Source organism: Sturnus vulgaris, chromosome 2 (genome assembly GCF_052056855.1).
Source record: "Sturnus vulgaris isolate bStuVul1 chromosome 2, bStuVul1.hap1, whole genome shotgun sequence".
NCBI lineage: Eukaryota > Metazoa > Chordata > Aves > Passeriformes > Sturnidae > Sturnus > Sturnus vulgaris.
In genome coordinates, this window is record NC_142244.1 from 11,072,396 (window position 1) to 11,216,574 (window position 144,179).

Genomic DNA, 144,179 nt, shown 5'->3' on the forward strand with positions numbered 1-144,179 from the left:
TTGAGTGTGTTCATTAAGTCTGAATAATGAAAGCATCCCTTTTTCCTCTCGGCTTAGTACAGACAATACAAAAAAGCCATAACCTAGATAACCATGGAGGCTTAAACCCTCCCAGTTCATTTACTAAAAGTAGATTGCTCAAAGTTTCAAGAGTTAGGATGGGGTTTTTTTGGTTTAGGTTCTTGTGTGCGTGTGTGGCTTCTGAGACAGAGTTGTCTTTTAATTAAAAATAGGTGATTTTTTTTTTTCCTTGAAACAAAGGAAAATGCACTTATTTAGCCACCTTTGGTTTATATTTTGTATTCTTGCTTCAAATAATGGGAGTCTTATAGAATTTCTGAATAAAATCATAAAGAGCAAAAGAGTATTTTCTAATTGCATTCTGTAACCTGAAGTTAAACACTCAGAAAGATGATAGATATTAGTGGACAGTCTATATTAAAATATGTGTCCAGAGTATCTAAATATTTCTTCAATGCTTAATGTTATCTACCTATATTATCTCAATAGGCAGAAAATTGTCATGTTTTCTGTTTTCCACAGATGAAGTGACACACAGAGACAATTAGATCTAGCTCTTCCCACTTGTTTTTAAAAGCATCAGGGTCCAAGTTAATGCAAAAATAGGAGCTAAACTTCACTTTTAGTTTTAGAGCACATTCCTCTTCCCTTAGCTGAAGTGTCTCCAAAGGGGATTTTGAAAGCTTCATACCACGAGCAAAAACTTCCTGGGAGTGCTTTCCTTCTGTTGCTTCCAATGTAATTTTGGTAGGTGTTGTTTATGGCCTCCTTTAGCAGCAGCTTCTGTGAAGCATGGAATTCCTCAGGGAGAGAGCAGTTAGTGAGAGACTCACAAAGACAGTGTGTGTGGAAATGGAAGAAGGTCTCTATCTCCATTTTAAGTTCTGTGGGTTGTTGTGGGCTCCATTCCAGCTGACAGAGGCACTAGATAAGACTCCATGCATGGATAAGTCTCCATTCCCAACTTAGTTTGTGATCTTTCTTCCCAGCATCTGACCAGCAAAGCAGTTTGTCTCCATTGCTGCTATCTATTCATGGACATTCAGAGGGTACAGTTGGATTTTTTTATCCATACAGAGCTAGTTAGGACTTGGGGTTATTGTAGAGGAAGAAAATTATCAATTCTCCTGTGCTTATATTATACAGTTTTCACATCTGCAGTGTAAAATATATTGGTAGGTGTGACACTGCAAAACCTGGGCTGTTTTCTTCTTCTGCCTTTTTAATTTTTTTTTTTATTTTTAATGCATAGTTTTGCCCTCAGTATGGGATTTCTTTGCCAAAAACACTGGGGTGAAGAGCCATGCAGCCCTCACCTTGTGAAAGAGCTTTAGAGCAAGCTGCTGCTGTGTTCTCCTGGACTGGGGGACACAAAGCTGTCTGGCTGACACCTTTGAGAAACGAGAGTGTGTCTCCACATCTCTACCTCCTTTGCATAATCTTGATATCTGAATTAAGTTTCATGACATATTAACACTTTGAAGCTGAGTTAATATACTGTGTTGTATATAATACATTATGTATGACTTAGGCATCAATTGTGCTGGAGCTGGAGACTTGAAAATGTCTCTTTCTGTGGCAGAAATCCTAAATAATACTGAAACCAAGTTCTGATGGCATGGTTTTATTTTGTATTCCTTGTCCCATTACAGTATCTCTTACTTGCAAAACCGCTCATGTTCAAGCCATCTAGATTCCTCTTCTCTCCTCCATGTACTTGTCATGAAGTCCCCGTTCCACATCTTTCATATTACAAATATTCCCATGGTGCTGAATGGTTAATTTTAATTTGTAACATCAGAAGTGCTAGGATTATGTTAGCTTTGCTGAGCCTGGGCACTATGATGTGAAGAAGAACAATGATGAGCATTAACACTTATAATAACAATGTGATGCAAAGAGTAAGAAACAGAAGAAAGGACAAACCCCACTGTGTTTTTTCTCTTCTTGCATATTCACATACGGTGCTCCGAAACTGAGCTAAGATAGAGGTTCTTTTTGTAGAAGTCGTCTTGTGAACTATACATTGGTCTGACATTGGATACAGCATATATATATATAGGCAAATATGCAGTCACAGGTTTATTGCTCTTAATATAACTCCTCTTAAGCCTGATTACTTTTGTTTCAAAATTAGACTCTTAGAACATATTAATTATGGACATATCCCCAGACAACATGGCTGTCCATGGGGAATTTCTGCCCTTAACTCTGATTAGTGTTAATAGGAGCTGCCCATGTAAACTCCTAGAGGACCAAAAGAGAAATAATGTTCTGCTGTGGTTTTTTGTTTAGGGTATAGAACAATGCTAAAATGTTCCAGGAGGGAATTGGTAGAGTGCCTGATAGTGCCAGCCTGAAACCCTTCCTGTCTTTATGTAAATACTGTAAATATTCCGATATACAAGAGCATGTAGGGACAGAACAAGGGGGAATGGATTCAAATTGAGAGAGAGCAGGTTTAGAATAGATCAGATATTAGGAAAAAAAATCTTTTCTGTGAAGGTGCTGAGGCACTGGAACAGGTTTCCCAGAGAAGTCTGGGATTCCTCTTCCCTGGAAGTGTTCAAGGCCAGGATGGATGGGGCTCTGAGCAACCTGGGATAGTGGAAGGTGTCCCTATCCATGGAAGGTGTCCCTGTCCATGGCAGGGGGTTGGAACCAGATGATCTTTAAGGTCCCTTCCAGCTTAGGTCATTGCATTATTCTCTATGGTGAATTCTGGATCTGATAAAAGCATATCACAGTACTGTCACAATATTGTATAATTTCAATTTTATACATAACGTAATAGTTCTTTTTGTTTGTTTGGGGTTTTGTTGTTGTCGTTTTGCTTTTCTGACCTGAATTAGACTTTAGGGAATACCTTTTACTTTTTTTTTCCCCCTGGAAGCACTGGACTGAGGAATGTTACTATTATATAACTAATGTCTACGTGACCTGATGTTGTATGCCCTAATTATCCACTTGTTATAATTCTCCCACCTTTAATTTCTTGGGGAAAAAATAATCTCATTGGAATTAGCAACAGGAACAATTTTCAGACAGAGGGGGTGGCTTGTGCTAGATGTTAGATAAACTTAGAGATTATTGGGCCTGTGTTGTCTGAGACTTCTGGGCTCTAGTGGAAACTAAGCATATAATAATTAAAACAGCTTCTTAGTGATGGAGAATTTACTGCATCTTTTGACAATTCATCTCAGTAGCTAATTATACTTAAAACGTGCTTTTTATCTTCAGATTGAACTTGCAAATATTGGATTCTGTTGTGTGTCTGCCCACTAATTTAGAGTCTTATGAATTATCTTCTTCTTGTCTAGTCCCTTAAAGATTATAATCTTGTCTTTGAAGCAAAATACATTTAGTTCAGTGTCTCACTGGAAGGAGTCTTTTTTTTTTTTTTTTTTTTTTTTTTCCGGAACAAAATCATTCTTGTTGCTCTTCTCAGCTCTCCTTCCAAGCTTATTCATTTTTATTTGTTTATTTATTTAAATTAAAGGTATTGCAGTTTCCCAGGGGCTTTCCTGCTTTGTTCCCAGAGACATTATGGTTTTCTGTGTGTGTCTGCAGCTGTCCCTAGCTAAGCAAGTGGCACAGACCTTCGTGCCTGCCCTCGTGGAGAGAGGTCTGACACCCCTGAGCTGATGGAAAGGGCAGGCAGGTGCCATCCAGAACCCAGCCCAAAGGGTTTTATTGTCTAACACCACCCAGAAGCTGCACCCAGGAATAAAGCAGGAGCTCTTCCAAAGGGTCGTGACTATTCTTAGCAGCAGCTAAATCTTATGATCGTGATGGTCGGCCCGTGTGACTGGAGGGCTGTGCTCCAGTGATGAGGAATGCATAATGCCTGACTTATCATGGGGGGGCTCCTCAAGGAGGAGAAAGCCACAGCTTGCTGGACATACAGAGGGAAATAATAAGGTGTAGCACAGCTGTAGCTGTGCCAGCTGCTCTGCAGGTCATAGCAGGGAAAAAGTACTCTTACCCAAAATGCAGTAACAGAAGAAAATAATTGTGTCATTTTCTCTCAGTCCGCTCCCTGCAAAGTATGCAAGTCAAATTGGAGGATTAGATGAATGATGATGCTGACAAAGCAGTGCCCTGAAGGGGTGTGTGGGGCTAAACAAACAATCCAAATGAGAAAAGCCATGGGCTTCTCTCAGGGAACAGCGGGAGCTGACCATCCTCATCCTATCACTCTGAGTCCAGCTAGCCCAGCCTCATGCAAGGGAGTGCTTTGATATTGCTTCACTTTGTTTATTATTTACCCACCTGACTTGCTAGACTAGTTGGAAATTTCCTTTTTTGTATCATACTGTTAATGAAGACAAAGGAAAACTAGGTCAGGTGTGTGAGAGGGTGTCTCCCCTAGCACATGGAAGAGAAAAAAGCTCACCAGAGAGGCATGGAAGAAAATTCGTGTTGAAAAGATGGTAATGATAAAAAATAGGAAGAGTGTGACTGTGATGCCTTTGTCTGTGGATAATTTATTTCTAAGAGGCTGTAACAAATATTATACTTCCAAGTATTTGTTTTGTTCTAGTTGCAGATGAAGGCTTTTTCAGTACACAGTACAGTTTCTTAATCTTCTCTTGATGCTCCATATTTTTATGACAACACAGATATAATGGAGCATTACCAGAATCTTCCAGTACTTTTCTGTTGCTTTGTTTTGTTACAGTAAATGCATACAGGCATCTTGAGCTTTTACTGTTGGTACAGAAATGATTAAAGCATCTTAGGTGGCCTCTTTCTTGAGGTTTTCATTTGATATTTAGGTAGGTTTCTGTTCCTGATCAAAGATTTCTTTTAGTGAAGGACAGGGCACAAATGTCTTCTCTTCAAATTTGCTGGGCTGTGCATGTTAGCATATTTTATGATGAAATACACAGAAGCCAAGCACTGACACTGCTCCAAAGTAAAACTGGTAGCAAAAAGCTGTGCAACTATAAAACTCATGACACTGCCATAAAGTATGGCTTTTTAGTGTGGATGGGCTGACACTTTTCTACTATTTCATCTTTTTAGCTGATTTATTAAATAAGGTTGGATGTCGCTGTGGGCTGAATTGCTGTAGGTTTCATCTCAAAAAGTGATCTCTGCAAAGACGGGCCTCAGAACATTGCCTGATTTCTGCATTTAGCTCTGGTTATTAGAACTGATCACTCAGAAGAGAGCACAAAGCAAATATCCACAGTATTCAGAAGGTGCATAAAGTCTTAAATTGAATTTTATTTTTTTTTTGGTACTCTTTAACATTTAATGTAATCCTATCAAGCTGGGTGATGGGTTTTATTTTCTGGGTACAGGAAGGTGGGAAAAAACCCCTCACACCATACTTTAAAGCCTCATTAACAAAGAACTTTACTCAAGGAGGAGACGTTAATAAGTAATGAAACAAAGGCTCTTTTATGGAGATTAAATGTCCATGTGTCGAAGTACAAAGTTCGTGTTGCAAAGTGCAGCTGTTGCCCTGCTCACAGCCCCAAAGCCTGGGTTCAAAGTCTGCCAGCTTTCCTGCCATGGAGCTGACCGGGGCAAGGTCCAGCTGGGGTTCAGGGGTCAGTGGCTGGAGCCTTGCTGGCCCCGTGGCCCTGCTGCCTGACACACTCAGGATAAGCGACTTCAGATTGTAAATACAACCCACAAAAACTTCCCATTCCCTCTTCTGGAGTGTCGGGTTTCAGGAGAGAGGGAAGGTTTTGGAAGGAGCCGCTGAAGTGTTTGAAAATAATGTGCTGCATGATGGAGTGACCTCACCAGACCCCTCTGAAGGAGCAGGATAGCAAAATGATGCATGTGGGAAGTAGTGCCCATGTGCCTTCTCCTTCATCTTGAGATGTATTTAAATGAGGAAAAATGAACAGCTAATTCTGTATATCCAAAGGGATGAAACAACTCTTTTCAAAAAAGAAACAAGAAGGAAAAAAGCTAGAAAAAAAAGCTGTGTTCCCTTTGTGTCACGGTAACGGTGTTCCACACCATGGGGGTGAAGAGAACTTAATATGTCTGGATATCCTGCTTTCAAATCCTCCTTTTTCACTTCCTTCAGAGGCTTTTTCGAAGCTAACCCCAACTTTCTTATTTGTAAGGGCTGAAAACCCCACCTGTGCAGCTTTTTTGATTAGCTGTGGTCATATCAAAGGCTGCTGTACCCAAAGCACAGACCCTGAGTGAGAACGGAGACTGACAGCTGAGAGCAAAGGCTGGTACAAACACCCTTGGAGGAATTTATATTTCAGGCAATGCTGTATCTGTATTACAGATAGAGAAAAGTTTCCTGTCTGGTGCCACATCCTTTATCATGGAAAGGATGATAAACCATGGGTGGCAAACCAAGTCATCAGTGCTCAGTGCCCACAGCATGCTGCAGACTGCTGCCATCTTCACCTCATTGAAAGGAACACACATGTTCAGAAAACTTTCTGCCCCTGTTGTATCACAGCTGCTACACGTCTGGGTGCAATAAACTTAATTATTGAGAGCCACGATTCACAGAAGGGCTGCAGTAGCCAAAAACCTCAGTTGTGGACCAAAAGACTTGTGTGCTTAAAAATGATGATTTTTTTCTTTCCTGCAAACATTCGTGAGTCCACCAAACACCAGAGGAGCCTTCCTTCGATGAGTTAGTCCTGTTCTTTTGTTATTACTCCCCCTTCTAAGCAATATATTTGAGAAACTAACAAGGACCCTACACCGAACACTCCAGACTATGGCTTGTAAGGACTTGGAAGAGAGCATGAGCTACTCAGCGCTTAAAAGAAGTTGGAGGGGAAAAAAAAGTCAGCCAAGGTCCACAGATCCAAGATAATGTGTTATAATGGCTAAGCTCTTCCTGGGAGAATGCTGAGAAACAGAAATAACAGGAATTGTACTTGGGATGTTCCATTCCTGTCCTGGACAGTGGAAATTCAGGAATATACGGGAGGTTTCTTCCTGCTACTCTTTGCTGTCTGCGTGCAGCCACTGCAGTGAACAGACCAAGCCATTGAGACAGTGTTGGAAGCAGTGACTGTGGCAGAGCACATCCCTAATCAGTTCCTTTGGTCTGCACTGGTGCAAATCCCTGACATAGCAGCAGTGGTGAGTAACATTTTATGCTGCTCCCACTGCTGGAGTTCCACCCGAGCCTCTGGCCTCTGCTAGGCTGATTATACCTGGCCTTGGAATCTTTGTTTTCTGAGAAACTCTGCCTGTCACTACCCTCCCCAGCACTTCTGGCAACTGAAAACACACAAAAGGTGGGGAGAAGATGATAAAGTTAACAGCTATAAAATGTGTACATTGCTTGCTGCACTGATAAAAGTCCTTCAGGTGACAGAGCTCTCCTGGGTGGTAACAGCAGCTTTGAGCCTTGGCTTGTCTCATCTGAAAAGATGAACCCTGTCAGGCCATTACTCCTATATGGAGTGGGATTCCTTCATCCTTTTCTGTTGTCATTGACCACATATTAATAATAATATATTTACAGTGGGAGGTATAACGGAAGGAAGGAGGAGAGTGCCTATAGCCTCGTGGTTAGTGAGGTTTCATGGGCCAGGGCAGTAGGCTGAAGTTCAGGTACATAGTCCAAATCAAGCAAAACAGCAGCTGGGACTGGGTTTGCAAGGTAGCAACTATGCTGATTGTTGGCCCCACTGAAGCAGATAGGTGAATGTTTGCATCTCCCTCTTGCCTTCCCCTCGCCCCATTTTCATCACAGTCTTGTGTGCCTGTGTCACCTGGCTTCAGTTAGAAATACAAGAATAAATAGGAAAACTACTACAGGTCAATTTTTGTTTTCAGTCTTCTGATTCTTTACTTTTTCTCTCCTTTTTTTTTTTTTTTTTTTTCCCTTTTTGTCTTAATTTAAATATTTGCCTGGGTGTACCTGCTTTTGTTTAAAGCTGCCTGGTTTTTTTCTCAGCAGGTACTTTGAGAATCATCCCACCTGTTGCCTGTCTGAACCAAGAACCAGATCCTGGAGAAGGACTGTGCCATACTAGTTGCTTGCTAGCTCCTAATATTGAGAGAGATCTAACAGGTAAGTAAAAGCCGGAATTTATTCAAGGTGCTGAGGCTCTTAAAAGACAAGACTGTTATTGCCCCTTCTGAAAAAAAGAGGCCAGAAAATGGTGTATGCATGCAAATATGACTTGCAGGATATTTTTTAATCTGGGAACTAGTATCTTTCCACTAAGAATCTGTGCCTGTGAAATGTTTTCTTTTCAGTTTATGCACTCCTCAGTCCCTGTTTCAAGCCCCTCCAGGTACGGCTATCAGAAAAGCCCTCCCACCTAGCTTCCTCCTTCCCATGCAAATGCAGGTGTCTAAAGAAAATGCAGGGGGATTTCCTTTGGCAGGAATACTGAAAAAAGCCGAACCAGAATAGTCTAAAAGGAACTTTTTATTTGTTTCTCATTATTGTTTTGGTTTTGCTCTCTTCTTCAGAACTCTCTTTTCTATGTGTCTTCTTCATTCAGTCTTGACCACACCAGCTGGGTAAAGTAAGAGACTTGTCTGCAGCTATAGTTTTACTGCTTTATTCTCCTGGAGTAGTTAAGGCAAATTTTCCACCACCCATTGCTTCTTCCTAATGTGGGTTGTGTTATATCAGCAAGAAGGTGCTTGTAGAGATACTTAGAGTGCTCTCTAGAGCAAATTGACAGTGATCATTTGGTGTCATATCCAGTAAAACTGCATGCTAGGACTTTGCCAATTTTTGAAAAAAATCATGTTTCAAATAAAATACAAATTACTCTGGCTAAATGTTAAAATTAGAAGAGGATTCTGAGTAGCTCACTATATGTTGGTAATAATGAAACAAGTGCACGTTAGATGAATTGCACACGTTGTTACAAAATTAGAAGGAAAGAGTGGACTGAAATGAAATTATTCTTATAGGTCTACATATATTTACCATGTAAGGACTTTGACAAACTTCTTCAAAAACAGTTGTTCCAACAGGAATGTTTGTTTCATCATATTCAGGTTTTTCTTGCCTTTCCCTGGCAAGAAGCTCAGATTTTTGCATTTCAGTCGTGGAGCATGGCCTGCACTGCATAAAATATAGATTGAAATAAGCTTTTCTAAAAAAAGGAAAAAAAGTAAAATAGCCAAATTTGCTTACAACATGTGAATTATGATAGATGTCATAAGAGATGCATGATATGAGAAAGGTTTGAGTCTTTATTATGAAAGGACCTTGTTATTCTTGGTCTTCCTGTCTGACATGAGATTTTATATGGAAATCCAAATTTGTATTGGCTCTGTGTTAAGTGGTAGGTTCTGCATGATCTCTCTGTTGTGTGTCTGGCTGCTGATTTGCCACAGTTAAGGGTGGAGACCAGTGGTTTATTGTGAAGATGCTGGTTTTACATTCAGTGTTGAGATTGTGATAGCAGCTTTTGGTTTACTGAACTCTCAGCTCTCAAAGACAAATCTCAATAAACTGCCACCTATGGTGGAAGTGATTTAAATATTTAATGATGTTTTGAATGGAAAATGAATGAATGTAGAAGGGTCCTCTAGAGTTAACATTGAATTAACTTCTCTCCAGTGTTACTTTTAGCTTGTTCTTCCTTTCTCTAAGTCGTTCTTGCACTCTGGGAGTGATCCTTTGTTCCTGCTCTTGTTCCCCAAAGTGCTCCCTGCCTGCCTATCAGCAGGGATACGCAGTTCTCATCCGTGGAGAATTTTCCAACTTTTTAGTCATAACTGAAAATTTATGTGCTCGGTTCAACTCGATGGATTGCATGACAAATCTGCAGCACGGCAGACGCCGTCGGGGAGACAGCGAGGCTGCCCGTCTGTCTTGCCAAGTATCTCAGCAATCCTGGGACAGCAGCAGCTCCCTAATGCGACAACGAGCCGTGTTGACTTTTTGATATATACGGGTACAAAGTTCCTGCTGAAGATTCTGCTTCCCCAGCGAGCGTTTGACGCAGCCGGGTATCTCCACCACGCTTCCATATCTGCTGGAGAGGGAGAGGGAGGGGAAAACATCAGCGTGCTTCAGGGCCTTATCAGTGCTGCTGGCTGGGGTGAAGACCAAAAAGGAGCAAATGTGCTCCTCACAGGCTTCAAGGTGCGTGCCTGCATGTGTAGCCCACTTTCCATAATGCAGCTGAAATGTTCACTAACTAGCTTTTCCTTGTTTGTGTTAATTGGACTTATACACAGAGGCTGTTTTGATATATTTATTTTTATTTCAAAACTCTGTGCTATTTTTTATGCTGGGTATATAGCATCACAATATTCTGGATATATAGCATCATAATAAATTATGCATTTATTTTCTGTGCTGACAAGCAGACTTGTTTCCTTGTGAGCAGATGAATTGTTTACTTTTCAGACAAAATACGAACAGACTCTTTGGAATTATATTATAGCATGAATTGTTCTGTCTGACAGACTGGTAGGTACACACTACACAAACAACAGGTGTTTAAATTTATTGCTACAGCTACAATAGCATTTGCTGAAATATATATAAAAAACTCTGAGAATGCAAGAAGGACTTGAAAATGTGTCCACTTTTAAAATTCACATCCCATTTCCATAACTCATTTTTAAGTAACAGTGAAATTGTTTGGGCTTATTTGGTTTTGGAAGAAGTGAAGACAAGATAAAATAATTGGTTATCTTCAGCTAGGTGTTAAGATGTACTTTTTTCTTTTTCCAGGAAAGATCCTTGAATTAAAAATAAGCCAGTTGATTTTCTATGGATTTCATCTGAGCCACGAGCTTTAGGTCAATGAGACTCTGATTTCTTTTTCAAAATACCAAATCAATTTATGTGAGGGACAGAGCTTAAGTTTTCATTTCAGTCTCAAGTTTTCTATTTTTAACGTGTTTTCTGAACAGACTCCTGTAGTCTGGAATACTGGTGATACAGGGCTCGCTTACTTTGACTAGAACCCATAGTCAGTCACTGCTGGTACACGTAATGAAATGAAACCATGGAAGAAAGGAAAAAAAGTTGGAACAACACCTTGTGAAATTGGCCACCCAGCTTCATCGTAAAATAATGGTGATGGCAAAAAGACTCTTGAATCTTACAATGCTTCACATCTCTGTGGAATTCAGCAGGTGCCTCTGGATGCAGTCATTAGACCCAGCTCTTCTTTAAAGTGGTGTTGATGTTTTCACAAAACTAAGCAGATATCAACCCCTGACAAACTAACTGTATGGAAAAGGGATAGATAGGTTTAGTTGGATTCCTTTCCTTTGAATGTTGTAAATGTAGCTTTCACACAAGGAGGATAAAACAGTGTTGCAGTTTAAGCAACTTGTCTCTAATTGTTGGATTTTACTTTTCTGCCTTTATGCCCCCCTTTTTTCGCCTTCTTTGCCATTGACTTTTATGGCAAGGAGCTAATATAAAGATGGTTTTGATAAACATGTCCTGTATATCTTAAGCATCAGCTCAGTGAATCTTCCTTTCAGCAGCAAATCCATTCCAATGCTGAGGATTTTAGCCAGGGCCACAGGGCAAAACTCTTACGTTGCATAAAAGAAAAAAAAAATAGCCAAGGGACTTTTAATGATCCAGCAGAGATGATAGGACCTTGGCATATGAAAAACCCTGATGTACTAAATCAAAGCAGGCTGTCTTGAGTGTAGTAATATTTCTATGTTAATAAATTAGTGTCATAAGTGATTTGTCAATAAGATGTAGAATATGCTATGAAGGAAGTCAGACAATATTTTTCTTTCCCATAGAAAAATAGGGTGAGGTCATAGCAAAATCCTCAACGTGATTTTTTTCTAAGAAATATGTGGGCACTCTGATCCATTGCACAATATTTGCATATTTAAGTTCTTATGTGCCTAAGATATCCTTACATACCTAAGCAAGGTAGATGAAGATGGACTGAGAAAAGTGGAGTCTCTGGAGAAGAGAGGACTCGGGAGACCTTACAGTGGCCTTTTAGCACTAAAAGGTAACTTATAAGGAAGATGGGGACAGATTTTTAGCAGGGCTTGTTGTGATAGGACAAGATGTAATGGTTTTAAACTGAAAGAGGGAGATTGAAACTAGAGATAAGAGAGAAATTCTGTCTGATGTGGGTGGTGAAACACTGTTACAGGTTGCCCAGAGAGGTGGTAGATGTCCCATCCCTGGAAGCTGATCAAGGTCAGGTTGGATGGAGCTCTGAGCAACCTGGTCTAGATGAAGATGTCCCTGCTTGCTGCAGGGGGTTGGACTAGATGACCTCCAACCCAAACCATTTACTTATCTTTTGATCTGATTTGTCACACCAGGCCCTGCTGCACAAAACCTTCCTCCACTGCTGCTTCATGCATGCACAATTACAGGTAGAAGTCCAGTCTGACCATTTGGCACCCTTCTCTCCAGTGATACTACAAAATCCCTTAGGAAGGTTTATCAAAACCCTATGGAGCCAAACCCTGATATCTTTGTTTTAATCCATTCCTGTTTTTAACAGATTTGGAAGTTGCATCTTCGTACAAAATTTAGTGTTAAGTGGAGGTAATTCCTCTGGAACTTGCTGGGTTCTGGCTGCAGCAGAGCTGTAAGCCTTCTATGGATCTACCAAAATAAGTGTGGCACTGAGAAAAGAATTTCCATCTTTCTCAACATCCAGAGAGTTTTGGAGGGTAGAAGGTTGGTTTGTTTGCCATGCTTTTCAGGAAAAAATTGCTAATCTGTGATAAGACCTTCTTCTGTAGTAATAAATCAGGGTCTCTGCAGTTTGGATCTGTTAGCCAGAGCACATCAGCCATGGCTCAGGAACAGGTCTCCAAGGTGGAACCCCAGCACATCCTCACACCTCACAGGGTATATCTGCAGAACCACCTCTGCACTGTGCCCTGTGGCTGCAGTTTCTTCTTGTGGGTTTCTGATTTCAGGTCGTGATTCCTGGGCAGATGATTATTCCTATCTCTAGCTGCTGACCCTTGGTTTGACTTTCTGGTTCCTGGTTTTTGGCCATGAACGTTCGGCTCATTTCCCAGTTCTGGACACAGGCCCTAACCTTTGGGCTGGATAGCCCATGCTCCAGTCTGTAATCTTAGACAGCCACCAGGTCATCTGTAGTAGAGAGTACCCTAACTTACTCAACAACAAATGAAATCTAGCAGATAAATTTGAGTTAGGTTTTTTGTTTGTTTTGTTGTTGTTGTTGTTTTGTTTGGTTTGGTTTTTTTTATGACAACTGCAGCTATTTACTTGTAAACTGGTCTTCTATTAGTGTTTTGCTGGATTGCAAAACATGAGCTTCTACAATAACAATTAGCTATTGTATTGTGCCTAATGGCCATCTTTTCTTAGGGAGAATATTGCCACACGTGAGCCAGTGGAGTGGGTGAACAGAAATGTTAGCATGTGTAAACATTTCAAACTGGTGGCCACCAAGTTCAATAAATTACACTAGAAAAGGCAATAGTGTCAGAACTTCTATTTCATTTCTATGTGACATTTTATAAGCATTATTGATATACACTAAGCGTGGTCTGCTTTTTTTTTAATGGGAGTTCATAATGTCATTCTAGCACACATGACATAAGGGTGTAAACACACTCAAAATGCGGTCACTCAGACCCATAAGAGTGTCGTGACTGAAACTTGATGAAAATATGAGTTACAAAGTTCACAAAGTATGAAGATAAATTTCCAGAAAGAGGAAAAATTGAAACTTATAATGTGCGTTAATGTTCGGGTGGAAGAAGGGTCAGGTTGCTTTGGCAGGAGAATAAATGGATAAGGAATACAAAGCTGAGTTGTAAAATGAACTGAAGTTGATGCTTAACCAGTTACAAGTCATATGGTGTAGACAATAATGTGAATCTGACTGAAGAGAAAACTGCTTTTATATATGCTATGTATGTTACATTGCTTATACACAAAATGGTGTAGCGTAGGAATTTATATATACATGTATATATATGTATATGTGTGTGTGTATTCAATGGAAAATAAAAGTCACAAGATCTGGGCGAATTTTATTCAATTTTGCCCATTAAAAATTCAAGGGTAAAAAGTTCTATACTGATGCAATGTTTTTGCTTTGTAATATTTTGATGGAATTAGGTATCTAAAATCAAAGTAATAAGTAATCCATCTGTCCTGTTTCTATGTAAATATGTGTGGCAGTTGCCAATCTAGGAAAAATGGGGTATTTGGTGTAGCTTAAAGGTAGTTATGTTATATTCTGCTGTTCATGGCTGTTTCACAGAAACGTGAACCTTCCTTAATTTTAGAGCTTAAATCAAGACCCATCAATATGGGTCTTAGATTAACTTTTTTATTAAATTATACAAACTTCCTTGCTACACCCATCTCCTTCTGCCCTTTGACAAAAGGAACCGTCCTTTACTAGAGAAGTTTTCCTGTAGGTGAGTTTTTTTATCCTGAAGCAGGCAGGCTAGCTCAAATAAGGGATAGCAAAATGTTCATGGGATTTAGCTAACAGTGAATTGAGATTCTTTTGCTTAGTGGAAGTGAAGAGGATGGTGGAAGCAGCGAGTTTAGTGCATTGCTCTGGTGTGTTTCTTCCAAACTGGCCCCGTGCATTAATATGATTTTACATACTTTTATTAAGCTACAAGCTCAGAGAATGAAATAAAACAAGTACCTCCTTCAATTTGTTTTTTAGTTAAAATTTGTTAGTATAAAAAGCTAGAGCAGAATAGCAGGGCATAATTCTTATCTAAAGTAACTGAACTTTTTCCTTGGTTTAAAGCTCTTAAACAGAACTGCCTGTGAACTCATATGATATTCATCATGTATAATGATTTTTGTTTTTTTCCTTTCAAATGAATTAAAAATGGAAAGTACTTCCAGTGCTTCTTGGTAAGTACCAAGAAGTCAGATCCCTTGGTACCACAGAGGTCCTTTCTTCATTAGAGGCAGGTAGTTTTCATTACTCATATTTGGTACCATTTCATTTAAAGTCCCACCATTACTTAAAAAGCAAAATATTAATGAGAGATGTTACTGGAGTGATGTCTTTTAATTTGATATTGTTCAATCCAGCTGTTTTAAAATTTCTAAGAATAAAGTTTCCATTACCTTATATTGCATAAGATTTTTATAGGCAAGAACATCTAATTCTTGTCTGGCTTCCCTTGATAGTCAATTGTCTTTCTTAAATCTTCACCATTTACTTTTAGGGTAATCCTTTTGCTTTGCTTTACATAATTTCTCTGATTCCTTGATATCTATGCATTGAGTTATATATAGATATTTTTCATACCACCCCCATCCACTTAGCTGGTGAGTAGACAAGTAATACATACTTAGCACTTTTAATTTTACCTCGTAAATCAATCAGTGTAGCTCCAAAATCAGTTACATTTTTTCTTAAACCATCATTCAGTACAAAGAGTCCATTATGCATGTCTGCAAATAATACATTAATTGTGCGGTTTAAATTCATAAACAAAGTTACACAATTAACTTCATAAAATTGCTCACTTTGAACATTGTGTAGCTGCAATTTCTATTATAGTAGCTAAAAGACAACAGCATTAAGCCAGGCATTTTCACTTTGAATTGCCAGTGGTAAAGCAGAAGCCTCTTAAATGTGCAATTATGACAGAGAGAAAGTGTATTTCTTGTTACAGATTCATTCCTTTAAGTTCTTTCTCAATGGTTTTCACCTTGTTTTGTATTGCTGTGCGCTAATGGTGTAAGACATGATTACTTCAGGCAATGGCTTTATTAATATAAAGAAATATTACTGAAGATGTTTTTAAACCGGATTTTTTAAAAAGTTTCTTTTTCATTGTGTTTTATTCTCTATCAGATAGTTTAAAAAAAAAGACTTTGCTCTTTTGCTTTTGGCAAACACTTTTTTCTTGGGATGGCTTGAATAGCAGGATTTGCAAGAAAAAAGTACACAATCCAAAACCAAAAAGAAGTATATTTATATGTTTGCTTAATATGATGTTCCAAGTTTGAAGACTAAACTGAGATCCAGATACCATAGGCTAGACAGCAGTGAAGGTATTTCTGTTGTATTACAACATTTAGATAAGGGAGAGAAAGAGTTGAAATACGCATTTCACGCCTGGGAAACTGAGGTGGGAAAAGCGGTAAAGGAATCTGCCCAGTATTACAGAATTCAGCAGGAGAGCCAGGAGTGTGAATTCCTGCCTTCCCATTGGACTGATCTACAAGGCTGTATTTATTCCATAATCTGTTTTTATGCTCTTATCTATTTAATCTTGCTCTCACAGCAATTTTCATAAGTATGTCTCCAGTAAGGGATGTTTCTGCAGATGAGCCCTGAGGTTTTATAGTAACACTGTACAACCATTAGGCGGGAGGTACCCGGCGTTAAAGCGGCGCAAATCCCCATTGGAAGTGACTCGTTCCAGCGGGGGAAGGAAGGAGGGTTTGCGTCTCTTATCGCCCTGCCACGGCTCCGGGCCGGCAGCAGCCGCTCCTTACATAATGTCACATATGTCACATATGTGCCGCCAGATTGCCCGCTCCTGCCGGGGCCAAGGCGGGCTCTGCTGCTCTCATGGAGAGGAGGAAAACCCCGCGGAGTCCCGCTTGGGATTTTCCCATCGGGAACGGGAGCATCGGGCCAGGCTCTGTGCGGGTGCCAAGGGCAGGGAGGGGGGATGCTGCACCATCGCCCGCATCCCACTGCTGGGGAGATGCTGGGATGGGAGATGCTGGGATGGGACATGCTGGCACCATCGCCCACATCCCACTGCTGGGGAGATGCTGGGATGGGAGATGCTGGGATGGGAGATGCTGCACCATCGCCCGCATCCCACTGCTGGGGAGATGCTGGGATGGGAGATGCTGGCACCATCACCCACATCCCACTGCTGGGGAGATGCTGGCTCTCCCCTTTTCCACAGCACTGCTCACTGCCTCCTCTCCCAGCCTCCCTCTCCTGCCCATTTCTCCCCATCATTCCTCTGCAACTAATCGAGTTATCGCTGCCCTTCTGTCACCTGGGTAGTCATACACAAGGGTTACTCGTTCAAAAATCAGTGTCTCACAGCCACTGTTATCTCTGCTGCATGGAAATAAATCGGGGGGAAGTTATCCCATGTCCTATAGCTGTGGTATAGAAATACACTCAGATGAAAGCCCAGGCACGAATGGAATTTCATGGAATGAAAGGATTTGGTACCCTACTACTCAAAGTAAACACACCCAGTAGCTCTTGAGCTACTTTAGCTCTGAACGTGTTATTTGTTCAAACTGAAGATCCCACCACTGCTGAATTGCACCACGTGTGAAACTCCAAATCTGCTACAGTTCCAGATTTATAAAACAGCAATATATGGAATATAGGCCTATTAATTTTACAGTCTAATTTCTGATTAGATTTTACTGCACCTCTGACGAACTGGATAGATTTTACCCATTAAAAATGATGACAATCCAGTTCTGTCATTTTAAGTAGAATTAAAGCCAGTATTGGCAAGTGTGATAATATCTTATGAAAAAATGAACCAACTCTCTCTAACACACACGAACACACACACAGATAGATATAAAATTAAAATAACCCAGCACCATGTTATTTCTCTATAGGAAAAGGGCCCTTGCCTGTTACCTGTTATGCAGACAAGAGCCTGTGGGTCTGACAGCTGACATCAACAGAAATTCTCCATTTGGGCTTAGCAGGTTAAGTAATGTTCCTTAGCACAGCTGTGTAATGTGTCTGTTGGTAATTAAAAGAGCCTGCTAGAGCTGGTTAAGGGAAAGTGAAGCTTTTTCTATCAGAAAATAGTTTTGTAAAGAATTAAAATCTGTACAATGCATATGCCTTGTATTAGAAGAAATTAATTGGTTTTTTTTAAAGAGGAAAAAGAAATCCAACAGTGAAACAGTCTGTTCTTGGCTTATTTTAGATGCAAACTTAAATAAACACCCCCGAAACCAAAAATGGAAGTGTTGCAACATGAAAATAAAACTTCCCTTTTCTATAATGTCAATTTTAAATTTGGGGAAGGGAACTTATTCTGATTTGACACATGGCCAGATTCTGAAACCAGACATAAAATGACATTCTCACTTGGGACATGACTTTCCATTTGCATTTGTAGATGCAAGGTACGTTTTTTAGTCTTGATTTGCTACACTAATCCTGTTGACTTCACTTGAAAAGAATGGCACGTTTCCCACTAACTTTATTAGTGGCAGGATTGGGCCTTGATGCAATACCTCATGTCACAGCAGCAAAACTTGTTGCCAATAGTCTGTCTCAAGGGAGGAGATTTCCAGTAACTGCTCCCTGAGAACTATTCTAAAAATGCAGCTTTTTTCTGTCCAGCCATCGGGATAATGATATACTCCATCCCTAAAGAGAGGGGGGCATTGACAGAGCTGCATTGATGGCACCAGAGGTCCCTGCTGGCTTGTTCACTAAACAGAACTGGCAACTGACTCTGAAGATAAAAGTTCTTGACGTTTTTCCAAGCTGGTGGAATGGAGCTGAGTGACACTTAGAAATAAATAGAGGAGGGAATAGTGTGATCTTGAATGACAGAGGATCTTTCATGAAAGACTTTCATGGGGCAAGCATGGGATGCACTGTTCCAGGCATGAATCTAGGGGATTTGTTGTTGCTGGATAATGTGCATGTTTGCTGCCACTTGTATAAAATGTAGAGGGAAAATAAGGGGAAAAGTTCCAAATGAATCTTTTATTCCCACTTAAACAGTCAAACCCAAATACAGTATATATCTCTTCCTTCCCAATAATTGACTCTACAAATTGCCAATCTCTTTGGAAATCTCTTAGAAGAACATTCTCTCTCCTGACAAGGAAAAGTACTCCATGCAAAACATTTGTCACTTGTCTGTTATCATAATTCATGATCTTATCCTTCATTCTCTTGCTTGTTTAAGCACACAGAAATAGTACTTTTAACCTGAAACTTCAAAGGTAAAAATATTGTGAAGAGGTCTCCATTCTTTTTCTTCTCATCTCTGATCTCAGCCTTTGAACATCAAAGTGGCTCAAAGTTTGGGGTAAGTTCTTAAGGATCCAGTTACTAGAAAGAAATCAATTGATTTTCCATGTTCATATTCATGGTAGACCAGAACAAATATTAATATTCGAGAATAGTTTAATTTAATAATTTATAACAATTACAACAAGTTGCTGCTTAATCTTTTGCTCAGTACAATGAAGCTCACTCATTCTATTGTATTGATATGAAAAATCCTCGAGTTCTGTCACTCAGAAGTTGCCAGAAAAAAAAATCACAACCTAGGAATTACAAAGCAATTAAGAATGTAAAATAAATTCCCCAAACAAAGAGTGCTGCCATTTAAACTACAGTATTGCACTGTCAAGTAAAAGGTTAATAAAAATGAGTCTTGTACCCTCAATCTATTACCCCTAAGCAATAGTCATTTTCATATTGATTTTTGAAGGCTGCCATCTAAATTAAATACTTTTCAGCTCTGTCACTTTATACGTATTCTCATTACAGCAGACACTAGAGCCAAAATATTTTAATCTTTAGTGTAATCCCTGTAGGGCCATATTCTTAGCTACAACTTTAGGGGTTCTACAACTGCTCTTTTCCTTTTAAATGCAGAAATTCTTGGTCCTGTAAGGACTTCCTATAAACAAATAAGTTCTGCAGTCTGTTGTGAAATTACCTTTGTTGTCAGTGCTAGAGAGTTATCAGTCCTCTCACCCCCCACCACTCACTTGTGAACTTCTGTGTTCTCAGGAAAGGTTCTAATGACACTCTTCTGGTAGGTTTAATTTCTGGTCATTTAAAAGCCAAGTCCTGGAAACAAAACCCTTACCATACTCTTTTTCACAGGAAAAACCAAAATAAAATTAAACAGCTTAGACATTAAACACTTATTAAGCATTTCATGGCAGCTGACAGACATAGCTGAAGCCAAAAACCCCTCAGAAAACAAAACTATCACCAGGCAGAGCAGCCCAGACTGCCTCTGTCAGTCCTAGTGCTCTGATCAGCCTGGCAGAAGGGTGATGACACATGAGAAGTCTTTCTTTAGAAGAAAATCAGACTTTGCAAAGAAACAGTGCCTACACGTAGTTTTATTTCAATGCATGGGGTATAGCCATAGTGCACAAACATTGGGATTCAGGAGCTGAAAAGTGCTTCTCAATCTGCCAGTTGGGATACACCAACACTTTCTGAAATATATATAGGATACAAGCAGAAATCCACCACCCAGGGCCCATGCAATAGCTTTAGGATCACGAGTAGGCAATATATGGGTGTTTACATCTCTTTTTTTATTTTTTGTCTGAGGTTAGTGGTGTAGCTTCCATTACCTTAACCTGGTAGCACAGCCCCCTGACAAATATCTCTTATAATAACTTAAAGTTCATGAAGAAACTTGGTAGTACAAGATCAGTAATAGCTTAAATAGATTTGTGGTGTACTGGTAGCCACCATGAGAGAGCAGCAAATATGAAACATGCATTAGCCTGTACAGTACTTGCTCTGGAAACAGCACTTGCTACACAAGATGAAATTTGATAATCGGCCTCCTCGGCGGATCAACAAGCTGGGCATTAAAATAATCTAGCCCAGGGAACATAAAAGCATTGGTGAGCAATAAGCAAAGCACATTTAGCTCAATTAATAATAAGAAGCCTTAATCTTTTGACTGCAACACTGAAAAAAGAGCTTGCAATCATAAAACATATAGGGTTTTGAGCCAATGAATCTTCATTGAATTTTAAAGCTGAGTTAGAAGTTCAAGTGGGTGTGGGTTGATGGCAAGAGCCAGCCATGAACAGCTCAGGGCTTTTCTTTGATTTTAACTGAAGAAAATTGATGCTTGTAGAGGCTTTTCTGCTTACCAGCTTGTCAATATGGTAATAGCATCGTCTGAAATTGCTGGTTTGGTTGACAATATCTGTGTCTTGTCGGCACAGAAATGAAATCCAGGACGATGCCAATGACCAGCACTGCTCACAGGCAGCTTCAGATTGCTGAGTAAGAACAGGGCCAGAGTGGAACCCTACAGAGCACAAAAAATAAAGGCTCTGGGAGAAGGACACAAATTACCCTTGAAAATATAATGCAGGTAAATGTTGGATAAATATGATTTAAGCCAATTTAGAACTGTGCCAAACAGGAAGATAAAGCTCCTCAGGCATTCAAGGAGAACATTAAGATCTAGCAAAATGAGAGTAGCTGGTATATGAGAGCCTGTCTTTAGGAGAAGGTTACATCTCTTTGCTGTCCTGCTGTAAAATTTTAAGTAGTGGAAACTCCATTCAAAATATAGAATCTGTTTCCATACTCACTGAAGTCAAAAGCAAATCCTTTATGTCTTTTCGTGATGCTGTTTTCTGGGGATGTAAGACAACACAGAAATTCTTGGAGGGATTTTATGCCTCATGTTGTGTATCAACTTACAACAAACAGAATTATTGCATGGTATGGCACTTCTTGCTTTCTTCTGGATTCGAGAGACTGAATAATGCTTATTGCTGCTCTTTTTTCATTTAAGCCCAGAAGAGACAATAACAAGACAATTAAACCTAATAATGGGATAACAAGTTCTGCAAATAATGATTTTTTAATCAATTTTCAAGAATTTAGGAAAAATTCAGTAGGTTACTTTTTATTTTCTGGTTTATGGATTTTCTTTCTACTAGAAGCATTCTAGCAGGATCAGAAAATGTCAGTGAAAATGTTCAGTGATATTTCAACTCTCAGAGAAGAGATAGGGGAAAGAAAGAATGAAAACTCAGATGAGAACAGCTGTGCAATCAGAGGAAAAGTATTCTCGTTTGAGTGTCTGGGCCATACAATTTATCCCAATAATAATAATAATAATAAATTAAAAAAAAAAAAAAGGCGGAGTTTTTGGATATCAAGGCGGGAACTGGAAAAAAGCTGATGAGTCATAGAAAACAAAATTACATGTCCTCATGTCATGATTTACACTGTGTTTTGCTCATAAATCCAAGTACAGCTCATTACTGGAATTGCAGTACACCTCTGATACTGGGAAAGAGAATTTCAGTAGAGAATAGAGAGACCCACCATAGTAAATTGTTTATACCTTCTCTTTTTCTTGATAGAAAGGACATGAGCAATATCTATTTACAATTGAAGTAATAACTCTGGAAAGCACATGAAACTATTTGTTTCAAAAATCCAAGAATTTATCTGATTTGTTGTGTCATTTATTAGCTTTCTTTAAGCATCATATGAGTAACATTAATCAGACAGTGCGAGTGGAAAATTACAAATAACTGGTACATAAAGTGGCTTGGGAGAGGTGAAAAAATGTTTATGGATTTAATTATTTTTTGTTGTCTCAACCTGGCCAATTTAACTGCTTAATAATCATTTGTTAAATAATAATTATTTAACAATTAGTTAAGTAATTGTGACCGGTGATCACCTTTTCAAGACAAGTCATACAGACAATTCTTTTTTTTTAAAAACACATTTTTTCAAGCAACAGTTTTTCTATGATTCTGCTGGTAGACAATGGGCCAGGCCATTGAAATATTTAAGAGTTATTAGGGATGTAAAACATAACATATTGTTAGGAGCCTCCTGTACAGAGCAATGTGAGTCTTTACCCTTATATTAAGAAAGTTAACATAGTATGGTTTTCATTAAAGAAGGGATTTTAGTGGATGGTATAATTTTGAAAGGAGTTTTTCAGAAAATAACATGGATCCATTTGCATTTTGTATAAGATGATAGTATTCTGCTTAAATAAAATAACAAAACAAAATAGCAAAAAGTGGGCATAGCAGGTTAGACAAAATTCAGCAGGTTAAACTTAAAATGTTGTTTCCAAACCAAATAAACGTGAAACAAAACTTTCAAATTATTAACAAAATACAATTATTTTCTCTACTTAGGCTTTTATTTTAAAGTAGTTGTTTTGCCCACTTTAATGCAGCAAAATGGATGTTGTTCAAATTAAGAATGTAACCCAGATATTCTCTGTGCTAAGTCATCAAAACCCAGAATGAATTTTCTTCTCCACAGAAAATATTTCTTTTTTTTTTTTAATCATATATCAAACAAGAAAAAAGAGATGCAATTATTCCAAAATTAGAATTACATATATAGAAACAGGGCATAGTATCTGCTGTTTATATATGGCAATATCCTCACGTTCCCAATCCTTTTAAAGCAAGGGCAGTCTTGGCTAGGCAGCTCTCTAAAATATATGCAAAAAGTGGCAAAGGAAATTTCCCAGCTCTGCAGGGGGGTGTAACTTATGTGAACAGAGCTGTTGCTTTGTGGTTTATGGTGACTTGAGTCACTCCTATGCCTCTGACAGTTTTATGTCAGATGTAAACTGCTGGTGTGATGATCAACAACATCAAAGCTGATTTGTTATATACCTAACACGTAGTGGAACTAATGTCTCCTAATAAAACCTAGATATTTGAATGCTAATAAAAATATGCGAAGATATATATTCGGATCAGTTATAAAAGCACAGCTAATATGATCCTGATAAACTCTTCATGTAAAATACAATCAAGCAGAAACTTATCTAACTTTACATGGTCCAGTGATTTGAGTTCTTTAAGTTTTTTGATGCATAATTTGAATGGATTTTCTCATTAGGCATCTGTATGTAAACAGAAACACTAATTAATCACTTGTGACTAAATTTGTGATGTCAGGTAGGTAGGCAACAATTTTTTTGAGACTATTTCATCCTCAAAACTGGACTGTTTTTCAAAACAGTTTCCTTTTAGGTACATAGACAAGCCAGATTTTTTCAGAATTTCTTAGTTGTACATAAGCTAATATGTGGGGAGGGAAATAGATTTAATAAAAATACATGAGATGCACAGTTTAGCTTAACACAGCAGTTTCCTGTACTTGAGTCAGAGCACTTAGTATCATTTGTACTAAAGAATATTATTACAATTTTAATATGCAATTAAAGCGTTCGTATATTTTAAAATGTTTGTCCAGCACCTGTGTTATTTTGAAGGGCAAACACAGGACACTTAAGATTTGCTTTTTTAGGTGCTTCCTAATGGTCCTCTCCAGAACTTTATTCATTTACAGTGTGGCACTGGCTGCCAGATCGTGTGTGTATAATTTGTACGTCCCGTTCATTTCATTTGAGAACACGCTGTTTCAACAACATGCCTTGTGTCATCATGAGAACCACGACAAAGGGTTACCCAGAGCTCATGCTAGCCAGCCAGAAAAATGGGGCTGTGAAACAAAATTGTTACTGAGAGTAACTTCTGAAAGCAGAGCGTGAAAGAGGGCATGATTCTGCAGTCTTCTTTCAATCTGTTACTGCTGACATGGGGAACTCCTTTGTCAGAGAGTAGAGGCAAATACAAATTCTGAAAGGAAAATGAATGTTCCGAACAGTTTTGAGCCTGTAACCTTCTCAAACGTTATCTTTGCATGGCCATCGACCCACAAGTAGGAGCAGTGCTCGTGTAGTGCAATACCTGCTCTACTGGTCCTTCTCATGCCAGTTTATGAACAGGAACTCCAGTCATTTTCTGGATGTGCTTTCGCACTACCAGGAACGTGACTCATCAGAACAATGTTCTCAGAAATATATTCTTCACGTTTGTGCAAGTGGGATGAAATTGCAGAAAATTCAAAAGTACAGGATGCTCTCTTCTGGATAAAAACCCTGGTATTTTATTCTGGTAAAATAAATAATGTAAGGTAGTCATATTAATTTAGCACCAGCCCCTTTGACTCTTTTATGAAAGGTATTACAAGGGCTGAAAACAGTGTTTATTTCCTGCCACTAAACGGAAGAACTGAAGTGTTAGTACTCATTTAGGGTCAAAAAAACTGCACATGCCTACCCCAAAAACACACATGACAAAGTAAGCCTCACCTAGCTCCTGCCTCGGAACAGAGACAGCGTGCTGGAGGCATGGCCAAAACTCACCAGATGCTGCAAGCATATGATTCCTCCATGAGAGTTTATATGGTACAGCTGTCTTTAAATGTTTCTGTAATTGAAAAGACTCTAGCATCTGGTCCTTTGCTTATTACTCTTAGAACAAATAGTCACGATCTGAAGTCTACTTTTAAATAATGTAGGAAAAAAAAATTAATTTGAGCTGCTAAGGGTACATTACTCTCAGATGACCTGCTTGGAAGTACTTGTAAAAATGGAAGTAGACTCTAATGCAAAAAAAAGAAAAAAAAAAAAAAGGAAGTGGAAAACAACTCCAGTAGGGAATGATATATGTATGCATACAAATACCTTTATAATTTTAAATTTAGGTAGATGAAAAAGCAGAGCTTTGTAGTTTTTATAACTTTCAGCTATAGAGTATATTACTCTTCCTTTTATATTGTGCAATTCAACTCCATGACCAACAGTTGCAGACTTGCTGCTGTCATGAGGAAAACAGGAGATGCCCTAAGGTACCCTCTGCAGGAACCTTTCCCTGCACCAGTTCTTCCTCTGATAACACCTGTAGGGCTCCCACTGATTTCAGGTAATCCCAGACAGTACTCCTGAAGAACAGCAGACTATTGCACCTTACAACTGCAGATTTATGAACATTGCTATATGATGATCACTAATTGTATCAAACTTCCTTTGAAGTCCTTTATTGAATTAACAGGATTAATAATTAATTAATTCTTTTAAAATTTTTTTATTTTCTATTTTTTGGTGTGTGTGTGTGTGTGTGTGTGTGTGTGTGTGTGTGTGTGTGTGTGTTCCTAAATTCTGGAACAACTAGGTGATTTAATCCTCTGTGAAGGCACTTTTGAAATGGTGGCTAATCTGACATATTATGTGAATTGAACTAGGCTGAGTCAAGGGCAGAATTTCATTATTTGTCTATGTAAGGCTGACAAACTATTTTAGAGGAAGATTTAGTCTGGAAATGCATTTCTGTAAAGTTAGCTAGCCTCTCGACCACATCCTAATCCTCTCATATCAACATTGGACGCCATAAAGCAAGGCTTTAATTATTGTGATTGCAAAAGGTAGTTTTAGGGTGGTTAGCTTTTTGAGAGGCTGAGATAACCTTAAAGAAAAATCAAAATAAAAGCAACTGTAGTTCTCCCAAGCTCTTCAAAGCACCTTATGTGATTAAAAAATAAGCTAGCATTAGCTTAAAAATGTTTGGGAATAACAAAATAGCACTTGCATTTACTTTTTCATAATAACATGTATCTTTTTACCATATGGCACAGACCAATGTGTTTTGCTTCAGCAAGTTAAAGACAAAGTTGTTGATGAAGATGCAGCTTTGCTCATAATTTTTAAATGCAGTATTGTAATTATCAAAATTATCAAAGAAAAGTTGTGGGTACATCAACTATTTATTTAACCCTTTTTAATAGGGTCACACAGAATAATTTTGATCTTCAAGAATGTCAGAATCATCGTTATATTTTGGTTTTGACAGAAGTTTTCCTAAGTCAAAAATATACCTCTCTGTCTTAAAAAGGAGGAGTTACATTATTATATACTTTTATAAATATATATATAAATATATATATATAAATATATATATATTTTATAAATATAAAAAAGAAGTGTTTTGCTGATATTACCAAAGTGTGACACCAATAGCTGTCCACTAAGTGCTTGCAGTTCTGGGAATGGGTTCAAATGTAAGCTCTATAAATACACTTTTTCCTTCCAAGATTGATGTTAAGGTAGTTTATGCTTCCCTGTCACAATTGGCCTTCCATTTAACAGCATCTTACAGTGATGAATTCCCTGTGGAAAAAAATCGAGCAAGTGTCCTGTTTTGTGATGTCTATAAGAAAGTGAAGGTATAGACACCCCCCACAGATGGTAGATAGGTACAGCCATGGATGCTCAACTTTTATGTCTGGGGAGTGAGTGTGTGTTTAGGTTTGGTTGAAGACTGCTCAGGAAGGACCAACAAATCCTCATTAGTACTTTCATACTTCTTGAGAGATGGATTTCACTGTGTGATGGAATTTTTCCTTTACTAGCACTCTAAACTGACAAGGATTTCCTTTGTTGCACAGGGTATATATTGGGTGTGTTGTTTGAAATCTCATGGTTAAATATACATGGGCTAGTGCCACAACTCATTGTGATACAACTCTTAAGTGGTGGAGATAACCTACTACATCTATATGTTTTATTATTTAATACAGTCTCAGTTGATTGTATCTTCCTGAAACTTGTGTCCTCAAGCAACTATATGTTACCTGACAGCAATCATTTTAAGAACTACTCCACTCACACGTTTTTTTCTGTTGCATGTCCAAGATTCCTCATTTTGTAGGTCTCTCATCTACGCAATGCGTTCCCTAAGGTTAAGAATGAAAGACGTCCCTACTACAGACTCTCTTGATTGAAATAGCAGATAAATTGCTGCAGTAATGAGAAAATTTCCTTTTCCCTAGATAACTCAGCTGCTTAGCATTGAAAAATATTTGAGATGAAGATTCTTTGTGAAATAAAAAAATTAAGGATAATTTCTTTACAATCAAAATTTGCTAATGAGCCTATAATGGAAATGAAGAGCAAACCCATTCTTTTAATGGAAGTACAATCGGGCTATTTAATGAGACATGCTCTCAAAAAAAGAGGCTTGTATAAACACTGTGACATGCAACGGCTTTAGAAAATGCTGCTGCATGTCTGGAAGAAAGTGGTTAAAAACACATGATGAAGTTAACCTAAATCTTTCATTGGCTTGAAAAAATAGGTCAAGTAATACATTACTAGCTCCACTCTAAGCCTGTACACAATCCGTACATTCCAAAGTGAAAGAGGTTTTGCTTAACATTCCTACATCTACTTTCATTCATGGTATCTCTCAGTTAAAATATTTAGCTTTTCATAAATGTGACTCCTTTTTGCTTTCTTTAAGATGGAAATTCGTGTCGTCTTTAACCATATTAGTCTCTTACTAAAAAGACGCTTGAATAGATAATTTATTTTACCTGAGTTGTAAAACTAAAACGTTGGCATGTGTTAATGCAGTAATTACCACGCAGTTTATATGTGACTTGCAAACAAATTTGCTTCTCTTTCGTCAGTCTTTGACTTGTGGAAGTAAAGTATTATGAAGTATTCTGTAAAGCATTGGCAGACAGCGTGCGACACGTCGAGACATTTGTTAAACACGGGCACACAGGAGGTGCGATGAAGGTCGCATGCACTTGGTAGCTTCGTTTATACAGCCAAGTTCAGCCTGTATCTCTGTGTACTCTCTTCTTTGGTGGCAGCAAAGTCTAAAGAACAACTTGACATTTAGTGCAATTTCTGACGGCAGAGGTTCGAGGGACGTCGCCTACCAAAATGGAGGGCTGACTCTTCTTGGGAAGCACTGTCCAACCCCGGGTTGGTGTTTTTTTTTTTATTATTATTTTTTTCCTCCCAAACTGTATTTATTTGCCACGTGGGCAGACAGCTTGGCTTCGATGAGCCGGTCTGCCCCCGATCCTGGGAGCGCTTCCCCCCTTCCTCCACGGCACAGGGACCGCCGGGCGCCCTGGCAGAGCCGGCAGGGATGCTCCCCGCTCCCGGTGGCCTGGGAAGCTGGGGCTGGGGATAAGGAGACGTGCCGGGAGCAGTCAGGGATGCTCCCCGCTCCCGGTGGCCTGGGAAGCTGGGGCTGGGGATAAGGAGACGTGCCGGGAGCCGGCAGGGATGCTGCCGGGGCGGGCGGGGGCAGCGCCAGCCAGGAGCGGCCGCAGGTGCCGGGGCCGCTGCCGAGAGCATCCCGGCTTTTCCTTCAGAATAGTAACAATAACAATAATAATAATAATAATAATAATAATAATGATAGTATTAAAGTTTCTAGCGCGTGTTTTTTCGGAGGAAAGGTTGAAAGCATAAGCTCTAAACGGACAAGTATTGGTAACACTAAAGCGCCCTCCCACCCCCATTATTCCAAAGCAGCCGAAAGGGGAAAGGAAGAAGGAAAAAAAACCCCCCCCCCCCCAAAAAAAAAGTGTTATTTTAAAGCCACTGCCGTTTTCATTAGATACGGTCCTCTCGTAAGTTTGTTTCCCGGGGGCTCCGAGACTTGAGTCAGATTGATGGGAGAGGGCAGGAGGGGATGGATTCGCGTACGTGCGGCGCGGCCGCCCTGCCCTGCCCTGCCCTGCGGGGCTGGGCGGGGCGGGGGGCGCATCCCCGAATGCCCGCATCCCGCCCTGCCTCCTGCCGGGAGGTTACCAAAGGGTTAAGAAACTTGGCTGGAGAGATGAATGGCGCGGCGCGGGGAGGGGCCGGGCTGCGCCGCGGCGGGCGAGGTGGAAGGCGGAGAGGGAGGATCGCGGCTGCGGGTTAGGCTTTGAAAGTCAGCCTCGCAGGCATTGCAGCAGAGCCCCGAGCCGCGGAGAGCAGCGCAGCGGAGCTCGGCTCGCCCTGTATGTGCGCGGGGATGCGCGGGGCGGGGGGACGCGCGGGTTCGGGGGTGGCGGGAGGCGGCGCGTCCTGCCCTGTCCAGCCCTGTCCTGTCCTCCGGCCGCGGGCACCCTTCCGTCCGCCTCGGCTCCGGCAGCGCCGCTCCCCCGGAGCTCAGCGCCGGGACCGGCCGCGGCACCGGAGCGGCTGCGGGGGGCTGGGGCAGCCCGCCCGGGAGGAGCCGCGGCGGCTGCGGGGTGAGTGCGGCGCTGTTCCGCCGGGGAAATGGCCGAGCGGGGCGGGCCGGGGCCGCGCCGTGCCGGGCGGCGGCACCGGGGAACAATGCCGGGGTGAGCCCGGCGCGGCGGCGGCGGCGGCGGCGCCCGCTCCGCGGTACACCCGGTGCGGGCGGAAAGTTTGCCGGGCCGCGGTGGGTTTGGGGGAGCCGCCGGAACGGAAAAGTTACTAGTCCGTCCCCCAGAGACCCGCGAGTGTTTGGCCGAGCGCCGGCCGCACGGCCGGGCCCCCCTTTTCTCAGCGCTGCCCCTCCCGGAGCGGGCGATCGCTCGGTGCGCTGCGGCTGCGGCGGCGCGGGGCTCGGCCTCGCTGCCGGGGCTGCGGGCAAGGCCACGCCGCCCCCGCCGCCTCCCCGGCCCTGGCAGTGCCCGCCCGCCGCCACCTGCGGGCCCGCGGCCAGCCCGGGGCTGCCGCCGCTCGGCCGCCGCTGCTCGGCCGCCGCTCCGCCTCGGCTCCCTGCGCCCCCCAAAGATGCCTTCTCATCGCTTCGGGCTCCTTAGGGACGTCGCTGTTTCCCTTCTAGACTAAAGGTTACTTTTCCAGACGTGGTGTTGCTTTTTTAATTTTTTTTTTTTTCCCTTCTCCTGTGTGTGTCCCCGAAGCCCTCTAAAGGTGAATTTTAAAATTTTTTCTTCCACCCTCCGTTTCTCCCTACGGAACACGTTGTTGTAGGCTCTTCTTTCTAAGTGTCAGTGGGTGATTAAGTTGGAAGGCAGTGAATCCTAAGGAAACGTAGTATGGGCAAAACGGGGGCAGCATTGTAGCGAGCCTTGTGTCTGTGTTGCACCTTTCTTCTTCTGCCTTGTGTATCCTGGTGATTTACTGGGCTTTTAATTTAAAGAAGGATTCGGCTAAAATGCTTGACACGTGTTGAAGATGTTGGAAAAAAAACAGTGTGATTTCTGTCTTTGGGATTGTGTCGTTGTTAAGAAGGCTGAAGTGGAAGTTGTCCTCTTTTGCCTCATCTCTCTGGAATCTGGAGACTATATTATTCCTTGTTTTATTTTGAGGGGACCTGCTGCAGTGTCAGACAGCTCACAGGCTGATTAGAATTTAACTGAGTCATGGCACTATAAATGTTCAGAGATACCGTAAAGCTTTATTTAACAAAGAGTGCGAATCCCATCTGCGAAGAGCTATGGGGAGGAAGCAGTCACTTGTGGAAAGGGGGTGGTGTGTTCCTGAGCGAGTAGGAAACATTTTCTTTAATACACAAATGCGATTTACTGCTTCTAGGGCTGACTGAACACATGAGAGAGTGACACATTAAGATGCCAGATGACAAAAGCTCTCTGAGCTGAGGATATCTTGTGGTTGGGATCAGATTTAATGGCATCTGAGTAATTCTACTCTATGGGCATCAGTAGCTAATATCTTGGAAGGCAAAAGTTCTCATCGAGAGCAAGTGTTCAGGCAGCTTTTGGGTTTTTTTGCTGTCTTCCCAAACTTGTGGTCGAGAAGTTTGACTTGTTGTTCTGTCAGTGGTCTCCTGAGACAGAGTTGACATGGACTGCAAAGCAGGACAGCAAGTTAGCCGTGAGTGAAATGCATGTGTAAGGGTGTTTGTGTTCTGTGAGTGCCATGGGAGAGGTGAGGAGTAGTGACTGCATGTTTTGGGCAGAGGTGAAATCTGACCTGCTGCTAGACCAGCCTGTGCTTCTGGCTTATCTAATGAGCGAGAGCTAGCTATCAATGGCTTCCAGGTTTTTGTAGGCCATGTATGCACACAATACAGCATGCAGTCAAATGCCAAACCGTGCTGGATTGAGGTTTTTGACTTTTTTTTACCTTCTAGTCTTTTGGCAGAAAATTGCAGATGAAAACATGCTTTTCTTCTCTGCTCCCCGTACTTCTTTCTTTTTCTAAAGTGAAAGACGTGCTAACCAAAATTTATTATGATCATAAAAACTATGTTGATAAAGAAGTAGATGTAAATAATGTTTTTATATTGTAAACTTAAAAGGGTGATCTAATCACTGGCTGTATCACCTGCACTGTTTAATAGTTGTGTTTGGGGTAAATTTGTTCTGTAAAAGACATCAAGAAAAAAAATTTTAAGTGATTCAATAAAGACTGTAGAACTCAATCATGAATTAACTTTATGGTGCTCATATTTGCCTGTAGTTGTGCTTATTGCAGGATTTGCTTAAAAGAATTGACGAAGTCTTGCTTGCTTAAAGCTTGTTTTGTCTCTTTAGAGCCAGCTCTATTTTTCAGGCTTTGAACATTGGCAAAAAGTTTATATAATGCCAGCTTTATTATTATTAGCATTGAGAGCATTGTTAATTTTACCAGTGACAGTGTGGGACATGACTATAACAAAAGATAAACCCTGTTTTGCCGAGCACATGCATAAACTTGTCCAAGGCAAAGCCAGGGAGTTGCATTTCCCCCAGTCAGCTGTCCTGCTCTAGGGCTGTGCTTGACACCTCCTTGCAGAGTTATCAGAGAGCACATGAAGACCAGAAGATTTTTGTGAATTATCATTTTAGAACAGCTCTTCAGAGCTTGCCTGTACCTCGGACCCCCAAAGGCTTGTGGCTGTGGTTTTTTTTCCTATATGTGAATGTACAGGGAGTGGAAGTGATCCAGAAGAGAGCCTGGGGAGAGTGTGGGGTTTCCAGCTGGGTGCCTGGTTTGGGGGCACAATGCCCTTTTCCAGGGAGGGGCTTTTGGGGGTAAAATCCCCTTTTCCAGGGAGGGACTTTGGTGGCCACCCTCCCATGCATGGGGCTAGCAGGGCAGGGCTCATCTCCCACCTGCTGAGCGATGGGTTGGGTGATGAGCAGCAGGCAGGGTTAATAGGATAGCTATCCTATGCATTAGAAAGGATAAATACCCTTTTGGGACAAGAAGTGCAAATTTTGAAGTATAAATCATTGCTGCTCAGGAGGGCAGGCAATGTCAAGCAAGCAGAAAGGTACATAGGTAGGGAATGAAGCCTGAACAAGAGGAGAAGGTGTGAAAGAATATGCATAGATGTACAAAAAAGATAGAAAGCATAAATTTGACAGTCTGTCTAAACAGTCTTGAGCTAAAGACAAAAAGGTTAATGGTAACAGCATTTGTGGCTTGCTCTTTCTTCCTGCTAACAGGCCAAAATGATAAGAACAGTCACTGAGCTGTGCTGGCCTGCCTGTAGCAAAGAGGGGGAGAGCTGGGGAAAAGCGTTCCAACAGGGTTGTGGCTTTGCTTTTGGACATTTTGGTGTTAGGGATTTACCAGTTGCATTGGAAAACACTGGATTAGAAAACAGCATACAAAGATTGGCAGCCAGTACTTCTGGGTAAACATCTGGGATCACGTGAAAACTCATGTGTTTCCCAGTGGGAGGATATTCCTTGGGAAAAGTGGGCAGAGAGACTCTTTTGGTAAAGATGAATGCCTGCTCTTTAGGGTTTCTGGATTATTTATTTCAAATACTTGGAAATGCTAGCAGACCTATTTAGCACTTGAAAGAATTAATTTGGTAATTTATTTGGCTGTCTGTTGCAGGTCACTTGGCTTGATGGCTGAAGAAGGAGAATAGAAACTAAAACTCATGTAAATAAATATTCATGTGTAGAAAGGGGAAGAAGCAGTTGCTAGACATCTTAGCTTGGGTCAAACCCCTCCTGGCATAGTCTTCTCATACTTAAATTGTTATTGGAACTCATTGCTCTTGTTTAATTGCCTGTCTTGAGTGAAATTTTGTTTTCATACCACTTATTTCTAAATACCATTGCCTTCAGCAGAGGAAAACCAATTTTGCTTGTAGACAAAATCACATTAAAAGCAGAAGCTACAGATCTTCTGTTTTAGTCACTGGTTTCTAAGACAATGAGTTTAATGTAGGAAAGAAACTCAGTGTTGGGAAAGACTTCTGAGGGGATGATCTTCTTCCTCTCAAGAAAGGAAGTTGTGAAGAAATTAGGTGCTAGATATAAAATGTGTTCCAGTCTAGGATGAAACTATTCTTTGAAAACAAATAAGGGGGTATTTAATTTGCCCCCAAAAATAGTCCATGAAGTTCTGTGTTGAAATGTATCCAAGCAATAAGTCTTGCTCACAGGTGAACAGTAATTTTGTTCTCATTGGTCCCAGAGTTGGTATTGTTGTTCGCATTTTTTTTTTTCACAGCAAACTTTAAGATTCATTGTTACCTGCTTTCTGCTTCTTTTCTGTGCCCCATCCCACTGTGAAAAAAAGACAGGGAAAGTGAACTGAAAAGGCCTTTTCAGTGATGTCAAAAGCAGGGCTTGCCTCAGAAAGAAATTATGGTTCTTGGTCCAGGAGATGGCCTGTTTAGTGATGTTTGTATTTTCACCTATCCTGTATTTAGTAGTCCATAAAAAACCAAAACCAACATTCCAAAAACTATAAGGTGTGTAAAGCAAGTGGTTCAGATGCAAGGTGTTTGGGAATTAAGTACTATTCTAGAAAAGTTCGGGTTTTTTTCTCCTCAATTTTTAAAACATATCGAAGGCGTATGGAATTTTCACAGAAATAAAAACTTCTGTTGTTGTCTTTTCACTGAAATCTCATAAACCTTTTGTAGTCACTTGGAACAATACAAAAAAGACTGTTGAATGCTGACCTAAAGAAAATCCCATCTATACATTCAACCTTGATGACAGTACTGGATGGAGTAGGTTTTTGTGCCTTGTTTTGTGTTTTTCCCTACTGTATAGCAATCTCTCTTCTTTTGGAAGTAGGAATGATTAAATTCACCCACTTGTCAGTGGTGAAAACATTCTGTCTACATCCATAGTATAGAGCAGTAATACTAGAATTAAATATTTTTCTCAAATTCAAGTGGCTTGAGAATATGATTTTTTTTTTTTTTAATAGCGCTGCTGCCTTCTGCTCTTTGGGACCTCTTATCCTGTTTTGCATTGTCCATAAAAGATTCCTCATCCAGCTTATTTACCCTTCCAGTAAAATAGAATTGAGAAGGCTTTGAACTATGTTTATTAGCACCTTTGTCACTGTACTGTCAATGTAATTTCTCTGTTAATTTTTACTGTGATGGTAGATCTTTCTTTCCCCCCCAATTGAATATGAATTTTGAGGGTTGTGCCCCTTCTGTGGTGCAACTTACCTTTTAATTTTGTGATGTATATGGAAGAAGGAATTAATATGACATCTGCATGGAGTGTTCCAGGCTATTTACTTATTTTTCAGCTTATTTGGCCCTATTGTTGGGTCTTGGTGCTGGCAGTAGTCCAGCATGCTGCTGTTACTTCATGTACCTGAAATCTTTGGAAGGGTGTTTTTTTGGATGATGACCCATTGATCAACACCTATATCTTTTTTCCCAGTTAGCAAGCATGTTGCCGTGGTCAGAGTTAGATGTTTTCTCTAGACTGGCTTGGACCCAAGAGGTTTTGTGGAGGGAGAAATGTGCCCCCACCACACACAGTTCCCACTCTTCCCCCTCTATCCTTTACCCCCCTGTGGTGTCCTCGGTGTTAGAGGAATTATGTGTTTAAAAAGCTTTTGTATGCATTTTTTTTGTGGGACCAGAGGCTAAAGGTGTTGAAATAAGGAGAGGAATTCACCCATTGCCAAGCAGAAGGAGGGAGAGGAAAGTTCAGCTAAGTGGTGGAGAAAGTCTATCTTTTTCATTTTTTTTTTAAAAGTGTATTTTATTGTATTTAAAGTTGACTCTATGCATAATGAGCTTACTGCTTGGGTGGTAAATCTAAGGTCTTTAATAGTAAGGCTTGTCACAACAGCAAGGCTGAAATAGTAGAAATAAGAATGATCTGGTCTAGCTGTAAGTTTGTAGCCTTTAGCAGTATTTCACTTAAGTGCTGGGAAGAACTTTTAAGGGTAACATTCTCTAAGTAAAATATGTTATTCTTAAATCTCTCAAAAGCAAATATTAAAATTTCTACTAATTTGTCTTTTTCTAACTAATTTTGTTGCATTTACTGTTACACTCACCTGTTATACTCCTGTCATCTCCTTACGTATATGTAAATTCATAGAGGCTCTTTAAAAACTGATTTTGATGTTCATGGGTACAAGTTTGAAGTGTTAAGCAGTAACCACTACATAGGAAGGAGGGCTTTCATGTCACAGCTGTTTTTTGAATGAAAGGAAGGAAAAGAGGATTCTGGCTCAGAGTTGAATGTGGATTTTGTTCTTGCAGAATAATGTCCCTTAGTACAAGTCTAGACAACATGAGTTGTTTCTACTAGTTTTACTCATGGTTCTGTCTGGAAGATTTTGGTTTCTGAAGTTTGGAGCTACATTTTTCTTCTGATACAAAAGTGTTACTTGCAGTTTGTACTAACCAAAATAAAGCATTGCTATCTATTATCGACAGTAAGAAAGTAGCTCAAGGCATATTAGGTAGAAAAGAATGATTTGCAGAATTTCATAGGGGGTTTTCTGCTGTTCTTTTCAGATCAAGCATGAGATTTTTGAGGAAGAAAATTAATGCATCCTTGGACTCCTGAAGGAAGAGCTTTCCTAATGGAACCACTTTCAAGGTAAATAATTTGTTTGGGTTGTTTACCTTGTCTCTTTGGTTTGGTGTTTGTTCTTTGTCTTGCCAAAGGTGTCAGACAACTGTGTGCCATGTATAAACCTTTTAGAGTTATGTTTTGAAGTTATAAATGTTCAATTAATTCCTCTCCTTTACTGTAAGAGTTGTGGGTTTTTTAATATGTTTGCTGATAATAGAAAAAGAAGTATTTTTGTGACATCTGAACCTTTTGTGTGTAATTCGCTGTTAAGTTCTGAAGATTTAGCCCACTTATTTAGGAGGTAGCTATGTAGTGAAAAACTTGATTTACATGTAATTTCAGAGTGAAAGAGAAGATTAAATAACACTTACTGTGTTACCATCTCTCTTTATTTTTTAAATAAAACAGATCCAAATTGAGCTTGTGTGGCAAGGGACCGTCACAGTAAAATCATTATTAGATATTACGTTACAATGGCTTGTAGACATTTAGCATCACTGTCATTTTGTTCAGATCTGCTCCCTTGGTTCCCATTTCCTAAATCCTATTTTTCTTTGATACCAGGGAATAATTCCCCGAGTGTTGTCCAGTGATTGCTTATGTACATGCACTTTGGTTTGTGAGTCATTTTATTCACTTGAGTAGCCCCACTGTCCTCAGTGGGCCTACATGCGTGCCTAAGAACTTGAGAATGCTGATGAGCATAAAGAATACAATTTGGGCATGTAATGGTTGACAAGCAGTTGTTGTTTTGTTTCTGGTCTCTCTTAGGACTCATTTGCATTGCCTCCAGTGGCAACTTTTGTGAGCATTAGTAGGGAAGGTCTAGAAGCTGGAGGCAGTCGTACCAAATCCCAGCCTGCAGAGCTTCTCATATCCATTGTAATGACACAGATTGCAGATGCAAAGGATATATTTTTCTTTTTATTTAATTTTAAATAAATCTATGCATTGCTTGTCTTTACTCAAGTACAACATTGGTCTGTGTAGTGCTGTTTGAGCATCTCCAGCACAACAGAATATAGCCAAGTGAAATCATTAGAAGATATATGCACTTTTTAAATTGTAGGGATTTGGATTGAACCAGAATCAGTGCTTTGGAAATAACCAGAAATTGAGATTCAAGATCCATTTTTTTTCTCAAAATGTTTTTTCTGTAACACTTTTCAAAAAGCTTTGACTGTTGCTGTAGAGCATCTCATAGTTGTCAGAGCAATTGTATTTACAGAAAAGTTAATGGTATTACTTGCTGGTCTCAGAATCAGTAAGACAAGCACTTTGGAATTAAAACATAATTAATTAATTAGCAATTTAAAACTGGAGAATTATTGTGATCAGCAGCAGATGGTCTCTTACTCAGCTTTAATAGAACTTAGTAGACAGTGGCATTTGTGGCAACAAGCCTTTTGAAATCTCTCACATCTTCAAAAACAGTTAAAGTAATTCAGAGCTTTGGTTCAAGATTGTTTCCTCTTTTTAAAAGGAGTTTTATTTAGTCAGAGTTACAGAAGTTGTAAAGAAGGATGTTGCACCGAGTGTTCAACTTGTCAGTAGAGTGGTTAAGCACTCAAGATTTGAGAACACGTTTGTCAATGTATACATGGCTGGTAATCCCCACACAGTTTGAATTCTGTTTTCTGTTCCTAACCTATGTTATAAAGCAGTTATGGGCAGTCATCATTGGTTTTTTTTGAGTGTGGAATAGGTTTGTTTACTAGTTATGGGCACTAATTGTGGAATACCTCTGTTGGTATACCAAGCTTGCTTGCATACATAAATAGCTTTATTGTGGAGTGCAGTAGTGTCTTGATCAGAAGTTTTTTATTGTCACTGGAATTGGAGTTCTTGTTTAAGTCAGAGTTCTGGACCATTCGGGTAGACTTTTTCCAAAAGAGTACTGATTTAGAAACATATCTGCTGGTCTTGTTGATGCTGTGTAACCTTCATGAATTAATAGATAGTGGAGCAGAAGGTAGCCATGCTTTAGTTGAGCTTGCATAAAAGGAAAAGTGTGTAGCTAGAATGAATAAATTATGTCTTTAAGTCTTTGCAAGTCTGAGAAACTTCAAAGGATGAAACTCACCTGGAGATGCAGATGAGCATTACAGACTAATAGTAAGTGTAACCGTCTTGTCAAAAGAACAAGATGGTGACTCAATGTGAGGAGGGTTGGCAGAGTCAGCCTTTAATTGAGGAGAAATTGGTCACTGTAAACCAATTATGTCTTATTTTTAATGATGGGTTTCAGAGAAAAGCAAATGAGTGCAGTGTGATCTTGGCTGATAGCATGTGCTTTTCTTGTTGGATAAAAACCCAAAAGCCTGAGGATATGAAGTTGCTAGCAGAAGTTTCACATCTTTTTTTTTTTTTTTCTTCACTCTCCTCTCTCCTCTGAAGAGGAAAAAGTAGGCTATGCCAGTGGAAGAAACTCCACTTTTTTTGTTGTTGTTGTTGTTAAACTGATTAGTATTTGGATCTATTTTGTCTTTGAGAACTGACACAGGGGTTGGTAACTTGCAGGGTAGAGAAGCATCCCTCACTCCTTCTGCAGCTTGGCGTTTAATACTAAAAGCAAACTTTTAGGTTTAACATATTTGAACTTGTACTAGATAGGGTTAATAGGCTAGAACAAAAGGTCAAAGCATAAGGCATTAGGCTTAATTAAGGGAGAGCAAGAGTGGCGGGAGTGTGTGACAGTTAAATGGGTTTCCCACAGACTAATGTCTGTTACAGTGCAACCATGCCTCAACTTAAGTGGGTTATTTTGTGCAAAGGGCAGCCGTGATTAGCAGTTTGACATGCCAGACGTTTCTGGCCAATCCCATCTGTTTTGGAGGTTAAAAAGCATACCTTTACGAGCTGATAGATTGATTTGTGTGCCCGTCTGGTAAAGATTAGGAGTCCAAGGCCGATGCTGTAAATGCCAGTTATGGAATATTGTGCTTTCTTAGCCGCTCTTTGTTTAAACTCGGGTGCAGCGGGGCCGGCAGCTCCACAAGTGACCGTGCCGTGGGGTGCCACGGTGAGTGTTGGGAGCCAGCAGCACTCTGGGAGGAACATTTCACCTTCCTCAGGTTTGTTTTGAACGTGAGCCCGTGGGCTTTGGGCGTTCTGCAGCGCTTTGCTTGGCAGGGGAACGTGGCTCAGCACATTGCCGTGTGAGGCTCACACCTGCTCTTTGCTGCACTCCTGTGCTGTCCAGAGGTTGCTTACCTGTCTCAGCATGAGCACTTCCCCAGTTCCAGGCACAGCTGGCTGCAGGACAGTTTTGGTACTTGAAAGGTTTCAGCATTTGTCTGAACTCATTATGCTGTCTGTATCCTTGCTGCTCTGCTGTTGAACAGGGATGATACACGCGTATTCTGTTGTTTTTCCTTTGTAGCTCTTACTTTCAGGATAGTTTTTCTGATTGTGTCATGAGGTTGCCTTAGAAGCCTAAAATAAAATGGGTAGCACAATAAGTCTTGACTGTGTTTCTCGTCATCTTTATGACTTTGTAAAGTCAAAGTTACATTACTATTAATATAAGACTATTAATAAATCGTTGATGCAATAAAACTGTTTTTGATAATGTTCAAGGTTCATACACAGTTGAAGGTGATTATCCTATTTTAAAACAAGTAGAGGTCAGACTGTATTGTAAGATAACTGACTTTGGCCCAAATGGTATGTGATAGCTTCAAGTCAAATGACAGTCTTCCTCACTTCAAATATAGACATGACTTAGAAATAAATTGTTAACTTTAAATAGCATTTTGTGTAACATGCTGATTAACTTCCGGTGCATTTTGTGAAAGCAGGGGCATATATGCATTCACCTAAAAGTCATCTTTAAAGCTCTCAGTTTTAAGGCATTGTTCAAGTTTTCCCTGTTTTGTCTCTTTTCCATTCAAGCAGTGACACTTGTAGCTAAATATAACTGAGACGTATTAGAGACAAATTAGCATTTGGCACCTTGCATTTAGCATTTCTACATTAACTTTTAGAATTAGTCACCTGTCTAAAGTTTCTTGGTTTTCTCCTTGCAAATGTGATTATCTTTCCCTTCTCCATTTAAAACAAAATGAAATTGGATGATAGCGATGGTTTGCTATTCGTACTGTAAAGATTCCATGTATCTGAGCTATATTTTTTCTGTGGCAGCTGTGACCTGTTCCTAAAGAGATTTCCTAATTTGCCAGTAACTTGTCTTCACTTTAGGAAGGTCTGTAAGTGCCACCCTAGTTTTTCTTTTTTCTTGTGAAAGTTTCTTCCTTTTACTTCTGTTTGAAATGCCCAGAAATATTTTCAATGTCCTTTAGGATGAGCAAGGCAGCATCATTATCTTGCAGTTTATTTAGTAACATGGAGCTGAAATGGGCATATGCAGCATCATGTTCTCTATGGAATAATATCTATTTAAATGATTTGGATCTAATACATATTTACATGAAAAAACGTCTTGCCCTTCTCTGTGGGGAGAGAAGGTGAACAAGCATAAATTTTATAATACTCATTGCTTCTCTTGCACTAAATCATACTTAAATTGCAGAAGGTTGTTGGCTTGAGAATTGTATAAAAAGTGCTTGGCTAGTAAAATAGGGTGCAGGGAGATTTATCTAATTTAATACTAAGAAAATGTTGTCAGCTGCAGTGTATTGATATGGGACTGCCTAAATCCAAAAGCTGTAGTTTAGATTTTTGTGTATGTATATTTGTAATAATTTCATGGTTATAATACACAAAATGTAATCCTGAAATGATCCATCAGTGCAGTGTGCATGTATGCTCCATTTTGGCTAATTTGATTGCTATTGATAATATCATATCAATAGCCATTATCTAATATCTTGGGAATGGATGAACTGTGTCTTACTTTTCTGTTGTTTCAGGGCATGTCATACTTGATGAAGTCTCTTGCAGCAGTCATTGTTAAATTTTTTGTAATTGCTGTTTGAGCATTATTAGCATTAGTTTTCATGTAGCATTCTAAAAGTTGTAAACTTGTCAGTTTAGCACTCCCAATTATAAAGTCACTATATCAAATATTTGCTAGTTCTCAGTGTTTTTTGAAAGTATATTTCATGTTCTGGCTTTAATTTAGAATATTATAAAACATTTGCATAAGGTATTCATACAGCTTGATTGTCCATTAGGCATTAAAAAAAATTCTGAAGTGTCCCTTGCTTTCAGCTTTGATTATTAAAAAAAAAAAAAACAAAAAAAACCCACAGGATGGACTTGGTCTTTGGTGTTTTAAAGGATTTGCTTTTTTAATCTCATTGATGAAAAGTACTTGGTTGGTATCCCTGACCCTTTGCAAACTGGGTTAGAAAGGATGTGCACAAACCTTGTGAACTGGCCGACTATGGATTTCTCCTTATTTTAGATTTCCATACTCTTTGACCTTGTAGTTGTTGACTTTGGTCTGGAACAATTTCAAAGTCATGTAAATGAATGTAATTAAGGTATTGCTTATCATCTCGGAGAGTTCACAATGATGCTTATTGGCTAGAAAGGTTTGTTTACTTAATATGGAAGGTTAATAGAAGGTTAAATTTTACTGTGTAAAATGGCTTCATAATGTTTTTATTTAGCAGCTGAAGAAAATAGTGTTTGAAAAGGCAAATAATAGTTTTATTTGACCTCCATGTGTTTCCTGTAGCTTGCATTATTGGGAAAATTTATCTTCATTGCATAGTCTTATTACAGTTTTCCTTTCTCCTTGTTTTACAAAGGGAACCTCTCAGAACTATTTGGAGGCCTTTGTGTACAAAAGGAGCTACATTAAGGAAGGAAGTGCAGAAATGTTTGACAATAATTGCTATAAGTAGTCCATCCACTTCCACTCTGCCTTTTGTTCCCACTCCCTGTTTTTGCCAGAATGAGATTCAGGCTTTGTTCTTTGGTGCTTCTTTTGTCTTTATTCCCACTGCTGCAGAAATACAGTGAGAAAGCAGTGTGAAACAGCAGGCAAGAACATCAAGATTCTGGTTCCTGCCTTCATTTCTCTGGCAACAGAAAGAACTGGGCCTAGACCTCTATTTCTTGTCAGTAGCCTTCAACTTTGTTTGACTATAGTTGTTTTGCTTATCATTTATAGAAAATATTGCTTGCCTGAGTGTTTTGTTGTTTTTTTTCCCTCCACTCAGGAGTTTTTATAGTTGGCAAAGAGATAAGTACATGATGAGTGTCATACTAAACACAACAAAAAGACCCCAAAAAACTTCTTGCCACACCTTTTTTGTCTCATGGTGTTTTTCTAGGATTGCAGCTTCCAGATGGAGAAGCAGACATCCCTGCTGGGTTGGGGGATCCAAGCAAGGGTGTTCTGCCAGTCCTGTACTGGACTGAGTTTGGTGGGGAAGGACAAAGCTATGTGAAACATGGACACAACTTTCTGCACAGATTTCTGGATCCATCTGGGCAACAAGGACTGCTGGCTGTGTTTACCTTATTTTGCAGCTTTTGCAGAGTACTTGGTTTTTGTAATTTCTCTTTAACAAGAGAAGCATGTGGGCTCCTCACTGTTGAGGTAGCTAACTTTATTTTAGTTGCATGAATTTTATGTACTAAAGTAATTATGCAACAATGAGAATATCTTTCAAATGCTCATTAATTCAATGCATAGTCTTATTTGACTGATTGTGGAGATAGGTGCTCTTGGGTTTGAGTTACAGGCTCTTGCCCTTCCCTTTTTGCAAGAGCTGAAGTTTTCAGGTTCTATTCTTTTCTTCCTAAGGGTGAAGATAGGACAATAGCAATTGTTTTTTCTTGAATTTATAATAACAACCCTAAATTGAAATTATCTAAAGGTGCTTTCAGAAGGGGGATAGCAAAATCTCTTTGGGTGAGATGTGAGAAGGATAAGAAGCTGAAGTTCAAAACCAGAATATAATGGTCCCAGAGAACTGGAGGGGTTGGGGAGGTGGAACACCACAGATAAGTGTGAAATCCTTCTGTTTTGAAATCAGGAGTGGTGGTGTTGAGTTCTCCAAGTCCAAAATTTCACCTGAATTCCAAGATCACATGTTAAAATCCTAGAACTCTCAGAATAATTGATCTCTAGAGGTGTACGGTTATGGGAAAGAAAGGCAAAACCGGCAGAAAAACCCCCATAATCTGTTACTTTGGGTCCTATTTATGGAAAATAAAGGAAGAATCAATGCACCTTTGCCAGTTACTTTTGCTTAGCTAACATATAAAGCAAAACTGCTCCAATCTGGTGAACAGTGGCCACATAAGAGTGCAGAATTTCTTGAAGAAAAATTTCCTCTCACCTCTGGGGGCCCAAAGGATTTTTCAAGAATCTGTCCTGGTCCTCACTTACCGGTATTTAAGTCTCTGCTACCTTAAATTTTATCCTGCTACAAAATAAATGCAAAAAGACCATTTAATAAACTGTGCTGATAGGATTTTGTAACCTCTTTGTGCTCCCTCACATAGGTTTAACTGTTGAGATGAAAAGATAACAAGGTTATGCAGAATCACATTTACTGTTTACTGAACTCTGGCTCATCTTTAGATTGCAATATCAAACATGAAAGTTTGAGTGTGTCTCGTGGATATAGCTCCTGAGCACAGCTGTCTGGAGTGCTTGCTCACAAACTTTTTTTTTTAAGCTTGTTTGTCATATGCCCAAGGCTATCTGAGCATGCATATGACCCAACTGGTTTTTTGATCTGAAATGCATAAAAGGTCACTTTGCTGAACTTTATCTTCTGAACCTCAAGTTTTACCATTAGCGATATTCTACTGTGAATTTCCTAAGTGGAAAAAAGGATCTGTTCAGTGTGCCCTTCAGGCTTTCCAGGCAATTTCACTTTTGCCTTGCCCTGCTCTGGTTTTGTTTTCAGAGTATTCTAACACTTGACAGAGGAAGCGTATGGTATTTGGACACTTATTTTTGGGTTAATGCTGAGTATTTTGGGTTGCAATGCTGTATGGTTTCTTTAGCTCTGGTGTCTTGTCCAGGCAAATGTCAGCTGTATTCTGTCTCTGCAAAACTGAACTTGAGCATTAGGGCAGGTCTTAAAATATCCTCTCTGTGCTGATGATCACACTACTTCTGTGTCTTCTACTTTATGACTTTGTTGTTACTTTTTGAGAAAAACTGTGCGTGCTTCGCAAGATACCAGGAGCACAAAAACAATCAAATTTCCTCTGTTCTAGCCTTCTGGGGATATAATAGGCCACTGCTGTTCTGCTTCTTAAGTAGATTTGGAACCTCTGATACCAGTTCCTCTTTTGGATAATGGATTGTATGAATTTAACATATAAGCATGCTCACCTCCTTTTCCTGTCCTCTGTAAAGGTCACTGTACAGGAGGGAAAGTTGAGTCATGGGCTATAAACACTTGGAGGTCTGCTATCTGATCTAATTTTTGTTAGCTTAGTGCTTGGTGCTGTGGCAGGTGGACTTTGTCAGGTTTATCCGTGGCAGTGCTGCTGACCTTGGTGACCTGCTCCATTCCTGTGCAGAAGGTCCCTTCCCTGCAGGGAGATGGCACAAGTCAGGGTGTGTTGTCTCCTCACTCACTTCTGTACCTTGCAGAGCAAGGAGTTGTTTGGAGATGCAGCTGTACTATGCTGGTTTTTCTTAATTTTTTTTTTTTTTTTTTTTTTTTTTTAAATCTAAAAACTTGCCCATGTCCCGTGGATGTCGTCTTCAGGATTTGGAAAACTCTGGAAGGATGTCCTGCGTTGTAGAAATAGCAGTGGTGGTTTAAATAATACAGGAAAGTAACTTAAGATGCTGCAATATTTCTGAGTATTGCAGGTATCACGTAGATAGGAGAAAGATTATGTGAAAGGGCATGTAGCAACAGGTATGGTTGGGCTGGTGATATTTGGAACAGCAAATACTTCTAAGAGTGAGAAGGAAGTAATGGATGGGAACCATTTTTACAGTTCCTGACCCCCTTCCATCTGTCTGGGATGAAGCACCTACTGTGATCAGCTTTTTAGGTGTTGTCAGTTTTGGGGTTGTGTTTTTTTTGGTTGGTTTTCAATCCCAATATAGATTCTGTAGTTGAGATATCAGTAAACTACCTCATACATTCTTGTTTGGAAGAATTAGGTCAAAAAGCCATTTTGACATAATTGAACTTGTAGTGATGAGATTTATTTGTAGAAAATTTAGGGGGGATAATGTATTGCTAGAAGTTTGCAAAGGGAATTGTATTTATTTCGTATGCTTTTCAATCTTTCTGATAAGTGAGAGCCTTATTCTTTCTGGTTAAAATAGATCTTGCTTGGATGGATCAAATGTGAAATTTTTAAGTCTCATTTCTTGAAAAATTGTTTGGATGCTTCTTACAATTTCAAGAGTTCAAATAATGCAATGCTCTTCAGTTGTAATACATAAAAATGAGATGGAGAAACAAACACATGCTTACCTTTCAGCCTGCATAAACAGCCTTGCTAATTAAGATAAGGGCAAATATCCTTACTAGTTTCCTTTTTGATTTAATCATTAGGCTGTATTAAAAATGTGTAAACATAATTCATAAACTCACTTTCCTGAGTTCTGACTGCCTGTATGTGTGGTGGTGTGTTCCAGTACTGTGTTCCTGTATTTGTTATTTACAAGCGAGTCTCTTAAGATATGTAGAAATAACTGGTAATTACCAAAATGAGATCACAGAAGAGAAGAAAAACGTGTAATATCTGTGCTTTTATTAGCTCTGCTTGGTTACCTCGTGTGTGCTCTTTAGTCTTAGCAGATTGCACATGTGGTGAACATGTTTTTGTCTGGAAATGCAAAAGTGGCCATGGTATGGCTGGGAGACTTGTCTCCTGCTGGATTTAACCAGCACTGGATATTTTGATACACTGTGGTCTGTGGGCACAGCTTCCTCTCAGTTTACAAGTGCTGTTTACCACTCCTTGAGACTACACGTGTAAATAACATAAGTCTGAACTAATGTCGGGTTAAATTTTCGTCCACAGAAATTGCTCATTGAGCATCTTACGTAAAGTATCTGGTTAAATAAATCCCTCCCCCCTACCCACTCCTTTTAATCACCATTACATTGTTTTTCCCAGCTGTTTCTAAGTAGAATGGGAAGAACTGGCTTAGTCTAAAGCAACTTGCTACTCCTTAAATAGTACACACTGACATCAGTGGTTGTTTGAAATCTGTTTCCTTTCAAAAGATTTGTGATGTACACAGACTTTCAGGTACAAGACCCTTCTAAATAAAAGAATATAAACAGGCTTGGGTTAAAATTGTCACACTTGTGAGCCAACATAGCTAAAGCTGTAGAATTATATCTGGTAAAGAGAACTGCCAGAAAGTTTAGTTACATATTTATCCTGTAAAGTCTGTGGTGGGTTTATCTTCTTAGAGAGACAGTCAAGCCTGTCTGGGCTGGTTACTTTATGGATGAAGGCAGGTATGCTTATTTATACTCTTTTCTTTGAAAGTTGGGGAACAGCTGTTTTTTTCCTTTTTTTAAAGCCTTGCTGCCTTTAATGAGACGGCTTTAAGTCATCATCTACTGTGACAGAAAGTACATGTAATAGCATGCCTGCTGTAAGAAGTTATGGCTCTTTCCCTCTAAGTGCTGTGCCCTGTTCTTCTCTACAGGCTCTCTATCCCTGTGTTGTTTGGCTTTTTTGGTTTTGTTTTTTTTTTTTTCCTGTTTTTAGAGGGAAAGGGTGAGATGCAAACCTGTGGCAGGCTGACTTCCGTGTCCTTGCAGCCTTCAGTAGTGGAACAGACTCAACAGGGATATCTGGGCGCAGAGAGGGTGAAAAGTGTCCAGACTCAAGTTTAAAAATTAATCTAGGAAGGACATTCTAAAAATAGATTGCACCATGTCAACATATACCTGTGAGAAAGGGAACATAAAATATTTTGGTCCTAAAAGAGGTTTTTTAAAGGGATAGCTGTTTGTTTCTCTTTCAACATGCCAAATTGCATGATTCTGATGCTTTAAAATATTTCTTCCATTTTTAAGGGAAACCTGTCCTGGTTTGCTTTCAGTGCTTCCTGCTCTCATAAGCTTTGACACTGAGTGTGAGAGAACATCAGGCTTAAATGGAACACACCTAAATTTAGGGGAAATAGCCCACTGCCTGCAGAAAGTGAGCTCTTTTTTAGAGGTTAAGGTTGAGTTTGTGACCAATTAACATTGTTTCTAATATGCTAACATTAGTTTTAATTGTCCCTTTTAATTGCAGTAAATGTGCCTTTTCCAAGGAGCAGTCAATCCCTTAACCCCCATACCATGTACTGATTTCAGGGGGAGCTTAGCTTGAAAATTGGTGAAACAGTAGGGTCTTCTGTGAGTTGGTGGTTTGGGTCCTGTTGTTTCCTTTTGCTGGAAGGACCTAAAGAACAAGTGATTCCACCCCCCAAGTCTGACTGTGGTTTTCATTTCCTATGCTAATGATGGTTTTGTAACACAGGAGCACAGAATTGGTGGCTGGAAATAGCCCTCCACTGTGTTTTGGAGCAGAAAACCACATGCATACACTAAAATAGGGTAAGAATGGGACTGTTAAAATTCAACAGGCTAAAATGTGTGGGGTATCAAATTGGCCAGAGCATCCAGAAGGGAAGTCTGTAGCAAGAGAGCCATCCCAGGGTCCCACAGGCTTTACTTCAATTTAGCAGTGACAAACACCTGGTTGTAGTTGCATGTAGGCATTATTTAACAATAGAATGCAGGAAAAATATGCTTGCATAGAACTAGCAGGAAGGGCAACATCTTCCTGGCAGTGCATTGCATGAGATTAGCCTTTGGAGGAGACAGGGACAAAACTAAGGCCAGGTATGACAGACAAAAGGTAACCCTCTCACCAGGCAGTCTATATTCAAAAACAAATGGAGAAAATATCCCTTATTTTGGTTTTTATGTTTGTCTCTTCTTTCTAGACTTGGAGATTAGAAGGCAACTGTGCTTTAGTTGAGAAATTGAAGTGCCTCTCTTATTTGAGCTCATCAGTTGGAGGCAGAAGCTCTGCTACCTGTGTGGATGAGTGATGTAGTCAGGACTGAGTGTTACCAGTGGCAGTTGTCTACCCCCACTAAAGAATTTTCATTTCAAACCACTGTCAAATAATGAGATTTTTGCTTGCACAAAGGCTGGCATTGCATGTGTGAAGGAAAGCTTGAGCATATTCACTTAATTAGATACAGAAATACAAGAGAATAGCAAGAGTGACTTCTTTACACATAAAGACAAAGTACACAGATTGATATTACTGTTCAGTTTCAGTCCTGCCACTTTGGTACAGGCATGGACCAAAGTGGTATTGCCCTCATGGGAGCAGTTTTAAAGAGGTGCAGTTATTTGTCATATTAAGAGCATAAATATTTGTGCCATCTTCATTTTCTGAGCCTGCTGCAGGATGAGAAAATAGAGTGGTGTTACTGATCAGAGTTGGGAGAGCTGGAGGATGTCTAAGGAAAGGTTTGCATGAGAGCACAAGTGGAAGTAAGGGAAAGCAGGAGACTGGAAGTGATGATTTTAATATATTGCTGCCTTCCTCCTCAGTAGGCTCACCTGAGCCTCCTTGCAGGTAATCAAGAACAGCAGCAAGAGTTGGGTTAAATAAAAGTTAATAAATAAAATGATTAACATATGTTAGGTGATTCTCTGAACAAAAAGGTGACTGTTTCCTTCTGAGAGAATGTGTCGGTGTTGGATGCTTTCTGGGTTTTTTTTTTTTTTTTTACTCCCCTCTTGTTTTGTCTTCCTTTTCTAGTTTTATTTATTTTTAGCACTTCTCCAAAGTAAACACATAATCAGGTATTTAAGTAGAGGATGTTTCTGAATCAGATTTATGTGATGCTCTGCCCGGGTTTTGCTAAAGGAAATTTTGTTGAAACACAAGCCCTGACTCATCTGTGTTACATTCTTTCACTATAAAATGCAACTCTTCCACGGTTAATAAGTGACTATTCTAGCCTAGTATTGATGAAAAGGCAAATATTGCTACAGTAACTTTTGAATGCATTTGGTAATCGAAACTAATTTAAACAAACAAAGCCAGCTCACAAAACCAAAAAAGAATTTATGAAGACTGCTCATTTCAGTCTTTAGTCTGTGCATCTGATCAGCTGTCTGCATTAGGAGTTTCTGTAGGTAACTCCTGTTCAATAAATGGTGTTCAAGAGTTTTGCTCTGAAGACTGTAGGAGACCTATCACAAGAGTATTGATGACCTTCTGTGAATGAAGGAGTAGAAAAACCACAATCCAAATCAAAAAAAGCCGTTTGAAAAGTCTTAGGTTATCAACATTCTGATGATGAAAAATATGTGTACAAAGCCATAGAATGTCTTGATTTGGAAGAGGCCCATAAAGCTCACTGAGTCAGTCCCTGCTCATTGCAGGACTACCTAACACTAAACCACAGGACTGAGGGTGTCATCCAGAGGCTCCTTGAACTCCTGCAGGCTTGGTGCCATGGCCACTTCCCTGGGGAGCCTGTTCCACTGACTGACTGTCCTCTCAGTCCAAAACCTTTTCCTGATGTCCAAACGGGCATGGGAAAGATCTGCTCTAGTCCATAATTGCTGGGAGTCACCAGACTTTCTCCCAGTAATACAAGCAGACTGTGGTGCTTCCTGTCAGCATACATGGGGAAATGCTGTGCACTGCTTCCTGCAAGTACTTTCAGGATTAATTTTGGTTGTCATAATATTTGAGCATTTTATGCCCTACCTGGTTCTGATCTGTAAAGCAGAAAAACACCCCAACTTCTTAGGTAAATACGTTTGAGATTTGTTTTATGCTGGGGTTGTGTTTTTGTTTGTTGTTGTTTATTTGTTTTTGATTATTTATTTTTAAATGGCACTGGCTAGGTTTTTAGAAAATTGTCCTTGACTCAGCTTTGTAGTTGGCTCCAGACTGTTATTTGTAAAATTTGGACAAAGTGCTAGTTATCTTTACTGGCTAAAGAGCTTGTATGTGGGGGAAAGAGTCTTTTTATGTTGTCATTGGACTAAATGAGCTGTCAGTGGTCCATAGTACTGCACGTGCTGTAATTGTTGAATAATTCAATTGACTGATAAGTTACTATTTCCAAATATTATTCCTGCTTTGAGGAGTTATTTTGACACCTGTGTTGTTAAACTTTTGAATAAAATAATACAAATATGGTTGAACTTGCTGTAGGCTTTAGGTTTTCCAACTGTGCATGGGTCTATATGAGGTTATCACTTTGTATGATAAATATTAGCTCAGAGTCTGCTGCTTGAATATTGTATTACAGTACTGTAAAGAAGTTTTATAACAATACAAATGGGCACTTAACCCATATTGGCTTTCCAGAGAACTTCAAAAACTACAGTCATACTCTAATCACATACAGTTATCTATAATAAAATTATTATTTCTGGCACTTGGACATCTAAAAAGCATTAAGATTCAGCAGTTCTTAAATGCAAAAGAAAATATTGATTACAATTTGGAAGCCTGCTATGAGTTATGGAGTACAGCTATATATTTTCATCTTTTGCTCTTTAAAAATTAATTTGTTCCTTTAATGCCTGTTGGATAAAAGGCTGCCTTGTTCAAGGTGTGTGGATAAGTAAGATGAGCCCATAGTTGTTTTCTGTTTCAGCTGTAGCTATATTAACTGAAAGGGCTCATGGAGTTGTTTCTTCTTGTCATGAACTCCTTATGTACCTGAAAATTGTCTTCATCTGCTGTAAGACATTTTTGGTGATGGTTGGAAGAATATGTGGAAGGACATACCCTTCAAGTGGTAGCAGTTGTTCCAGAATCTGACTTCCCTGACCCTGTGGAGTCACCTGGTCTTGTTTTCTGGTCAACCAAAAGATGACTTGCTTTTCCAGGTAATCTTTCCTTTCCAGCTGGACATGGCACATGCTTTACCTTCAGAGGACAGAGATAAAAGAAGCAGCAAACAGAGATAAAGCAGTAAAGGCAGGTGCTACTATAGTTTACCAGCCTCTGGAGCATTTCACCTGTCCTTTTATCTAAGTGTTTTGTAATTTGCTGGTTTTCTGAGGCAGGTACAGCCAGCAGGCCTTCTGCATGAGGACACAGAGAGATGCCCTCAGGAGGTGGCGTGTCCCAGGGGCTGTGTGTGACTTGTGACCTCTGTGTGAGGCCACGGAGTCTCTGTCCCTTGGTCCTGGCTCGCCTTGGTCCCGGCTTTGGTCGGCAGCCGTGCGCAGGGAGGGCAGGAGCTGTAAGAACATGCTCGGGCAGTTCTTCAACAGCTGCTTGGCTTCCTTTTGGCTTCTGGGTACAATTCAAGCCTCTGGCCTCGGTTACTTTTAAGCCTAATGTGACTTGAGCTACAGCTGAGAGGCTGCCTGCCTTTTTTTTTTTTTTTTTTTTTTTTTGATCCAACATAGCAATTAATGTCAACTGGGATACTTGACCTAGATCATCCTAGTTTTTAATGTCAAGTAGCCATTGGCAGGAAGTTCTTCGAGAAGTACTTGTGCCTGTGGAATGTGCTCCCAACCTGGGCTGGTGGAGTTGGCTCTCTGGGCGGGCTCTGTGCCAGGACTATCTTATTTCTTGGCCTATGGAGATGAGGAATGGCTCAGTGCTTCTCCTCTTCTCCTTTGCCCCTGAAGAAAGGCAGGTTAATGTGAGTCTATAATCACTGCACCAAGATTTTTCCACTCAAGCCACGTGGGAAGATAAGTGAAATATATGTGAAAGAAAAAATAGCATACGTGCCTTAGTATGGAAGGGCTTTTTTCCTGAGAGAATTTAATTGAATGTTTTGCATGAAATGAAAGCAAAAGACGTTTCCTCACACAGACCAGTTTAAAAGTATGGCAAGTTAAATTTAGATAAGTGCTGTTTTCTTTCAGCTTTGTGAAAGACTCTACAGCCAGGCATGGAAAGTTTCCTTCCTGCTGGGAGAGATTTGTCAAAGCATTAAAACCATCACCAAGTGCTTTAAGCTTAAAGCACCATCTCCAAGTTTCACAGCTGAACAGTCTGTAATAGGGCCCACTTTCCCCCAGGGGAGGGCGTTTGGTGCATTTTCTTTAGCTGTGCCATTCGTTGATCAGTTGCTGAAGCGAAATGTTCAGGATCAAAAGTAGTTTTGAGGAGGAGGGATTTTTTTTTTCTGGAGTGCTACATGGCAACTGCATGCCAAAGCTGGAGCGACGACTGTTGGAATATAAATACAGACATAACTTTGGCCTGGAAAAGCTCTGTTCTACAACTGCTGCGAGATGTCTGCAGGTTTTTTGGCAAATGCCCAACAGACAGCCAAGATGACTCTGGTTATAGAAGGATACGAGGAAGGAAGAGGGGAAATAAATTTAATCTTAAGCAGCCAAGACTTGTTAGTTCAGTGTGGAACCAATTTCTAACAGTACATCAATATCATGTCTCTTTTTTGCTCAGGTGAGACACTGCCTGGCCCTACAGGATGAGGGAGTTCAGCTTGCCATGTCTGCTATGGACAGCATAGAAAAAAAAATTACCTACCTCCCTTTCCTGAACAGATTTTAACCCTTTTCCTGTCAGTCTGGATTCTGGAGACATTTGGGAATATGGCTTAGGAGAAGAAAGAAGAGGCATTAGAGGTTAGAAGTCAGGGAAAAAGTTACTTGTTTCTGGGAAAGATGAGGAAATAAATAAGAAGTAGAATTAGGGAACTTGAGACTATTCATTGCTTTATTTCTTGTCTGTCTAATAAAAATGAGGACTCTACAAGCAAAAATAAGATATAATGGAGCTGATAAACCTGAGCAGGTGGCTTGTTTCAAAGTCAAATGAAGATTCACAGGTTTCAGGATACTGGATAATATTTTTTAAGTGTAGAACAAAAGAAAAAAGGTTTAGGAAATCGAGAACTTAAGGAAATAAGGTAGAAGAAAATATATAGGTCGCACCTAAAGAGAGATTTGGTATTGTTTTTTTTGAAAACTGGCAACAAAAGAGGAAGTTTCTCTGCTAATGAGAAGAGTTACTGCTGAGAATCAGGCAGTTCTTGTGACATCTGAGAGGAAAAGTACTGAAGGAATAAGTGCAAGCTGACAAATAATGTTGAAACAAACACACTAATTGGAGTCATGTAACTAAAAGCAGTTATGTGAAGGACTGGTGTTACCCGGGAGCAGGCACTCAGTGTATTGAGTGGAAAATGCTGGGAACTTACACGCTCATTTTTAAACTGGGAGGATTAAGCTGATGTTAGGACAGTGTGGGTTTTGTCTCACCGGTGTTATTAAGGTCTAATGCCTGAGTGGAAGTGGAGGGAAAACCCTAAATGTATCCAGCAAAGAGAAACAGGAATGCTGGAGAATTGTCAGATGGGGAGTAGAAGCAGGCACTTGTAGGATGTGATTCATTTGACCTCCTTTTGACATGTTCTGTAGGAGGAGTCCAGTCAAAGAGCCGAGTTCTTCCCATGGGCTGTACAGGGATACCAACATGACCTGCTCAGATACAGACACCTACACTGTAAACATCTTCATTTGGGCAAGTGAATCCTGGCTTGGCATCCACATCTAAGAATGGGAAGAGAAGGCTGCTCTGTTATTATGGCTTGTGGTTAAGTGTCAGATGCCCTCCATCCTACTTGAGTAAAGACTCAACACCTTTCCAAAATGGAAGTTGGCATTCCAGGGCCTCCAGAGGTCTGCCTAGGTATGGCCAGCAATTCATGCTGAGGCACTGAGGGCATCGCCCTTGTGCCATCTCTGCATGGGCAGAGGAGCCAGCCCAGGGTGACTCCTTGCTCCTCTGGCATTGGTGCCCATGGACACCCGGGGTAGATCCCAGCTAGGAGGCACAGTCCTGGTGAGAAGGGAGTGCACATGGGCAGCTCCTCCAGCTCTGGAGCAGGGGCAGCCTTCCAAGAGCTGGGAGCGGTGGCTTATTGAGTGTCCCCCTGCAGCAGTGACTGATTTACAGGTGAGATATGTGGATGTGATGGGCAGTCACACGGTGGGTGAGCTCCGTGTGACTGAGAGCAGGGGTCTGTGCTGGTGACAGCCCTGGTAAGGGGACACTGTGACTGAGAGAGAGAAGGGGTCTGTGCTGGTGACAGCCCTGGAAGGGGGACACTGTGACTGAGAGAGAGCAGGGGTCTGTGCTGGTGACAGCCCTGGTGCTAACCTGTAAATCACCCGGTGTGTGCTTGGTGGGCCATGAGCAGCAAATGATTTATTGAACTTGGTTCCTGGGTGAAATTGGAGTGTTGCCCTGTGTTTTCAAATAGGGTCACATAAAGCACAAGAACTCAGGTTTTGTTGTTACTATGTCAGTAGTTTTGGACCATAAGTAATATGCAGATGTTGCCATAGTGTTGTTTCTTTTGCATCCCTGCAGATGTGTTTTTGTGGCTTCATGGCTTTGACATTTTTGTTTATGCTGCAAAACTCACAAATAATTATACATGTGTATCTGTATTTCATTTGAAAACTCTATTTTTTTTTTCTTGAATTTTTTTGGCGGTTTATTTGGAGTACCAACATTATATGCTGACTTCAGCATTCTTTCCCTGGGTATGCAGTATACTTGATGTCTCTGGAACAGATTTTTTTTTTTTAAGAGTGAAACAGAAAAGCTTTAATATTCCATCATTGTGAAATGTGTTCAAGTTGAATTTTTGTAAAAGTTTTTGATAGAGCATTTAATAAAAGCCCTATTTTAATTTGATTTTAAGTTTTATTAAAATTTAAGGCACCAGACTTATCGTCTTTTAAGCAAAGGAAGAGTGTCACATTTAGTGTTATGACTATTATGAATTATTTTATTAAAGTATATTTTAAAAAGTCGCCTTGTTGAGGAATGTCTTCATTTTTATTGCAGAAAAATGTAAACATATCATTCTCATTATTGCACCTATTTTCTTAAAGTGCTCATTGTCTCTGTGCAGGCTCATTTTATAATGTATGCAACTGGTAATGAAAATAATAATTAAATTCTTTCACAATGAAACAGTGATTGGGGGAGGGCGGGGGTGGAGAAAGCTCAAGCAATAGCAGCAGCTGAATTCATACCCAGCAAAGCTATAGCTAATTGACTACTAAGGCTGATTCTTCACCTTTAATATATTTTAAAGCCTAAAGTTATAAATACAAAGAGATGGTTCTGGCTTCCCCCCCCTCCATTGACCCTTTATATTTGGAAATACCACTTTCTTTTTTCCCCCTCCCTTTATTCTTCCAGTATTTTTTCCCTCGTTTCCTGCTCCTCATCCCTCCACCAGTCTTCTCCCCATCCTCGTGTGCGTTTTCTGACCTTCAGCCATTGATGAATTGCTCTTGTACTGGGGCTGTGAGCAACCCAGGCTTTGAAGGGCTTGAAGAAGATGCTGCTGGGGAGGTTGGAGAGATGTGAGAGAAGGTTTCTCTGTTGACCTAAAAAGTACACAGGGTGATGAGCCAGGCTGTATAACCAAACTCTAACAAAAGTCTCTCAGTTCTGGGAAGAACATCTGGAGCTGGGTAGCAAAACCAACTGATGTGGATTAAGATGCAGCTGTTTGGGTGAGTGTGTATGTGCTGATTGAAATGTAGGAAATAATGTAACATGGCTGACCAAAAGTATCTGGCTTAAATCTGATACACTTTTTAAGTTCTTAATCTCTTTGTTTTTCATTTTATTATTGCTTATTTTGTTTGGGATGATGTGCTCTCTTAATTTTTTTTTTTTTTGTCTGGGTTGCTTTTCTTGGATTTTTTTGATTGTTTTCTGAATCCTTGCCTTTTTTCCTTTTAAATCTGGGTTGGATGCTTTTTGTTGGGTTTTTTGTTTCTTTTTAAATTTTCTTTTCTTTATTTACGCCTTATCCCTAAGCAGTGTTTACTTTGCTATATATCCTCTGTGTCTCTTTCATGGCATATTCAAAGAGATTTACTCTTCCGTCAGGTCTTGAAAATGATAGAAGCAACATCAAATGTTTTAAGGGTTTAGGACAAACTTCTGACAGTGCCTAGGCTCAGTGTAGCCCTGGATGCCTGTGCTCATGTTGTCTTGCAGGCACAGATTAATGCTGAAATAGTCTCACAGCCTTGGACTGTGTAATGATTCCTCTTGTGTAACAGAGGGAGGGAAAATGAGGTGGGATAGACGTCAGACCTGGCTGCTATGTGGGATTCAGCTTGGGGGAGCTGTAGTATCAGGGCTCATCCTTTTCAGAATGCCTTTCACTCATATCTGAGGCCTGGGGTGGCCTGAATCCATATAAAATACAATTTTTGGGACGACCAGTCTGATCCATGTATGAGTGCTGCCCGTTTGGTATGGTGTCAGTGTTTCCTACTTGAGATTAATCACTGTTACATCTTAATGAAATGGATGTACAACCTACTTTATTAAAAAAGGCAAGTGGTGTACAATATTAAAGACCTAGAAGGTGCACTAAAATGGTGGCATGTAATAATAAGATGTACTTTGTGTGAACAAAAAGCAAAGTGACTGTATTTGAAGCTGCTGCTCCATCATTAAGTTGGAAACTAATTTTGGTTTTTCTTGAACTTATATAAACGTTCTGTTTGTCACCACCTGCAGTAATTCTCTCTGCTACCCTTAGCATTTGGTATTTCTGCAGAACTGATCTATTTCATGTTTTCAGTCAGTGCTTTGAATATTTGTTACTTGAGAATGTATTCTTTCTTGATGAGAAATCAATCTGTTTCCTTTCACCTCTTCATTACAAATGTCTGAGGTCACTATCACCTTTTTTGTGTTTTGTTGATGTTTCATCCTCCTTCAGACCATGAAGGAGAACCAGTGATTTTTCCTATTTGCCCTCAACAGCTGTATCCATCTGCCTTTTTTTTTTTTTTTTTTTTTTAATTTAGTGTGGATTATTTAAAATATACTCCCCCTATTACCTTCTTGGTACCTAACTTGGGGGGGCGGGGGGGAAGAAAAATTTGGTGATGAAAAGCCAAGTTTGGCATGGCAGAAGTCTCAAGTTTCTTCAGGGGTTTTGAAACTACCTATACCTATTGCAAAAGTTTTGTTATGTGAGACAAAACTTGGTGGAGAACTGTAACTTTGCAGTCTGGTTCCCTCTGTTCTGGGGGAAGGGAGTAGCCCAGGTGCTCAGCTGTGCTAGAGGCTGCTGTGGAAGGGGGACCAGCAGATCCCAGCTCACCTCTTACCTGCCAGCCTCCATGGGAAGAAGCTTCATCATCTGGCATAGCTTCTCTCTCAAGGGAACAACTGCCAAGAACACTTTATTTCTTAAATGAATCCTGTTTTCAGAGTAGAAGACTGCCTACTCAGTGTTTTTGTTTACATCCACAGAACTAGAGTTAAGATGTAAGACATCTTACTAAAGGGGTAAAATCTTTTACAGGGATATTATTGAGTTCAGCAAGTTGTAATCATTGCTTGTTAAACCTCTAAATTTTTTTTAAAGAGATTGTGGGGATGTTTTGTGCTATACATGAAACTGGGTGTGGGGAGAGCAGGAACAGAGAAGATTCTTTATTATTATGAAAAACTAGCATAATGAAAATCCTGTTTTCAAATCCCGTTTTCATGTGGGTTGGTAAATTTCTATGAATAATTGGTCAAGTTAATTGAAGTATGCATTTCAGCTCTAGTGGTTTTGTTTGTTTTCTTCTTTTTCCACACCTGTTTTTAGGACAGGTCATGTTTTTGCAGGACACTTCATACAATTAATCTTCAAAATAAAACCATACTGGCAAAGAGTTTCACTACTTTAAAATAATATTTTCTAATTCAGGACCTTTGTTCCAAAAAGCCCATATCAATGAGCCTATGTTGCTGTTGAAATTATGCTGTTCCTCAGTTGCATTCCTTGATCTCTGCGTTCCTAAGGAATGGGAAGAGCTTCATATTTCTGAGGATGGTTGGTTGATGTCTGAGATCTACTTATTCTTCTGTCAGTCATGGTCATTGATCTGCCTTTGAATTTGTGGACTTAATTTTGCAAATTTTGCGTTTGTGCCATCACCCATCTGTCCCTGCTGCCCATGACTGACTAGTGTTGAGGCTGGTAGGTTGATTCATATGATGAATCTGCTCTGTGTTTTTAGTGTTTAAACTTCCTGCTGATAAATGGAAGAAATGTGGCTAGAGACTTACCTGATCATTATTTAAGAATTCTAGCTCTTAGAGTCGAGAGAAGTTTGTTAGTAAGGCAAAAATAACTTGGTGTTCATACTTGTATGTGGTGACAAAGAAACATCTGCTTGAAGAGCTTGCAGTGACCCAGTTTAAATGGTCTGAACAGTACTAAAACCAATTCTACAGTATCAGGATTTTTTTTTCTTTCTCATTTTGAAAGAATCAAAGATAAATGCCTTGCACATTAAGGAGATGAGCTGCAATAAAGCATATATGGATGATATGGCAGCAGTCCAAGAGCATTAGTATGCATGGCCTGATGGAGTTGTGGCAGCTAGCAGTCACTCTCAACTTAGAGCTAAGTGTTACTCAGGGAGCGTGGAGTGCCTTCCTCAGTGAGCTGGGCATGTTTTGGAAGAGACTCACCCCAGTTCGAGACGTTTCTTGCCTGGATTGGTGTAAAACCTGTTGGTTTGGAGAAGTAGTGTCCAGCTTTTCCAGGGAGCTGCATTGATGGCAGAGGGTCTGGAATGCAGATAACAATGTGTGTCGAGGTGTGGGTAACTGGGGTAGGGTGTGTACGACGTGTGTTGTAACACAAACGTGTGGGCAATACACAGTGCTGACACGGGGCTGGCAGTGCTAGCAGACGTGGAGTAAAATTCATATTTATTAGCAGGCACATGGAGTTGCATGAGCACCATCGCTGCACGTGGTAATTTCCGCCCTGTTTTTTGATAGAGCAGAGGCTGCAGTCCCTTATGAAACATAGCAGTGGGAAATCAGATGTGAGGGTAATTCCCCAAACCCTTGCCTGCTTCCTTCCTATATCTAATTAGCCATTGGGGAGGACAGCAAGGAGTGGGCAGCTGGCCAGATGGATTGTTGCAGTGGATTGGATCTGGCCAGCAGGCTGCAGCTCGGGCATTCCAGTTTGATCACAAAAAAAAGAGGTTTATATCAATTTGTATGACTTAAGCTTGCCTTGAAAGATGTAGGTTAGATGTTGATGGTCATTATGTTGAAAGACCAGACTCTTCCTGTATTTTTAAGTAGCAGGCTTTTGGAAGATCATAGTATATTCTTTTCCACAATTATCTATTTATTCCCTTTGCTTAGGGCAGGAGTAATCTTTACTGCTTCTCCACATTATTACATGCTTCTTGCAAGTGTTCAGGCTTTTACTTTATTATCCTTTGGAGACTCTTTCACAGAGAAATGAACCTTGATGTCAGGTGGTAGTGAGCATGAATATTCCACAGCCAAATTGTTCCTGCTGTGGACTTCATACATAAGAGAATTAAGGGAAGGAAATTCTCTGTGAGGTTTTTCCTATATACATTTCTTTTCTGTGCTTTAGATGCCAGTTGTCGGTGTGACAGATGAGAGGAGAAGGCTGCCCCATGGGCATGGGAGATCCTTTGGGTGGTATGGGGATACACAACACAGAGCCATCTGTGTAGGTGAACAGTGTGAACTACGTACAGTAGTTTTTGTTGGTCATCTTATGCTTTTGGAGAGTACTATAATGTTTATTTTGCTCTTGTGAGCAAATAAACTGGGTCCTTTTATTTTTTCTGTGGACAGTACTTCGTTGTTGATGCTTTGTTTGATGTTTGATAGTACCAACACATAAATGTAGCAAGGAGGAAAGGTTTACAGTTTTGTCAATTCTCTCCCTATTATGGCTGATCCATTAACCACAGAAAGTTAAGACAACCTGTAGGAGGACGTCTGATATTTATCCATACAACTATTTTATAAACTATATAAGTTATATTTAGAGTAGTAACATTCCATCTTCATCTTTTTCAAATTAGTACTGTTTGCTTTCTCCCAGTGCTGCATTTCTGCCTATCTGTGGTTTCTCGACAGTGGCTCACTTGTACAGCAGGAAAGATGAAACAATGGAATAATGCTGGTTTTTATGCTTATGTACATTATACGTGCATTATGTATTATACTTGCATTATGTACGTTCCTAATAACTCAAACTGTTTTTGTGATGTTCATGAAAATTTGGAAAGCTGACAAATTTAATTTGAAGTTGCTTTTTGTTTTTGTTCGAGGTAACTAGTTGTTCTTCCAGTATTTTAATTTGGCAAATCTGTGTTTTTATGTAGATTCATGCCTCTTGAAGAATGTGTTTTGTGTGTGTTTGGCACAGACATACTGTTAGTCATCCGTAAATGAAAATAATTGTAAAGTGACAGCGGTTTTGTAAATGTTTTGAAATCTTCGGGTGCATTTAAAAAAGTTGTGAAAGCTTCATATTTCTGATTCTTTAAATCAGCCAGCCCTGGGGGTCGTGGTGGTAGTAACAATTATAGTATTGGCAAAATACTAAGAATTAGACAATCTTGAATGGACCATTGCACACCTTGAGAAACTGGACTTGCATTTTGTGGTATGCACTAAATAGAAATATAATGTATCTTCTGAAAAAGCAGAACAATTTTAGTGTGCTCTCTATTTTCCTAAGCCAGTAGTTTGGCAAGGCTTGCTGTAGTTAGAAAAAATGCTTAAAGCATGGAGCTGTTGTGTATTCATTTTAGAGAGGCATTGTGCTTGGGCTGAAGGGTTATGTTTGCTGCAAGACAGATCAGAGGCTTTGTTTCTAAAAGGATCCCTCTTGTGTTTCTGAGAAAGGGAGGAGTGCCGTTCAGGATAATTGCCTAGGAACTTTCTTTCCATTACTTTTTGTTATTTCTGTTGTTACTTATTTTATAACTATTGGTTCTTAAGTACATGAAGAAGTGGTCCTTACTTAAGCTTATGGCTTGACTAGGAACAGGATAAATCACACTTCTCTACTAAAGTTTCTGTTAACTTCAGTGTGAGATTTGATACCACTTTTGAGTTCTATGCTAAGAAGCAGTCAAGAAGTCTGAAACTTACAAAGAGATTCATAACCATTTGTATTTCTAAGACTAAAAAAAAAGAGAACCTAAACGTTGCAAATTCAAATGTGTGCAGTAAAGTGGGAATCTCTGCCTTGAGTATAATACAAAACACCTGCAATTCTAAATTGAGACTGTTGTAAACTGAAATAACAAATAGCAGGAGAACACTTGTGGCAGGCGGTTTCTGACACCATTGCTAGCCGGAGAGCCAGGGAGTCTGAACCACTGCACGACCTAGGAATTAATGAAGCCTGTTTTGGAGAAGGAAGTGCTGTTGGCAGCTGAGGACGCAAATACACTTACCCAGGAATCGCTGCTGACTGCTCTTGGCTGCAGCTATTTCGCTGGACACACAGAAACAGCAGTACAGTTTGATCACTGCTGGATCCCTACAAGTCTAATTCACTCTTGTGCTGGGCTTACCTGGTTGACAGCTCCTCACCCTCTCCTCGGTGGCCCGGGGTACCAGGATGAAGTGTGCATGTCCAACGTAGATGCACACATGTGGAAGTAGTGTATACAAAACATGCCTGCCTGCCAGACGCTTCCATCTTTTCAATTTTCATGGCTAGCTGTATTTTCTGTAATCAGTATGCTGCTTCTTGCTTTGTACCGAGATTTGCACAGACAAAACAGAGTATATTTAAACATGAGTATCTGAAGGTGAACATTGGCTATGTAGCATTTCAGTGATGATGCAGAGACTGATATATTTGTTTAAAAAACACAAAACCCCCCAAAACATACAGTTGTCTTAATTTCCTAGGCTTGTGATATTTCTTTATCAGTCAAGTGCTGATAAAATACTAATAATATTTAATACAGCACAATCAGAAGTGTTAAGTGCTTCTTTATATTGCCCCCTTCAATCCCACATCCTTAATTATATGAAGGAGGAGGTGATACAGAAGCTTAAGGAGGTCAGTTGGGGTGATGGAAGAAGATGACTGAGGAACAGGGAATTGTATTTAACTTTATAAAACATAATATAAACAAACTTCTGGATTTTTTTTTTTAAATTATTGTTGAATGTAGGTTGCTCCCCACCCTTACCCCCCTTTTAAGTGCAAATTTAGAAAATGTTGTGTCTGGCGGAACAGGGGAAGGAGCTCAAGGACCTGATTGTACTGGATGCCTTCAAAGGCTAAGAGTGGGAGGTGTAGCTTAGACTTTGAGATTGCAGGAGTTGAAACTGATTTTATATCATGTTTATACCTTCCAGATATGGGTGGGTGCAGAGATGGAGACGAAATTAGAGCCTATGGTATTAAAGGTAGCCAAGTAGCATTACTAACAGGCAACTGATTAAGGCAACTTTAAAGGGTGTTTTCCAGACATCACTTTGCTCTGAAATCCACTTTAAAAAAAATTCTGTGCTCTGCAGACAGCCAAAAAGCTGTGCTTGTGAATGTTAAAAATGACCTTGAGCAGAAGAACTCAAAGGTTGTTGGTGGCTTTGTACTGAATAAAATAAACTGGCACAGCAATGAGAAAAACCTGCATTAAGGTTCAGGGTCCTGATTCAGCAAAATACAGTCTTAAACACTGATAGAGTCCTTATTCTTCTGCAAATGCTTATGTAATTCATGATCAGGACACAAGTTAAATATTAGAATAAAACATGTTTGTGAGTGTAGGTAGTATGAAGTGTTGATCATGTCCATAAGTTAGTATCTTAGATGGCTGAAGCAGGAAATGAGCCCCCAAAAATGAGTGGTGCTATTTGGGTGGGTCATCAGCCTTGTTTTTTTGAGATCCATGTTTTGAAAAGGTGTGCCAGGTTTGGGAGTTACTTTTTTTGACAAAACTTCTACAGAAGATTACTGTGGTGAGAATTTGAGAGTCAGTGGGGACACCTAAATTAAACATTGGGCTTTACTAGTAAGTTGTAGAAGATGGTGTTAGTTGATATCTCAGCAGAATAAGGTTATTTCATTTGTACCATAGGATCACAGAATGAGTTGGAAGGGGCCCCAAAGATCATCTCATTCCAACCCCTTGCCATGAGCCAGGGATACCTTCTGCTAGACCAGGTTCCTGAGAGCCCCATCCAACCTGGCCTTGAACAATCTATGGATGTGGTATCCACAACTTCTCAGGATAATCTATTCCAGTGCCTCACCACCCTCAACAGTAAAGAATTTCTTCCTAATATTCTGTCTAAATGTATTTTCTGTCAGTTTGAAGCTGTTCCCCCTTGTCCTGTCAGTCCAGGCACTTGTAAATAGCCTCTCTCCGTCTTTCCTGTGGGCTCCCTTTAGATACTGTAGGGTACCAAGTAGGTCACCCCAGAGCCTTCTCTTTTCCCAATGAACAATCCCAGTTCTCTCAGCAGAGCTGCTCCATCCCTCTGATGCCCTCGGTGCCTGCTCTGGGCTGGCTCCAGCAGGTCCCTGTCCTTGCTGTGCTGGAGCCCAGAGCTGGATGCAGCTCTATATGTGCCTGAGAGTGTCCAAAACCTTCCTGAGGTCTGTCAGGTTTGGTGCTGTGGCCACTTCCCTGTGGAGCCTGTTCCAGTGCCCAGCCACTCTCTGGGTGAAAAACCTTCTCCTGATACCCAACCTAAACCTCCCCTGACACAGTTCAGGTCATTCCCTCGGGTCCTGTCACTGGTCACCAGAGAGAAGAGATCAGTGCCTGCCTCTCCACTTCCCTTGAGGATGTTGAAGACCAAAATGAGGTCTCCCCTCAGTCTCTTCTTCTCCAGGCCGAGCAGACCAAGTGCTCTCAGCCAGTCCCCATGTGGCTTCCCCTCCACACCTTTCAGCATCCTTGTGGCCCTCCTGTAGATGCTTTCCATATGGAGAACATGGAAAGGATCACAGTATTTGATCACTTTAATATACATCATTCAGTGCTATTTGCCCTTACCTGTTGCTGTTCGGTAGTAATTACAATATTAATTTATTTTATAGTAGTATAAGTCAGTTATTGATTACTGCTATAAGAAGTCCAGATATATTGAGCATACTTAAAACTAATACACTACTGATAAAGCTTTGTACAAAGTAGATATACATAATGTTTCGTATTAGTAATAGTTTTCATTTTTCTGGTAGACCAAGGCCTTCTTTGGGTGCTGCTGGGAAGTTAGGCCAGAAGTGCTGGGAGATGTGATCAGTCACAATATGATTTTTCAGCTGTTTCTGCAAATGGTGATGGGATGTATGATTCCAAGAGAATGGTTTTGTCAGTAGCATCCTTAGCAGATATTTTTTATTTCATTATGGCGTCCAAGTGGAAAGAGAATACGTTATATTAGCTTCTGCCACCTTTATCCCTTTTTTCTGCTGCACTGAGGTACACTGTGTACAAAATAAGTCTTAGGTTTAAAGAATATGAATGTTGTGTATTCAGAATCAAGTTTGAAAATGGCAGAATTAAGAATGAGCGGGCAACCTGTATTTGGGTGGTCTGTAAAATGCTCATCCTGTCCTTTATGCAGACAGAGCTTCTGTGTGCTGCCGTGAGTATCCCTGTGGCAGGAACAGGCAGGGAACAGCCTTACACTCTGCATCCTTGAGAAACTGTAGTCACAAAGACCACTTTCATCAGAGGGGTAGAAATGAGTGACTGTCCGGCTCCACAGATGTGACATTGTCACGATGGTTGTGGTTTGGGTGGGTGGGTGTGCTGGTGCTGTGTGACTGCACTCACTGCTTCCGTCTGAACCTCCTAGGGACAGCCTGATTTGGAAAGTTTCTACTGAACTGTTGTGGCCCTGGAAGAAAGCTGCTAATTTGTATTTTTGGCTTTTGGCTTCTAGTTTTGGCAGGGCCACACAACGTGTCCCATACTTGGCAGCAACAACTGTGTGGCTTGAAAGCTTTTGTTGCATCTTTGAGTCACCCTGCTCAGCTGGAACATTGCAATAGGAGTTCTTTGTTTTTGTTTGGGGGGGTTTTCACAACACTTGGTGTTTGGAAAAAACATAATATATTTTTGTCTTGTTACACGTTGGAGAAACTTAAGAAATGACGGATGTTGCATGGCCACACCATGAAAATTTGTTTTAGTGTTTTCTGCTAGGCTAACATGTTACATGGGAGCTACTTCTATTGGTCTCTTCTTATCCCTCTTCTTGGTAATTGGGGTAAACTGGGAAGTTTTCTAGGAAGCACAGCCTAGGATGCAGTTTTGCAATAATTGTGTAATAAACTGAGTGGCTAAATTTTATTTTCTTTTTCATTTTTAAAACCCCCCCACAGCTGACTGCCTGTATGGTATCCTGTCACTGAAAGGCTGCAGAAAGAGCACCTTTGTGCAGGTAGATCAGTGAATCCCCAGGTGAGGGTCTGGTCAGTCTCCATTTGATGGGGTCTGTGATGTGTTGGAGAAGGCACATGAGGTGTGTGCCACTACAGCCTCCTGCTTCCCTGGGGCTGCAGAGCAGACATGGGGGGGTCTCTGGGGCAGAACAATCCCTGAGACTGCTCTGAATAATCACAGGGGCTCTTCTGACAGCCAGGTGCTGTGGGAACACCGTGGCTTTCTGTCCAGGTGTAACAAATGCCTTGGAAACTTTAGGAAAGCGTCTGTATGGTGCAAGTTCCTCCTCTGCTGATGCAGAAGACACCGTCACTGATTTTACTGAAAAACTAATCCTTAAAATTGTTAAAGCCTTCTAACAAGGAGGGTGTTTTGTGAGAAGAGCTGTGGTTCTTAGGAGTTAGGGCATGAATCTATTTTAGTGGTAGGTGAAGGGTGGTGTTATAGCAGTTGTGACATAACTGCCAAAGCTGTGTCCTTCTTCAGTAAACTAAAATGTGTTTTGTTACCGTGTACCAGACTATAGTGCCTAGAAAATGACTGTACAAAACCAGACTACAGGAAGCTTTCCGTGCTCAAGCAGAGAAGAATCACAACACCCTCTGCTGGTGTGACTCCTTCCTTTTCTCCTCAAGGACTTGCCTGGTGGATATCATAGAAACAGTAAAAGATAGTTCTGAAGTGTGATGCTGGCGCCTTTTGATCAAGCTGAGGTTATTTTAACCCATTTGTATTTATGTTTTTCCCTTGTAGAAGCTGACAGTTTAATCTGACCAATAACACACCACCACTCAAACAGATGGGAGAATGTGGTGATGCCTTTTCCTCCACATTCCGATCTGAGGATCCATGTTGCTTTCTAACTAAGCATTCTACTTGGCAAAATTTTCCTGGAGGTGGAGTTGGTGGTTCTGTGTGCAAATACACTTGAGAAGGAAGCACCCATCCCTTCGATGCGCCCATAGTCGTATTTGAATAAAGCTGCTAAATCCATAAAGTTGTTGTTTCGTGGAGTAGCCGTGTGTTCCTAGGGCCCTTCCTAGAGGTTATCTCTGCCTGTGTCACTCGTGGGATGATGAGCAGTCACAGGCAGGCTGGAGAGTTGGTTTATTTGGTTTTTGTTTCCCCTGTGTGTACAGTCATGCTCTCCAGCTCTTGGTAGGTCGCATGTTAATACCCCCTGCTCTGCTTTTGCCGCTTGGCTCGGGATGACTGAGAACGAAATCACAGGTTAGGCTGAGAAGTGGTCACATTTAATTTCTTCTCGTAAAACATGTCTGATGCCTGCCACAGCAACCCTCTGCATGTTCCTGACCCTCCTCCTCCTCCTTACCTGCCTGGCCTTAGCATGCACAGCATGCTTCCCCCGGGAAAAGCATCCTCAGCCGGGATGTCTGTGCATCCGGCTGTGTCCCCGCAGGGTGCCGGGGAAATGGCATTTCCAGCGGCGGGGGAGGCGAGGGGATGGGCTGGCGGTGCCGGGAGCCGTCCGGGTGCTGGGCAGGACGAAGAGCCCCCGCTCCGAGTACGCGGTTCCTTATATAATTTGGTTATGAAAGAATTGCTGCGGGTTGAGCCTCCCCCGGCGCCTGCCAGAGCGTCCCTCCAGCGCGCCCGCCATGCGCGGCAAGGGTTAAGAGGAGACAACATCCTGTCAAAGACCTTGTTTTTAATTTTGCCTCTCACACTGGCACAGATCCGGCTAAGAGCAGCCCAGATTAGTTCGGGAAAACCGGAAAACCTTTGAAGAGATTTAAGATGTCCTTCAGCCAGTTTGAAGGTTTTTGTCTTGCAAATCCAGTACAAGGGCGCCTGCAGGCATCTCGACCCTTGCTGTGCTGCTGATGCAGCTCAAGGTCACGCTAACCCGCCCTGTGACATTCAGCAACACACACACACACAAAAATTATGCGGTGAAACTGCCTCAGCATTCAGCCAACCAACAACTTCCTCAGTTCCTCACTAAAGGAAAAAGTATATTTTTTCCCTTTTTGTCTTTTTTTTTTTTTTTTTTTTTTTTTTTTTTTTTTTTTTTTTTGGCTTCGTAGATTTTTGCTGCAGGAAATAATCCAGGATTTCTGGTGTGTGTGATGACAAGGTCATTTCTTAATTAGAACACATGTAAAGAACAAAGCTAAATGGCTTCAAAACAGCTTTGTAGTTGATGGAGAGGATTTAAATTATTTAAAGAGATAGTCACCCAAGTATGATGGAAACTGAATTCTAAACGCATTAACTCTTTCAGTACTCTACGGTTTCCATATGCTACTCAAAAGGAAATGTCAAACTGGATGAGCATTATTGCAACTGCTGTTAAATGAGCATTTCTTATATCTATTTATAGTTAGTGTTTTGTTATCCTGTCTCTTGTCAGAGTTACAGCAGCAAGATTTTATTTTTTATTAAACAGTGGAATACTCACTGTCTAGAGATCAAGATATAGGAAATAGCTTGTTGGAGATCAGTGGCTTAATTTCTGCTCTATCCCCTATGTTGATTAATGTATTAGCATAAATATATGTATGCATGTATGAAATAGTGCAAGCATACAGGTATTACTCAGAACTGCCTCTGAGGAATCTGGACTCTTGTCCTCAGTGCTCAGCATGATTGCAAGGCATAAGAACATACTAAAGGTAGATTTGGGATTAGGGAATGAGAAATAAGAGAATTGACAAGAAATGGCAATTTCACTTAGTTTGAAATGACTGTGAGCTGGCTGGGAAGAGGAGATGGCATCTTGGAATTTGAATTTTGTTCTTCAAATTTGCTTGTCACTTTGAGTCAAAGCATCTAAATGCAAAGGTGTTGGTACCACTGTCTCAGCTATGGTTTGATGTGGCTGTATGTTAATTATTCATAGTTTTAATCCTATACTCCTATTATTCTTTTCCTTATTCTGTTTTCTAAGCTTCTTATCCTGTAAATGCCAGGGGCTGGTAAGGTGACCACCTTTCTGTGGTTGTCTTGGGCATGCACAGCCCCAGGTATCCACGGGTAGCACTCTCCTGTTAAAAGGATTGACCTGATGCACCAGAGAAGCTGGATTTACTGTGGTCTGTAGGACCTGCCTTTTGGTGCCAGCACACAGTAACCTTCCAGTTTGTCTGCTTAATAAAATAGTGAGGGCTAAAAGACACCTTGTGAGTCGTTCATTAAGGGGAAAAAGGCAAAAAAAATCATGGAGTATAAACTTTGCTCGCAAAGTTTGGGCTCTGTATATGCTCAGAGATGCCACTGCATGATTTTTCTGCGAACTGAAATGTGGAGAAATTAGTCTTCCCCTGTCATCAAAAGTCTAGCACTTAACTCAGATTTAAGTGTTTCAAGAGTAGCTGACATAAAATTTACTGGGGGATTTTTTTTTTTTTGCTTGTTGTTTTTATCCTTTTTTTTTGTTGTTTGTTTTTTTTTTTTTTCCCCTGGTGTAAACCTTGTTCAGCTGGAAGTTCCGGTGCAGTAAATGTCAGATTTTAGGAGCGTGCTTACTAGAAAGATTGTGCTGGCTCTCAGGACCTCCTGAGAAAGGAGGAAACTGCATTTGCCAGGATAAAGAGGGAAGATCGGGTGCTACAACTTCTTTCTTCTTGGGGTTGGTTTTTTTTCTTTTTTCTTTTTTCTTTTTTTTTTTTTTTTTTTCCCTGCACCATCTGGCTCAGGTCAGGCTTGTGAGAAGAAAAGGAGAGGGAAACAGGCTCCACACAAGGAAGGCACGGATGAGACAAAACTGATGTGCTCTATGAAATCTGTATATTCCTGCCCTTGCCCGGGGTGTGCTGTGCCCTTAATATTATGGGAGACCTAAGCTCACCTGCTAGTAATTTCTAATTTACTGTCCTAATTCATCGATTTGTTATCACTAATTGTACTTCATTTACTTCTGTGTAGTTTCCAGTACCTAAAGGGTTGAAAGGTTGCTGTAATTGGCACCCGCAGCTGCTCTTTCTTTTGACAGGGGATAATTTTGCAGCCTATGCTTTGTGTGACAGCTGCCTAATTGGGCATTCTCCCCTTGTAGCAAGCCTGCCTCCTCCAGCCTCCCTGCTGACAAATGGTGCTGGATTATAGATGAGGACACGCTGACCCATTCGACCTTGCTGAGGCAGCGGGGAGGGGCCTCCTGCTACTTGGGGGAAGCTTTGGGTCATTTAAAGGACAAGGTCATGAGCCAGGTGGGGAAATGACATGATATCACATGACAACAGCCCGGTGACACGGTCAGCGTGTCAAGGACAAACTCATCACTATTGATTAACGCCGCTTTTTTTTTTTTTTTTGCCGGCGTCTCTGCAAAGCCACTGATATTTCAAAAATGTTTTTGCTAATTTGTGCTAGGTAAAGTGGCAGGCGTTATTTTGGGGGGGGGGGGTGTTTGTGCAGTGTTTTCTTCTCAGTTCAGATCACGTGCGAAAGCAGTGTTGGTAAAACCCCGCCGATGATAATTTGTAGGGTTCATCTTGATGTTTTTGGTAAAATGTATATCTGGCTGTAATGGAAGGAAAATGCCAGGAAGGATGCATGACAGGGCAGAACTTAAGGAGAGGGGGGAAAAAAAAATCCCTGCTTTGAAATGTTTTACTTTTTACTCCTTGAAAGGCACTTACATGAACCTCTATGAAAACACATGTATCCACATATGTACAGCTGACTGGAATGTGGAAAAAGTCTTTATCTAAAGAGAATAAAAGAGAAAAGTTAAATATAGATTGGATGTTTATAGAAAAAGTCTTATTTATATCAGCTCATGGGCGATACAGTTAAGACAATGCCCTGCCCGTTTTAAGAACTAAAACAGTCTCCAACTATGCTGGGCAATAAAAACCTGCTAAGTGGGTTTTCGAAAATGTTGTGAATACAAGTGACAATGTTTTGAGAGCATCTTCATGTTGCATTTCTATGCTAATAAACTTCAAGGTAAATGAACAGCTTGTTTGACATTTGCTATGTTAGACAATAATAAAATGCTTTCTTCTGGAGTAATTAGACTTGATAGATTGATTATGTGAAGAGGTAAAGATAAATATAATCAGAAAGAGAACAGTCTCGAAGGGAGTTAGTGCCTGTTTCTGAACTTTGTGGTTGTGGTTCAGCCGATGCCTGGTGGCGTGTGTGTCACACACAGGTGTGCCCTCACCTGCACAGACACACGGACACATGACAGACGGACACAGCGTGGTGTGCACGGAGCTCCTGAGAAGCCAGGAGAGCAGCGTTCACCTCTTCCCTTCTCCGGCAGATCTGATTTGTTGTGGGAAACTGTTGTGTCTGAGCCTCGTCAGTTCCCCAGGATGTAATTTTACTCCCCTGAGGTAGAAAGCCGTCAGTGGTAAAGTGTGATAAATTAGTTCTCTCAAGTAGATGCGCGTGCGTGTGTGTGTGTTTAATTCTGACCTTGCTGTGCATGTGTTGAGCTGCTCTCGGTGCCCGAGTCAAGCCCGGTGGAGGTTTAATCCTGTGCCCTTGTACACGTATACTTGATTAGTAGTTGTGGTTATCTCAGCAGAAGACATTCTGCCCTCCTCCTTGTATTGGTCGGGACCCAGGCATTGGGGAGTCAAGTCGAAGGAGAAAGAAAAGAGATTTTGCATTAGTATTCTATGAAAGCCTTACTGTCTGCAGAACAAATTGATTGCTACAGTGTACCTGTGCTTGGCACCACTGCTGTGAAAGAAAGGTATGGTTGTAATCTGTTTTATTGTATTACGTATTGTGACACTCCAGGAATGTTTAACATTCGGCTCTTCTGTGGCACATGCTAGAAGTCTAAGGAAAGAAAAATATGTGAATGAATGAAAAGTGTGTGAGTGAGGCTGTCGTATCGGCAGCTTTGTTTACTACAGCGAACTAAGTAGCCCCTGCTAATGAGACAAATTTCTGTGCCAATGGCAACGTAAGGAGATGATTAACTGAATTCTCTGTATTCTGTTCGGTTACTCTCATCAGTGTCAGTAGTTCCTACCTACCTACACAGATAAAATTGTAATTAATGTTTTAAGGGGATTTGGGTTTAGCTTTTTGCAAGATGATTAATGTGAAATATACTTGAACGTGGATGTGTTTGCCTCTTTAAATGAAAACGTGTTGTTTTTTTCCTAGTTATTAATGTGCTGTGATGGTCCTACGTGTGTGAGGGGGAGGTATGTGAGGGGAGGTACAAAACCTGCAAATCTTAAGATGTGCTGCTATGATAAACAGCACAAGAACAAAGCTGAGGAAAAGTCTTAGAGGATTTGAGTCTTCACATCTCACACACACACACACCCTCACCACCCCCCTCTTTAATAATGTGTAAATATACACTCCTGTTTTAATGAGAAATCTAGATCTTAGTTTCCTTAACCCAGTCATAGACTTTACACAGTTGATTCTCTGGTTTTACAGATGCTCAGCTGATGTCAGTTGTGTGGGAAGTATGAAGCACTCCATTAATAAAATTCAGGCTGTTGCACAGAGGGCTGTGCTTAGTGCTTCGTTCTTGGCATCACTGGAATTGCGTTGCTGGTTATTTGGATGTTTGCTTGTGGTCATTCCAAAACATCTGAAGTATCTGCTCTTCCCATGCAGACATTCCTGACTAATTAAGTTTAGGACAGGTGGCAGACTCCTCCTGGGCATTTAAATCTGCGCGTAAACCTAATCTAATAACTTGATGAGAAAATGAAAATCCATCCTTCCTGGTGTGTTATCACCACGCACAAGCCACAGAGGTATTTGTGAAATCCTCTCTCTACTCTTTGTCCTGGCAGGTGACAAGTAAATGAGTTGCTTTAAGGAAATGAGGGACTTGGAAAATGCTGTGTGCTGAGCAAAAGTCATGCACTGTACTAGTTACTTCTATCATATGGCCTTGCTGACTTAAGATTAACACTTTATGGATGTGGGGGATATTTGTGAGTGTACCCTTCAGCTTCCATTTTACACCTTGCAAAGCATGTGAATACAGCCTTGTACGTGCAAGTTGTTGGTCTTTGAGATCCCTTGACAGCTAACAAAATTTCTGAAGAACCCCAGTTTGGGAGACTCCGTGATGTGACTGCATTTAAATATGATGACTTTAGTTACAACTAATTTTATTGCAAAAGTTATTTATTCTAATCGAGGATTTTGTGAATAAGCTATTCTTCCCCTTGAAATACTTTTTCTTAACGCAAACGCATGTTATAACAAAAACAAAAGTTGGTAGAAACAGTTGCACAATTTACATAGCAGATGAGACGATTCAGGGACTCTATCATATTTAACCAGGTTTTGGAAGAGAATTTCAGTAATGCTATAGAAACGGTTAATCCTTATCTCAGATTTTGTGTTCATTTTTTTGTAGATTTTAACTATTTAGTGACAGGAGGTGGAGTTCTGAAGGTGTTAGATAAATACAGGGCAATACTGCATTTCAATGCAATTAACTTTTGTTCGTAAATAATTCAACCTATGACTTTAAATAAATGATCAGAGGAAAAGAAAATGACATGTGATTAAATCCAAGTCCTTGAAAACATTTTACCAGTCAAGATTGCTGTGACTGCTTTGGGACTTCTTGTAATTCCTCTGTTGAAAAGAGCCAGTTTTGCGAATTGTGGGGGTTTTGTTTCGTTTTGTTTTTTGTCAATTCTCAGTGTATCATAAGAGATATGAGATGGACTTTTCAGGTCATCCTCCAAAGAGGACTAATGATGTGCTACTTTTCATTTTATCTTGATTTTCTTAGTGCCATGGAATATATCAGCTTGAGTAGCCTGTGATTTTCCTAGGTTTTTGGTTGTTTGGGTTTTTGTTTATTTGTTTTTGGGTTTTGTTTTTTTGGGGGGGGGAGATGGGTTTGTTTCTTTTAATGGAAAGTAGAAGGATATTTACCGAATTAAAACTTCTACTGCCAGCTTTACTCATGGAGCATGACTGATGACATTAGAATCTTGATGAGAATTTTGGAATACAGTTTGGCCTGGAGTAGCTGTATTGTGGGTGGGGTGATGGAGAAGACATCAAATGAGGAAGAAAACCCAAAACCAAACACAACCCCAACCAAATAAATCAGATTTTTTAAAAAATTCTTGCTTATATTGGAAATATGCAGTTGATTCCAGCATTGGTTACCTGTATTACACAGCTTTCCCTCTGGAAATACTTAATCTAAGTTTGAAGTAAGAGTTGGTGCTTGAGTGTTATTATCAATTAGGCAGATTTTAGAGGTAAATTCCAGATTAGGTTTGTTTTTGAAAGGTAGCTGTGCCCTGTTGAGACTGTGAAATGTTTGTTCCCCATCTCCACCCCTTTTCTTTCTGTTACCATGCTCTGCCATAATAAAGAGAGGAAGTGGAGGTGTTGCATAACTTCAAGTAAACAGATTTTTGGTGCAGATACTGAAGGCAGCTTTAACTCAACCAGTGCTGTCACCACCAGAATCCTCCCAATGCTAAAGGCAGTTGTGTAATTAATGGCCTTGTGTACTGAATTGAGACTGCTGCGAAACCTCTGGAGGGAATTATTGTGTCTATTGTGTTGGTTAACTTTCCAAGAAAATACAGCCCGTTGCTGATAGTTTGTTGGGGTGATGGGGGAGGATTGTGTAAGGACTGATGAAATACTCTCTGGCATCTTTTTCCTGACTACTGGACAAAGCATCTGCAGCAGCAGAGCCAGGTTGAAATGGAGCTGTTAATAAAAATTAAATGAATTTTACTTGAAGAGTAGAGTGTGGTAGATAAGAAAATAGAAAGCTGCACTTGAAACTTTTGGTGCTTTTTTAAGATATTTTTGTTGTAATATCATATAAAGGACTTAGACCTGGTTTTGATACTAGCACTTTACCTAGTGCAAGAGTGGTAAATGATCTAGAATAGATGAAAATTATTAATCGGGTTTTTTTTTTGTCTAATCTGTTGCCTTGAAGGCATTTATAAAACCTTGTTAAAAGTTCCAAACACTTTTTTAAAATTTTTTTTATTTTATTTTTTTTTTTATTTTTTATTTTTTATTTTTTTGGATCTTTGTTTCTGTAACTTCTACCATAGGTGGCACTGACTATTAGCAATTAGAAGGCTTGGGATGTCTCCCCTGCTCCCACATTTAGATGTTTAAACCACTGGCAGCTGTTTTCTCTCACTCTGGTGTAGAGAGAAGCTTGTGGCAGGTATCTGCAGGTTCTACAGATGAATAGCTATAGGTGCTAAATTGTTGCCTGAGTTTGGTCAGTTTGGAAACTTCCAGCTTTTGAAGCTAGAACTTCAGTTGGTACAAACTCCTCGGGAAAAATGCTGGTATTGATTAGTGAGGGGGAGCAAACTCATTTCTGCAGGCTTAGTTCTAGTTACTCAGGAGACTTGCTGAGGTGGCTCAGTCAGGCTTGGTGTAATTCAGGATTCCGGAGGCTGGGCACCACTGAGCAGTTCGGCATGTGCAAAAAAAGCTGTGTGGATTCGCTTGGTGCTGTAGCATCAGTTCCTTCACTGCCCTGCTGCTGGCGCAGGCTGCTGCAGTTCTGCCTCTTCACTGGTGGAACCAGGAATGAGTGCACACCCTGTGTTCTGGTCCGTCTGAGCTGTGAGTGTATTGCAGCTGAATTAGACTGGTAAAAGCCAGATTTTAACAGCTTTATAAAGCAAGGAATTAAAAATGGACCTGTTAGGGCAGGAAGTGCTTAGATATGTGTGCAGACATACTTGACTATGAGACACCCTTACTTCAGGATAGAGAGGACTTGATTGTACTTGGTTAGGAAAGAGACTGAAAGGGATCAGTGGATCAGAAGAGTGCAGTGCTCTTTGCAGCTCCTGTCCATGTAATAGTTCTTGCCCAGCTCATTAGGACTGCTTCATCATGTTAGATCCCTGAGAAACTGGGAAAGTTGGTGGAATTATCTTTTTGATCATAATGCTATCATTCGTGTTTACTTCAGTACTGGTACTTAGTTCAGTAGTGAGGTGGTGTTTTGTTGGAGAGAACATTGTTTCAGCAGGTATAGTGGAACACCCATGTTTACTGCATTTGATTGACATATATCTCCACCTGAGGGTGATGAGAGTGCCACTAACTTGTCTTATTTTGGAAGAGAAAGGCATTTACTGTAGTGTTCAATTCCTGCTCCTGTAGTAGTAAACACTGTTGTTTCCTCAAGTTTTAGGTACCCAATTGTTGTTTGGTTTCACTAGTAGGGGGAAAAGCCCCAGAAACAAAAACTCCCACAAACTGCAGAGAGAATATCTTGTAATTCAGCTTAAATTCAGAAAAATCTTTCTTTATTTGCTATGGATATGGAATTAATGTGTTATTGAAAAAGCTACTTAATCTCCTGTCGTCGCTGTTTCTCATGCATAGAGTAGCAATATTCCAAATCACTACTGTGGTATGTTCATGGATGTTCCTAAAATGTTTTGTTTTGTTCCAAGATGGAATCTCTTTTTTTTTTTTTGCAATTTTGTCAGTGCCCAGTAGCCTCCAACATGGTTCAGACCCACACAGTGCATGTAATGAGAGGTCCTGGTGAACAACGGAGGAGTGAAATTACTATGATCAGTCTGTAAATAGCAGCAGCCATCTAACATCAGATATTTAGATGTCAGATTGAAACAGGTCTTTGGTAACTGAAATGCCTCTTACTTTTTAGTTTGCTTATGAGTGGGATTTTTTAACGACCTCAGTTTATGTATAAGCAATATATAATTTAATTCTGTAGTCCACGCCAATCCAAAATAGTTTGGGATTTTATTTCCAGATTCATGTAGTGAGTGGATAAGTCTATGAAAGTCCTTTCTCTACTAAGGATGTTGTTTATACTCTGCAGCTTGGTGGTGGAGTACATCAAGATTATTTTTTTATTCGTATTAAGTTTTTAAATTATGGTTGTATGTTTCATCAAAAAAGCCCCTGATGCTTGGTCAACTTCAAACATTTTCTTCTCAGCTTTTCTACCTGTGACTGTCACTTTGCCAGAGAAAATAATTTCATGGAAGGGTAGTTCAGATGCATGTTTTGTGTAATTTGCAAGTGTGGACACTTGCACATAGTTACAGCTGACAGAGTACAGTCAGTGGTGGAAGAAGTATCTTACCAACAGTTCCCTGCCCCTTCGAGAATTTTTTCTGTTCTCCAAGATTTATGAGGTCATGATGTCAAAGGTTTTTGTAGCATTCAGCTTGTCAATGATGGAGTGCAAGCCAGTTTGAAATTAAAAATGGCTGGATGAGCTTTACTATGCAAAAATTAAGCTCGTAATCAAGTTTTCCCATTATACAAAAAGAAATGTTAAACAAGGGAGGTTTTAGTACCTGAAGTGGCTAAGAGTGTGCATACATATCCCTATAAAGTAGTCTGGGTTTTCTGGATGTGCATTAGAAAGACTTCATAAATACCATTAGCTTTCTTGTGATTATTTGTGAGGAACATTGATCATGCTTGCTCTTGAAAAATATGCACTGGCTTTAAGTAAAGTAACTGAAGTGAAATACAAGAATTTGTGGAAAAGACAAGAAAGATGTTTTCAGATATTTTTTGCTAAAAAAGGAGCTTGTTGTTACTCCATGTTCTTGAATCATTCATGTCTTACCGAGCAGCTGGCAAAAATAAGTTGGATTCAGTGTATGCTTTATATCTTACATGTGGAAATGAATTGCAAGAATGGTTTAAAGTCCATTAATTTTTGTTTTGGAATCTTACCCCCATGCCCCCATGTAAGTGGAGCTTTTGGTCTTGAATGGTGATGGATACACAGTCGTTTACTGGTTTTTCTCCTTTCCCTCCCATTTTTCTGTGACAGATCAAAATCAAGATGTTTCAGAGCTTCCAATCCTTCCTCTTGTTCCTTCGGGCAAGATCACAGTAAAAATCATGTAAACCTCAGAAAAATTTGGACTTTCCATCCATATGCATTGTGGCAAAGTTTATTGCAGCTCATTGGAAATGCTTTGTACAACATGGTCGAGAAATATAGCTGGTGATATAGGGACCATGCTACCTGGAATCTCACCTCTGGCTTTATATTTTAGTGAAGCAAATTGATTATAATGTTTTACAGTGTACATTATCATAGATGATCCTGTTTTTGCTTGTCATTTTTTACAGTTCAGGACTCCGTGGTGGTCAGGCAGCTTGAACAGTCTCACAATCTTTCCTGGCTGATGCCTTCTTCCTCTTTATACCTACTTTTCCCCTATATCTTTCCTTTCTGCTTCCTTATCTCTGCATCTCATCTCAGTTTGTGAGCACTGTGGGGTAGTAGTCTGAATTTACAGGAATAGAAAATGTTTTACAATAGTAATTATGGCAAATGTCAAGCATAGACAGACTTGCTCTCATAAACCTGGCAGCATATAAAGAAGGCAAGTGGAATTTTTTGCATCCTGGTAGGTTATTCTTGGTCAGCCAAACTGTTCACCTTCCAAAGTGCTACAAGCAAACTCTGGTTTACATGATTTAGTAGAGAGATACCGAGGTGACTTTGGAAGCAAGGGTTACATTTTATTTGCAGTAAAACAGAATTCAGACATAGACCCCGTAAATCAAACCAGTCTGGTTTGAGGTGAAGAAATTATGTTCAAAAAAATGGAAACTTGCAGTATTAAGTTTGGGCTCAGGGGGCTATTTCATTAAGGCAGCTGGGACACAGAAAGCTTCCTTTGTTCCACTGGAGGAGGTTTGGGTTTATGCTTAGCCCAGGTGCTCCCTCAGCCTGCGCCTTGCTCCTCAAAAGTTTCCTCATCCACGTCATTGTTTGTTGTCACGATTAAAAGTAAGTAAATAGTCATCGTATCTCTGAAAATATGTATCTCCTTTCTTTCCCAGGAGCAGCATTTTTTTACTCTCTGGTCGTTCTTGCCTCTGTGCCCTCTGAAGTGAAAGCAGATTGCATCAGGGTAGGGATATTGTCATTGTACCAGCTGGAGAAAGAGCTTTCACTAGTCGCAAAAAATGTAGCAGCTTAAGAGAGAGGAGCCCTTTGATGCTACATTTTAGCCCTTCTACATTTTAGGCCTTTTGTACCCTTTTCTTCCTATCATTAGTCTTTGTGTTCTGTTGATCTTTTAGGGGATATCATTCTTTCCTTCCCTTCCAATCGTATGTAGTAAAAGAAAGGTATTGGGTGAAAACTGTTATTACAGTGGCACGTATTGTTGTACTGCAAAACCAATAAATGCATTTTTTCTTCTGTAAGAGGAAGAGAAAACATACTTATTTTGGAGGTCAGTGTTGCTCTAGGGCTTCATTTAATTGCTGTCCAGCTGAACTTGTCAGCATCTCACAGGTGCAGATCTATTTATTTTAAACTTCATATAGACTGTGATGAGGAAAAGGGAACAAACACGTCTGTGAGGAAAGGCAAGCAACATATATCATTTGTGTTTTGGCTTGTGGTCTTGCAGGAGGTATTTTGGTGGATTTGGATTAATTTTTGCTCTGGTAATTTACTGCTGGAGGAAAGAGCCTCCAGAGTGTAGATGATCTTCATCTGGGGAGCAGTGCAGAAGCGTAATGGAATTTCCTGTGTGAGAGGTGCCTGAGTATTACAGCAAAAATGAGTGTTTGTGGAAACAAAAGGGTAAGGAAAAAGGACACAATAAGTGGTTAGGTTATGTGGATAGAAATGGAAGTTATTAATGTCCGTAGAGCTCAGATGAGAAATTCTAAACTTAATCTAGAGCAAGAGAAAATGAATTGAAAAGTCGAAGTAAAGGGTTATATGAACAGTGTCTTCAGGGGAAAGATTACAATAACAGCTGTGTTTTGTGTAGTGTGGAATGGTCTTTGGATGTCATTAATGCTACACAAGTGTGGGTTGTGGAAGTGGGGAGCTGAGGGAAGACTGAATGAGAGTAATGATGATAATAGCAGGAGAAAATGAGTCAGATTTTAGAGAAGCAGAATGCAGTGCCATGGATGTATTGTGTGTTCTTGGTTTCTTTTTGGTTGTTTGTTTGGGGCTTTTTTTAAGTCATGGTGGGTAAATGGATAGTGGGAGTGTTAGAATAAAGATAATATCCTGATGACAGCCGTTTTTCACAAGGTGGGTAGTATTAACCAGGCAAGGAGAGCTATCCCCTCTCTCCTGGCAGGTTACCTTTACCAGCTTGCTCGGCTCAGTTTCATTTGTCAAGCTCTGATACTCTCGCAAATCACCTACAAGTATAACCAGCTTTGGGGGGAAAAAATTAATCTGTTGATACTTTGTTAAGAAGTAAGACAGGCTCCCTTTTGTGAGCTGATTCTGAATTAACAAAATGACTTTCCTTATATTGTAGAAATATAATTATTTTCCACTATAAGTTTCTGCATCCTGATTATAATATATTTATTTTGGCAGGGAGGAGTGAAAACCAGATTTACAAAGATCCTGCATTGACATTTGAAAGGTATGAGTTTCTGCCCTGAACTTGAAAACTTTATTAACCTGTATTTTTCTTCATCCCAGATATGGAGTGTAACTTTGTCTCATTCACACTAGCTTTGGTCCTTATCCCTCTGAGGAATTCCCAGTCAGAATTTGGTTCATTTCACATCCCTGTATAGTCCTGATCTCGTTTTCCTGAGATTGCTAACTAGGGTGCCAAGGTAACACTCTGCTGAGTTTCCTGAGAGGCTGAAGACATGCTCACCTGCCCACCAGAACTTCTGGCTTTTTCTCAACAAATGGATTTTAAGTTGTATGCTTTTAAGAGTGTGAAGTCCCTCTGAGAAGGTGTTTTGGGTAGTGGATTTTTTTAATGGGCTTTTTTCCCTCTGGTATTCCTTTGTTACCCTCTTTGGCTTGTACCTCCCTTTCCAATAGGATGTGCTTCAGCATTTATATGGTGTTTGGGAGTTTTTTGTGGTTATGTAAGATTCTGCAGGTACTCACAAGTCTTAACTGCTGTTGAATGAAATCACATTAATGTGTTTATTTGAGTTCTTTTGGTCTCACACACTGATGAAATTGAGCAACAGAATTTGAACAAAAGCATCCTTCTTTAGCAAGAATATGTATAGATTGAAAAAGAGAAGAAAACAACAAAAAAGTGGCTTAGTAATAATGCAGGCACTCAGTGAAACTTACCATCAGGTTATTGACAAGGCCTTACTATATTGATTTAGAAAACACTGGAGTTACTTATTGATGTACATTGAGCTGGGAAATGACTCTTCCAGTTACATCAAGGAAAGATGGCTTTATATAACACAAAGAACATGGGTTGTGACCTGTCAGCCATGCCCAGATCTCTGTTATGGCAGGGTAAGCTGGAGAGCCTGATCAGCTGAGTCAATAGAAAAAGATCATAAGTATCAGATAATGACTTTATACTACATCATACATGGCTTCAGCTACTTTGGTGCAGATTCACCTGTTTATTCACTAGATTCTTGACTTTTAGGTCTTTTGTTATGACAATATCACCCACTCTCACCACGTTCTTTCAGTAGTCATTAAGTGTGAATAGATTAAAACTGTAATTCTGAGATACTTCCCCCAAAGCTGAGACAAGATTTGCAGAGAGAAATTCACCACCTACCCCCCACTGCCTTTCATTGTTACTAGTTTTATTTGATGATGAATTGATATCAGACTTCCAGCATGTGGGAAACCAAATCACCTGCAATGGTTGCTGTGTGTTGAACAACTTGAGGAATGGGAACAGTGCAATAACTGATGTTGCACATCTTGGAAATCCTCTGCTGCGTCCTGAATGATAGAAGAATATTGAAACTTTCAGTGTAAACCAGTTTGCTTTTAGTAGTCATGATGCTTAAACTAGTGATGTGTTACTGGTTTTTAGCATGGTAGATACCCCTCTGTCCTACACATATGTCTAACTTGAATATGTGTTTGGAATCAACATGTTTGTAACTTGAAAATGTGTTTGCATTTGTCTGTAATTTGAATCTGTGCATGAGAGAGGCATTTAGATGCCTCTCATGCACAGATCTGCATGTGTGCATAACCTTGCCTTTATTTTATTGTGCCATTAAAATTCATAGGTCTGCTTACGTCAGAGAAAATAAGTAAGTAAAAAGGAAGTACAAAGTTCAAGAACTTGCTACTACACTGTTCATCAATACAGTATTTTAAGATTATTAGAAACTTATTTTGACATTTCACACATGCAAATACAACCATAGGCAATATTTTTTTCTAGAAAATAAGTAAAAATTGTACCTTTACAGAATTGGGCATTGGTAGCCATCCAGTCCTTCAACACAATCCATGGTTGTGGACTGTTGTTGACTACTAAGTTGACCAGAAGTACTTTGTGCGAGCTGTCGTATTTATTGTCCTTGCTGTATTGGCTGGTTGTTTACTCCTGTTTGTCATTACCCTTTTAAAAGGCAGTACCCTTGAAGTGCTTTACATTTGGATCACTGTGTGGAAAGATGCCTCCTCCAAGGAGGAATGGATAAGAGCTGGATTTCAGATATTTTCTGCATGGTGTCACAGCCAAAACCACCACTGGCTGCTGCTAGCAGCCTGCACATCCCTGCTGCTCGAAAAGTGGGGGATTTGATCCAAAGTTCAGAACAAGCAGAAACCTCTCAATTCTGCAGGTTATGTGTATAAAAGAGTGTGAGCTTGTATTTAACAGGAAAAAACCCAAAACCACAACTGCTGCTGACTTGTTTTATTAAAGGTTTAGTTGTGAAGATTAAAGAGGGTTTTTATAGTATGAGCTTGAGAGAAGACTTGCCATGAGTGAATGAACAGTTACTCACTGTAATACGCCTCAGTTAAAGCAAAGGCTTTTTCATGCATTTCAGTTTTCATGTGTTTGTAAACTTTAAAAAAGCTACATGACTCCAAATATACTTGCTTTAGGGTTTCACATGTTGGGCAGCTGTACTGCTAATAACCTGATGCGTTTCCTAGCATGTTTTTAGTTGTGAAATGTCCTGTATATACGTTTTCATGTGTGCTTGGTTCTCAGAGTAAGCTGCTGATTCGTGGATGTGGAAGGAACCTCTGCTGGTTTGTTGTAATCATTGCCTGATTTACTTTTTTTTATTTTTCCCTTTCTAACTCTTCAGTGAGAAGCTTTATCAGCTTTTCACAAAGTAGGAAGGATAGAAGTTCTACTTGGAAAAAAAATTAACCAACCTTCTCTTTTCTCCCATTTTGCTAAATGATCTTACAAAAGGGGGACTAAAGAAGAGCAGAATTGTATTGCCCTGAGGTCTACAACTTAAATCAATTTGATCTTAAACCAGTGACTGTTTTAAGATCTGATGAATCACTATCAGAGTTAAAAGCACCTATACCACAGTGCTGAGAAGCTGGCATCCCAGGCTTCAGGAGTGATTTGTATCTGGCCCTAGTAGCTCAGGCAATGCTATAGCTTAAAAGGGTGACAGCCTAATTCTTGTGAAGGATATTTTTAAAAAGGAGACAAGTTTTTAAACTTTTTTTTTCTATATATTTTTTTTTTTCATTTGAGGCCTTTTCATTAGTAGCTGAGAAAACCCAGTCATACAGGTAGAGAGCTGTACATGTATTACCTCTACAGAAATGGAAGAAAATGTTGAATAGCTGAAACTATGGTGCAGGAGGGTATGTGATGGCATGAAGGTGTTACTGGCAATGTCCAAGATGCCCACATACTAGTGAGCTATGCTGGTCACCCCAAATGGGTTCCAATAAAAGCTTTAACACAAGCAATCCTATATATAGACATATCTCTATCTCTAAATATAAATTGTTCCCACTCATGTCTAGGCTAACATCAGAGCAGTGCTGGTGTTGAAAGAGGGGGTTAAGAATTAAGAGTACAAACCACACTATTCTTTAGATTACTACCTGTTGTGATGAGCATCTAAACTTTGTGTCAGCAGTGCAGCTTTGAGTGCCATTGTGTCACCCAAGACACCTCTTCCTCGTGTTTGGGCATCAGAAGGGTACATGTGCCAGACGTGACCTGTAAGCCAAATACTCTCCTGCATGTGTTTGAAGCTTTGAGAATGTATCAGTGCGTGGATGGATGGATGGATAGATGGGTAAATGACTTTCATTGCTGACTATTTTCAGCAGCTGGCTTTTAATGAGTCTTTCAACTGTTGCTACTGTGTTTAATCTGTTCACTCACTCAGCGTTCAGCATTAGAGAAGCTTTCTAGGAGGTAAATGTTGTCCTGATTACAGAAGAGGTTAGTTTGATTGTGTTCTGCACAGACCTTGAGTTCTTTTTTTTTTTTTTTTTTTTTTGTTAATTGAGAAATATATGCTATGCACACAGATAATTAGGATAAATAAGCAAGTGTTGTGCTTGGAAGTGCACATCCAAATATACAATTGTTATATTAAGATAAGTGTCTTGGGCTCCTCCAAGTTAAAACCTGAGGTCCTGACTCTTTAGCTTGCTCTTGGTCTTGCTGTGTGTTTGAGTGGGTTTTCCTTTTAGATTTGTAATTTAATGTATATTAGCAATGACTGAATAGAGTGAAAAGGATGGCAGAAAGTGTCTTTCACTTCCTTTCCATTTAACATAAGAGCTTTTCCTTAGTTTATTTGCTATGCTGCCTAATAGCTCTTATCAGGATAAATAAGGACAGAGCAGCTGCTCTTAAATGTAGGGAATACTAAAACATGTAGTGTACCAATGTGAAGAAAATGAAATGTAGTGGTATTTCTGGTAAGCGTACTAAAAAAAAAAATACATCCAGGAGCTTTGATCAAATGCCAGCTCTTACATCAGTCCTCTTTGTAATCTTTCTTGCTGATCTGTGACCTTGACCTTGTGTTTGTGTTTGTATGTCAAATCTATTTTAGGGATGGACAAACTAAGTTCAGTTTAATAGGATTTATACTCCTGCTTCATAGGATACCTTAGTAAAATATAAATATTAAAATACTTGGGTCAGTTAAGTTTTCAGTCATCTTTTCAGATTTCAGTGGGTTTGAAGACATTGACATTGTTGTTCTTTTAGGAGATGGTTCTTCCAAAGGCATCTTTAGCTTACCAGTAAACTCTTCTAAATTCAGCATGGGCCTTCTGCCTGGAGGTGAGGTTTTCTCTTCAAGCATCTCACCAGTGGCTGTGCTTTTTTTTTTGGCATTGGGTGAAGTTTAGCAGTGAAAGTAGCCCCTGCTCTTTGTCCTTCCTCATGCCACTTGTAATCCCGTTTTCCCACAGGGAGAACTGCAAAACCAGTTCTTGGCTGGCAGGATCCTTGGGGTTTCTTTGGACTCTGCCGAGGTCCTTAGTCTGGCTTGCCTTGTGGGAGCTGTGTGCCATGTGCACTCAGCAGGCTCTTGAGCACAGCCCTTCTTTAAACACGAGCACACAGGGCAGCAGAGCTGGTTGGTGTCACAAGGGCACTTTGGGCATACGGGTTCATAAAGCCCAACTGAGGTTGTTGGTTTCAGAGGAATTGTGAAATAGGGTCCCAAATTAGCCAATACTTATGTGCAATATGGAGTAATAGATTTATTTTTAGCAGGTCTTTTATTTCTGGGGTAATGTTGTTTTGTGTAGAAAATCACATGCTTTCTTCAAAAATCAGTCACACATCTATGTTGCTTTGTTTTATACTTTTTAATTTGGCATAAACACCTGTTTTAACTCTCTCGACAGTAATGGAACAAACAATAAGTAGCTTTATTTTTTTGCTATTGCAATTGTTTCCTCCATTAAGAACTCCTTAAAAACAGACAAAATGTTTCTTTTCCACAAATTTGTGGTGGCATATTATCTTCTTAAAATGCATGGCACTGTTATCAGCATAAATTTTAAGAAATTATTTCAAAGTGTATGTCCTTACAGTGAGGGATAGTTAATCACTTCCCCTTCCCAGCTGTCAGTTGTTTTTGCTATGCCTTTGTGGCAGTAAATACGATTTTCACTGGTTTTGAGTTAAGTTGGTATTTTAATTGTTCTGATTTGACTTATGGCTAGGGGTGAGGTACAGTCTTGTTCTTTATGTGTGAGAGTCGGACAATCATCTCTGTATACATCTGTATGACTTCAAGTCCTTTTAATATTTTACTTAGGGATTTATGTTGTGAATGTTTTTCGATTAACTCTGGCATTGTGATAAGGACTCTTTGTCCTTATGTCTTTATAGGATGTTATGAGCCTCTTTTCCCAAGGTTTCACTAAAGCTGGTACTTACGTTTTATCTTGAATTTCACTTGGCTTTATTACTATTTTGGAGAGAAAAAAAATCATAATTTTATTGGAATTGAGCTAGTAGAGACCATCTTGCTAATGCAGATTTTCCCTTTCCCACTTAAATGTAGGTATATGAGCCTTTTTTATGTCCACAAGCTTTGTAAACATAATTCACAATAAACTGAAATCTCCTATTATAGCAAAAGCTGTAGTGTTCCTTCCACTCACTTTAAAAAAAAAAAAAAAAAGGAAACCCAAACCAAAATCATCTGTGTCTCTAATGTGGATTTATGGGGGTTTTACATATAGTTGAATGCTATGTGACTGAGATCCTGTATTTTACCTTGCCTGGAATTCCTGTGTATTTGTGTTCAGTTAGCTGAAACCTATTCTGCTGAGAAGTCTTCAAAGTGCTTTTCATTCATAACCATGAGATGCTTGGTCCCAAGTGAAACATAGCTATTACTGTCAATAAAATGCTGTGCATTACTTTTTAGTCCTTTGTTGCACTTTGACATCTGAAACCAATTCTTGGTTAAAATAACATAAAGCGACTTAATATATGCCAAACCACCTAACATAGTTATTCCAAGAAATACACCATTTTAGTGCACTGCTATCAATAAATGCCTGTATCTTTAGATCCCTCCAACAAGCAGAAGGTCAGAGTTGTGTGGAAATGCATTATCTTCAGGCATTGATCATAACTCAAAAGCATGATTGCCCAGGAGAGGACATTGATTTCTTCACTGTATATTAATCACATTTCATTCTTGGGGAGTTGATGTAGAGTTTAATGCATAATCAGTGATTTGGTTTTGTAGGTGTCAGAGGGAATGGAAATCTGGTTGAGTTTCCTTTTAATTGCTTTTTTTATAGGCAAGTGGCTTACCAAACATTGGAAAGGTGCATCCTCTGTCCATTCTGTTGTATATTGTCCTCCTCTGTTCTGAAAATAAATCTTTGTATAGATTTTTGTATGTTTTTTGTTCTTGGTCTCTTGAATAAGAAGACTCAACCAAAAGTGCTTCTGCTCACTGTATTTCTGAGCTTGGATTAGCATCCTTTCTCAGGTTAGTTGAGATCAGTGCTACATGCTGTTTCTGGATCCCTGTCATTAATGGATGTGTGGTGGAGATGTAACTTCTCTGCATAACCTTTTAGTTTCTGCCCTTTTTGTCCTCAGCAGCAGAAGACCACTGGGCAGTGACTGATGGGACAGGTTTAGCTGTCAAATACTTGCTTCCTTCCCAGGTGATGGTTGTAATTTGAATGTCTGTTCTTCCTCATTCCTTATGATTAGCAAAGACTTGGCAGAGAGTGCATTTCTAAGTTTGTGCTTAGAGTGTTAGCAGACCGTAATGAACAAGTGAACTCAAAGATGTGCTTTACAATACCATTAGAGAAAAAAAAAATAGCTATTCCTCCAGTAGTATTTGTAAGAACAAATATATGTGCGTGAGCCTGGGTAAGGAATTGACTGAAATGTCTGGTGAAACACCAGATGAATCATAAATTATATGAACAGCATGGGGTATTCTGCATCTAGGAGTGATGATTTCTGTGATGCTCTGTTCTTGTACCTGTTAGAGCAAGAAATACTTACTTAAGGTAGGCTGAACTGTTGTTTTAAGAGTGTCACAGCACGAAAAATGGCCACACGTGTTTCGTCTGTGAACTGTGCAGAACTTTCCAGCAGGAGGTTTTGACGTGCAGGCCAGATTTGGATTAAGCTGTGTATGATGCTTAAGTGTACTTGTAAACCTTGGAGAGCTGCTACTAAGGCTTTCCCAAACTCACCTTTCAAGGCAATTGTCTGCTCCCCATTTCCTCCTCCCTGGGTACTTCATATATTTTTTGGGTTTCATTGGGTTTGGGGTACTGTTAGATGAGGGATGTTTTTTATTTGTCAGGTAGGGTTTTGGTTGGTCGGTTTGGCTTTTTGTTATGGCTTTTTTTTGGTGGTTTTTTTTTTTTTTTTGCTTATTGTCAATTTCTTTCCCACTCCTTACTGATATGTTTATGAAGTAAGATATTAAAAAACAAGTCACATGTAACTTGGGGAGAAATGTCTGCCTGTTGCAAGCTGTGCACAGTCTGGAAGATGTGGCTGGGATGGGTTGAGCACCAGCATTGGATGTGTCCCAGTGTAGCCAGCAGTGCTCAGAATTCGGGTTTTCCATGTGGCAATGCTTTGCCACAGCATTCTGACTTTTATGTCTCTGCTGGCAGGGTGCACAGCCTCCCCAAGCAGCCCTCTGCATGGGGATGGAAATCTCCCTGACACTTCCACACCTCGTTTCAGCACACGCTGGAAATGTTGTGTTCCCCCTCGATAAATATTACGTACCATCCCAAAGCTCCTCGTTGTTGTCATGGGGTGGTGTTCCGTGGTCTGAGTGAGTCACAGATTCCCGGACTGGAGAATCCCATGTGAAATCTGAGGAGTGGAGGGACATTTGAGATGAGGCGACCGAATCCCCCTTTCCACACCCCAAATGGAATGTGTAGGAACAGCCTCCCCTTCCTTATGTGTCTCTGGCGCCACTATTAACAACGGCAGTGATCACCATTTACATTTTAGGGTCTCTTAAAAGCTGAAGTAAATCTAAGTAGTCTCTACCACGAGAACAGTTGGGGTTTTTTCTTCCCCACTCAGTTGTTGTTTCACTAACATTTCAGTCCAGTGGTCTGTCAGGTCTTATTCTCAGAGGAAAAGCTGTGTCTTGTGCCTGCTGTGCTCTTGGTTCTGTGTTTCTGTCGATTTTGTGTGACTTAAAGATTTCTCAGTTACTCAGGGTTTGTGTGCTTTCGTAAAAACAGTAGCTTTTGCATCATTTTGAGCTGTTTCATCATCTGTTATGGAATTGGCTTGCTCTAGTATGTTTCAAAATCCTATTACTGGAACTGCTAAAATAATCAGAAGGTTTTGATCAGACTGGTTTGGGTCTGATCCTATGTACACACCCCATCCCCATAGTGAAGAAAACACCTCTTTCTGCTGTCCAAAACTTAAAAGTCAGGTCGGGGCTGGGCTTGGCAGCACAGAGCTTAACAAAACACAGGGGAAAAGGCTTTTCCTTTCCTGTGCTCGTGCAGAATTTGGCCGTGGAGCCGTGGCTGTTGCTAATCCTGCATTATCCAAGGGGTGTTTTCGCAGAGGGAGCGATGGATGCTCCGTGTGCTCCGTGCCAGCCTGGAGGGAACAGCCCCAGCTCAGGATGCTCAGGGAATGCCAGCTCTGCTGGGCTCCGAGGCTCTGCAGAATTCCTGGCAGCAGCAGGAGCAACACGATTCCTCATGTGCCCTCTCCTGACTGAGCTGTCTGAAAGGGATAGGCTATCCTTCCCATGTTTAAAATGTCTTTTGGAGTCAGGCAGCAAGCCTGGGAGGAGTGAATAGTGTGCCAGGCTCCTGGGAAGAAGCTTATTTTTGCTTTCTCAAACTGATACCCTACAGTTGCAGGAGAGGAGTCTGATTTATTTTATTTAAATGAATTAGTTGTACAAAAAGGCTTCTGGATTCCCAAGTTCTTTTGAGTGCAGCTGTGGTAGAATTCACCCACTTATTGCTGAGTTTTGCTCCCCGCTTCTGATCATTTCTGCCTTTTTTTATTTTTTTATATTTTTTTTGTCTTTTTCTAAACTGCGTTTGCAAAGGGAACCTTCAAAATGTCTTGGCTGCCTGAATCAAAACTATGAAGAGGTCTCAGCTGCTCCATTCATCTGAACAGATTTGTGACACAAATAAAGCGTGGATTTCGGGAAGCAAAGCACTTAAATACTTTATTCTCTTAAAGCACGTGCTTAAGTGTCCTTGAAGTACCTGCTCGTTTGTGCAGCTCTGTGCATTTGGTGCCAGGTTTGTTGATCAGCGCTGTTTTGCTGCTCAGAACCTTTGCAAAAAGAGCCAATTTAAGACTGAAGTGCTTTTACCAGCATTCTGAAAACATCCTTCCTGCTGAAATCAAAGGTGTGCAAATTGAGCTTAGTAACAAAATAATTCTGGGACAATACGTCTCGTTACCCCCACTCATTCTTAGTTCACTGCAAGATTCTGCTGCAATTCCCAGTGCATCTAGGAATTCTTTTTTTGAGATCCTAATTTCATTGTGTTCTTTAACATTTCACTGCAGGCAGCCATAAGGATGGGGAATCACTTGAAATCCTGTGTTTTAGGTACTTACTTGGTGCTGGTACTGGAGCTGCTGAGTAACATGCAGCCTTAAATATATTAATCCTCAATTATTTTCTGAAGTTTCCATCTATTATTACTCCATCTGGGAAAACAGGGTACAGAGAAGTAAAACCAGAAGTCAGCCAGCTTGTCTGGAGCACAGTGAGTAATTGGACCCCTGGATCCCAAGCAGCCACTGTAATCACTGTACTGCATTCCTCAAATCTGTAATAATTAAAATGACAGTCTGAGCCATTGGCTGATGTGGTGGGCTGGAGCCTTTACACTTGGGAATACGAGAGTGGGAAGTCAGTGAAGTAGTAAGAGACTTTTTTTGGTTCTTCCAGTAGTAAGGCTAAGCAGTAGAACACCAAATTTATGAAATAACTGAAGATTTTTATTTCACAGACCAGTTTGATTTTAGCTTTACAAATGCATATTTTGATTCATCTCAAAAACAGAACATAAAATTGTTACAAGAGTTTAATCATCATGAAAGAACTCTAAAAATGTAGTTAATAAAAATGTTTTATCTGTGTGAACGTACACTAATCTCAGCCTCTGTTAATCATTCTAACAATGTGTGTGAGTTTGGGTAATGTGTCTTCTAATAAATGTTCATGTGGGCAATCTGCTAGCCATTGCCAGTTTCCTAAATGAATACCTTAATGGTTTCTGTTAAGATTTTTTTCCTATGATCTTGAATTGAGACTGCAGAAGAAGACACCTTGATAATACTAAGTTTTTTGAATTACCCAATAGATTATGCAACCCTCGTACTCAAATAATGCTAGTCTAATGTTTTTAATTTACTGTGGCTCTCTGTTCCATTTAGCAAAAGGATTTAACTGGAATTGTTAGTCTGGGATATTGGAAAAATGTCTTACAAATGTGATTTTGCTAGTTAAATTGTGAACTGTCTATAATTTCTTAAACAGCAGGAACTGCATATCTAATGGATGAAGTAAAAGTCTGCTGTTTGTTTAGTCTCCAGTTAGGTTTTGCAGTTGAGGTTTTCATTCATTCAAAGAATTCCTTAAAAATCAAAACCAAATATTCAGGAGCAGAAAGAAATTGGTTCTGTTATGCTTTAACATATTACAAGCTGTGTTGTCAGATTTCTTTATCTTTTGCAGCAGTAATATTTCATGGTAAGCAAAAGATCTTAGTTTGTTGTTATTACACTTTTAAAATCTTTGTGGTGGATAAATATATTTGTAGTTTACAAACAAAGAAAAACTTCAGCAAGTGCAAAAGTGGAATTAATATTCTGGATGTATGCAGTACAGTGAACATTTTAATATTCCCTTATTTTCCCTATACTGCCTACAGTTTCTCCTTAAGGCACATTTTAAAAGGCTGAAGAAGTGATTTCTCCTAGTGTTCCTCGCTTGGGGAGTGTCTCACCAGGTTACACTCCAGGTTACAGCATTTGTGCTGTGGATTCTGCTGCTGCTTTAGTTTTGCCTAGGTAAACATGGCTTAATGAGCTGTAAACAGTGAGTGCTCCTGGAGGTTCTGCACAGCAATTGGGTTGTTTATTTCACATGGTACAGAAGTCTGGGAGAAGATAGTAGAAGTGACAAAAAAAGAGTGCATTTAGAGTAGTTAACTTACCAATCCATTTTGTCAGTAATTAAATATAATCTTTAGGTCTACAGATTTGTAGATCTTAGCAGTTGCTTCAGCCCTTACTGGGAAATATGAAATCTGTTGTTGTATGACTTTTCCTTTGTCTTTCTTTCTGTCTTTTCTGTAACATTTTTTCCTTTTTCCTTACCACTGCTCTGGTAATTTCTTAAATATTTAATTTCAAGAAAGAATATTAACATTTCAGTGGGTCTTGGGAAGTTCTTTTGTGCAGTCTGTATATGTATTTAGAAACTAAATGATTGCCTTAGTGTCCTGCTGAACATTAATTTCCAAAACTGGTTTGGATTTGGCATGACTACACCTCAGATGAACATTGTTATGTGAGATTTTAACACTGTAATACCTCTTACAGCACTAGATCAATAGAGGCTTTTTAAAAGGATTGCTGATGTCCTGTTCTAATGTGTTAAGTGCTTTCAAGATTTCATTCTCTTTAAAGAAGCTTCTTTGCAGCAACCTGATTTCATTAAATTTAACAGTATTTCCCTAGCACTGGGTAATTAAAATAAAATAAAAAATGAAAAAGGTGGAAAAACACTTCTTAGAGTAGTTATTGTATATAAACTGTACTGGCTACCAGTGTCATCTCCTGCAAGAGGCTTTTGGAGTTCCTGAGGGATTTGCATAAATACATTGTCTTTTTTTAATTACCCAAAGGTGTAGTGAGTAAGGTTGTACTGAATATTGGCTTAATGGTGCATTTGTTTGGGACTCTATCTTAAAGTTGACCTGCAATCCTTGCTTTTACTGGATAGTCAGAAATCCTGACAATTTCAATTTTATTATCTTAAATGCAATTCAGAGGATATCAAGTGCCGTGTTAATAACAGCATACTGTCAGTTTCATTGCCATTTGAGACATGAAAAATTGGTTGCAGATAAACAGTTAACTTTTGGAAGCTGGAAAAATATATTCCTCAGATAAATGTTTGAGGAAATTAGTCTAATTGTATGGCTGTTGCTGGATATTTGATGTTTTCATTGGAAATCTTGTTTTGTTTTGGTTTTTTGTTTTTTTTTTTTTGGAGATTTGTTATTTGTGATCTTTTTTATTCTGTTTTGTGTTGAAACTCTGCAGAAGCTCACACAGAGGTACAAAAGTTTTTGAAAGAACAGTAAGATGATCAATAATTTTCAGTTAGCTGAATCTACATTTGAGTTGCTTCATGTTTGAAGGAACACTGTTTCTACAGGTAATTATGTAAATGATGGTTAATGTGGACATATATTTCTGAGAGAAGTACTGAGACCTCAATAATAGCTAACAGCTTTGCATTTGATATTTAAATGCATGGATATACACATTTATACTACAGTGCTTTGCTGGTTAGATTTTTTGTTTGCATTTGTTTTGGGTATGGGGTTTTTTTTAAGATAGCTCCATTTTTAGACTTTTTCTAGAGGACTTAAAATCAAGTAAGGGAATATTTGCCCTGGGAGATTAAGGATGGTTAACATTACAGCTATTTAGTAGTTCTTATTCTTTACATTTTTAAGATCTGATTATTTTCTGATTTCTAGTTGCCTGTAGGTATTGAATTAAAAACTTGCCTCTGGGAAATAAATCATAAAATATTCATTCACTTTAAGGAGGCAAGGATTTCATCTATGTACATCCCTTTTAAACTTGTAAATACAAGTTTTCAATGGAGTTTTAGGCCATGAAAGCAAATTGCAGAGTTCAATATGCAGAAGGACACTTACCTTTGCTCATGTTGAATATTTATGCCAGTTTAGTACTGAATGAGTGAAGGAGGATGCATGTGTGGTGTAATGATCTCACTATTGAGCTGTGGTGACTGAAATGTTCGTGCTGCCATTGACCAGCCCTGTGAGGGAAACTGAAGAGATGCATCCAGCACAAGCATTTTAAATCAGCTTTTTATTCCACACTGCTCCATCAAAAAAAGTATTTAGTAGAGATATTATGCACTCTTGAAGAATAACAAGTTTTCAGGGAAGAATTGGTTTGGTTCAGTTTTGCCATGGTATGTTTCATGTGCAGAAAGAACATAAAGGTGAAAATCCTCCAGGGAAGGGAGGATTTTGAGTCCAGGATTTATTTGCATCAGGAGCAGAAGCAACCTTTTCCCCACTGTTATCACATGATTGTTCCAATAACATTTGGTGTTTGGGTGTTGTAAGAACAACACCTTTCACCCCTGTTGTGTTACCATGCTGGATTTTGCATTGGTGCATAGTCCTGGGCAGCACCAACAGCTTTGTTTCTCCTTTCAGCAGTATGATCCAGCTGCCAAACAAAAATGTATTCATCTATATGATGCTATTTTGTTATTTGGAAATATATGCAATGTGAAGCTAAATACTGACTTTAGGCCTACCTTTTCCTATTAGTTCAATTTAAGAGTGATAGGCTGTGTGTCCTGTTTATTTACATTTACAGAAGAAAAGTTCATGCCACTGTGAAGTAAAATTCAATGGATTTTTTAAAAACTGTCTTTAGAGTGATTCAAGATTTTCCTTTGAGGTTTGCTATTCCTTATTATTAGCTGCAGAATAGTGAAATTCAGTGAAGGCTTGTAGTAGCTGTGCTTATGATAAGTAAGCTTAATTTTTATATAAGATTTCATCTCAAATTGTTTTCATGAAGTTCTTTAATTTCCATGTATTTTGTCCCTTTTTTGATTTCTAGTTTCTCCTGAAATGTGTGTGTTGTTTATGTATCCTGAATCTCTGCCTATGACAACGCGTGGGGGGTTGGGTTTGGATTTTTTTTTCAAAGGAGAAAATGTCTTATGCAATTACATCTTAATCCTAAATATTTTCTTTCTGTTTTGTGTTTCTGACTTAGGACTTTTATGTGCTTGGTGGAGATGGAAAAGGAAGAAAAGCAAGCTGGCCTCCTGAAGAAAGAAGGCAGCAAATACTTAATGGAACTTTTTTTCTGGGAAACCATGTTTTGAGTGCTCCTCCTAGACATCGTCCATAAATACCCTAGATATCAGCTGATTGCTATGATTGGAAACGTGGGTCATCAAACAGTGTACACTGGGAGAAGCCTGCCTAGGATAATACACTTTCTATTGTTTCTGAAAGTCTCTGAGAAAACACTGTAGACATCTACCTGTTATTAACTCTGCATCTTGATTGAGCAAAACTAGTCTTTGAAGTGAACAGAAACAGAGCCTTTTTGGAAACTTTTATTGAACATGACTCATGGAGAAGAGCTTGGCTCTGAGATGCACCAGGATTCTGTTGTTCTAACTTACCTAGAAGGATTACTAATGCATCAAGCAGCAGGAGGCTCAGGTACTGCAGTTGACAAAAAGTCCACTGGGCATAGTGGGGAGGATCAAAACTTTAAGATTTCAGGAAATATATTTCCCAGCTGTCAGAGTAATGGTCCAGTTCTTAATACAAGTACATATCGGGGATCTGGCATGCTGCACCTCAAAAAAGCAAGACTGTTGCAGTCTTCAGAAGACTGGAATGCAGCAAAGAGAAGGCGCTTGTCTGATTCCATTGTGGATTTAGATGGAAAAAAGGAAGCTTTGTTGGCTGGCATGGTTGAAAATGTGCCTAAAGGCAAACAGGATAGCACATTACTTGCCTCTTTGCTTCAGTCATTCAGCTCTAGGCTGCAGAGTGTTGCTCTGTCACAGCAGATTAGACAGAGTCTTAAGGAGCAGGGCTATTCTCTTAGCCATGATTCTTTGCAAGTGGAGAAAGATTTAAGGTGCTATGGTGTTGCATCCAGTCACCTGAAGACTCTGTTGAAGAAGAGCAAAGCGAAAGATCAGAAGCTGGACAGCAGCCTGCCTGACATCACTAAGAACCTGCCCAAAGAGAGGTTTATAGAATCTCCTCATGCAGTGCAGAGCAGCCCCAAGGTGATGAACGAGCCCCTGTCGTGCGCTGCGAGGTTACAAGCTGTTGCAAGCATGGTGGAGAAACGATCCAGTCCTGCTGCTTCGCCCAAGCCCAGCGTAGCGTGCAGCCAGCTGGCTCTGCTGCTCTCCAGCGAGGCCCACTTGCAGCAGTACTCCAGGGAACACGCTCTAAAAGCACAAAATGCCAGTCAGATCGCGAGCGAGAGGCTTGCAGCCATGGCCAGGTTACAAGAAAGCGCTCAGAAGGACATGGGCCAGTTTGGTTTGGCCAAAGGAATGACAAGCCATCTCAATGGTCAGGCAGGATCATCCCCCAAAACAGTCACTGGCAAAGGCAGCATGGCACCTTTTCAGAGCTCGGTGGGAATCATGCACTCGCCTCCCAAAACTTTGGGATACAAAAGTACTGTGGAAAAGAGTAACCTGAAAACCTCTCCCAGCAACAGTTTGCTCTTACATCTGCTGAAGAGCCAGAATACCACCAAGCACGTGAAAGGGCGTGAGCAGAGTGAGAGAGCCAGCATTTTTGAAGACAGCAGCACACCAACAACTGTTGATGAGTATTCAGACAACAATCCCAGCTTTACAGAAGACAGCAGTGATGATGAAAGCTCCCATTCTAACTGTCTTCCTATAGACCTATCCTTTAAACAGAGGACAGATAAGCCAGATGCAGGTCCGCCTGCATCACTGGATAACCTGACTCAGTCCTTGCTTCGCAACTGGGATCCAAAAGCTTCCTGTCCAGAGAACAAGGAAGAGAAAGACACTCCAAAAGCTTCTAAGCTGAATCCCCACCAGAAAGTAACACTACTTCAACTGTTACTTGGGCATAAGAGTGAAGAACAGGTAGACAAGAGTAACGATCCTCAGGGACCACACAGTACAGCTGATGTGGCAAAATTCACTGTACAGACTGGGAAAAGGACTCCTGTTACTGACAGTCCCAGTGCCAACCGAATGACTCCGTTAAGCACTCCACCCTTGCTGGCTTCTGCAAAAGCAGACTCTCCTATAAATCTCTCGCACCAGTCGCTGGCTGTCAAGCGGAGCTCGCCGCCCTTCGCCTGCAGCATCCAGCCAGACAGACTGATGAATTCTGCATCTAAACACTTGATAGACCTGTCCAAAAGCAAAGAAATTCAAGGAGCTAAGCTGAGCAGGACCGATAGTCCCCAGAACTCCTCGGCATTCAGTGCCAGCAAGCTGCTGCAAAACCTGGCTCAGTGCGGCATGCAGAGTTCCATGTCGAGTGAGGAACAAAGAGCTAGCAAACAGCTGCTGGCAGGGAACATGGATAAACCTGTGGGCTTGATTGATAGATTGAACAGCCCTCTGCTTACGAATAAATTGAGTATGCATGAAGAAAATAACAAAATATTCAGTTGTCAGCCGGCACCTGCCGAACAAGGACTTCCAGGTTCGGAAATAGAAAATCTCCTTGAAAGGCGCACTGTCCTTCAGCTGCTTCTGGGAACTCCCAATAAAGGTAAAAGTGAAAAGAAAGAGAGGATGCTTTTAAGAGATGAAAGTTCTCAAGAACAGACAGACAAGGCTTTGAATGAGCAAATAGTGACGGTGAAAATAAAAACTGAACCATCTGACGAATCAAATGTTCCTTATAATTCAAATGCACAACAAGTAAGAGAATGCAAGGGTAACAAATTCCAAGGGTTTGTTCATTCGCTGCAGAGAAACACAGCTGCTTCTCCAGCATCTGAGGAGGTGAAATCTGAGCCTCTTTCACCTCAAGATTTCTCTTTTTCCAAAAATGGCCTTCTAAGTAGGTTGCTTAGACAGAATCAAGACAACTACCCCACAGATGAGCTGGACAGGAGTCACCGAAACAACGAGCTGACACACCTTGAATCCAAGAGTCTTTGCACAATACCGAAGAAGAGGAAGCTTCATGCTGAGCCTTTGGAAAGCCCATTAAAAAAGATGAAAAGTAATGCATCTGATGCTGGAAACAATCATGCTTCTCCTACCGAGGCACTGTACGGGCCTTTGCTTAACCAGCAAGAACTGAAATTCAGCAGAAGTGATGCTGAATTTAAATATGCTGTAAGTCATGGTTCAAATAGTGAAACTGAAAATAGGAGTTGGTCTAGAGATAGTAAAGGCTTTAATGTGTTGAAACAGCTGCTTCTCTCAGAAAACTGTGAGAGAGATCTGTCACAACATAGGAATAACATACTAACAGAGGGCAAGAAAAAAGGAAACAAAACCAGTGCAACAATCAATAAACCTGAATTCACCATTTCTTCCGTAAGATCGTTGGTGGGAAGCCCTGTGCAACAGAACAATTGTGTAGATCACAGAACATTTCAGTATCCTGTAGCAGTAAAGAGTCCTGCCAGCTCCCCCTTCCCCGAACATTTGGGGAGTACGGTGTCCAGACTGGAGTCTGACCAGTTTAGCATGTGTTCCATGCCCAGTGAGAAGGGGCCCATCAGATGGGTGATCACGGGCATGGACAAGAATGATTACGAGAAAGACTCTCCAAGACTGACCAAAACCAACCCAATATTGTACTACATGTTACAGAAAGGTGGCAGCTCTGCCAGCAGCCAAGAAGCACATGACAAAGAAATCTGGAATGAACCTTCATTTACCGAGAGTTCAACTCGTGTTACAATCAAAGAGGAGTTGACATCTGATGCAGAGCTTAAAACTCCTTTTAGTAACTTAAGAAGCCCTTACAACAGCCATATGGGGAGTAACACCTCTCATCAGCATGGTGGTGTGAATGGAGAAGTGCATGGACTTCTGGAAAAAGTGAGAACAATCAAAAAAGAGCCAGAATAAACTGCAGCCTCCTCAGTGAGTTTACAATCAGCAGTTTTGAATCTTTGTTTAAAAAAAAAAAAAAAAGAAAAAAGAGTATGAACATGACTACTGTATAAATTGAGCATGATTTTAAAAAAAAGCATGGTCTAATTGAAACATGTTTTCATTTGATAAACTTTTTATTTTTCTGGTGATGTTATTTAAAATACATGTAGATAAAATTTGCTTTACAGTAGATTGTCACAAGGAAAACTAGAAGGGTTGTAATTTGTACAAGACGTTTCTGTATGTATCAGATTAAGTTATGAGTACTCTTTGATCAGAGTCTTATTTGGATCTGCAAGCTTTTGGTATAACATAAAGTGTAAGCGTACAGCCTAGGTGGTGGTAATGCTGCGTTTCCTCCCTCCCTGTAAAATAATCCTTATTTTTTTGAAGCCTGAGCATAGAGAAAGTGTACTTTTTTTTTTTTTTAATGTTTTAATATGTTTTGTGAAATTTTAAGAATAACTTTTAAGAAATGGAGCAGTCCGTCCAAGGTATTAGCTCGTCATATTGGAAAACCTGCATCAGTGTTAATAATTGAAGTGCACTGAAATGTATTTTTTAGTGCTTCCAAAATTTGTATTGTTATTTTTAAATCTTGTTTGTGGTCCTGCCAGAATAGTGGTGTAAAATCTATTTTTCTTCCTTGCCCTGCTCTCAACAAATGCCTTCCTCAGAATTCTTAGCCATAGTTATGAGTTACTAGTTAGAATTAAGGGTTTTTTCTAGGTTTTTATAAAAAAGGCAGATTTTCATAGGCCGTGCAAGTACTGCATGAGTCCTTTTGTCGGCACATTCCTGTCACTTCCCTGCCTGAAAGGGGAAAGCCAAAATGCCTCTGGGACTAGTGTGATTGAGAAGGCTTAGGACATGTATTCAGTGAGGAAAATGCTGGAAAGCTTGTGAAGGGGATGAGCAGAATTGTCTGTTCAGCACCATCCTGCTTCCCTGTGGAGGAATACCAGCTGCACTAAAGCAGCACATCAGACTTTCACTCAAAGATGGAATAGGATTTTAATGAAAAATGTGTTGGCCTCTTCCTACAACAAGGGAAAAGAATCTATAATCTGCCAATATTTATTACTCTCTGAACAGCTGATCCATGCTTTAATGCACTACCCTTTCACTGCAGAAAATCTGGCTTTGGAATAATTTTCAGGTAGCGCTGAGGATAAAACTGTGGTTTTGTCATGTTCTGTAATGGATAGTGGGATATGTCTGAGAAATCCTTCCCTGCCCTTTTCCTCAATCCCCACCTGTGCTGTGATTTGTAACATCTGGCGATATCAGCCTGAGATGGGAGGAACTGAAAATTGCAGTCAGAGCTGAGACACCTTAAAAGAATTGCTGGCTGGGGAAGAGTCTCATGGCTCTGCTTTCCCGTTAGCACTGTCAGTGTTAACTCCATTTGCAGCCCTTATTTCTCTGGGGGGAGAAAGAGGACAAAATCCAGTTCTTCTAAATTATACGAATCATTGGCAAGCAGTTTTGCTGAACTTTTTACACCCCTTAAAAAAATGAAGTTCTCTGTGGCTTCTTGATTTCACTGATAATCCTGTCTGCCATCAGCAAGCAGCTAAGCAGTTGGCTTGCACAGTTAATGAAAGCTGCACTCTGGTTTAATTTTGTGTGTTTTCCCCATGGCGAGGCGATGACATGACAAAACTGCTGTTTCTGTCCATCCCGTGTCTGCATAGCAGACATGAGTGACGGGGCATTTTGCTCTTTTCCGTCTGGTTTGGTTTCAGAGATCCTTTTCCCAGACTCCTGGCTTGCTGGGACAGAGCAAGCTGTTGTCTCCTTCTTGTCCCTGTCCCCATCCCAAGATCAGTTCCTCCTCTTTCCACTGCAGTTCCTACTGAAAGGGACTTCTCCTATCTGACAGCTGGAAAATGCACCACTATTCTGTTTTGCCTCCCTCTGGGGGATACCTTCTTTTAGGGAACACAAATATTTGGCAGTATCTGGTATAAAACATTCCCCTTGGTTTTTATGAGAAATAACAGAGCAATTAAAGATATATTTTTATGTTATTTCGGTGAAGCATAATATATTAATGGGCTGTACAAAGAAGATTTATATTTTAAAACCTTCACACAAATCTAATATCATTTTAAATGTCATTGTCTGAAGTCTAATATAAAAATAAAATTTTGTTTGTCTTTAATATTGCATTTATAAGTGGCCCAATGACAATTCAGATGTCTCATGGAATAATCATTAATGAGATAAAGTATATTTTGGATTGACAGTGGAACTGAATTCTTTTTATATGAGTCAACCCAGCAGAAATATTAAAAAGATGGTATTTCTTCCATCCATTAAATGTCTTTTAAAGTCTTAATTGATTATTTTTCTTGAAACAATGTGTATATAGGTAGGAAATATATACAATATAGAATAATAGGTGGTCCCCAGACTAAATACAGGGCTATAATTTGCTTGAAAAGCGCCACAGAAAAATACAGCGTGAGAGGTTGTGGAATTACCTGGTTGAAAAAACTTCTCCAAAGTCAAGTTGAGATGAAGAGTAGGGAAGAGATTCTGACCCTAAGAAAAAATAAGACTGGAATCGAGCAATATGCTGACCTTTGTATTTATTCTAGGGTAGTCTATTGTTATAATATATACTTTTGAACATTTAGTTTTGAAAGTTTTATAAAACAGTTAAGTTAAAATGTTAACAGTTTGACCAGTTAAGGATTTAGCTTTCTTTTTAATTGATGAAAAGGTATTGCCATTCTCACAGACGTCAGTAAACTCTAATATACAATAATTTAAGTTTGGGACATGATGTTCATGGAAGAATCTTATCTCCTGTAGACATTGCATTCTCAAACAGCAGGTAACAAGGCTGAGGCCCTTGAGAGAGGGCAGGACATGCCAAGGGACTGCTCAGTCAGCTGCTGAGAGGGCAGCTGTCTCCTCCTACATGGAATTCTCCCCCTCCCTAAGGAAGAGAGGTCTTCTTTGAATCTACCCCATCCACTTTTACAGCATTGACACCTTAGGACCAAAGGCTCTTTAATTCTTTTTTCGTCTTGTAGCCTGAGTGAGTAAAAAGGAGTTGCTGTTTTTTTTCCCTTGGGGACTTTTCCATCAGAAAAGAGGGGTGTGGGAGCTGGGTTTGTTGCCCCAGGAGAGACTGGTAGGGCTGGCCACGTTTTCCCAAGCAGCTCTAAGATCCCTGATTTCCACCAGTCCCTGTGGATGGATTGCAAACCAAGGTCATCTCTTGAGTAGCACTCGGTGCTCTCAACAACTCCTGTCTCCTCTAGACCTTTAGGCTATGGATTTAAAGCAGAATGGGGTCTTGGCAGATCTTGGCAGCAGCAGAGCGGTGCAGGATCAATGGGTGCTGGTGTGCGATGTCACCATCAAAGGAGCAGGGAGGGAGGGGACAGCACATCCCAGTTACATCCAGCTGAGACTGCTGGGGGAAAGCTGCCTCCAGCTGTCAGAGCAGTGAGGAAGGGAGGTAGGGAATTGTCTCTATACCACGCTTAGAGTTGCAATTGCAGCCCCTTGGAGCTTTAACCTGAATTTAGCCCCTCTGAGCTGGGAAGGGCTGGGTGCAGCAGTTGGGGCTGTGGAGTGCCCGTGCCTTGCTCGAGGGCGTCGCCAGCGCCTGGTGGAGCGCCCAAAGCCGCTGGATTTGGGGATTGACTCGGAACTGCCACGCAGATATGCCTTTTCCTTCCAGAGGGAGGTGTCTGGGACTCAGATCTCCAGGTTTCTAGTGTGTCCTCTGCCAAAGCTTGAGGAAATGACGGTGGGTAACGCAGAATCAAAGGTGGGGAGCTGGAGGGCTTCTCTGCCGATACCACATAGCTGGGCAGCTCAGTTTGAGAAGTTTATATGAGATCAAAAGGGAATTCAGCCATAACTTTTACTTTTCGTAGCCATTTACTCTTAGTGATGTTTTTAAATTCTTAATTTACAAATGTTTTTAAACGAATGAAATGAGTGGTTTAAATTTTCCCTGTTAAATGTTGGTGAAAGTATTACAGCTCTCATTGACGTCAGTGACATGATATTACCAGTTTGTTCTCTGCCACATCTTACAGAGGAGTAAACTGGTAAGTATATATTATATATATATTTATATATAATGTAAATATGTTGACTTGTTACGCCTATAATATGTTGAAATTGGTTTTTAAAAGGTGATGTAAATAGTGGTTTCCTTAATGAAAAATACATATTTTGTATTGTTCTAATGCAAAGGAAAAAAACCTTTTAATCTTTTTTGTTATGTATATTCCATGTATAAGTGTAAATATGATCACATAGGTTTTAAAACTTTTGCATGTATGTATACAGTTGCAAGTCTGGAAGAATGTATAGAAAAATTCTTTTATTTAAAGTTGTGATTACCTGCTGCATGAAAAGTGCATGGGGGACCCTGTGCATCTGTGCGTTGGCAAAAAAAAAAAAAATGTCTTAACAAGTCAGGTCAGTTCAAAACACAACAGTATTCCACTTCTGGACATGACTTCTGCTGTGGTATTTTAGCTTTGTGAAAGAATGTGCTTCAATTCAAAAGGGTCTGGAAAAAAAATGCAAACCTACTTTTAAAACATGAAGTGCTCATACAACTATAATAAGTCATGTAAGTTCAGGACTCCATTTTGCATAATTGAAATATTGTACCAGGACTATTCCATCCCTGTAAAACAAAGGAGTATTGATTCTCATTGCCATACATAAGAATTCGGGATTTTACCACAACCAGTTTTATTGTGATGTGTCTTCAGTAATTTAACTGGTCTCATTTTTTTTATTAGAAATTAATTTCCTCATGTGATGTCACAAAACTGTACATACTGCAGTGTGAAGTTTTTTTAAATCTTTCAGTGTTTACTTCCTGCAGAAGATTTGAATAAATGAGAAAAATGCATTGTCTTGATGGTTTTTAAATCTGCTTTATTTCATGTGTACTTTGCGTTATTGGAGTGTTAGTGGGCTCTTTGCATCAGTGCTGTTGATACAAATTTCTGACAACAGAAGTATCTCAAGGAACTGAGGCACACACAGCCCTTCAGCAAGGCTACTGACTGGAAGCTGAGAGTTGTGGAGCTGGAAATGAAACATTCTAAATCAGATTAGCAGCTTTACTTCACAAAGCTCTGTATTATGTTTTAGTTAAATACCCTTCTGCTTATTAACTTGAAATCAGTGACCATAAACTGGAAACCTCTAAATGGGAATTCTCATGTGAAAATAATTTTGAATGTTAAAACATTGTTCAGGTCCCTTGTGCAGGGCAGAAACATCTGCTTTCCCACTAAAATCTACTTTGGTTCATATCACAAAGAAGACTTCTCAGTTTATTCTATTTATGTTCTTAAGCAAGCACGTAGAATAAATGAACACAGTTATTTGCCCATGAAGCCCATGGAAAGGTTTAACAGTACACTTCCATCATATTTTGGAGTTTTGAAGACAGCTTATGACATTAGTGCAAATGATGGATTGCAGCATTAGTGCAAGTGCTGTTTCTCCAGAAAATTTTTGTTCCGGGGTGTCCAGACAGTGTCTGGAACTGTACAGTTGCAAGCAAGCATAGAGGATAGGTCATGACTGTCTTGGGTAACACTAATGGGTACTTTCACAAATCATCCTACACTTCCTGGTCTCAGCAATAACTTGTGTGCCTGAGATTCTTTGGAAGCATTCTGGAAAGCAGAAAATAAAATGCATGAAGGTAATTTTAAAACACAAATTCTGAGTCCACAGGTCACAGCTAGGGCTTCCTGAACTAACTGAGCATTTTAATTGTTCAGTATCCAAAATGTAACAGGATGCTGTCTCACTTTGGATACATCACCTCTCAGTATGGATGTAAAGCCACCAGTGATGCTCAACTGTGCTTCAGAGGAAAAGGACCCTGACCCAGCTTCTGCACAGACTCTCTTCTCTGTAAGTAGACTTGATGTGAGGGACAAATGGCTGAGCCAAAATGCAGCCACCTGAAAAAGCAATATCCCTAAGGAGCCAATCTAATCTAACGACAGTGCAGCTTGGAAATAATTCCTTGAAATACGTGGATTCATCAGGGCTGTGCTTCTTTTGGTTTTGAGTCTGCCCACCAGGCAAAGCCAACACTCTTCCTCTGTTTCTGCAGTGGTTATGCCCTAGGACTGTTCCATGAATACCTGAATATCTCTGACTTTTCTGTTAGTACTTGGTGGGGGTTTCAGGCTCTTGTAATTTTCTATATTTATTCAGTTGTGCTGTAACACCAAGTAAAACTTGCATAGTGTCTACCAGAACAAGCAGGGCTGTGGAGCTCAGGGTATGGTGTGCTGAGCAGCCTGCAGGGTGACGAGGATGTGGAATGGATGTGCTGTCCCAAGAGCCATTCTCCTCTGAGTGAATTCTAGCAGCATTTGCTTGGTGATTCAGAATGAACTCGCTCAAAAGTGCTTCACACTGCCAGTGAGCTCCTCACAGACTCGTGGTCACATGGAATCTTCTTGGTCCCCAGCTTGTTTCTCACAAAATGAAAATTGCATGTAGTGTTGATGGTTGTGTTGTTTTTTTGTTGTTGTTGTTTTTTTTTTTTTTTTATTTGTTTGTTTTGGTTTTGTTCTTTACCAAAACAGCCACTGGATGAAAGAATTTTCATTTCTGCTTCAGAGATTTCCAAATAGGGGGATAGCAATTGTATCATGGGACTTGGCACCCCAGTCTTCTCTGCTCCTGAGTGAAATGAGCTGTAGCATTGTGGGTGTCAAGGACAGGTGTGGAATCTGAGAGATCCATTTACAGGGATGTGCATTGTGGAAGCCTTTATAAGAATAGAGGAACTTACTGCAGAAATACAAACATGTCTTTAAATTAGAAAAGTAAAGCAAATTATTCTTCACTGACTGTAAACTTGCCAAGAAGAATGTGGGTTTGAAACTAAAATAATACAATGACAATGTTTTGCTGTATGGCACAGCTTGGCACATTAGGGCTGTGGAATACACTCATGGGAACGTCTGTAGGGACCTGATATGAGCCTAGAGCAGAGACTAGGATATGCAGGCAATAATTGCTGATAATATTTTTATTTCCTTTTGATTGTCAGAGTGACTCAAAGAGAGCATGGCACAAACTTGGGGCATAAAAATCCTCTCTGCTGGTAGCTATCAGTGCTGCTAATGAAGGAGCATATGCTGATCCAAACTCACAGCATCCCACTTTGATTTGGCTTTCTAAGGAATGCTTGCTCTTAATGAGTAAAGAGATTTGTCACTATTTCCAGATTACTTTTCTGGTTAAATTACTTAGAACTTAGCTGATGCAAAACAAACATAATGTGAATATGCCGGTTAGATAAACCTGATGCCTGCTTCCACAATTAAAGTCAGCCTGTGCCTTCAGTGCATCGTGATATGTTGGGGAGAGATGGAAAAATATCCTCATCCACAGTACAGATGATCTGGATTCTCTTCATCCAGTCTAGTTTGGGAAGGTGGTGAAAATTTCTCACTAAACAGGAGGCAAACTGGGCTACTCTCCAACTTAGTGGGGGCTCTCTGGTCCCAGTCTTTACTGAAGCTGCTGCTGACTTTACCCTTTTGTGTGCTTAAATTCCTTTGAAAATTTCAGTACAGAGCTCAAAGGTTACTTCTGCAGATGAGTTGTGGGTAGCCACTGAGACAGAAACACGAGTCTGGTGTTGCCTTCTACATTGGCCTATCTGCACCTCTGTAACTAGCAAAACGTGACAGTTTTTCAAGTTTTGCCTGACTAGACTCCGTGCCTGAATCTCATCACAGGTACTGAGACACAGTAAGTGATGAAATTCAAGGAACATTTGGAGTTGGATGCCCTGGTACTCAGTCTCTTGTATATGCTGCAACTTCGGAAATGCTTTGCTGGAGTTTCTGTGGAAGATGGAAGTTCCTCCAGTAGCTGATATAATTGCACATTTCTTTTTTTCTCTGAATTCACATTTTACCCTGAAGGAATCCTTTGGTTTGGTGTTGTTTTTTTTTTTTGTTTTTTTTTTTTCAAGAAGCCTCATTGAGTGTCACCTGCCTCACAAATGGCTCAGTAATTCACATTCGGACAGCCAGGGACCCTGTGTCCCTTCAGGTGATGTGTGCTGTCCCCACACGAGTGTATCTCTGTGCAGTAGTGGACCAGTGACTTGAGGGTCTTTGCTTTTGTGCCACAATTACTTCAAGTGGAGGAGGAAGAAGGAGAGGGAGTGGGAATCTTATGATAGCAAGCTACAAGATGTTATTTTCAAGTGCCTTTTACTTTCTAACCACACTTCATTTTCTGCTATTTAACGTGGTCATAGTGAAAAAATCCTCACTAGCATTTGCAGCAAGAATTAGATAAATCTAGGAGACAAAAATCTTGTGTAGCTATTCATGTCATACGTAGTAGACTCATAGAATGGCTTGGCTTGGGAAGGAGCTTAAAGATAATTTCATTCCCACCCCCCTGCCATGGGCATGGACACCTTCCACTCTACCAGGCTTTCAGAGCCCCATCCAATCTGGCCTTGAACACTTCCAGGGATGGTGCAGCCACAGTTTCTCTGGGCAACCTGTGCCAGGGCCTCACCACCCTCAGAGCAAAAACTTTCTTCCGAATTTCAAATCTAAATCTACCTTCCTTCAGCTTAAAGCCATTCCCTCTGTCCTATCATTACATGCCCTTGTTACAAGTCCCTCTTGTAGCCCCTTTAGGCACTGGAAGGTGCTCGAGGGTCTTCCCACAGCCTTCCCTGGTCTGAACAGCCCCAGCTTCCTCACAGCAGAGCTGCTCCATCCCTCTGATGCCCTCGGTGCCTGCTCTGGGCTGGCTCCAGCAGGTCCCTGTCCTTGCTGTGCTGGAGCCCAGAGCTGGATGCAGCCCTGCAGGTGGGGTCTGAGCAGAGCGGGGCAGAGGGGCAGAATCCCCTCCCTGCCCTGTTGCCCACGGGGCTCTGGATGCAGCCCAGCACATCTTTAGGTGAGTGTAGAGATCAGTATCACCACTTAAATCATGGAGTATTACTGACTGACGCAGGTTTGCTTACTTCCTGGTCCAAAATCTAAAGAAGCTTTACATTTCATTATGAACAAGCACCAGGATTTTGTTAGTCAGCATGTAAATATGTTTAAAAATCTGAAGAGTTGAGGTAATCCTTGCATATCATGCTGTCTGTCTCTTGTGTAAGGAGCTGTTAACTCTCGTGCCATTTCCCCCCTTCCTCTTACCTATTATTTTGAGTCCTTTCATCTCATCTTTAAACTACACAGGAGCCCAGTCATCACCCATGAAGGGCAGAGGAGACAAAAGAAGTATATATTTTTAGACAACTCTTTTGAAACGAGTGTTTGCCTAAGGTACTGCGTTATGCATTGGCTGTATTGAATGCTGTGTCTTGGTCTCTCCTCTGAAAGTATTCACCCAAGGCATTGCATAGTGCCTGCACACTGAGAAGAGAGGTGATGACATCTAACAGCAGCTACCCCCAGCACCCCCTTTATCTTAGAATGCTGCTTACTGTGGCAGAAAGAAGCAAAGTGTACGACACAAAGCCTTCTTCCCCCAAAAAATTTTCTTTTTGAAAATGGCACGTAATGCAGGTTCAAGGTCAGAAAGGGAAAATGAGAGGGGATTTTTTTTTTAAGTGTCCTTGGCCTCAGCATGGTCTAGCTGGCAGCCTGTTGCCTGCTCCCATTCTGTCCCACCACCTGTTTCCCAGAGGGAAGGCACTATGGTGGTGCAGGCAGTGGTTGTTTCCCAGGGGGCCAAATTTTGCCATTTGCATGAGATCTGACTCAGAGAGCTGGTGGCAGCTGCTTCCAACACGCACAAAACAGTGGCAGCTCCTGATAGAGGAAGAAAAGGCACTGAAAAATCCCCTGCTGAAAATGATCACAGCCCAAAGAATCGTCCTGTATTTTTTGGATGGCATAGATTTGCAGTTCCTAATTTAGAAGTGGAAGGAATAATTGTCTAGAAACTGACAGCAGCTATTGTATTGAATACCTCTCACTCTTTAAAACTTAAAAGGTATGGGGATAAAGCTAGTTACATAAAAAAAACCCTAACTTTTTATGTATTCTTTCATCATTCGTTTATCAGGATTTTCAACAGATTTTTTCATTGTTTTTCAACATCTGCCTAGCACTTGAAAACTTAGTTCTCTGTAGTCAGAAAGGTACTATTCCAGTTTTCCTGCCGTCTTTATCTCTTTTTTTTTTTTTTTACATAAATGTTTTTGTTATGCTTCCACTAGAACCATATGGCTTGCTATCACTGGTTTGACTTCAAATTATGCCTGTAATACAGTTCAGTGCTGCTGCAAAATGTCTCCTGACAGTCCCAGGAGCCTCCTGCATGGAACAGAAGTCTCCTCTGACCCAGGCTAGCTGCTGTGCCTGGCTCCTAGGGCCCCTGGGGCAGTAAATGGTAATGTTGGTCATATGTGATTCTGAGCACTGTATGTATTTCTGCCTAGTCCAGATTTTTTATCTCCCAGTTCGGATCAAGGGGATATGGAGACTTTTGGCACTACATTATGGGCTGTAGAAATAGCAGCTGGTTTCCAGTCATCCAGTCACATTCTGAGTTCCTGATAGCCTGCATTAATGGTGCAGCTGTGCCAGTGTCACCCTTTGAGCCTGTGCCCAGCTGGCCTAAAGCAAACACGATTCCACAGGAGCCGAGACGGTGCTGTCCCTTTTGATGTGGAACGTGGCTGCCTGTGGCATGGAATGCTATGCCTTGCAGGGAAATAGAGGGTTCAGCACAGCAGATAAAGATCTTGACAACCGTGGAAACATCTGTAGAGCAGGGCACAGCTTCTTTTTTTTTGCAGTTCCACTCCGGATGCTCAGAGTTCACTGTCCTCCTCTGCTCAGTCCAAGTATTGTTCTGGAGTGGGAAGCAGGAGGGGAAGGGTCGGATGGTTGAGAACAATATGTGGAGAAAAATTCAGTCCCTGGAGTGAGGACCCAATCAGAGGGTGATGAAGCACAGAAACTTCTGTTCAGAAATGCATTAAGGCCAGGACACAGCTACAGCAGTATATTGGTCAAAGGAGTGCTTAGATTAGAGAGAGACTGTTTCTTACCTGATATTCAAATTCCTGAGACCTGACAGGGATTCAAAGGGGTACTATAAAAGGGGCAATGCAATGGAGCCCTGCTGGCCACAGGGGCTACTGCTCTTCAGTGGGGTTGGGGGGATACACAGTGGTTAGTTGGGCAGATGGTCCATCCTGAGTCTGGAGGGAAGGATGGCTGGGTTGGGCTTGCTGAGAATCCAGCATGAGAGGGAGATGCAGAAAAGGACCTCAGGAGGAATGTTGTGGTACCAGGATGCCTTGCTTCAGCATCTGAGCAAACAAAGTCAGGTTATAAAGCCAAAATGGTAAAACTCCTTTGAAAGTAGGAATTCTGTTTGCCATATTTTCTTTTTCCACTGCAGAAGTTACTATCTTATCTCTGCTTACTTGGGCTCTTCAGCAATTGCTGCAATTTTCCTGCCATGAGCAAGGGTGGCTCTTTCCCCAGCATCTATATAAAACAGAGATCTGTATTGCTTTCAGGGGTTGTCTGTAGCCTATTGCCACTGGTTGTATTTCCTACCACAATCCTCACAGAGAGACAATGGAGATAGTCTACAAATTATTACTGAGGAACCCCAGATTTGCATTGCAGTTGACTCCGGAGTTTGACAAAATTTCAAGTGGGGCTTACTAGATGTCAGGATTTTTCTGCTAAATAGGTAAAAAAACAGTTCTTGTTTTAGAGAGACTTTAATGCTAATGGAGTATCCGGTGCACATATATGTGACATAGACAAGAGAGAATAATTTGCAGTATCTCAAGTTTGGGTGTATTAAAATGCACAGAATGTGAGTTGGCCTTTGAATTTAGAGCACCTGAATGTGAGGATTCCTATCAGATGACAACATCCCTGGCTATGATGGGACTGCTATGTTGTGGTCAGAGACATGTTGGAAAGTGACAGATCACAGAATGGACAGTGAACTCCACAACTCCTGTCTGCACTGGTTATTTAAATCAGACTCTCTAACCCTGCCCCTGCTTGGGCTATCTCATCTGAGACCTTTGAGTAAAACTAGGTTAAAATGTACTTGCAAGAGAAAGGTTTTGCAAATGTAACTCACTTGCAGTGCATTAAATGAGCAAATTTAAAAGCCAGCATGAGTGAAGAAAATGAAAGAAAGGTTTCTAAAGCCAGTGAGTAACCAAAGCAGAAACAGGGCACTGGCTGTAATTTGTACCTGAAACCTGTGAAAGCTGACCCCAGGCTTGCAATTGTAGAGCAGGTCTAACCCCTAATAGGCTTGGACAAGTAAATAAGACCTTGCAGCAGTGAAAGTGCCTTATTGTGACTGTGCTTGTGGGAGCCAGTGTTTTTCTCAGCTAGGCTCCACCTCACTGTGTTCTCCTCAACATAAAGCTCTTTCACTTAGGCTTAGTTCCAGTATTCAAGATTTCTGTGTATTTTTAGCATGTTGTTTGTTTATCATCTGCCATGTATTTCTTTTAGCAACAGCAGGGCAAGTTAAACATGGGGTCTTGTGTCTAAAATAGCTTTTCTTGGAGAACACAAACACTGCTTTTGTACTCTCTGGTTAGGTTTTTTTGGAGGGAGGGAAGGGAAACTTTTATAAAAAAATAAGTGAAGAATAAAATAAAGAATAGAATAAAAAAGTGGAAAATCTTTGAAGCTGACACTACAGCTAAATCAAACTGTTTAGATTTATGTGCAAAGTAAGGAATTTTGGTGCAGAGGGTTACTTTAGCATTTCTTCCCGTGGAGAGAAATGTCAATGAGCATGAATGTGTACGTAAACACACACAGAAAATGGGTACAATGACTCATGCAGACAAAAGAAAAATTAAGAAAGCTGACAATGCAAGGGCTGGTATTTAGAGCAGGAGAGGTGTGTAGTGAGCATTCTTGTAGAGTAGCTATTATTTATTAAGTAGAGGCAGAGTGAGTCGAGCTATACAAAAATATAATGAGACATGCTTCAAGGAATTTGCAGCCTATTACAAACTCAGAAAAAACCACTGCGGGCACATAAAGTACATTAAGTGCTGGTACAAGTTAGCAGTAGTGAAGGAATCTGGCTGAGGTCATTGTTGAAAAGCATTGTGAAAGGAGTGAGTCTGGAGGAGGAGGAGAAGGGAAAGTCATCTGAGGTGAAATTCTTCGGAAGACTTAAGTGGACCTGACACCAACTCCTCTGCGTGGGGTGAATTTTATCCCTGATGCTGGAGAAAGATGACTTCCCACTTGAAGAGGCAGCTGGGGGAAGGAGGAGAAAAGTGAGGCAGGTTGGACTGGAAGGAAAGGTTTTATGGTGGGAATTGAAGGAGCTTTTGAAAATCAAGGTGAAGGAACAGTAAGAAGGAAAGGGGAAATAATTTGGATGTATGGAACTACAAAATGACAACTGAGCTTGATTTGGAGCTAGTCAAGGAACACTGGTTACAGATGGTACTGAGATGGTTTTTGAGAGCTGAGGGAATCCAGAGCATTTTTTTCTACAGGAAATGTAGAAAAATTGTAAATAAGGCAATAGTAGACAAGGGGAAAGATTTATTTAGTTAATTTCTTACCTGAGCATTGGTCATCCTTATTCCAGGAGTATGTTATTTCTTAATTTAAAAAATAATGACTTTCTATGGCCCATGTTATAGAGGTGATCAGAAAACAGAAGGGCACCTATTGCTTTGGGGTTGTCCAATGATAGCTTAAAAAAATAAACCTATTAACCCAGTAAGTATAAAGGAAGAAAAAAGAAGATCAAAGGTGGAGGGAAGAAGAAGTTGCTTATTAAATTGCCCAGAGAAGAAAAAAAAAAAAATAAAGTGTCATCTGAGTCTGAAAAATGAGTAGTACTGAGGTAAAAGAAGGAAAAGCTATGTGGAGGGAGCTGACTCCGAGTGCTTGAGTGCCTCCCTTTGTTTATACTTAGTTGGTTTTAAGCAACAGAGAAGTATATCCTGGTGTGGGGGTGGTCCCCACACAGAACCCAAGGCTAGGCTTTGCTTAGTTAAAGGTTAGTGCTGACAATACCATCTTATCACAGCAAGCTGAAAAAGAATGCAATGGGACTTCCTAGTAGTGAATTTTAGGGAATCTTCCTGGTTTCTGTTTGCAAGGGACAAGAAAATAACAAATTGTGGCTGGTATAGCATGGCTCTTGGGCAGGTTTCAAACCAGCCATGGTTTTAAGCAGAGTCTGATGAAGTAGAACATCTTACCCACTCTGTAAGTTGCAAAAGAACCTCCTTGCACCTTTTTCCATATTATTGCTGTGCACTCACAGAGGAGCCAAGTTACAGGTAGCAGATGATCCTGGCTGCTCTCTAAGCAAATTAGGGAGAGAGGGGCAGATCTTTCTTCCAAGATCATAAACTTCAGGGAGGAATTCTTTATCCTTTTCAAAAATTCTAAAAATTCTGCAAGAACATCTTCTGACCCTGGGCATGTTAAGTTGGGAATGCCCAGCCTTAACTTCTGCACTGTGGAAACAGAGCAGCCCTGTTGCTTTTGGGTGTGATCTTTGGCTCTCCTGTGGCGTAACTTAATGAGTGTGGTAACACCTCACCTCTGCAGCCTGACCCTGCTTACCTTTTGTGCAGGGAACATTGAGAACAGTGCATTTAGTTACAAATACAGGTAAACTGCTTGCTGTTTCCCAGATATCTGACTGTGCATTTGGGAGCATGGAGGGACAGTTTGCCACTGTCTTCAGTTTCTGCATTCTCCAACTCCTAAATTCAGAGCAAGGGTTCTGAAATTTATAGCCCCCTTCATTTATTTCATAACAGTGCAGATGCTTCTAAGTCAGTGAATTCAACCATCCTGACAACATATTTGCTTTTTCCAGCTGTCTCTTCCAGGGATGCTCAGAGACCCTGTGGCCCTACTTGAAAAAAATATCTGTTATTGAGAAAGAGTCTCTAAAGATTATTCATGTACCGTGAGCAAATACTTGATGAAAGAAATATTTTGAAATGTTTGCTTGTATACCAGATGGCTTTTCACCTGTTTAGCATGTTAGTTAGTGTGAATATACCTTCTGTGTGTCTCCTCAACAAAATCTGGTTTAGAACGTTCCACACAGATCTGGAAAGAGAAACCTGCAGTTTGGGGAAAAAGATGTGTCTGTAGACTGCTGCCCCTGCCAGTTTTCAGGAGTTTATTACTCTTAGGGGAAAGCTTAATAGTCTGTTAATTGAGAAGACAGAAGATCTTTTACACTTGGCTGCACACTATTATTAGGAGCATAGCAATAAAGGGAACAAACCTTAGCCCACATATTCAAGTAAAAATTTGCAAAATAAGTTTAACAAGATAGTGATGAATTATCCATGCTGCAATGTGTAGCAGAGCACAGAAGGGCTAATAGCAATAAAAGCATTGATTACTGACAGGGATTCTGTTCATTTTTATTATTGCCATCGACAAGCTACTTGTATCTGGTGCTTCTGACTTAATCCACAGGTTGTGGTGTTGCAACTCCATAATGTCGTGGCAAGGTGGATTCCAGGCTAGCTTGCAGAAAATTACTCATTTTTCCAAAATGTCACCACTTTTCAAACTTTGGATCCAGACAACTAAATCAGAGTGAGTGCTGAGTTCCTGGGAGGTAGAGGACAGTTTGTTCTGAGGTTTTGCTTGCCTTGTATGCAGGCAAAACTGCTGCTTTTCAGAGGGTGGTCTGATGGTGCTGTGATTCACACGTAGCAGCAGTGGTACCATGACAACTTCAAACTCAGCCGTGCCTGTGAGTTTCATCTCCAGTGCCAGGCCCATCTTTTATAATTCCCACGGTGGCTTTCTTGGTGGTTTGGTTGGTCTTTTTTCTTTTTTTTAATGGTACAGTGTCACTCTGAACTGTTCCTAAGACTTGAATGCAAGTTGTTATTGTTCCAGCTTAAACAAAGAAAAGAACACAGCATTAAATTTGTGAGCACTTCTGGGACTTACACTTTTATATCAAAGTAAATCGTGGCTCTGTAAACAAGAAATGATTTCATAAACTCTGTTGTGATTGATGCTTATCTACTTAAAAGAAGTCCAGCATGTGGCCATGTTGCCAGTATGGAGTCCCTGAAATTTTGATCTCAGGCATTCTTGTGATTAGCTCCTGGTTCTTGTACATGGTTTTGCCAGGGCAGGGCCTGAGCCCATGTCTCTGTTCCAGGGAAACTAGAGGTGTCTTGCAAAAAACAACTGTGGGCTTTTGAATCTGCATATCTAAATCCAGTGTGTCCCCAATGAATCTGCATCATTTGACTCTTGAGAGATCTTTTTTAAAGCCAAGTTAGGAGCACCTGCACTGGGGAATGTAGAGAGCATGCAAGCTGTGCAAAGGAGGGGTAATGTATCTTTTTATATTTTGTTTTAATCAGACCGTCATCAGTTTTTGTAGACAATTGGTTCCAGGACAGAAGACAATGATCCAGTGGAAGGCACAACATCAGAGCCTGTTGCTGTCCAGTCCCATGCCCCATATAGCCCTTTTGGGAAACCAGTTTTCTGCAGGAGCAATGGGCAAGCATTCATAACATGGATAGTTTAACAACTTTATGGTTTGCTGAAGAGGCTTCTGTTTATGCTTCTATTAAAAAAAAAAAAAAAAATAGAGCTTCTGTGCAGCAAGGGTTTGAATATGGCATGGTGCAAGAGCTACATTGTAGGGAGCAAGGATTTTACCAGGAGGAGGATTTTAAGTAAACTCATTAATTCCTACTGCAAGCACAGGGGTGTAGCTTGAAGCAGAGGAGCAGGCTCTATTTCAGTACCATATTTGTGTTGACCATCAGGGCCAGGATGAGGCCTTCCTGGTGCTAAATTTCCATTATTTTCTCCTGCAGAGTTGTTTGTTTAAAAATTCATTTAACCAGTGGCCTGGCACCACGACAGGCTGTCACTGTCCCTTGCCTCCCCCATGGCAGAGCTGGTGCTGCTCCTGAGCCACCTCTGCTCCCTGTGGAGATGGTGGGACAGGACTGGCCATGAAGCTCTGCCATGCCCTGCTGGAGTAGCTCTGTGCCATGGTGGGAAAGTGGGAAAAATTATGTCTGTTGTGTACTCAGATGAGGCAATTCTCCTTGTTCAGGAGGAGCACAGGGCAGGGGACCAGGCAGGGCACTTGATGGTGGCATCTGAGAGCCATATATATTCCAAACATCTGGAAAATATATGGAATTTGCATGCAAGATGTGCACTATCCACTGGCATACCTTTGTAAGTCCAAAAATGGAGGGGTGTGGGAGGAACAACCTCAAGTTGAAGAAGAGGAACTTCCCAAATGTTTCAAATGCATTTTTAAAAAGCAGATCTACTGTGTCTCCTGACGAGTTCTGACTAGCCTGAAGTCTCCCCATACAAATTGTGTCAGCTCTGCCAAGAGCTGAGATTATTTTGGGCCTGCCTGGATCTTGTCAAAGCCGTTTTCACCCTCTTATGCTGGCACCAAGTGCACCATGTGCTGCCCTGACCCGGTCAGGTATGATGCACTCAGTGAAACCCAACAGGGTGTGGGTGCTTCCTCCTCTGTCCTGGGAGAGCAGAGCTGTGCCTGTCACAGGAGAGGGCTCTGGGACTCTCGGGGGCACTTGGGCATTGCTCAGAAAGGAGGAGATGTGAGTGAGGAGGGCACTTGTGCTGATGGCAGCTCTCCTCTGCCAATGACTCAATAAAATCTGGCAGCCAGCTGGATCACCACCAACACAGTGTCTTGAGCTGTTGCTAGGACAAAGTAAAAACACTGTGACTGGTGTGGCATCTACACTGTGACACACCTACGAGCCACTCAGTCAAGGTAGTCTAAGGAAATGGGAACCTGCTGGAGCTGTCAGGGAGAAATTTGGAGTGAGACACCAGCACAATGCTGGAGACAGTGCATAAGTGATGCTGGCTTCCAGCTAAGGGTTCCAAGCCCTGCCACGTGTGGAGAAATGGCAGCACAGCCAGTCACCAGTGTCACCCTCTGGGGGGAATTTCAGCCACTCCACAAACCAAGCACCCAGATCGAAACGCGCCCAGCGCAGGGAGCAGAAATTCCTGAATGTCTGAAGCTGCTGTTCTTTTTTCACATTGGTGAAACTTCAGTCTGCACAACTGTGTCTGCACAAGAGACAGGAAAAGCAGGAAAATTCCTCAGAAGGGAAACTTGTGATAACAGTTGGCGTGTGCTGCAGAGCAGAGATCTGACAGACGGCTCCCGGGAAGTGAATGGGAGCGACGGGAATAGCGAGATCTGCCCACCAGGAACCAAGATCTGGGGCCCTGTTTTCCAACAAATGATTTTGGGCAGCTGCCTCTGTGAATGGGGAGCCTTCAAAGATGTTCATCTCTCTCCTGCAGTCTGACAGCCCGATCCTGTGTGACTCCTGGTGGCTGATCTTTCCTCAAACACTTGGTTTCCTTCCCTGCAAGTGGGCTTGGTGCTCTGATAGCCTGCCAGCTGCTAAGTTTTAAGGCAACAAACATTTTGCAAGCATCATTTTTTTACATGTGCTCGTTTCACTATGTTCAAATGTGAAAGTACTTAACTGATAATGCCCCAGATGTCTGAAGGCCTCTCGGGGATGAGAGTACACACTGGTGATATTGTAGACTGGAACAGTGTTTTTGGTGTGCATGAGGAATGACTACAATTAGCAATGAAAATTTAGGGCAGGAAACCACCTACCCAGAGAAGAGATCAACTACAGACAGAGCCATGCACAATAATTCTGAAATCTGAGCAATATTTGACATCCAGATAAAATGGAGATAAGTCTGAAACTCAGCCACTCAAAAAACAAGTTAAAGTAGGTCAGTGAGTTTAGACCCAGCACTGCAGTTTGAACAACTCACAGAAAGTATCTGCATATTTTTCAAAACATAGGCACTGCCTAAAGCCATTGCTTTGCGGCAGATCCAGAAGTCGACTGAACATCCAAAAGCCTAATCCAAGACCTTCCAATGCTGCAATAACACTGAAAATGAGACTAAATCATCATCCTTTTTTAAGAAGTGTTCAGTCAGGGGAAAAAATTTAAAAGGGTTAAGCTTCAGCTGACATGCCCTACTTCTCATGTGAGCTTACTAGGAACAGCAGCAGGAATACATCTCTGTGAGAGCAAGCTGAGCATGAAGCTTGGTTTTGGCATTGGAGTCACACTGGTATGGCCCATCTTGGGGCTTGTGTGGGGCCACAACACTTCTCCCAGCTCAGTCCCCCCACCAGCTGCTTCCTTCAAAGGAAGCCCACAGCCAGGGCTCTCACATCCCTGCCCTTTGATTCACTGCTAGAGTATGGAGAAGGAAAGGCAGCAAGTGTTCATCTTCCCCTGGGCAGTGCAGCTCAGCTCCAGGGTGGTCATGGCTCTCTCAGTAAGGCACCCAGAAATGCAGCAGCCTGGGACAATCCCATCAGAAACACCTGCACTGGTGACCTTTAGGAAAATGTGCAGCAGAATTCCTGCTTCCTCACCCTGGTCCAATGCCAGTAATAAAAATAGTTAATGTGAATTTGTTACTGGAGAAGTACAGCAGCATCGGCCAGTTATTGGAGCTGGCATGTGACTTCTCACTTTTTGTGTTGGCATTTCCTCTCTCCTAAAAACACAGGAGCTTCTAGTTCTGGCATGCCATTTCTCTGCAGGTTTTCAACACATAATATGAGAGTTCATTTAAAAAAAAAATAAGAAAAAAAACCAAACCCCAAAACTAAAAAAGAAAGAAAAATCACCCAAGCCAGAAAAAAGCGACACCAAGTAACTAGCTAGAATCCTTAATCTCCCTTGATAGCACAGGAAAGCTTGCATAGACTTTCACAGTGAATGACTCAGGTTGGTATTTAAATTTATTTGAGAAGAAATCACCCTAAAAATATAAGTGAAGACTGATGCAGTTTTCTAGGTTAGGTCTGCCTTATTTAGTGAGCCTCATTACATGTTCAATGACATAAAACCAGGTGGCAGTTGACACACTAAACCAGTCTAAACAGGTCACAGTCTGCTCCAATGTCAATCATTTGCCTGGGGTCAGGAAGTAAAAGTAGGCCATGACTTCATTTCTAAAAGCATCAGATTCGGTTTTGTTCCTTGTTAGTTTTGCTCAGCTCCTGTGTTGAAGGGCAGTGGTCACATCCATCCTGGGGAAGCAGCTGAACCTGAGGCTGTCTTTGTAGGAATCCACTGCACAGGTTTGCTGCTGCTCCTCACTGGGCAGTGTCCACCCCTGCCTTTTCTGGCTGCTGAAAGGGTGGCTCTTTGTTATCCCTCTTGCCTTGAGCAAAAATCATTACGAATTTCACAGAGCAGCTCTCTCAAACAGCTCGTTTTATGTGTGCCAAAGGTACACAGAGCCATGAAACACACTCACTGGGATAAAAGTCTTGGCTAATAGGCTGGCATCAGGATCTTTCCATAGGTTCACATCAGCCCATTGATACCTCTGGTGTCTCTCTTTTCACTTAGCAGGGTAATTACAATAACATACCTTTTTGCTAAAATAGAATTTCTGAAAATGCATTGTATATAGCAGCAAGGAAAAGCTGATGCTGTGGAAAACAACAGCTTTTGTAAAACTGCATTTTCTGTGGAAAAAAGGCATAGACTTATTTCAATGGACAATAGTTAATAGTGCAATACTACCAGCTCGTTCCTTGCTTTCCTATCTCCAAGCAGTAGCTCCATAGGAAAAAAACAATATTCTTTGAAGTAGGAAAAACCAAAATACAACGTATTATTTTCTTTCCACCTCCAATTCAGCTGTAAGGCCAGGAATTAGGGGGCAGGGTCTTGTGTGCCACGTTAAAGTGCAGAGAAAGCAGTGGTAGGTCAGCAGAGAATCAGCCCCAGAGTTCTGCACTGGGGACATACCCCAGCCTGAGTTTCCTTTAGTATGCAACACCACTCACACTGTGTGATATTTCATCATGTCAGTGGTGCTTTCACCAGGTGTTTTGGAGGCTTTAGCAATAAAAACATAGGCAACTGCTGAATCAAGTGAAAATTCATCACAATCCTTTTAGATAAGATGCTATAGGACCCTTGACACAAGTCTTTCAGTGATAAATTTCTATTGTTTATTAAATAAAATTGCTTAGAATCATATTCCAATTTTTAATTTCAGGCAGCTGTGTGGATCATCAACATTCCTAAAGGATCTGAGGTAAATTCAATTACTGAGAAATGTTTCACCTGATGTAGAAAAGTTGAGTGGTGTGCATTACATTATTAGATGTTTGTTTATTGATTTCTGAGGGGTTATCCTATTATAGTTTTTTAATCCTTCTAAAGACTGCCTCAGGTTTTTGAGAAGCACTTTGGGTCTGAACAGCCATGCTAAAGGAGTGATTTATTTGGTCTTAGTACGAAAGAAAAAAAAAATCAGCATTTTAAAATTTGTCACCAGTTGGAAGCTGAGGTTTAAGTTTGAGAAGGGTCAAATCTGTATTAAGTATTTTAGAGGTACTTCTCAATAAAAAAGAATGAACAAGCAGAAAAATTCTGAGACAGGTCATGCATGGAAAAGAAAATATTGCTGTGCAAATATTAGGAGAGAAATGTGCCAGAAACTAAGATGGAAACTTTCTAAACTCTGATACTTACTGAAGCATAAATTCAACTTCAGTGGTATCTTCCATTGACTGTACGAGAATTCTGTGTGGACCAGTAATTTTGGTATAATATAATACCACTTGTCTTAGGTACTCAGATGGTGTCTTTTCTTGTGGCTGGTTGAAAGTACAACTTTACATACTAGAGACCAGACAAAAATGAATTCTCCAGTTCCATATATCTGAATACAAACTTGAGACTGAATCATGAGCAGTTAAAAGTAAAATCCAAGTCCTGAGATCTCAGAAAGAAACTTGTGCCTCACAGATTCATAAATACATTCTAATTTTTCCAAGTCGTATAGTACTAGTGTTTGTCGTTAGGTGATAAAATAAATATGTGATCTGCTTTCTTTGGTTTTGGTTTGGTTGTGGTTTATTTATTTGTTTGGGTTTTTTAAGAGTACTTTTTAGACTTGTCTGTGCACCTCCAAAGCAGGGTAAAGTTGGTTGTGGGAATATTCGGTGGAGACTGCAGATTAAAGTGAGATTGTTTTCCCAGTGGAAATGTTGATTACTCGTTTTTCTCGTTTTCCTTCCTAGGAACTCTCGCCAAGGTTATGTATTTTGGGATCAGAAGTGTAATTGTATCCTCAGAGCATATCAGTTCAGTTTATGTAGGGAGCATCATGGCATGTGTCATATGAATTCACTGGTCAAATGCTATCTAATGCTGGTCTGCTTTAGTTCAGATTATCAGTAGTTTGCAAGTATAAGACCATGATCTTTGTTGTCATTCGATGGATATCTAAACCAGAGATCACCAAACCTTTTTCTCAGTTATCCTGCTGTGGAACACACAGGCTCCTTAGTGGCAGAAACAAAAAGTACTCCGAATTGTTGAGTTTGTTGCTCTGCAGAAATTAGCAGTGCTGTGTTTTAAGTTACAGAACAACTGGAAAATAACCGGTCATATTCTATTTACAGAAGCACATTTTCTAGGATAAAACTGAGAACTCGGCCTTGTAACCATAGCTTAGCATCTAGCATTGAAAAATCAGGATAAGTTTTAATAAGGTCTTTAATAAAATTGAAGGTGTATATTGACAGAATGTCACAGGTTCTGGAAGTATCACAGCTGTACATATTTTCAATGTAAGGTATTATTGGCCTGGAATAATGTAATTGAAATATAAGGAGGAAATGTGTTCTACTGAAAAATCTACTTTTAGCTTCAAAGAAACCTAGAAGAGATAGAAAGCATTAGGTCACTGATGGCATTCTCCAGAGCCCTTGGAATTCAATGGGAATTTATGGATTGAATGCAATCAACCACAGCAAGTGTGAAAGCTGGGTATGAAAATGCCCCCATAAGCAACGAGATATGATGTCTGATGGCTTTGCATGCCAGAAAATTACTTTCCGTGGAGATTCTGAAAAATATTACTTTTTCCAATAATAGATGTCAAAAGCATTGCATGCTATGTTTTATACCTATTTTTCAGGGTCCAGGCTTTTAATTGCAGCCTAATGATTCAAAATTAAGAGTGAGGAATTCTAACATGTGTTCACACATTTCTCTAAAATCTGTTAATTATTCACATAACTGAAAAACAATCCTAAGTTTAAATTACTTTTATGTATTCAGGCAGTCTCCTGAAATGCATTGTCATTGTGGACAAGTTCCTGTAACTGTTATTGAACCAGGTTACTCTTTATTTCAGTTTACATTGTGTTAGTATTTAATTTCTATAACTAGTTCAAACCTACATATTTTGATATATCTAGTCATGAAATCTGCAATTAAGTAAAGAGGCTGAAATTACCAATATTTACATTGACAGAGGAATGCAGGAAAGTTTCCTTCTTATAATTCTTGGCCGTAGTGACTTTTATTAACCTTTTATTTCCCTGTTGTAGCCAGGTGACACTGGTTATTCACTGCACAATCTAAATTAAACAGCAGCTGGTTGGTGCTCCCACATTATTCTGTATAAGGATTTCAAAACTCATCCTGGTGTATCACTTTCCATATGTTTCACGCTGAATTTTAAGCAGAGGAATGTCTGTCTCAGCCTAGATACTTCCAGTCACACCTTCCTGGTATAGAAAGTCCTGGTTAATAATTTAATCATGAATATATTTTTTCTAGATCTCCACAAGCACTGGCGTTTGCTGTTGTTCTTCCCAATTCTTTAGGGAAAAAAAAGTTTTTGGGGAAAAAAAAATTTGCCCTTATTTTAAAAATTCTGTCAGAAGCAAGACCATAGCAGCCACATAAAATAGCCAGGTGTACACCAGGGGAAAATACATTCTCTCTTTTTCTTTTTTTTCCCTTAAAAATGACATTTTTAGTGTTTGCAGGTTACTCTTGCCCTGATTAGCCATATATCTTAGTGAACTCATTGAACATACCCAGTAAGATCTCATTTATCAAGATTACAGGTGAAAGCTTAGAAAACAGAGGATTTTAATAAAGTCAGCAGCAAAAGGCCAGAAGTGTCTTTGTGCTCCCCAGGCAGTGGGATGGTGAGCCATGCTGTACAGGTGAGAGGGGCAAATATCTGTTCCCCGTTTGCTGTGCAATGTGAACACACTCAAATCTGCTCCTAAACCCACTGCTTCAGGTTATTCTGTTTCAGCAGAATATGTAGTTTAGCTGTGGCTGATATTTTCTCATGCTGTCCCATGGTTTTGTGGGCTTTCAAGGCTATTCAGCATGAGAGAAAGTAAATTATGAAGCTTTTCCTAGACGGGTGTTCCTTTTTTCCCAGGGTTACCTGTGTCAAGCAACAGATTAATTTGAAGAGGCAGTGGAGCCATAGTGGCTAATTTTCACAATCATGACTGAACACTTTGATTGTTTCTTGTTCTTCTGATGAATCATAAAATTATTTAGGTTGGAAAGGACTTTAAAGATCACCTGCTTTCAAGCCCCTGCCAGGGGCAGGGACACTTTTCACTAGATCAGGCTGCTCCAAGCCCCATCCAACCTGGCCTTGAACAGGGATGGGGCATCCACAGCTTCTCTGGGCAACCTGTACCAGGGCCTCACTTGTTTTTCCACAACAAGTCCCATACTATAAGATAAATATAGCTTTTTCTTTCTTTTTTTTTTTTTTTTTCATTTCTAGAATGGACTTTTCTGGTTTTAATTGTTCTCAGTTATTAAATTAAAAGTATTATAGTTGGTCTATCTCTCAGTCTATGAAATTTCAGAAATGAAGCTCATTCAGCTGCAGGTCTGTTACATCAGCAGAGACAATAGCAGTACAATAGCATCTCCTCTCAGGCTGTAACATGATTCCTGAGCTTGATTGTAGCTGGCTGAATATAAATGGAGAATGCCTACTGAGTTTATTTAGACCTGAATGGGAATCTAAATTAAATTCAATGCACAGAGAAAGATAACATTTCTTCTTCTTCTTCTTCTTCTTTTTTTTTTTTTTTTTTTTTTTTATCTGCAGGACTTGAAATCCATCTAACAGCTTTTTCACACTGAGTAAAACTCACTTTTCCTTCAGCACCTTTTAGGTGCATAGCCTTAAAATGAATATGATTTATTTTATCATCACTGGTTAAATTACTTAGCTTATGATGCTTCTGAATGTGAATGTAGAGAGTCTAGTTGTTAACTTTCTCCCAATATTTAACAAAAATTTAGCATGTATTCTATGTGTCAGAGACACCTGGACTGAATGTTTATTTTTTTAACTGCATAACTTCTGAGTAATTTGTAAGAAGCGATAAACACTGAAGTTAGAATCTGTAAAATACCATGGCATAAAACCACCGAGCTCTTCATCATGAAGAAGTTCAGCCTTATATTTTAGATACATGCCTAAGTACTATAATGATTTCAGTCTACTTCTGAAATGCCTAGAAGACTTTATCAGCACCTTATCTGTTTCAGTGCATCCCATGTTTTCCTTAAATATGTCTGCCTCAGTTGATACTATGCCTAAAGGCCAATAGAATAGTTTTTCATTTGGAACAAGTTCTAAAATTTAAATCAGGAAAAAACCTTTTCTGTATTTTCTGTCAACTTTAGAAAAAGGCTACAGAAGAAATTATATAACCTAGATTCACAGTTACAAAAGGATTAATAGTAATATTTTGTATTCAAGGGGACAAGGGAGATTGGTGTTATATAATATTTCAAAGCTGCTGAACAAAGCAACTTGATAATGGAGGTAATATGAAATGAAATATCCAAGATTTAAAGAAACTGATGGAATGGTGCTGCTAAAGTCACCAGGAAGGCTGCATCTCTGGAGATAGCCTTAGAAAGGAACTAGGCCATCAAACTGAAGCTCTCAGCTTCATCTTTAATAGATAAGAAGCTCGTTTTGCAAAAATCAGTGTAGCACAGTTAAATTGGGGCTCTGGTAATTATAGTGGCTGAATTCCCTCTGTTAGGGATCTCTTCCAGGCTTTCTCCTATTAATGCTTGTGCTGCCCTGCTCTCCTGCCCTTCTGTCTTTATCCTTCCACCCTCCAAAACCACACCTGAGGTGACTGGTTAGACATGGCACCCAACAAAGCCCAGTAAGGGGCATTATGATCATATTTAATATCTAGAACCATAACAGATAAAGTGCATGGAGGAGCTATCAAGAGAAACCTCAGTTTTTGCAAAGGTTTTTTAAAGTTGTTTTTCCAAACAGCTTTTGATAATAGATTTGCATGTAGCTTATGGGATCTGGGTGTTTAAGTCTAGTGTGGTCAGGAAGCACTGATTAAGTTTTGGGACCCACGTACAGTACCAAAAACTCTGCAGGTCCTTAAAAATGAGGGACTGGGTGCCATTACACTTACTGAGAACAGAAGAACATAAAGAAGAGAATGTAGAAGAATTACAAGGGAAGATCAGTGCAAAAGTGAAATACTCAAAATCAAAGATAGAAACTATGTGGAAAAAATCCCCAGAGAAGGAACAGGCATACTGCTTCTGTTGCTGCCTTTTCCAATAAAAAAGAATAATAACCATTTTTAACTTGATTACCACCTGACAAGATGACAAAAGAGCACTTGGAATGGCCATGACAAGAGCCTATGTGCCCTAAACCCTTACTAATTCATGTATTGATTTTTTAAGGGAAAAAAAATATCTAGCCTTTCATATGTCTGGTAAATGCAAATCAGTGACTTGAATTAGCAGCTGCTTACTCTTATATGCATACAGAGATGTGATAGTCTTAACTAGAGGGATTTGCAGCCTTATTACTTTTTATCTCTTTTGGAAAAGTTTAAATTGGGTGTTGAAACTGCAGTGAACCTTATTAAATACCTTCTCTATCCCCACTGGTTGCCTTAAGTGCACAGTAGCTCTTTTGTGTTGCTGCAAGAGGGATGAAAGATTTAGAAGCTCAAACCTGTCCAAAAGGCAGCAGGCACATGCAGATCTGGAGAGGTTGCTTTCTCATTTGTAACAATGCCAACGCTTTATTGTGATGCCTTGGAAGCATCTCGAGGTATTGATTCTGAAAAAGGTTGGCACGGGTTCAGCCCCAGTGAAAGCAACAGAGTCAGCTTATCCAGCTTGCTTTTGAGGACTTCAGCCATCTATCAAGTAAGCAGGTTTTGCATATCTGGATGGATAATTCCTGTATAGCAAACTGTACAGCAACGCTTAGCTTAATCCCATAGCTGCTAATCTAATATATATTTCACAGTTAACTTTTTGTTTCTTCTCCTTCAAAATGAATGTTCAGCGACTTCTTGTTTTGGGATTCAGGTTTCAACTTTAAACAGCTGATGATTATTGCCAGAGAGGCTGTCAGCCCTTTCATGATCAGCCACATGCCCCCTCCCATTGTGCTTGTGGATCTTTTCCCTTCTCTGGCTCATGCTGCGTAACCTCCTTTCCCTCCTACGTCACAGGCACTGCAATCCTTTTCCTTTTCTGTTCCATGCCCTGCAATAATCTCCTGCTAATGCACCAGCTCTCACTAAGAGAATAAGCCCTGCCACCCCCAAGCTCAAGCAGCTTCCTGAATAATACCACATGATGGGAGATTACATGCTTAAAATACAGTTCAGTCTTAGTGTTTCTTGCTCATTTCAATTCAAGCCCTTCCTTGTGAGTTGTGACATGTCCCAGATCCCCACCTCAGGCCTATAACCCCTTGGCCTGTTTTTTTTTAGGATGATCTGACTCCATACTGGACTTCCCACAAGGTCCCTCTAGGTTTCTGGGAGACACATGCCTCCTGATGTCCCTGCCATGGATGGCATGTTACCACATCCCTCAGCAAAGATACAGCCTTCAAAATAAGGCTGTGCCGTGGTGCAGTGCTTAGAGCCCCCCAAAGTTGCAAAATAATAAACAAAACAAGTTTAATTTTGCAGTCCTCCAGTCCTAAAATGCAGTTATTCTGTTATGTTATGCTGGTTATTCACCCTCTTGTTTACCTCTGAAAAGTTGTGCATGTGCAGCTATGTGTTCATGTTTATCCAGCTGGGAAACTCACAGCATTTCCAGTAAATATAGGAAGTTTAAATCTTTGCACAACGTTTCTGGAAATACAGCAAGCAGGTTGATATATATGTGAATATTTCAGTATACACTGAGAATGGGGTCCCTCTAAGAGTTCATGTGCAAGTAATGGGGTAGATAGGTGCTGTTTTATAAATTCTTTTAGTTTTTTAGTTGTTTTACTGAAACAACTTTAGAAATTGGATAAAATGTTTCATCTCTTACCATTTTTAAACTGGTACTTTTCCTTGGACTCTGAAGCCTGGCAAGCAGATACTTTACATTGCAGAATTGTGTAGTAAGGCTTTGATTCATGCAGTCAGAGATCCATAAAATATTATTTTCTTCTTCTGCAAAGAATCTCATATGTATTTTGTTTGGGTTTTTTGTTTGTTTGTTTTGTTTTGATTGGTTGGTTGTTTTTGTTTAACTGATATAGAGTTATGTAATAAAAGCAAAGTTATGCAGGATGCTTGAATCTACTATGTGCTCTCCTACACACCTTTGATAGGGATGTTTTGCTCTGTGATATGCTAGCTGTAAAATGAGAGAATTAGTTCTTGCCTTCTTTAGGAAGTCTATTTGAGGCAAGATAAACGTGAAGGGATAATTATACATTATTACTATGATAACACTGTTCTTTTTAATGTATGTTTTCATGCAAGACTTCCTAGAAATCTTATTGTTATTTCACTGAATCATTCATTAGCCTTTTCCCTGTTAAAATATGGGTTTTTTTCATGTTTTTTACAAGACAGTGTGACTTTACTGACATAACTGTCTTTTTGGTGGGAGCTTTCCACCACTTATGAACTGAAGAAGAGAGAATAGATTTTTTTCTGAGCATGCTTTTCTTGACAGGCTCAGGTGGATACAATCTGGCATAACAGAAAAGAGTCTTAGGGCGGAATTAATTTTCTTTTTATTCAGCTATCTAAAAGTTTGTTGTCCAATCAAAGTTAATTGTGCAGCTAAATATTTTCTAGTGAGTATTGAAGTCAGCTGTCAGTCTTCCTCATAGTCTGGTTTTTTAGTCTGTTATAGAAACACTTTCAGTGATCCAACATAATGTGTGTTTTTCACCTATGAAAAGAATGAGCTTTCTTTTTATTGCAGGGTTGTGATTTTTAATTTTTTTTTAACCTGGGTAGACAAGTTTTTGTATTTAAAAAGAATAAGTGAATTTAGAGGTAGTAGAAATAATTCATCACAAGAAGTAATTTAAGGGAGGGCTAGACCATAGAATTCTTTCTTCTTGTGATTTCATTTTTTTGGTACCAAGAGTATGGCTAGCCAAGAGACAATTATTCCTGCCCCATTTCACAGCTACAAACAACTTAAAATTCAGTGGCATTTGTTCACAGACCCAGAGACAATAAAAGGCAGTTTTGTTTGGATGGATTTTCTGAGATGTAAAAGCTTTTGGCTGGATTTTGCTCTAAGTTTGAACGGTGGTGAGTTAATTTTAGGGGAATCGGGTAGCAAAAGGTCAAAAAGTGAGGTCTGTTTGGTGGTGTCTCTAGACTGGAACATGGTACAAATCAGGACCAGGGTTAAGTTGTAATGTCAGAAGCTGGACTGTGATCTCTGTGCAGTGCTGGGTTTCAGTACCCTGAGTGGGACTATATGTGAAATACCTTGGCTTGTTTAAGGCTGGCTGACTCCTTAGAAGCATTAGTAGAACACCGACCACGCTTCTTTCAGGGTGGCACATGAGCTTGCACTTGGATTTTATGGACTGTGAGGTGCAGAAGCTTGATCATCCACTCTGACAGCTGTATGGAAACTCCACAAGTCCAACATAATTTCATCTTCATTTTAGATGGCCAAATATGTGGCACAGGAAAGGGCTGCATGGTTGAATGAATCATAACCATAACAAGTTTCTAACTCAGATCTATTTTTCCTGGCTCCTACTCCATGGCCATGTCTTCCTTTGTTCCTCTGTCATAATGTGCCATGTAGGCTTTGTTATTGACACAATGATATTATGAAAGAAATCCAATTAGAAAATGGAAATTTTCCCCTTTAACCCTGTTAGAAATTCATATGAAAGGTAGTGAAAGGTACTGTAACACTTATACCAGAAGTTTTTAAAAATACATTTTATTCCTGGACTTACTGAGAAATGCTATTAAGTAGATTTGAAATGAACAAGAGAAAATGTAAGAAATTATCAATATCATTTTAGGCCAGTCAGTCCTTAAGACTCATTTGCTGAAAGACATCTGTAATATTACTTGAAGTCTCAGTTTTTAAACTAGATTTTTTAGATTTTAGGTTTAAAATGAGCCTGAGTCTCTGCTTAGCCAGGGGCTGCAAACAAGACCATGCATGTTTAAGATGCTGCTGCCCTCTGCACCCAAGCTGAATCAGAGAGCAGAGCTACCTCAGAAGGGGCATGAATTCTCCGAAATTGCCTGGGTATAAAGCTAGCTGGATTGGATTAAACTGCTGTTAAAAGCAGCTAAGGCATTAGATAATCATGCTTGTGTTGTAAGTCATGGGAGACAGTTTAATGTTTATGAGACAGCTGAAATACTCTTTAAGCAAATGAATAAAAGCAATAACAATAGTCATTAAACTTCTTACCAAGTATGCAAAGTGTACCAAAGACTTCAAAAATTCTCAAGAATTATTTTTTGTGGTGTAGTGCTGAAATATTCAATCAGGATTGGCAGGAACAGTAAACTACTGCTGGATTGCAATGGAATTTCTGCAAACATGTGTATGGCATCTAGATTAATACCAAATGAGTCCTTCATTATTAATGTTACTATGATGAACACCAAAGTTATTAATAAAGTTTAGACCAACTCTGAGACAGTGCCAGCAAAAAGACGACAGTTTAGTTAGTACAAAAGGATGATTTTCAATATGAAAACAATCTGCATCACCCCTCAAAATTCATATGAGAAAGAATAGAAGGATATGACTAAAACTGAAAATCCCAGACTGTTCTCTTAAAGATGCTGCAGCCTGTCCCTTTCTGGTGAGGGGGACATACAGGGTTGTGCTGTTCAAGGGCCAGTCTGCATGCACAGAGGTGGGAGCTGTGCACTGCATTCAGCAGAACCAAATTTGGATCCACCCAGGGACCACTGGCAGCATTGTTATGTACCAGGAATGCACTTCTAAATTCTGCCAAGTATGGTTTCCTTATAACTCAAATATCAGAAGAAAAACCCAGCCCTGACCTTGAATCAATAACTGTGCAGATGGCACATGTGGGTAGTACATGACAAAGTTTTTTTTTTAGTTTCTTTGTGTACCACTCCCCCATAGACTTTCTTTTGCCTCAGTAGCCTTCTCATCTTTGCCTCTAGTTTGCTGCAGTTCATTTAAAGGATTAAATTTAATTGGAATAAGAGATTATATGAGGATTTGTTTTAAACTATAACCCAGGAAAGTTGGTTTGCATGAAAATGAAGTGTGTTTTGAAAATATGATCTCATATTTAAATTACTGACAAATGTTATTAGAATTTGGTGGAGTCATGTGGCAGATAATTGATCAGTTGATCAATGATGACAATGAACTGGTGGAGCTACCACAAATCAGACACATCCACTGGGCATCATGTGGTGCTGTAAGAGGAAAGACAATGTTTGGATGTTATTTGCAAGTAGAGAAGTGCAAGGATACAAGAGAGTTTGACCCAGTACGCTGAGGGGATTGTTACAGATAAAGAGACACAGAACAGGTCACAGAATTTCAGTCATTTTTCCTGCCCTGCACCTGAAAATTTGTCCTGTGCATGGCACCCAGTGCGAGGGGGAGGCTAGGCTTGGGAGGCTGGCTCAGAGCCAAGGGCTTGCTCAGCATGTGCTATCTCATCCCTGTTCCCAGAGTGAGCATCCTGCCACTGCTGATGGCCAGGTCACAGTGACCCCAGCCTCTCTTTATTGCCATGCTGTTTTGTTTGCTCTGGGACCACGTGGGCATGGTGTATGTGATCTGCTGCTAAAAGGAAAGATCCTATCAGCTGAGCCCTGTTGTGTCCTGACTGGATGCTGACCCAGACATCCACTTTTCCCCTGCCATCCCCTGCATGTTTTTTTGGGCTCCTCACAGTGATCAGAGCGTGGGTCTGTGATCAATAAACTCAGAGCTACCCTGTTGTGGTCCCACGTTTTACATGATAGTGTGGAACTGCTCAACTTCTTCTGGGAATCTCTTCACCTACACCCAGCATTCTCACATAAAGCATTCCTGACAATTTTTCCCTCTCTTGTGGTGAGTGTTGGGAGCTAAGCCTCTCCCCAAAGGGAGTTGCCAGGCTGGGAAAGCATAAGGGACAACTGGATGAACTGCAGTAAAATAAACACCATGATCCAATTATAGTACTATTCTAGGAATATGTACTTAAACATTTTTAGCTATGTTACTGAAAAATGAAGGTGAATATCCAGACACAGTAGAACTTAACATGGAATGAGTACTTTGTTTAATGGATGTAAATCTTTTCTGTCCATCTGTGATGGACATCTGTGATGCTCTTTAAAGCATTCATTGTTCAGAATTATTTGACAAAGCATAACTTCAATGTTTCTCATTTAAATTAAGCTTTCAATGAGATTTTTCAGTACTTTTTTCTGAAGTCCTATTGATTAAATGTGAAAGGTAAATTATGCTTTATTGAATTATCCTCTGATCAGAGAGCTGGTACAGGTAAGACATTCCCCCATGCTTGTAGTTGTTGGGTTTTTGGGGGGTTTTTTGTCTGTAAAACTGCTTTTCGGGCTATTTTAAGCGTGATTTCATACATATCTGTACAGTTTACACTGCACAGAAATGGAATTGGAATAAATTTTAAACATTCTGAAAGAGTAGCAGGTTTAACCCCTGTCCAACAAATCTCCTGAACTTCACTCTGTATAATAGTAAATACAATCTGGGGCATGGAGGAGAAGCAAGATATGAGACAGAACATCATGAGCTCCCATAAACAGCTCATGAGATAACTCCTGTGACCCATTGCTGCAGTTCAGCCAGATGGACAATGTTAGTGCAGTGGAGCTATTTCTGAACCAGCAAAACAATTTTTCAGCAAAATCCAAATTTTCTCTACGTATGATTTTGTTTTTTTTTCAAGACGTTTCATTTCTTTGGTGAAACTGGAAACATGGTTTGTATCTGCATTTTTATCAAAGGTGATGTCTTTCCATGGAGGGAAATTGGCTTCATGGTCATGGTGGCAGGGCCTTCCTTACATAGACTACAGGAAAAAAGGAGTTTTCAAAGTTCCAAAGCTGCTTTATAAAATCCCTCTTCATTTCAAACTGATGTTGAACCCTAATGGCCTAATTGTCTCAGCAAATTTGCAGCTGAAAGTGGTCTGGTGCAGCTCTGTTGCATGCTGATGGTGTAAAGACCTAAAAAGCTTGGCTTTGCCACTTGAGCCAGTTCTGACTCTCTGGGTGAAATCTACCAACAAAATTAAATCTTTAAGGAAAAAGAATAATTTATGTTATTTGCACCAGAGATTCTACTGCAAAACATTAATGTAATGAAAGTTCTTCTCTAAGTTACAGTGTTGTAACGAGAGACTTTTTTAGACTATAGTCTTTGAAAATCAGCAATGAATTTTTATGAAATTGAAGGGTGAAGCCTTTTATAACGAAGTGTCAGTCCAGAAAGCAGCTTTCAAAGAGCACTGGGATAGCTGAATAACAGGGTACCAAACCCAGGTCAAGTAAACTCTGCTGTGAGGGAAGATGTTTTGGATCAGAGTTGGGTTTATGGCACCGTTTATGGCATCCCTCCTAATTCACCTGTGTCATGGACAGAGCAAACTCACCTTTGTCTAAAAAGTGGTATGTGGACATAGAGAGAGATGCAGCTGCAACAGTACACTTTTGTTAAAGTAAAAGTAGTAGAAATGTTCCCAGAGAAATACTGGAGTAGGAAGTACAACTGCAAACAATGGTAGATGGGATGATAACACAGCCACTTTGAATTCCTATAATGTTGTGGCTTATGCAATGAAATAATTTGACTTTAAAAAACTCAGATGTCGGTGGATTTTTTTTTTGCAAGTCCCCACGTTCACTGACCTTTGCACTGAGTGTTCTCTGTGAGCCTCTGGGATGGGGCACATGCAGCTTGTGGAGTCCTGTGTCATTTTGGCCATCACTCTCTGCTTGACATTTCTTCTGTTCCTACGTCAGTGTGCCCCAGATTAATGAGGCATTTGTTCTCAATCAAGAAGCTATTTAAGAATACACTTTTAATTATAAAATGAGTTGTATATGATAAATTATTTCTATGTGGCTTACTCATATTTTTGGACAGTTCAAAGCAGATTTTTTTTTCTACTGAGCACTGCCCAAATCTTTTCAGAATTCATATTAGTTATCACCCATTATTTATTGAAGTTAATCGTCTTCATGAGGTGCTGTGAACTTTGAGAAATTTGCCTTTGCTCTTTGATATAATGACCTTCAGTGTTCTTTGTAAAAGGGAAGAGAGGGCTAACAACAAACTGGTTTCAAAAGAAGTGTGTTTAAGTTAATCTGTGGGGGGTTTTGAAAGATCCCATTGTTTTAGGACTACTCATCCCACAGTTGGTTCTGATGAGAGTATGTAGCCATTTTTATATTGTTCTGTTCTCATCCTTCCCTTGTTCTGTGCTCGTGCTTCTCTTCTAAGTCAGATGTGCCTTTAGAAGAAACTGTGTTTCAATGGCCAGTACATTCCAAGCTGGACCAAGTTGTTCCCTCCATGTGTGCTCCCTGCATGGGGGATGAGAGCTGTGCCATGTGTTTTCATTTGCAAAACTTGCTCCAGACTTTTTTTCACACGCTGAAGAATTTCCGTTTGTTGCTGTTCTTGAAAGGACAAAAGGCTTTGTAGTTTAGAGGCCTGGGTCTTGAGGGATTATTTGAAAACTGTGAGTTTTATGACCTTTCATTTCTCTTGGTGTCATAGGACATAATTTTGGCATGTAAATGTGAGCCTAAGCGCACCAGATTCTGAGCTCAGGAGATTCTCTATTCACAAGGGGAGAAGGGATTTTCTCTCCTCTGAATTAGTAAATCATCGAATTAAAATTAATCCTACCATTCACATAAGATTTGTTGTTGTGGCTACAGAGATTGCAAATGGATCACCTGCAGAAAGATTTGGGTACAGAAGGGGAGGCTCTTTCCCTTTTCACATCACCTTTGTCTGCAGCTATCAGAGAGATAATCTGATCATCTCCTTACATTATGTTTTTATTAAGTGGGTCCATTCCAGTAAAATAATAGACATGAAAATGCTACAATAAAAGAATAGTAAGAGCCCAAGTACTTGTTAGAGTGATCTGTAGATAGTTTGCTCTTCACTGTGAGTTTTTTCACAAGTTTTGTGTGAAATATACTGTGGGCAGCTGGCATCCAGCTATTTTTCTTGGCTCTTCCCATTTTAGATGAGCAGGAGCTGCATTATGAGGCAAGATCCATTTGTTCAAAAGGACCCATTAGGTCTAAACTTGGGGGCTATAGTATCAGATTATGTGCTATCTGTGGGTGGCTTTCACCAGCACATGGTGATTGAATCTATGTTCTCTCCTTCACTTCTCATACTGAATATGTCATGAGGAGCAGCAAATCCACAAGAGCTTTCTCTATAGCAAAGACGTTCAAATTACTTTGATTTTTCCTGGTATCTATCATGGCAGTATGTTCCTGCAGGGCAAGGGACAGAGCTTTGTCACTTGGGCTTACAGTAAAAGGGCACAAGTGGTGCAGAATGACTTAGCAGAGAACGAAAAGGAGGAAAAGCAAATGAAACAAACCATAGTGGAGTCATGACAAAGCGTAGAGATGATGAAACATCCAGTACCTGCTCCTTGTCCCATCCCCCAGTACAGTGTGTCATTCAGGGCTCTTCTCACCAGTGCCAGTGACTCATTTTGGAGACATTTCAAAAGGTAGCACCTTTCCCTGCTCCTCAATGGGGAGGCCACCACCCTGGATACAAAGGCAACAGATCTGAACGTGTGATTGCATATAAACTACCACAGATTGTGGCTTATTTGTTTTAATTTAAACTTCTGCATAGTACTTTAATACACAGAGCAGGAGAAGGAGACAGTAGGAGGGTGGAAACGCTTGTATTGCCAGCCAGGAGGGCAGGTGGAAAATGTAATCCTCTAATTTTCCCAGTGCAACTTGATGGTGCTCTCCAGTCAGAGCTCTTGTTCTGGAAAGCACTTCTCCTACCCTGGTTGTCAGAGGGAGAATTTTGCAATCAGAACTGCTTTTTTATAGATGCATGCCTATGAAGGGGGTGACATGATGGCAGGAATGAGAAAGAAATACTCTGAAGTGCTGGTTTTGGGTTCTGTGGCTACAAATGCACTGTCAAAAAAACCCCAACAACCCAGTTTCAAAAGAGTACGGTATGTGTTAGCAGTTTTGCATGGAAAGTTTCTTTTGCTGCAAAGAAAAACAATGTTTTAACCTGAAGGTTAAGACACAGCAAAAGCCTGTTTGAGTTAGTCCATGGAAACATGAATTAGCTACAGTTAAAACAAAAAGGACAGACTGATAGAGAAGCAAAAGTAAACTAGAATAGTTCATATCTCACTGGGTCTGAAAGTGTACGCTCCATTTAAAATGATAATTTATGGAGGTCTGATTGCCAGGTATTCAATTTGGTCCTGGAATCACTTGAACTCAGATTATATTTGTGAAACAGTCATGCTTCGCACAAATATTGTCAGTGTCAGCTCTATTGAACAGTCTGTGCTTTTTTTTGTATTAACCATAATTATAATTAGTTGAGTAAAATGACAATTATGTCCAAAAGGGACCTCTTCCAATAAAAAATTATGCAATGCTACCTATTGCAAGTCTCATAAGTGGCTCCATAATCAGATTCAGTCATCCTTTCCTCTCTCTCGATGGCCTGTAACCTACAGAATCTGTTGTTAATTTGCGAGTTTGTGGTCTGAATGGAGCTTGCTGAGAGGGTCATGCAGAGTTAATGCCAAGCACCCTCTTCAGAGAGCCTGGTGAAAACACAGCAGGGCTGGCCCAACTAGACCCTTGCCTAAGGTCAGCATCTTTAGCTGAACTTTGGAACCATTGGACCCAGGAAAGTAGTTCTGCTAGAATAGCAAATATTTCCTGCTGAACTGAACTTGAAAGAGCTCAAGAGTTGGTCACGTAAAGGAGAGGGAAAATGTTTTTCAGAATAATCAAGAAAAGCTTATCTTTGCTCTGGTCTTCATCTGACAGTGTAAACAAGGGACCAAAATGATAAAGAGGAGATGCTTGTATTAATGCTTGATGAACGATAGGTTAAATGGAGTGTTCAGGTCATGCAAAGTCTGTAGGAAAATTAAAAACTGAAAGAGTAATTTAGAAACCTGCAGGTTTGTTGCAAAGTGCATTTTATAGACACAGTGGTGAATATTGTTCTCTGAGAAAGGTCTGGAAATGCAAAATGTGAGTTACATCCCAGTTAAAGAAATTTTAGAGTGGATCTAAATTTAAAACCTAATTTTTAAAAACTGAGTAATCCTCCCAAGCATGGGTCAGGTGGAGTAGAATGATCTTGAGTTCTGTTCTGAGAGGGAGACGGGCAGATCTTTCCAAAGCTTTCCAAAAGGAGAGCTCGTATAGGTTTTGCTGAGGTTTGTATTAAAGAACAGAGTCACAGGTATTGGTCAGAGCAACACTTTCAGGTACACAGTGAGGGCTTTTTGTTTGTGGGTACAGAAAGCCTGAAATGCTGAGCTTCAACTTCTTCATAAATGAAGCAGGACTGGGAAATGAGCTGTTCGAGAAATAGTTGAACTTTTATAAGCTGATCTTTAATAAAAAGGCCACTCACACCATAGCAATCCAAAACTCACATTATAAGAGATTCCCTAAGGAACACCCAAATTAGAATTTGTTGTTTTTCAAGATTTTCAAATTCATGCATAGCAATCTATTATCTTCCAAGCCAAGGGCAGTTCCTATTTCAGTCACATAAATACTTATCCTAGCCATTAGACACGGGACAAATACTGAAAACAAAAGTAACCTTTTTGTTGGCTTTTCCTCTTTTTGGAAACCTTCGACCCTCACCAATTAATATCAGATGCTTTGCACCTATTGAATGCCCCCCAGGGAACTTCCATAGCTCACATCTCAACTGTGTTATTTAAAACCAGATATTTTTTTAGATTAGCTGTTTTTTTGGATTTTCTAGCAGCATAGTTTCCAAAGGCTCAGCAGGGGAATCTTTGAATTTAGAGAGTGCAGATAGTGAGAACACCTATCTGTACTTGACACATTCAGCATTGTCAGAACTGTGAACCTGAGTTTGTGTGAAATAAACTGTGCAAAAAGTCCTGGTGGAGAAACATCTGCCACGAATGTTTCAGTGGGGAAAAGATACTGCCTGGCTGAAAAATTCAGAACAAATTCACAAATGCAGCATGTTGCTGTTTAACAGATATACGTGGCCTTAGGGACCCATGTGGCTCCATTACTCGTCCAAAGTTCAAAATGAAGAGAAAAATAAGTTTTGACAGTCACTTCTGAGGGAAGTGATAACAGATCAAAGGACTTGCTTTTATTGCGATATTTTCATCATTATGGAAAAGAATCACTTTGGACTTTAGCTGCTGTTTGAAATCTTTACCTTTTAATAAGTGAACTCTGTAAATGTAGCTCAGAGAACAAAGGTTCCTCTTTTACAGTTAAACTTTTAACCCTTGAGGTTGAATTGGTGGAGACCAGAGGGAAAATCCACTGTGTTTTCACTGAACTTTTTACCCTTTGAAAAAAGCTGAACAAGTTTAAAGTTCATACACTGAGCAAGAGGTCTCTACTGGGGATTTCTGGTATTATTAACTTCCTGACCTCAGATAATTAAAAGGGAAGAGTGGAGGCAGTGCAGACTTTGACTCAACTTTGAACTTTTAACCTCTTGAGGAACGTTTTTAGTGTTCAAGTGGTACACACAGTAAACTCTCTTATTAACTTTCTTTAACCCATGGACACAAAAACTGTCAGCAAGCCAAAATTATCCTTTGTCCTTTATGTCATATTTCTATTTGTGTAGCAGTTGAAACTCTAGGGGGACACTGTTTGGGTACAGAAAGTGACAGAGAGAACTCTTTTCCAGGAACTGGCAAGTACAGTAGACAAGCAAAGGAGAAGCAGATTTGTAATTCAGACTGTGCTGGGTTTTACCTTTAGGACATACACCAGTGTTTTAGTGTTGCCCCTCAGCAAAATTTTCCTTACACTCTGTAAGGTGTTTCATCTCTTTCTCCAACTGGGCTTTGCTTCCTCAAGCATTAAAAATGGTGATTCTCAGCAGCCCAGGAGATTATGGATTTATTGACTAGGAAATAGTCATACAAGTAGCATTGTGAATTCTGTACTTAAGAACATAAATTTTACTTCCTTGTGGCTACAATATAAATAAAAGAAAATATCTTTGCTTTTTGTCTTAGCAAGATGGAGATTATCTGTGATCAGTTTTTTGTCAGGGATACTATTTACTATGGACTAGTCTGGGGAGTAAGGTGGGAAGTTGTAAAATTTTCACTTAAACTCCCTATCATTAGTGTTATTGGGGTGTAAAATAGAATTATTGTGAATCCATGTAGTCAGAGGTAAAGGAACTTAGCTGAAAAAAACTGCAAAGAATATTGGATGAAAATATTTCCTGAAAGAGAAAGCTGTAAGCTTCTGGGACAAAATGTCAATATCCTCTCAATTTTTTAACCATAAGAAAGGAAGCGTACAAGTGAGTTTATGTCTTATGGTTCCCTAAACGTTTATTGCATATTATGGTGTGTCCAATCATAACCATCCTTTGTCATCTCCACTAGGAACTCAACAGTGTTCATTGTAAATTACAGCATTCATTTCAGTTTTCTTTAGCTGCAGAAACACAATCAGAAAAATAATGCAAAATGTCTTTTGGAAGCAGATGTGCCAGAGCATGAAATTGCTTTATTAAGATTATTAGATTAGTAGAAATATCTTGAGGCTGGCTAGATGTTGTGGCAAGTATGGATGCATGCACCCTGAAAGTGTGGAAGTTGGAAGATTTGTAAACCTCTTGATTAAAGTCAGCCAAACACTGAAAAAAATTTACATAAATCAAATTGTTGTTTAGGGGATCATCCCGTACGTCCCAGAGAAAAAGAGCTCTTGAAAATTCTGGCAAAATTATGCCTCTACTTGGAAAGGCACCTGGTCTTCTATTGTTTTTCATTGCTTTTCTACTGTTTAGAAATATTGTCTACATTACCAGGTAGTGTGACACAGTTCAAATAGGTCTGTGATGTGAAACTGTGAGTGGGCTAAAACCTGATGTTTGTGCTGTATTAGTCAAAAACCATAGTGAAGGGAAGAATACTTGAAGTATTGAGTAAGAAAATTAATAACATTTCTTTTTCTCAAATGTCGATTGAAACATGAATTTTCTCATGTTCTGGATGGGGATATGGCCACCCCTTCAGGGCATTGTGAAAGGGGGATAGGGATCTGCTTATAAAAGCCAGCTTTCTTCTGTTCCACTTGCAGAGTAGAGTGAATCCTTTCCTTGTACCTTGGTTTCAAAGGAGAGCATGAAAACCATGGCAAAATCTCATGCTTGGCTGAGCTGGTCCATCCCCTGCTGCACCAGCAGCATCCAGCAGTCCACAGGCTGTGCAGGATTTCCCTGCTCCCTTTGCAACTTTTAGCTCTGAAGGTTTTCCAGATTTTCAGCTGCAAGGTAGGAGGCTTCAAACCCTGGTTGCCAGGCCAAAGTGGTCATTTGTCTCATGTGGTTACAAAAACCACTCTTAGAAACAAAGGCTAAAGTCCTTCAGGCAAGTTAAAATCCATGCTAAAATGTATGAGGTCAGTAAGAGCACACATCCTAGCAGGTTACCCAGATTTTATTCGTTTTTCAGCACAGACACCACAGTGTGTTTTTCCCTGATCCAGATCACTGAACTGCTTTAGTGCAGAGTATTTCCCAAAAGCATTCAGCTTGCAGTATGTAGCTGGCACAGGAAATTTCAGCTGGAGCTAGACAGGAGAAGTTTGGCAAAGTTACAGGCAATTGATAGCAGGGTGTTTATCATAACAAGCATTGGGAAACCTTGCTAGCAGCCCCTTCTGCAATCTCACAGTTCCCTCGTGGAGACAGAACATGTAAAACCAGCGTGAGGGTGTTTGCATGTGAGCCTGGGGATGGATGGAAACTGCCCATGTGCACAGGAGTTTGTGTGTAGTGCACACAGAGAGCTCTTCAGGAGGTAATTACGTGATACACAAAGATATCATTGGGACAACATTACACTGTTAGTTTTGTTTTCTTCCTGAATGGAGAATACAGGTATTATGGAAAGAGATAAAATATAACCTTAATAATTATGATCATCTTTATTTAAGTGGAGAGCAGAATTATATGGTTTCAGTATGAAACCATGCCAGGATAAAGTTTTCAAAGTCAAATTGTTGTTGTCAGTCCTGCCCTCAACCCATAGGTCAGCACCTTTATCCCAGACTGAATGTAGCTTTTCTTTTCACTGCTTTCTGCATGGGTGTGTGATGGACAGAGTTTATAAAAATTGGAAAGCAAAATTCTCACCTGGCCTTGCACATTGAAACAAGAATGAAAGAGGAATCCTGGTAAATGTCACATCCCACACACTCTGCCCTTCAGTCCTTCAAAGCCAAATGTCCAAGGCTCAAATGTATTGCGTGGAAGGAAGGAAGAGGAATTAAAATACCTGCTCCAGCTTGCAAAGGGATTTTACAGCCTAATTCTGGTCAAGGTGAGGGACAGATAGGAGGTACAACTAAATTATAAACCCTGGTTAGGCATTTGGGGGGGATAGCACCCTACTTACTAGATAGAGCCAAATGGGAAGGCCACCCCTAGCTGGAGGCATGTTACTCAGGGTGAGAGGAATGGCAGTGACAAATGGCAGGGGCCACTTCTGTCCTGTCCTGGTGCAGTTCTGCCCTGCCTGCAGCTGCCCTTGGCACTTCAAGCACGGCTCAGAGGGGCTGACTGATGAGATGAGGGCCAAACACCAAGTCTGTAGTACAACTTGATCCTATTTAAACTTCCTCCAGCAGGATTCTTTCACTGATGGCCCGTGGTACCCCTTTTACCCCCCACACCAAATGATCAAGAAGCCTTGGTAAGACTGATTTACAACAGGAGGAGTGATTTCAAGAAGGAGTGCAAGGAGAAAGCTTTGGCAATAAAAAGGAACCATACAGGAAACTGAGGAAGTGATTCCTTGGCACCCAGAAATCAGGTTCTTCTGAAGGTGTGGGTTTCATCTCATCATTGTGTTTCTCAGAGGCAAGCTTGGAAAATCTCACCTTGGCTCATTTTCATTCCTCAGCCGTTGCTCTCTTAGATTATGTGTAAGTCCAATAACATGCAAAGATTTGTCTGTAGTGACTACTACTTATGCCAGGTTAGCTGATGGATGTGTGTGTCTGTTTTTATTAGTTTATGACTCTGCAGAGAAGACGTCTGAATGTCCACAGGGATGAAGAAGACATGATCCCTGATGAAAACTGCTTGCAATCAAATTTGGGAATTGATCATGAAGGATGACAGGACACAATGGTGAATAGATACAGGCTGAGCAGGAGTTTTATTAGAAAAACAGACTGCATGCTTATTAAAGTCTTTCTTTATGGTGGTTGCAAAAAGGTTTTGATTTGGTTGGGGCTTATTTCCTTGTAAGTAGATTTGTGGGGTTGATCCATTGCTACAGGTGTTAAAAAAGATGTGCTTATAGTGTGTGAAGCAGATACTGGTGCACAAATCAAAGGAAACTTAAAATTTAAGATTGAAGCTTTGTCCTACAAAGTTGAACTTCTCATAAGCCAACACCATAGCAAAAAAAGTTCTCTCCTGTTTCTCCTTCTCTTCTGTGCCATGGTTGCATCTCCAACAGTTTAACAGAAGAGCATTCCAATCAGGTTACCAATTACATTTCGGACCTTGTTGGCTAAGCTGCCTTCTGGCAGAGGAATCTTCCTCCCTTGAATGGTATTTTCTTGCCAGGAAAGGAGAGCATATTACACTCCACTGGATAAAATACAGAACCATACAGAGGACGGACCCATTAATGATATTTTTGTCTTCATGTCCAAATTTCTTATAATTTGCTTATTCTTTTTTCTCACAGCAGTGGGACTTCTTACACAGAATAAAGATCAAAGCATGTTTTTGTATCATGCCTTGTTCCTAACCAAAGCCAGATAATGAAATATATTACTTCTTGTGTTCTTTAGTGAAGTTCCTTGGGTGGGGAAAAAAGACAGGTGACTTGATTTTAGAAGAATATAATATTTAAATCAGAGGTGCTAGTGAACAGGAAAACAAATAGCAAAAGAAGTGTTCAGGCTTCAAATAAAGACATATTGAATAGAAAATGAATAAACCACAACTGATCAGACTTTATTATTATAAAAAAATTATTTGTTTCACAGTCTCAATTTTTTTTTTTAAAAGCACCCTAAGGCATAAGTGCATAGCCTAATGCATATGATTAAATGCTAAAATTTGAGCTTAAAATCCTACCTTACTGGCAATAGGATCATCAGGACTGCTGGATGTTGTACTAAAGGAATACTTGTTTGTATGTGTGGGATTTCTCATGTTTATTACTATTCCCAAGGCTTCATTTTTTGACCTGCCACAAAAGCCAGATCAAAGCACAAAACAGTTGTCTGTGACCATGGTGAGGACACATGGCCACAAGTAGTACAGAAAAGATTATATCAATTTATGTTACTGCAAAATTGCTGCTAGCAGCTCAGAAATACATGCTTTACTTCCTCTTGTAAAGGACCCTTATTATGTTTTGGAAATACATAATTATAATGAATTAATATTTATCCAGCATCACACATTGTCAAAGTCAGAGAAGAAGCAAATGAAGCAATCAGTGTTTCCTAAGTTCTCACTATTTAAGGAAATTGAGGTAAATGGTAGTAAAAGGGAAAGTTCAACAAAATCAAAACGAGGAGCTGAGTCTGAGCCAGTGAAAGAACATCAGGAGTCATCATTTGGCTGGAATTCTGGCTGTATCCCAGCCTTCCCTCCCAAGAAATGCAGATTCACTCTCCTTTTAAAGCACATTACCACCTAAGCAAAAAAATCCTCCCATCTCTTCTAGTCGCAGTTGTAAATTTGACATGCTTGCTTTGCTGGCAGATACGCACCACATTTAACATTTAGCAAAGTGCATTCATTTGGGGCCATAAGAGGTATTTGTAAACAAGCACCCTGTCCCCTGAAGAATGGTGATTTTAGCGTTATAATTGACTTCACGTTTTGTTTCTAAGCACTGATACACCTAATGTAAACAGCCTACCCCAAGGAAGAAAGAGGAAAAGGAAGAATACAGAAAGCACTGCCTAAAAACTTTGTTAGGATCCCCCTAAGCCTGCCTTTTCTCCCAGAAGTGATGTGCCCAGCCCTGCACCCTCCCTGAGTGTGCCATTTTCTCCTTTTAGGGTAGCAAACCCTGACCTGTACAGTTCGGGGTGGCACAGGAGCCGCAGCCAGTTCCAGGAATCTGCTGCCTCTCCCCGGGTCAGCTCAATGTTGCTTTCATCACAAGTGTCACTGCAATGGGAAGAACTTGTTATAACGAGTTTCAGGAGGCATTGACATAATCAGGTCGGCTGGAGGTGCATAAACAAGGGAGAAGGGAACAAAACCCGTTGAGAAATGTACCTCTTTCTATCCTGTCCCTGGGAGACGTGAAGTAAAAAGCCTTTGCTCTCACCTGCTGGCGTGGCATCCTTGCTTCTCCCTTTTCTCTTTCTGGCTGTAAGGCATTTTCATCACTGCAGCCTGACTATCCAAGGACATTTTCATCCATTGCTTGGATCTGAGGCACATCTTCCCTTTCTTCTCGTTGTTATCATGGCAGGCAGATTTTTTTAATAGTCTGCTGAATGGTTACATATCCCCCACTGTGGGGATATCCATCAGCGAGACAGAGAGAGGAGAGGGTCTCTCCAGAGGCTGTGAGGCCGCTGGGGAGGGGAGAAGAGGGAATTTAAGGGAATGTTGTATGTTACAGGAACATCTAGAAAGCTTGAGTCTCTGATGATCAAAACATTACTGGGCTTTTGTATTTTTCTCCTCTTGTGAGCCAGTAGATAGTTATTCATGACAACCATGATCTGAGAGAGCCAGAAAAAAATACCATGTTATGTAATTTGCATCTGGAGATGGCACATGCTAATGGGAACTTTGGTTGATTATAGAACAGTCTGCTATTACAAATGAGGCTGAAAAATACTTTTTCAGTCAGAAAAAATAGTCTAAAGTCATTGAAATTACTGAAGAATCTTTTTTTCTATTGTGACACAACAGATATCAGAAGCAGTGCCTGCAGTCCTGGCTGGGAGATGAAGCACTCTGTATTTATGGGGCATTTAGAGTATATGCTAACATTCATGACAATGTTTAACACAGTCTCTTGCTATATTACTATAAGGCAAGTGATTTAATGAAGAGAAAGGATGGCAGATTCTGTCCCTTATGCTGCCACTCTTTTTTGAGCTAATAACTTTTCCTCCAGAGGGAAAAAGCTTGGAAAATATAAAAAGGAGTCTTCATCAGTCCCATCCCATATCCTTTAAAAATCTGAGTTACCAAAGAGGCTTGTTGTAAAAGAGAAATTGGAAATACATTTTGTTCATGAGAAAGCTGAATTTTTGTGATCTGCTGCAGCACTTGTGAGAACCCCTGGTTTAAAGAGACCAGTTTTAGGCAGCCCTCTTGGGGGATGCTGGAGATGCTCTGAAAAGAAGATGCAGTTGGCAGGCTGGATACTGTGACCTTCTCTTTGCATCTAGAGACTGCCTTTGACAGCAGTGGGTGAAGATCTGCAGGGGTTTTGGATAAGACTGCTGTCCTTGTAAGTACAATCTCCTGCTTCTGGCAAGAGAGTGGCAGTGTATCACTCTCTGTATTTGGATTATTACCATGCTTTCTACCTACTTACACTTCACATGCAATTTTGGATAAGTAGAGTCGTCATCATGTTCCTTTTATGCCCCAAGGTTTTGTCTGGTACAGCTGTGTAGTGTTAACAGCTGCTGGTTTTTGTTACAGAAGTGGCTGCCTTTTAGGAATAGGCAGTGAGATTTCTGCTGTATAGTTTGTTCAGCCAGTTTGTGAAGAACTTGGTACATCCAGGTGTGTAAAATAGCACTTAATGATATTTATCTTACAATAACAGTAATAATAGTTTGATTAAAAAATATTATGTATGTTTTGCCATGCAGTTTACTACTGACTGCTTATACAATATGAAGAAAATCTCAGGCTCATGTTGCTGAGCCTCTTTGAACAAAGCTCCAGGTCCAGAAATTAGATTCCTATTCTGCAGCTTAGTCATTA

At 40.3% G+C, this 144,179-nt stretch overlaps 1 protein-coding gene across 2 annotated transcripts; it reads left to right on the plus strand.

Annotated features, from left to right (window-relative positions):
• The first annotated feature begins 29,185 nt into the window (after positions 1 to 29,185).
• Positions 29,186 to 102,670, plus strand: NRIP1 (nuclear receptor interacting protein 1). Of its 2 annotated transcripts, XM_014872987.2 has the most exons (4): positions 29,186 to 29,303; positions 35,972 to 36,056; positions 79,485 to 79,533; positions 93,892 to 102,670. In XM_014872987.2, the coding sequence occupies exon 4, from the start codon at positions 94,250 to 94,252 to the stop codon at positions 97,736 to 97,738; it is 3,489 nt and encodes a 1,162-aa protein (XP_014728473.2). In that variant the 5' UTR covers positions 29,186 to 29,303; positions 35,972 to 36,056; positions 79,485 to 79,533; positions 93,892 to 94,249; the 3' UTR covers positions 97,739 to 102,670. The 2 variants fall into 2 exon arrangements, with proteins under 2 accessions (XP_014728473.2, XP_014728476.2); XM_014872990.2 differs by lacking the exon at positions 79,485 to 79,533.
• The last annotated feature ends 41,509 nt before the right edge of the window (positions 102,671 to 144,179 follow it).

Bases quoted from the DNA above. Each gene is read 5' to 3' on its own strand.
- NRIP1 (XM_014872987.2), top strand. From the start codon at position 94,250: ATGACTCATGGAGAAGAGCTTGGCTCTGAGATGCACCAGGATTCTGTT.